General features: G+C 41.7%; 2 protein-coding genes across 2 annotated transcripts; both read left to right on the top strand.

Moving 5' to 3' along the window:
• Positions 1–36,241: 36,241 nt before the first annotated feature.
• On the top strand, positions 36,242–50,082 carry LOC128843675 (C-type lectin domain family 9 member A-like). The gene is made up of 8 exons (XM_054040709.1): positions 36,242–36,320; positions 43,329–43,424; positions 45,364–45,459; positions 45,876–45,971; positions 46,961–47,128; positions 48,053–48,204; positions 49,244–49,347; positions 49,965–50,082. Exons 2-8 carry the CDS (start codon positions 43,331–43,333, stop codon positions 50,080–50,082), a joined length of 828 nt encoding a protein of 275 aa, XP_053896684.1. The 5' UTR covers positions 36,242–36,320; positions 43,329–43,330.
• A 15,809-nt stretch (positions 50,083–65,891) lies between these two features.
• LOC128843706 (T-cell surface glycoprotein YE1/48-like) lies at positions 65,892–106,273 on the top strand. Its single transcript, XM_054040754.1, has 6 exons — positions 65,892–66,020; positions 69,246–69,341; positions 71,708–71,806; positions 90,234–90,377; positions 92,521–92,664; positions 106,145–106,273. The coding sequence occupies exons 1-6, from the start codon at positions 65,954–65,956 to the stop codon at positions 106,171–106,173; spliced, it is 579 nt and encodes a 192-aa protein (XP_053896729.1). The 5' UTR covers positions 65,892–65,953; the 3' UTR covers positions 106,174–106,273.
• The last annotated feature ends 37,906 nt before the right edge of the window (positions 106,274–144,179 follow it).

The following is a 144,179-nucleotide window of genomic DNA, read 5'->3' as shown; positions in this document are numbered from 1 at the left end:
TCTGCTAGCAGTTGAGGTGTGAACACCAAGGGAAGAGAAACTGTTTCTGTAGTTGGATAGCCATTCACAGTCTTTGTTTAATCCTGATCTGATGGTGTCAAATTTGCAAATGAACTGGAGCTCAGCAGTTTCTCTTTGGAGTCTGGTCCTGAAGTTTTTTTGCTGTAAGATGGCTACCTTTACATCTGCTATTGTGTGGCCAGGGAGGTTGAAGTGTTCTCCTACAGGTTTCTGTATATTGCCATTCCTGATATCTGACTTGTGTCCATTTATCCTCTTGCGTAGTGACTGTCCAGTTTGGCCAATGTACATAGCAGAGGGGCATTGCTGGCATAGGATGGCATATATAACGTTGGTGGACGTGCAGGTGAATGAGCCGGTGATGTTGTAGCTGATCTGGTTAGGTCCTGTGATGGTGTTGCTGGTGTAGATATGTGGGCAGAGTTGGCATCGAGGTTTGTTGCATGGGTTGTTGCATGCACCCCATACCGAAAACCCACCGACCGCTACGCTTACCTTCATGCCTCCAGCTTCCACCCCGGTCACACAACACGATCCATCATCTACAGCCAAGCACTGAGGTAAAATCGCATCTGCTCCAACCCCTCAGACAGAGACCAACACCTACAAGATCTTCACCAAGCATTCTCAAAACTACGATACCCACACAAGGAAATAAAGAAACAAATCAACAGAGCCAGACGTGTACCCAGAAGTCTCCTGCTACAAGACAGGCCCAGAAGAGAAACCAACAGAATTCCACTGGCCATCACCTACAGTCCTCAGCTTAAACCTCTCCAACGCATCATCAGTGATCTACAACCCATCCTGGACAATGATCCCTCACTTTCACAGACCTTGGGAGGCAGGCCAGTCCTCGCCCACAGACAACCCGCCAACCTTAAGCATATTCTCACCAGCAACCACGCACCGCACCATAACAACTCTAACTCAGGAACCAACCCATGCAACAAACCTCGATGCCAACTCTGCCCACATATCTACACCAGCAACACCATCACAGGACCTAACCAGATCAGCTACAACATCACCGGCTCATTCACCTGCATGTCCACCAATGTTATATATGCCATCATATGCCAGCAATGCCCCTCTGCTATGTACATTGGCCAAACTGGACAGTCACTACGCAAGAGGATAAATGGACACAAGTCAGATATCAGGAATGGCAATATACAGAAACCTGTAGGAGAACACTTCAACCTCCCTGGCCACACAATAGCAGATGTAAAGGTAGCCATCTTGCAGCAAAAAAACTTCAGGACCAGACTCCAAAGAGAAACTGCTGAGCTCCAGTTCATTTGCAAATTTGACACCATCAGATCAGGATTAAACAAAGACTGTGAATGGCTATCCAACTACAGAAACAGTTTCTCTTCCCTTGGTGTTCACACCTCAACTGCTAGCAGAGCACCTCACCCTCCCTGATTGAACTAACCTCGTTATCTCCACACTGATATATACCTGCCTCTGGAGATTTCCATTACTTGCATCTGAAGAAGTGAGGTTCTTACCCACGAAAGCTTATGCTCCCAGTACTTCTGTTAGTCTCAAAGGTGCCACAGGACCCTCTGTTGCTTAATACATTGATTACCTTCTTGTTGGAATTATTAATAATATTTGAAATTAATATGCCAGACCACCAGACACTAATTTCACCTTAAATTCCGATATTAAGTCTAAAGGCCATATATTATTTTATACAATTGTTCTAAACATGCCTAATTGCCTAAAAATAAGTCCTCGTTGCACCTGATAAAGTATCAAAGCATCAAACATCTGATCAGTATTCTTACAAGTAGGCCAGACCAAAGGAACTCAGTGTCATCCTGACATAATTCAGCATGCTCAGGTATGGTCAGACAAGGTACAGTACCATCAGATTCATGGCTCTCTTTATACCCTTCAGCTAACTTGCTACCCTTAACATAAACCCTGTCTGAAGCAGTTTATTCTGACTGCTTTCCTTCTGCCAACGTCTTCCTTTCCTCTCTTCTGTCCCCCTCCCCCCCTTTCTTTGCTTACCTGTGGAACCTTGGGAAGGTTTGCACTTGTTTCTTTTAAGGCAGTTTTTCTTTTTCTTGTTACTACAGCCCTTTATTTTATTAGTTATTTTTTGAACCATACATTCCTTCCATACTACATTCTGGTCTTAACTTTATTTTCACACCCTTCTTCTATTTGCTGCTTAGGGCCTTGTCCCCACTAGCCACAAACTGTAAAGTAAATACACTATATTCTTAACCAAATGTAAGCTACCTTTAATTCTTTTAATTTCATAACTATCTTTACACTTGTGAAAACTCTTTGCAACATGAATACTTACTATCCAGCTTACTGAAGACCTAGCGACTTAATGGCAAATCCTTCTATTGAAGAAAACTCTACACATCAATTTATTTGGCATTAATTCAATATCAGTTACAATTAAACATTTCCTAGTTTAATGACATTTGAAAAGCCTGCAATTTCTGGAAAATGCAGGACTTATCAGTTTCTGAACATAGAGAACACTGGCATAGCATGTTTGCAACTTTTGGACTTAGACTCTGCACAAACCAGAACTAATTAGGGAAATACCTTACAAAACTCCCCCTTACATACCTGTATGTGGACCTAGACCTGATGTCCTGGTGGTACAGAAGGGCAGGCATATACTGAATTGAGCAGAAGTATGATTTTGGGGAGTGCTTTGTTGCAGTTCAGGGCAACTGCATCTGTATCCACCTTCTCTGGTCCAGAAAGGGCACCAACTCTAAGATTTCCAGACATCTAGCTATCGCCTTCCTTGGGTGGAGGCCCACTTCTCTCTCTCAATCCTGACAGGGATATTTCTAGGCCAAACAGTTCTCTGCTCCACTGTGTTATTCCCAGTCTGCCTAAACACATCTTGCTTGCTTTTCTCTTCTGATACTGATAATAGTGCAATTGTCACAGTTATAAGGTACCAGAACTAGCACTTCCTATGAAAACATATTTTATTCTTAAGGTAAAAACACTACAGAAAAAAAACTCTTCAAACAATAAAAGAATCTGACCTCCGGCTAAGCAGCTTACCAGAGATCACCCTAACCCCAACATGGGCTCTGGCAGGAGCAGTCCTTCAAAACCCCACCCAAGGGGCTTCCTTGTTGTTTCAATTTCATTACAGCTTCATCTCACATCCAGCACCCAGTCTTTTGGGGCCTCGGCAGGCCAAGTCCTTCCAATGCTTCCCTAAGGCTTGGGCCCTCCGTGGATCAGGGATCCTGTCTTTTTGCTGGATCAGGAAGAACGCCCTGAGCCAGGCTATTCATCCATAAATCCTTTCTTTGTCTGTTGGTCTGTAGAGAATGCAGTTTGAACTAGTATGTGGCAACCTCTCCATGTGGCTACAAAGGGCTCATGATCTGCAGAATTATATTAGCACCCACATGCTCCTGGTGCAGTTACACACAATTCCAAAATAGCATGTACACAACATCATTTTTAATACAATGTGCCCAAAAGGTATTAAACCTAATTCAATACGATTTAAACTTTACTGAATTAAGTTATCTTAATGCCATAAGGTGTCTCCAGGATAGTGCCAGTCTGTCACACCCTTGCACAACTACACAAGGGAGGGCGGGGGCTTCAGTGAGCTTGGGATCAAGCTTGAAATGTACTTGAATAACGTCAGTGTAAAACTTTTACCCCCTATTAGCTGAAAGTCTGGAGATATTAAAGCAGCTACTCCAAATATTCCAGGGTTCTGTTTACTTAAGCTTTCATCTTGTGGTTACTGTACTGTACTGTGTGGTAGTGTAAATCAAGGGCATAATCTTGATTTCATTCAACAGATTGAGCACCCTACTAAAGCTTTTATGGGAATGGGGAAAGATTCCCGGCAAAGCGGTGAACTAATTATGGAATGTGAGGATTAGTGAGGTGGTTAAATTAAAAATTTCAAAGAAGCTTTTAATATATGATATTTCTGATGATCTGAATATATGATGTATCAAATCTATTTTTTTTTTAATTTAACGTTTAGGGCCAGATCCACTATTTAGTAAGAGTGCCTGGACTCCATGTGAGTGTCTAATTTTAACTGCTCTGGCTTAACAATTATAGCTTTTAAATGGTCCCACTGACATTTTGAAGTAAGGTTGGTGTCTGCATGTGTGAGACGCTGGGCTGCTGCTGTGGTGTCACTGAACGAGTTTTATTTCATTGTGAAAGCCAACTTAACAGTCACTTGCATAACAGCAAATCTCATCTAATAGAAAAATTGTTGGCACTCACTTATAATGCACTAATTCAGTACAATTGCACCTATTCAATGTCAGTTATTGCTAAACATTTCCTGTTTGATGTCCTTTGAAAAGTCTGTATTTCCTGAATAAAGCAATACTTAAGGTCAATTAGTTTACTTAGTGGAAAGTTAATACATTTTTTTTGCTTTTGTTCCCCCCCCTCCCATTAATTACACAATAAGCATGGGAAACTCAAACAGTGACAGCAGGAGACTGGAGACTCGATTTACATTCTAGCAATGAAGAATTGATCAAAATGTCCTACACTTTGATTTCATCTTCATTTTGGGGGAGGACAAATCATCTTGTTGGAAAATCCTGGATGCTGTCAATTATAATCACAATGGGTCTGATTCTGTTACACTTCTTGTTAGGAGTAACTCACTCCATTCCTTGTCTCAATTCAATCAACGGGACAAACTGCATAGTAAAAGACTGTGCTTTCATCATGGAGCTCATAGTAAGGGTTTGGTTATGGTTGGCTAACACAGTGCTGAATGTGGTTTGTTCTTCCAGAAACTTCTGGTTGTGGAGTGTTAATTATGCATCCGCGTAGCAACAATGACCCAGATACAACTCACTCCTATCCACTCCCCAACAGATCTCTTAAAGAGATATCTCCCTATTAGGCATGTGGGTTATAATAGCACAGTTTGCTAATTCAGCAGACCTCAATGTTACTCATAAAGAAAGACCACACGTACGGTTCGGTGACAAAGGCACCTGGCCAGGTTTATTGTCCTCATGGCACAGTACTAGTAACCTGTAACTACCCGTGGTTACAGGTATACTAACACGTGAGTTCTTCGTTGCAAGGAACGGCTCACTCAGCAGCAGGAATCTCTGCTGTCCCCTAGGCCACACAAAGAGTTACAGTGAAGTGCCTTGACATTTATAGATTACGTACCCCTTTATGTGTTTCATGACATCTCCTTGTTACATCCTCTTATATCTTGCTCCAGGTGTCTTGGGCTGAACATCCCTATTCATCACTTCAGTCAAATCATCTTATTTTGTGGTAGGTCAGGATGTACCTGGGCTAATCTTTTGGAGTGTGTTCACACACATACCCAGAATCTGTTGCTTCTTAGGAGTGCCTGTGTTTTGGCAACACTAGCAATATGTTTGCCAAGGCCTTGTAAAAATCTGCTTTAATACATGACCTGACTTTGGTTCATGGCATGACCTGACTTTGCTGATATGGTTCAGGTCTCACACCAGGCCTAGTTCTCCAGGCTCTCTCTCTTTACTACAGTAGTGAAGACAAAGTCAACAGACTTTGTCTCTGCCCTGAAGAGGGATGATGAGCATGTTATTGCTCTTACAAACCATGTCATCAACAATATGACAATCCCATTGTGACATACCAGGGTACAGCCTAGACTAATGAGCAGCTGTGTCACCCTTCCCATGCAATCTTGTGTGCCTTACAATGCCTTCCTGAAGGAGTTCCACTTGTGCCTCTCACAAGCAGCCTTCCAGCATGCAAGCCACACCTTGCATGCAGGTCTGTGTGTAACTGCAGCCTGCCAGATACACTTGAGTTACACTCTGGTGTAACCTTGGTTATACTGCAGGGTGATCACCAGTACTCCCTCTGTCTTAAATTTCCCCTCAGAAATGTATGTCCTGTTCTGCCCAGCCCTATCATGGACAATACAAGTTACATTAAGTCAGTTATTTCTTTAATAGAAATAATATACACACAACTTGCCATCTGAAATTGAGTTTCCATGACACTTCAATTTAAACACACTGGGTTAGATAAAATAATTGAACAAGTTTATTAACTATAAAGAGATACGTTAAGTGAGTACAAGTAATGAGGCATAAAAAGTCAGAAAGTATTACAAGAAAAAATAAATATAAAATATTATTGGTATCTAACTTAGCAAAATCTGTTAAATTCAAAGCAAAGTTTTCTCACCAAATGCTTTCAGCTGTCTTACCTACCAAACTTCTGAGGTCAGGACCCCTCCCTTAGTCCAACAGCTGCTTCCTTTATCCCTTCAGTTTCAGTGAATCGATGGGCAGAGATAGATGGTAGCCTAGAGGTGTTTGTCCCTCCTTTTTATAGTTTCAGTTCCCCTCTTGAAAACATTTCCAGCTGGGTCGCAGCTTTGTATACAAAGAGTCTATGTTGAAGGATGTTCCCTGTTGCTTTTTTCTCACCTGTTTGAGCTTCCTTTATTTTCCTTCGTTCTTCATGATTCTGTTAATTGCTTAAATGCAACTTAAGCAAAGCACACATTCCTTTGTCTTAGACAGACCTGTTTGCCAACCTCAGTTTGGAACATGTGTTAATAACACCATAAAGTGGAATGCTTTAACTTCACATGCAGGGCTGTCACACACATGTTATCAGGATGATAAAGATAAGCAATTTATGAGTTTTATGATAATAATGGTACTTTACAAAGCATACTTTTGTACAAAGGTTTTTACAATAGTGTGTAGGCTGTGAAGACAGGGTGTTGCAGGGTTACTCACCACACTGGCGCCTTCTGGTGGCTGTTTCGGGAATTAGTTTTGGTCAGCAGCTGTGCCATCGGGTCGTGATGGCTCTCCGTCATTATCTCCACCTGCAGACCCACTGCAGTTCCAGTCTCAATTCCTCTGCTTTGTGGCACAGCCCTCCGGCCGTGTCACAATCTGAGTTCCCCACTTTTGGGGGACTCCTTCCGCAATAGTCTAGCCGCTCCTTGCAGCAGCTTGGCAGTCTATAGCCTGGCTGCTTCTTCAGTGGCAAGTGTGGGGGCAGGGGGAGACTCAGGCCTGCCCACTACTCTGGGTCCTAGCCCAGGGTCCTTGCAAACAACAGCTTTCTGCTGGCCCTCCTTTCTTTTTCCACCAGTCTATCTCAACTACCTGGGCCACTTCCACGCAGATCCAGCACCTTCGGCTCCTGCCTCTTGCTCTTTTACCCTCTTCCCAGGCCTTGGGCCTCCAAGTCCTAGCAGCCCTTTTCTGCAGCCCACTAGAAAGCCAGTCCCCTCCCTTGGGCTTCCTGCAGCAGACTGCTTGCTCTGGCTTTCAGCTTTCTTTTATATGGGCTGGCTGGGCCCTGATTGGCTGATCCAGCCGCTGCCCTAATTGGCTACAGCCACTGCCCTAATTGGCTGTTTTCTTGCAGCCCTCCAGGGGTACATTCGGTCACACCCATTTGACTTTGAGTCACATCCAGAGTTGCTTATCAACATTGGAAGATGGGAGGGATCAGCAAGGAAAGCTATCTCTTGAAGGTCAGAAAGTTTCAGGATAAAGTGAGAACTGCCAAAAGCCAAGAAGAGTTGGACCTTGCAAAGGGAATTAAAACCAACAGTAAAATGTTCCATAGCCATATAAATAAAAAGAAAACAAGGAAAGAAGTGGAACCACTGAGGATGGAGTGGAAATCCAAGATTGAGTCTAGCTATGGCCCAACACTGAAATAAATACTTTGCCTTAGTTTTTAATAAGGCTAATGGAGAGCTTAGGGGTAGTGGCAGGGTAGCTAATGTGAACGAGGATATGGAAGTAGAAATTACTACATCCAGGTGGAAGTCAAACTCACACAGTTTAATGGGACTAAATCAGGGGGTCTGGATAATCTCCATCCAAGAATATTAAAGGAACTGGCACATGAAATTGCAAGCCCAATAGCAAAGATTTTTTAATGAATCTGTAAATTCAGGGCTTGTACTTTATGACTGGAGAACTGCTAATAAAGTTCCTATTTTTAAGAAAGGGAAAAAAGGTGTTCTGGGAAACTATAGTCCTGTTAGTTTGACCTCAATTGTATTCAAGGTCTTGGAACAAATTTTGAAAGAGAAAGTAGTTAAAGACATAGATTAATGGTAATTGAGATAAAATACAACATTGTTTTATAAAAGGTAGATCTTGCCAGATCAGCCTGATCTTCTTTGAGAAGATAATTGATTTTTAGACAGGAGATGCAGTAGATCTAATCTACCTGAATTTCAGTAAGGCATTTGATACAGTTCCACATGGAAAATTATTAGTTAAATTGGACAAGATGGGGATTAATATGATAATTAAAAGGTGGATAGGAAACTGGTTAAATGGGAGACTACAATGTCTAGTTGGCAGCCGGTTTCAAGTGGAGTGCCCCAAGGGTCGGTCCTGGGGCCGGTTTTGTTTAATATCTTTATTAATGATCTGGAGGATGGTGTGGACTGCACTCTCAGCAAGTTTGCAGATGACACTAAACTAGGAGGCGTGGTAGATACACTAGAGGGTAGGGATCGGATACAGAGGGACCTAGACAAATTAGAGGATTGGGCAGAAAAAAACCTGATGAGGTTCAACAAGGACAAGTGCAGAGTCCTGCACTTAGGACGGAAGAATCCCATGCACTGCTACAGACTAGGGACCGAATGGCTAGGTAGCAGTTCTGCTGAAAAGGACCTAGGGGTCACAGTGGACGAGAAGCTGGATATGAGTCAACAGTGTGCTCTTGTTGCCAAGAAGGCTAACGGCATTTTGGGCTGTATAAGTAGGGGCATTGCCAGCAGATCAAGGAACGTGATCGTTCCCCTTTATTCGACATTGGTGAGGCCTCATCTGGAATACTGTGTCCAGTTTTGGTCCCCACACTACAAGAAGGATGTGGAAAAATTGGAAAGAGTCCAGCGGAGGGCAACAAAAATGATTAGGGGTCTGGAGCACATGACTTATGAGGAGAGGCTGAGAGAACTGGGATTGTTTAGTCTCCAGAAGAGAAGAATGAGGGGGGATTTGATAGCAGCCTTCAACTACCTGAAGGGGGGTTCCAAAGAGGATGGAGCTCGGCTGTTCTCAGTGGTGGCAGATGACAGAACAAGGAGCAATGGTCTCAAGTTGCAGTGGGGGAGGTCCAGGTTGGATATCAGGAAAAACTATTTCACTAGGAGGGTGGTGAAACACTGGAATGCGTTACCTAGGGAGGTGGTGGAGTCTCCTTCCTTGGAGGTTTTTGAGGCCCGGCTTGACAAAGCCCTGGCTGGGATGATTTAGCTGGGAATTGGTCCTGCTTTGAGCAGGGGGTTGGACTAGATGACCTCTTGAGGTCCCTTCCAACTCTGATATTCTATGATTCTATGATTCTATGAATCATGCTGAGAGTTGAACAGTCAGACTGGATGGAGGTTACTAGTAGAGTTCCTCTGGGATCGGTCTTGGGACCAATCTTATTTAACATTTTTATTAGTGACCTTTTCAAAAAAAGTGTGAATGTGCTAATAAAATTTGTGGATGACACAAGGTCAGGAGGTATTTCCAATACAGAGGAGGGCTCAAATATAATACAAGATGATCTGGATGACTTTGTAAACTTCAGTTATAGAAATGGGGTGAAATTTAATAGTGCAAAGTGCAAGCTCATGCACGTAGGGACTAACAACAAGAATTTTTGCTATAAGCCAGGGATTTATCAGTTGGAAGTGACAGAGGAGGAGAAAAATCTGTGTGTATTGGTTGGTCAAAGGATGGCTATGAGCCACCAAAGAGAAGTAGCCATGAAAAAGTCTAATGAAGTCATAAAATGGATCAGGTGAGGTATTTCCTGTTAAGACGGGGAAGTGTTAGTACCATTCTACACAGCACTGGTGAAACCTAATCTGGAATGCTGTGTGGAATTCTGCTCACCCATGTTTAAGAAAGATTAATTCAAATTGGAACAGGTGCAGAGAAGGGCTAATAGGACGATGTGAGGAATGGAAAACATACCTTATGAGAGGAGACTCAAAGAGCTTGGCTTTTTAAGCCCAACTAAAAAAAAGGCTTAGGGGAGATGTGATTGCTCTCCATAAATACATCAGAGAGATAAATAGCAGGGAGGGAGAGGAGTTATTTAAGTTCAGCCCCAATGTGGACACAAGAACAAATGGTTATAAACTGTCCATCAACAAGCTTAGGCTTTACATTAGGCAAAGGTTTCTACCCATCAGAGTGAAGTGCTGGAACAGCCTTCCAAGAGCAGCAGTGGGGGTGAAAAACCTAACTTGCTTCAAGACTGATCTTGATAATTTTATGGAGGGGATGGTATGATGGTATGATGACACTGCTTGTGTGGCATGTAGCCGATCTGCAGCTGCTAGAAGTAAATATCTCCAACGGCCAGTGATGTGACACTAGATGAGGAGGGATCTGAGTTTGGCTGGTGGATCTTGCCGACATGCTCAGGGTCTGACTGCTCTCCATATTTCATTCTATATTTGGGGTTGGGAAGGAATTTTCCCCCAGGTCAGATTGGCAGAGACCCTTGGGTTTTTTCTCCTTCCTATGCAGCATGGGGCATGGTTTAAACTTGCAGGTTTTAACTAGTGTATATGCTGGATTTTCTATGACTTGAAGTCTTTAAACCATGATTCAAGGACTTCAGTAACTCAATCAGAGTTTAGGGGTCTATCACAGGAGTGAATGGGTGAGGTTCTGTGGCCTACAATGTGCAGGAGGTCAGACTAGATTATCATGATTGTCCCTTCTGACCTTAAAGTCTATGAGAAATGCAACATTTGTTAAGTATATGCGACTAGTTGCTTTTTCTCATTTTCCTGTATAATTATAATGTAGGACGATCAGAGAGTCGGCCTCTTCATTTCCTTGAGGGGTAAAATTAGGCACTTTTACCTTTAATCAGCAGGCCTGTTCTAAGGGTTCATACTGTTTTCTACAACAGTTGCCAATACTCTCTTAGCCAATCGTCTAGGGCAGTGCTGGGCAACCTGCGGCCCGCGGGCTGCACGCGGCCCATTGGGGTAATCTGCTATCAGGCCACGAGACAGTTTGTTTACGTTGACTGTCCACAGGCACAGCCACCTGCAGCTACTTATTACAAGTAATGCATTTTTAGTGTAGTTTTCTTTTAGGCAAAATTTTAAAAACACTATTAAAAACACAAATTTTAAAAAGGCTGGTGTATTTCTATGAAAAACTTGATGCTGAGCTGAGTGGGAGGAAGAAATTATATTTCAGAAATATTTTTCTGTAAAATGTACTCTAAAATCTTCTGAGGAAAAAGGAGAATGTGTTTGGCCAACATCCGGGGACCTCAGCATACTGGCTGTGACCTTGACTCATTAGACTCCCTCCCATCCCTTATATCCACACACTCATACTGGGGTTTGAGCTGATTTGCTTTTGTTTCTACACAGGGTTTCATCAAGTCTCAGGCCTCATTTCACTGGACTGGATTATCCCGTACGGCAATCGGTCATGGCTGGGTGTGGCAGGATGCCACAGCCCACTCCACTGACCTGTAAGTCTCAGGCACACCTAGAAATGGTTCAGTTATTTTTATATCCTTGTGTATTTCTTACCAAATTTTTACTATGTCAATTGGAAAGGGAATAAAGATTATTCAATACCCTAAAGTAGGTCCCGCAGCCCTGACACACCTGGGCTGATGTTTCCTCTAGAAAGAGGCATTGAATCAGACAGTGGCATGGCTTTTGTGGGGAAAGGGCTGGTTTAATCCCTCCAAGGGGTTTCAGAGTCCAAGCCATCAGGTGCAGCTGAGTCTAGGTAGGCTCTGAAAGATCATATATATGGGCTGAGCTCCTTCTTGGAAGTAGAGAGTGGGGTTTGCTGATTGGAAGCCAGGATGGGGTCTCTGGACATATTTGACTTGTTCTACATATGCTGTTTTGTTTTGATTACAGAGCAGAGTTTTTCTTGCCTTTTTTTGTTGTTTTATGGAGAAAAACATGAAGATTCAGACTGAGCTATCTGGATCCATGGTTTCAAAGCACAGACCTTTTGAAGGACAAACGCAGAGTTATCACTGATTGAATTTCCATCAGAGTTGTTTACTGAGTTTCTAGAAGTGCTCTAAATGAATGTTCCAAACTGAGCAGGGTTTAAAGGGTCAAAGTAATAAAGTCACATTACACATACACAGATACATTACAAGAATATTATTATGATTGCAAATTCAAGCACTCAAAAGTTAGGAAATGCCAGAGTAAATTTGACTGTGCAAATGTATTTCAGCTCCCTTGTGCATAGAATTATGACACAGTCTTTAATTATATGATCACATACTATTCTTTTTCCATAGAACAGCTGCCTCATTCGGTAGACAGAATGTTTGTTTTATTCTCATAGGTCAATCCATGCCCCTAGGCCTTATTTACTGCATTCAGTGCCAGATATGAAGGCAGAATTAAGGTGTTAATCACTACAGTATCCGAGGGTTTTACAAATATAAATTAATTTATCTTCACAACACTGCTGTGAGGTGAGGGGGAGGCACGATGCTCATGTTACAGATGGGGAGCTGAGGCACAGAGATTAAGGTCGAAGTAGAACTTCTTGGGTTTTTATTGCCAGATAATCATTCTGAAGAAAAAAAGCTGGTTTTATAAATGCCCTAGGTGGGTCAGACTGCTAGACATATGTGTCTGAGATAAGTTACATGTAACAGGTAAGGCTAAAAGCTGTCTTGGAGGAAAGCCTTTTCAGCCAGCACCAAGTTCCCCCATTTCCCCTAGGATATCACTCTCCTGAGGGTAACAGAGGCCGAAAGGGAGAAGATGATGCAAGCTTCTGGGTACAGACCCAGTGCTTATGCTGCAATACTGTGTGCCGCAATGATGCCAGAAGAGTTAATACTGGAGTGGCGAAGGAAAGTGTCCTACCGTGGTGGACGAAATAAGGCAGCCCTTCCCAGAAACCTTCTTCAAAGGATTGCAGAGTACCACCATGAAAGCTTCCTAGAGATCTACATAGATGATTCCAGGGCCATCCCTGTGCACATAAACAGTCTTTTTTGGAGAGCACCCTCTGCATAGTTGGACTGGCCACTGATAACCACTATACCTATTTTTTGTTCAGATTCAACATTAAAAATAGTAGCATGTAACCCTTACAGTTTGATTGGAAATGTGTACTCACCATAGATGCCTTCCCCGGCATCACACTCCTCCAACAATTGGTTGTGTGAGGGGATGGGCTCTAGAGTTTAAAAATGTTATTGGCTGTCACGGAGAATGGATCCTCCGCTTGCCTATCTCACATTCTCCTCCTCCTTTTCTTCCTCTTCCTCGTCAACAGTGTCCTCCTCATTGTTACTCGAGGTCACCTGGGGCTCCTGGGAGGTATCCACGGAATGTTTTGGGGTAATGGTGGGGTTGCCACCAAGAATCACATGCAGCTCCTCATAGAAGTGGCATGTCTGTGGCTAAAAACCAGAGCGACTGTTCATCTCCCTTGTTTTCTGGTACGCTTGCTGAAGCTCCTTTATTTTCACGCAGCACTGCTGTGTGTCCCTGGCGTAGCGCTTCTCCCCCATGTCCCGCATGATTTTGACATAGATGTTAACGTTTCTTGTACTGGATCGGAGCTCTGCCTGCACATAGTCTTCTCCCCACACAGCAATAAGATCCAGCACCTCCTGTATACTCCATGCTGGAGCGTGTTTGCGGACTTGAGATCAATGATCAGCTGTGCTGACGATCTCTCCATGTCAATCAAACAGGAAATGAAAATTCAAATGTTCCTAGGGCTTTAACAGGGGGCAGCTGTTTCCTGTGTACCTGGCTGACGTGCAGTGGAGTTGAAAGTGCTCTCCAGAGTGGTCACAGTGGAGCACTGTGGGACATCTCCCGGAGGCCAATTCATTCAAATTACACAGCACAGAGTCTAGACTATCCCCATGTCGATGTGTGGATGTTGACTGAAGTGCTACGCCTCTCGCGGAGGTGGAGTACAGAAGTCAACTTTACAAGCCCTTTAGGTTGGCATAAGGGACTCGGAAGTGTAGACGCATACATTATTAACTTGACTTAATAAGGCATATGTCGACCTAACTTTGTAGTGTTACCGAAATATTGGGTTTACCTAGCTGAGAGCCAATAACAGCCAGACAGGGATAAGGAAGAGTAGCTTTATTTTGCAGAAGAAAGGAGAGCTTTGCACCTTGGTACAAAAACTTTGTTTTACACACATTTTACAGATTTTTTATACACCTTTAGACAAAGGCCCTTGCCGTGTTAACACTTGATTGGTGGTTGCCAGACCCGTGCTTTTGCTATTTGGTTAGTGAAAACCGGCTTGGGACCAGCTTTAACTACCTTAAGGCCTTGAAAGGGAAGACAGTTGAAAAGTTTAGGCTACTGTGTACTTAAGGTGTTTGCTTTTCCCTAATGGCAGCTGGCTGACATAATGGCTGCTAGCTGTTAAGGGGGGTTATTAGTAACTTTTACAGTTTTCCCTTCGGGCTTGACAAGTTTAAAAATGGTCAGGCCCGTTACGCAATTTGCGATTAAGCTGGAGGGACAGATACTGGGTTTTTTTATGGACAGCACAGCTTTTGATTATAGCATTACACAGGCATTTGGCACATTGTATTATTATTTAGATAACACATAGAAAGAAAAGGAAGAAAAGAATTTATTTAACAATTGTTTGAAAGAGCCCCGTAAACCATGACCCAAGGTTTAGAAGGAGGTTTTTAAAACTAAAGGTGTGATTAAGAGATACAGCATGGAAAACTACAGCAGCATTTTTAATGGCTGGTAAATTTTGCTTAATTAAGCCGTAATGATTAACATAGAAACAACATTTTTTTTTGATGTGAGCACAAGCCCCCCCAATTTAGCATTTATAGCATTTAACACACGTTTATTTTGCAAAGCTATTTTTGCTACCTTATTAATTTTCCATTTTAACTTTTGGAAAGCGTTTATTGATGCATTAGCTATTTTTTTTAGTTTTGCAGAAATATTTACCACTGCTTTTTTTAGCTTGGCTACCCCCAACCCAGGAATGAGCGCATGAACAAAGGAGTGAAACCCCATTTGCCTGACTACTAGCGGATTGTTGGTGCATTTTGCTTGAGTTTTTATAGGGGGGGGGGTGAAAAACTTATGGGAATAACTGCCCAGGTTGAGGATTTGGCTGGAATTTAATGTGTTGTTTACTTGGACATTTGGTAACCCGGGCCACACCACACCGACCTTGCCAACCTGCCACAGATAAAATACAAGCCAGGGGGTTTTAAATAGAGGGTAAGGGTATTACCCGCGATTTGATGGCACCAGGCCACCAATTTATTTTAGCGCCAGGAGTCACTTACTAGGCAGTTTTGGCACCTTTAATGGGAAACATTTAAGTTTTTAGGGCATGGGTATTATTTAAAGTGGCCCCACAATATGTAACCCCAAATATGTTAGCTGTGAAACTTGCAAGTGATTTTATGGACTTCGGGCATTTAGACATTTTTTTAAGGGATGTGTGGGGCAACAGAATGCCAGAGTAAATATATATATAATACATATGTGTTTTATTTATGGGGCCTAACGGGAGGAATGAGGGAAACCACTGCCCTTGATAACGAATGCCTGTTGGTTTCACAGTAAAGGCCATGTGCAGGAGACAAGGGGGTTTTGGGGCGTTTTTAGGTGTATTTAAAGGGTAAAGGGTTTTATTTTTGACCTTAAACCGAAGGGTTTGGTTACAGGCTTCCAGGGGAAGGTAGCCCATTTTCCTCCCACTTCCTTCAGCATTTTTTAAACAAAGGGGCAGGTTATACCCGATTTTAAGAACTTTAAAAAGAGGGACCCCCTTAGCTGCCCAGTAATAATGCCAAACTTTACACCTTTTTTTATATTTGTTATATTGATATTTTCCAACCCATGCCCATTTAGTTTTTTGTACTACCTGTAAGGAGAGTACTTTAGAGAGATTTGCAGGTATAACCCACAACCCTATTTTTTTTTTAGAGCGGGTTTTGTGACACAACCAACAATTAGATAAGTGTTTTAACGTGGCCATTCACTGAAGAGGTGTAGCGGCTGGGTGTGGGTTAGCTTGTACAAGGGGCAGACCCAAAAGTAATAGCCACTGCAGCACCGTCTGAGAACCCATAGTTATAAAGTCTTAGGACTTTGTTTGCTGGAACAGAAACTTTAGTTCCTTAAAGGTTTAGCTTTTTAGGTATTGTTTGCTTTTGGCTTTTTCGGGTTGCGGTGGGAAGAGCTGGCGGTGCTCCCTGTGTCCGAAGTTGTTTGCTTTTGGCCCCGTTTTAGGGGCTAGCTTGACTCGGGTGTGGTGTATTTAAGTGTTTTGCTCTTTCACTCGAATGGCAGTGTGAGAGGTAAGAAGGACTTGGAAAGGGCCCGCCCACCGGGGTTGGAGAGGCTCGTGTTTTTAGTTTTTTACATAGACCCAGTTTTCTGGAGCGATCTGGTGGGCAGGGACATTAGCGGGTAGGGACTGAAATTGAGCCGCGTACCTGTGGAGAGATTTGAGAGTGGTTTGGAGGGAAACAACATATTTGGTTAGCTTTTTGTTACCCCAAGTGGCTAAATTAGTTACAAATTCTGGATTAGCAAATTTGGTGTATGGCCTGCCAAATAAAAGTTGAAAGGGTGAGAGATGGAGCCGGCCCCTAGGGGCAGTTTGAACTGCCAAAAGGGCCAAAGGCAGAGCCTGAAGCCATTTTAACCCGGTTTGAGCACACAGCTTGGAGAGTTTAAGTTTTAAAGTCTGGTTTATCCTTTCCACTTGTCCTGAAGATGGTGGTTTTTAAGGGGTGTGTAGAAGCCAGCCAATAAGTTACGTGTTAGGATAGAGGAAAAAATAGTTGGGGACTTAACATATCCTTGCAGGAGTCGAGTTTAGGTTAGTTGTTTTGCTTTTTTAGTTTTGGGGTTTGTTTATGTAAATGCAAAGATATTCCAGCTGTTCTTATTTAGAGGAATACTAAAAAAGCATTACACAAGTCTATTACTGAATAACAAGCAGTACCTGCTGGAATGGCAGTCAGGATTGTGTGAGGGTTAGGCACCACATTGTGTTTAGCTTGAACAACCTTATTTACTGCACGTAAGTTTTGTATAAATTGGTATACCGGTTTTTTTTTTTTTTTTTTTTTTTTTGAGTTCCTGTCAGGTTTTTGACTGGCAGAATGGGAGTATGGCAGTAACAGTAGAAAGGGCAGCCCCTGAATTTACAAGACAAGAATAGGCGGTTCCTCCTAATGTTAGGTGAACCTGGGGGTCTGTTTGGTTTTTTGAACTTTTTCCCTTGCATGATATACCTGGGTGGCCACGCTTACCAGTTTTTTCAGGGATTTTTTTTTAGCACCCTCGAGCTGCTGCAACCGCTTCTTGATGTCCGGGGCTGACTGGGAAATAAAAATAAGCCTGACCATGGACTGAGTGTTCGTGGCCTTGGGATTTATATTAGTATGGATACAAAATGCTTTACAAAGTTTCTTATAAAAGTTAGAAGAGTGTTCTTCTTTCCCTTGCACAGTATTATGGACCTTTGTTTAATTTAAAGGTTTTTTTTCTGCTTGTTTTATGCTTGTTAAAATATAGTTTAGGAATTTCTTTAGATCTGCTTGTTGGATTAAATTATTTGGGTTTTAATAGGGCGGATTGACGAGCCTTTTATAAAATTGTGACCGTTGTTGGCAGCCTTTGCAGCCTTTCGGGCCCCCCTTAGTACCCACTCTTTCTCTTCCATGCGCAATAGGCAATTTAAAAGTTGGCCCACCTTTTGCCAATCAGGATTATGAGACTGGAAAATGGCACGAAATTGCCTGTGAACAACGTCCGGGTCGTTCCTAAGGTGAGGCGTAGTGGTTTGCCAGTTTTATAAACTGCAGTGGTAAAGGGGACATGAACATAGTGGTCTACAACATTTTTATTCATTGTAGGGCCTGGGATGGTCTGGAGGGTTGCTTGGATATTAACTACCTTGTCCCCATAGAGTGCCCCCTTTTTTGTATGGGACGGACTAAGGATGGGAACAGGCAGGGAAGTAGTGTACCCACTGCTGGTGGCTTTACTAGTTGATTTGCTGACCTGCATTGTGGTGTCCTCAATCTTTGTTGGCAGGATTTGTCTTGGTGGATCTGCTGCCCTGGGCTCTGTTGAGGAGGGTACCGGGTTTGCCGCAATTGGTAATGCTGCTGCCAGGGGTGGCTGTGGTCTAGGGCAATACATGGGGGGTGTATCCTCCCAATAATCAGCTTTGCGAGGGACAGAAGCTTTCGGGAATAGAGGGGTCTGAATCTGTACCTTCTTTAAGCGACGATGAGCCTTATTGTCCCACAAAAACCAATAGTTCATTTGCCCCGGTGCTTGGTTTTTTAATGTTAGGCGCAAGGGGATTAAATGGGTAGGAATATTAAAGGAGCCATACTTGGGCCATGCAGTTCCCAGGGCTGGCCAATCCTGGGTGCAAAGTTGTAAAAAACGCTTCCTTGACATCCCTTTTTGAACACCGGGTAAGGGCCATTTGCTTAACATATAATCCAAAGGACTATTTTTAGAGGGTTTTACCAGAGACCCACCCATCTGCCTGCTGACACTCTAACAGAGAATTACACAGAGAACAGAGGGAATTATGGCCTAATAGGATTTTATTACAGGAATTTTTACTAATACTGACCGCTACAGAGGACGGGACAGAAGGATTCCAGTTCAACCTTAGAGCTTCATCGCATGCGATGGCTTTCACTGTGAGGAATTACGAATGAGAGGCTTAGTTTTGTTTACACACCTAATGCCCAAATGTATAAGACAGAAATTTATTAACCGGTTAACCAAAACAGAACCAGACCAAAACCAGAACCAGATAGTGTCTTCTTATCCTATTAGGGCTCACCTTATCGGAACACAAACCCCAGGGGCCGCAGTGAAGCAGAAAAAAGGGGCGAATACCCCGTTGGCGCCGTTTTTAGTTTGCCGCAGCCGTCCGGAGTTTAATGTCTGAGCTAGGAGAGTCTCGGCAGAGTCCCCCTGCTGCCCGTGGGGGCCACTGAAATATCGGGTTTACCCAGCTGAGAGCCAATAACAGCCAGACAGGGATAAGGAAGAGTTGTTTTATTCTGCAGAAGAAAGGAGAGCTTTGCACCTTGGTACAAAAACTTTGTTTTACACACATTTTACAGATTTTTTTATACACCTTTAGACAAAGGCCCTTGCCGTGTTAACACTTGATTGGTGGTTGCCAGACCCGTGCTTTTGCTATTTGGTTAGTGAAAACCGGCTTGGGACCAGCTTTAACTACCTTAAGGCCTTGAAAGGGAAGACAGTTGAAAAGTTTAGGCTACTGTGTACTTAAGGTGTTTGCTTTTCCTTAATGGCCGCTGGCTGACATAATGGCTGCTAGCTGTTAAGGGAGGTTATTAGTAACTTTTACAGTAGTGTAGCCCAGGCCTAAGATAAAACATTAAATACTTTGGGATTGAGTCTGATCTCACTTACACCAATGTAAATCTGGAGTAAAGCTACTGAATTTAGTTGAGAGACACCGGTGTAAAAGAGGTAAAGTGAGATGCAGATCTTGTATGTAGCTATCTGTGGGCTACCTACCATCTGTATTATGCATTTCCCCCAATTACTGTACAAACAAGTGAAATAAACATTTTATGCCAATATGGTGACAAAACCATGGCTCACTTGACCCATACTTTGGTGTCTAATTATTAAGGCTAAGATTTTGTCACAGATATTTTTAGTAAAAGTCAGGGACAGATCATGGGCAATAAAGAAAAATTCATGGAAGCCTGTGACCTGTCCCGACTTTCATTAAAAATATCCGTGACAAAATCAGAGCATCAGGGTCCCCCTCCACTGGCTGTAGGGAGCTGCGGGGATCCCCCTGCTGCCTGCGGGGGCCAGGAGCTGCGGGGATCCCCCTGCTGCCCACGGGGGCCAGGAGCTCAGGGGGTTCCCCTGCTGCCCACGGGGGGGCAGGAGCTGAGGGGGTCCCCTACTGCCCAGGGGGACTGGGAAGCTGTGGGGTCCCCCTGCCGCCTATGTCAGTGGGGAGCTGCAGGAAACCCCCTGCGACCCGCTAACTACCAGGAGCTGCAGGGTACCCCCACCATGAATGGCGACTGGGAGCTGCCTCCGTGGGATGTGGGAGACGGTGGGACATGGTAGGACCCTGCAGCTCCCAGCCGCTGGGGACAAAAATCGTACTAGTCATTAACTACAATAAATATAATGGTCTACACCACAGTCCCAACTATAGTGGCTATCTCCTTGAGACACAGATATCTCCTGGAATTTACAGAAGTAACAATCCAGACCACTGGCTGGAGCTGAGCCCTCCGCCGGGCTGGCTTCAAGTTAGATGGGGAGGGAGGGCAAGGCCTCCCAGGGGAACATGGGTGTGGCTGCGACCTTGGTCAGGGGAGGTTTAGCCTGCCCTGACCTTTAATAACCACCATCCATGTAAGAGACAATTTCTGCTCTGGCAAGATGAGGTGCTCAGCATCTCATGAGATTCAGTGATCCTAAGGATAACTCATCACCATAAAGCTGTGATAGCACTAGTGTTAATATCTGTACACATTCCAGGGACCATTCTTAAAAAAAAATAGCAATTCACAATTCAGAACAAAGAGATTTTAATAAAGACTGTTAAGCTTCATGATATCCTTCAAATATGTAAAGACAGAACTGATGACTAAAGATTATGACCACATGGTGTCTGGCAACTTGGGTCTAGGTCTCCTAATTCCCAAAGTACCATCAAAACTCACCCACCACAAAGCCAACAAAATGAGATTCTATGCGGTGGTGGGAAGAGGTGTTAACTTCCTATTTCTCATGTGCTGTGCTGTGCTGCTGCTGCTAAAGTTTGACAGGGCCTTGGGAAACTTACAAAGACTAAGTGAAAGACTGAAAATGACACTTTTCAAAATGAGGGTAAGTTTGAGAAACAAAAAGAACTGGAGGAATTATACATGCTTGTTGTTTTTTAAGGATTTGAAGCAAAATAAGTAATGTTTTGCAAAAAGGCCCAGAAACTTGTTAGAAAATATCCTGAAGTTAAGAAAGAATTTTATAATTTTATAATTTTATAATTTATATATATATTTCGGTTTTTGGCTAAAAATTAATATTGTTCAGCTTTTTTGGTTTTCCTACCAAAAAAATTTCTAAGAAAGCACACCATTTTCTCAAAAATATTCACTTTATCAAAAACCAAATTTTCCATCGTAAAAGGTTCAGTGGAAATATTTTGAGCAGCTCTATTAAACATATGAACATTATCAATAATAACAAAAGCCACACAATAAATTATTTAGGTCAGGATCCATAAAGGAACTTAGGTGTTGCAATGCTGCACTTTCGAACACCTAACTTTTAGGCACCTGGAAAATTACTGGAACAAATTACTGGTGATATTCACCCCTTCTTGTCAACCATTGGGAATAGGCCACATCCACCCTGATTGAAATGGCCTCATTAGCACTGACCCCCGACTTGGTAGGGCAACTCCCATTTTTTCATGTGCTGTATATATACCTGCCTACTGTATTTTTCACTCCATGCATCTGATGAGGTGGGTTTTAGCCCATGAGAACTTATGCCCAAATAAATTTGTTACTCTCTAAGGTGCCACAAGGACACCTCGTTGTTTTTTTTGGAACAACAATGTGATCTACAAATCCAGAGTTAGATGCCTAGGTTCCTTATGCAATGAATGGGGAGATATAGGTGCCTTAGAAATGCAATCTACAAAAGCCAGCATGCCAGGCAGAGAGCTACCTAAACTAACCAATGGGAGATACCAAGGAGAGGGGTGTGTCCTAAGCCCCACCCCCTCACAGAGTTCAGCATCTAAGCCAGTGTTTCTCAAATGCGGCCACCGTGGCCATATGCGGCCACCAGGGACTTTTCTTGTGGCCACAGACTCCTGGGCTGTGATGGGGGGCAGGGGCAAAGCAGCAGCCCCTCCCCTTCCCTTCCCTGTTGTTTCTGGATGAACCCCCTTCGTGTAGGCTGCTGAAGCTGCAAGCAGGGGTTGGGCCCTGCCCCCCCCGGAGACAGAGGCACACAATGCTGGAGGAGCAGGCAGCTGGTGAGTTCCCCACTTTCCCAGATGTGGTGGGGCTCAGGCTTTGGGCTTCACCCCTGGGGTGGCAGTTTCCAGCCGCAGGGCTTCTGGCTCTGGCTGCCCAGGAGCTGGCCCCAGGCTCTGGCCATGCAGCTTTGGGCTCCATCCCTATCCCCCAGTCATGGAGCTTCAGGCTCTGGCCCCCCACTGTCTCCTCCAACCCCCCCAACCCCATCACCCCTGGCTCCTGCTGCCTACCCCGAACCCCCATCCAGGTCTTAATTTGTCTCCAGGCTTATCGGGGCTGAGTAAGTCTGCTGTGAAAAGTGATACTTGTATGTTTATTTACAGCTACCTAGTAAGTCTGTTGTGAAAAGTGAAATTAACAAACATACAAGTATCACTTTTCACAGCAGACTTACTAGCTAGCAATAAATAAATTACTATGATTTGGCCATGTATATGTGTATATTTATTTGTTTTTCCTAACGCTAATTAGGGGCAGGGAGAGGGGGCATGGGCACCCTGGAGAAAGTTGGCGCCTATGGCCCTGCATGAAAGTTAGGCAGAGGAATGCCTATCTTCCCCCATCTCATGAATAGCTCTGGGGCTTTAGGTGTCCATATGCCTAGAGTGTGGCAGCCATGTGCATGCCCAGAGGCAGAAACATACACATCTAGAGAACTTTTGCTGCAAAAGCATAGATGTAAAGTGGGTTTAGGTGCCTTCAGGGTTAGGCAGCAGCTGAGTGGGAGTTTTGTGGATTGAAGTGAAACCTAAAAATGAGTTTTAAACACCAAAATCTAGGGGTTAGGCATCTAAATACCTTTGTAGATCCAGGCCTTAAAGCTTAGTCCTGCAATCCTTTATTCATTTAATTAGTCTTTACACAAATAGACCCACTGAACACACAGGGGTAATCAGGTGTGTAAAATCTATTCATGTGAACCAAGGTTTGCAAGATCAGGCCTTTAGTTTTTGCACAGTACTTGCATTTATAGAGTTCCTTTCATCTGATGATCTCACATACATTTCCAAATGTGGAAAACATAGCTGATGCTAAAGGGCAGCCTGGAAGCATTAAAATTCTATGTGTTCTCTGGGAGTTTCCTGCACTACAGGCTGAGTTCCACTGAATAACACTGGATTCCTGTAAGGAAAAAAAAAAAACTCTTTCGCTCCAGCAGGACAGTTGGAATGTTAAGGCTATAGACCTGTAACATACAAGAAGCACAGTTGTCTGTAGAGATCAATTACTTGTACACCTGTGGTGCAAAGCTCAGAGACCTTTTTTCAGGCTGATGCGGTTTGGCAGAATTTTCTGTAGTTCTTGGGGGATATTTTTTTTTCAGAATATCATTGCTATTGGTTGAGGTTTTAAAGAATGTTTTCATTCTGTTGAGTGAGGATTTCCAGAACTTTCTGTGGCTTCAGATTCTAGTTATCTAGAATTTCCAACTGCTTCTGGTTACAATAATCCAGAAATTCCTGCTGCTTCATGGCCAAGTGATTCAGAATTTCCTACTGCTTCTGGATGAAATTTTCCTGTTGCCTACAGTCTAGATTAGCACCCTGGAAATCTTAATTTCATAATAATATCATTACATAGCTAAAACTAAAATCTGGTCGTGTAGCACTATTGTGTAGCACAAGAGCTGTGTGAATAATGAATTTTTCACTTCACCGATTAAACTGAAAAAACTACCTAAAGAAATAAAGTAATTCCTGGTTGAGCAAAATGCTTTGTTCCAATGTTGGGCATTTTAAACTGTCTTTTTATTAAAAGCAAAGGAAATTTAGACATAGTATTTACAAAACGGGAGTAGCAGGAGCCAGTCACGCCACTCCTTGTATCCTGTAGACCAATATTCACTGGGTCAGAAAGAGAGGGAATGAAAATGACTCTGTAGCTTGATGGTTGGGGTACTCACCTAGGAGGAAGGAGGAACTCCTCGGTTCCAGTCTCTGCTCCAGCAGGAGAGAGTGAAAAAGATATATCCTGTAGCCTAATGGTCGAGGCACACAACTGCGATATGGGAGACCGAAGTAGGAATCAGAGTCAGTCAGACTGGGGACTTCAACTTGAGTTTCTCATATCACACTAACCATGGGGCCATAGGGTAAAAGGGGTGGGGGCACCATTTCCTCCTCTGGTAACTTTGTGAGTGGTGCTTAAGATTAAATCCCTTTGTGACTCTAGCTTAAACTGCATATTTTGCCTCAAACTATTTGTCAGAAAAATTCCACCCAGTTCTACTTAGCATGCCAGTTATTCTTTGCATTAGGGGGATGAAACTAATTTCATATTTTAAATACATTTGGTGATTGAAAAAAACACACCAAAAAAACAAAAAATCTTGGAATTTTTAAAAAAGTAATCAGAATGGTTTCAAAGCCTGTTTGACTGTGCATAAAAGTAAACAAGAATTTTTTTCACAGTTAAGCTAAACAGAGATAGCGTCTGGTTTTGCAGTCTTGGCTGCTCACTTGAGCAGAGGAGAGAGATGCAAACCTGAGAAATACAAATCTCTGGCAAGCGAAATACAAGCTCTGTCAGAAACACAGGTCACAATTATCAAACTTGTGTCAAAAGTTAGGCACCTAAACCCACTTTCAGGTACCTAAATGAAAGTTGCTCAGTTTCTTGAGTAATTGAGCACCCTTAGCTGCCATTAAAGACAACAGGAATTGTGTGTGCTCACAGCACCTTTGTAAACTACTCCGTTTTTATTTATGTGAATTTGTGTGTCTAACTTGGGGATCCATGTTTGAAAATTTTAGTCATTGTGCCTTTTCTCTTCTGGCTGAGAAGGACATTCCATGGCAATGTGGTTTGACCTGTTTTTCACTAGATTGAGGTTCTGACTGTAGAATGGAAGTGCTCAACGAAGTGATGCAAATCATTTTTGTGTCATGCATTTACACTTTATAAATAAAAAGCGCAAAGCTGTTTCTGCTACGTCTTCACTAAAGTTACATAAGCAATACATTTGTCCAGAAATATTTACTTTTCAATATAAGTATTTGAACCAGAACACTGGATCTGGCCCTGCTGAACTTTGGGGAAAGCAGAAACAGATCCAAATTTAGATCAAAATTCCTTTGCTCGGATCCATCTCTAATAATAATTATTTCAGTTGGACTTTTAGGGCCAGATTATGATCTGAACTACAGCTGTGTAAATCCAGAGCAACTAGGGATTTCAGTGGCGTTACTCTAAATTACATCAAAGTAACTGAAATCAGACTCTGGATTTAGAATGACCCCCCACTTGGTAAGGGAACTCCCATCTTTTTATGTGCAATAATATATATTCTGATTACTCTATTTTTCACTCCATGCATCTGATGAAGTGGGGTTTAGCCCATGAAAGCTTATGCCCAAATAAATGAGTTAGTCTCTAAGGTGCCACAAGGACTCCTTGTTGTTTTTGCTGATTCAGACTAACACTCGGAAACCTGAATTTAGAATGAGATTTTCAAATGTCCTCTCAGTTTTGACCTAACTCTCCTCCCACTAAGTCAATAGTAAATCTCCTCTTTACTTGAATAGGAGCAGAGTAGGACCAAAGCCCAGTGATTATGAAAATCCCACCCCAAATCTCCACTCATTTTCACTTCTGCAACCTCAGAGACTTCCAAGTATGTGCTCAGTGGTAACACGGTAGAGTTTTGTCCTTGCTGTCTTCTCTGCTATTACGTACACTTGAAACCCAAGAATCCTGATGCTCACAGCAACAGCAGGCAGAGGATCGCTATGAACACTGCAGCACATCACAATAAGGGAGATAGAGCAAGAGAATCTAAGAAATGAAAGTGAAAATCAACATACATTTGGGCACAGAATTCTGGGCTCGGGTCAGAATTTATCTAGATTTTCTTAGTACTAAGCAACAGGCACTGATTGAATGATTTATTGAAGATGTCTTTCTATAACCCCAAATGTATGATGTGTCCAGGAGAGAGCTGGACAAATAATGAATTTTTCAGTTTGCTGGCAATTCTGAAAAATTGAAGAAAAAAATGGGTCAATCGCAAAACCAAATTTTTCCAAATTTTCAGCAAACTTGGAAAAAACTTGAAAAAAAAAACATTTGGGGTCATATGAAATGTTTTTACTTGGCTCCGAACAAAACATTTTGTTTCAATTTAGAGTATTTTTTAACTTTGTAAAATAAAAATAAAATAAAAGAAATTTTGAAACAAAAAGTTGTTTGGATCAAAAAATCAAAAAAAGTATTTTTGAAAATCTTGAAACAAAACGTTTAGATTTTTTTTCAGATTTCCCCCCCAAATTGAACAAGCTGGTGAACTCTATGTGAAATCTTGTAAAATTTTAGTGTCATCCAATCTGAATTGTTTGCCAACAAAAGTTTTGGTTGAAAATTTTTGCCCAGTTGCAGTCTAGGTGGCTGCAGTGTTGGGACATTCTTTTATTGAACGGAGTAAGAGTGATACATCAACAAAAGTCACTACTAGACTTCTGAAAAACAATATTTTTTTTTTACTGGAAACCAAAAGTTTTTTACTAAAAATCATTGCCAAAAACTGAAACATTTTCATTTTTAGTTTCAGTTTTCAGTGAAAAAACTACATACTTTGCATGATGTTTTAGAAAAAAAAAACCTTTCCCCTAAATTTCCAATAAAAAAATTACTAGTTTTGTTTGATCATCTCCAGTGGTGGCAGCATCTCACGCTGAAGATAATCTGTCACAAAATATTTATGGCTGTAAAGATTAAACAAACACCTTGGTTTCCATCGGATACTTGTTGGCAGCCAGTGCAGAGTATGGAGCTCTGGTGTTACGTACTGTCTGTCCAATGCAACGTTTATAAAGCAGACATGTATTCTGCACGGGCTTCAGTTTCTGAGCAGTCTTTGCCACATACTCACTGTTCAGCCTTGGCCAAGTAACTTCACTTCTGTGCCTCAGATTTCCGATCTGTAAAAGAAGGCAATAATACTGAGTTCATAGCTGTGCTGTGAGAGATTAAGTTAAATTAAATTCATCCTTCAATTAGTCAGTGCAATATAGTGAAGAAAAAAAATCATTCTCATTAGACCATACAGTATTCAAAATTAACCTTTTCAAAACAATGAGACAGCTTACATTTATATACATTTTTCATTTGTCTATTAGGGTAAACACAGCAAAGTAATCATTGATATATTAGACATTAGGTAAGATATTATTCATGCATAAATAAGTACTTTGTTAAAATTCAGTTATACAAACTTGCTAAAACCTATGGGCCAAATTCATTATTGGTCACGCCAAGTGAATTACACCACAGAGGAATTTGACTCTGTATGTTAGAATATTTTTGTATTAGTTGAAAATAAAACTATGTACCTTAAATATATTAGTGAGTAATTGGGCCAAAACCTGAAGTCCTTCCTCAGCCAAAATTCACACTGAATTCAAGTACAAGTTTGTTTAAGCAAAAATGAAGCAGGAACACTTTAGAATTTTGGACCAATAAAATGAAGACAGAGAACTTTACATCTCTATCCTTTAGGTACATTTCCCTTGAAAAACAACACTGAGTCAGGCTTTCATCCTGAAGGATCCCCAAGTATTTTACAAATGATATGTATCAGGATCAACCATTGCTGAAATTCAGTCATAGCTGGCATGAAACATGAAAGCTGTTTAATGCCAGCGCATTACAAAGTAGCTCTAGATATGGAAATGTATAACTTCCTGTAGATAGTTTTGAGGGAATAGAAGAGAATCACACCACTTGGAATTGGGCCAGGACAGCAGAATTAACATCCCAACTCTTGCAAAAACCCAGGGAAATCTTAACAAGGCTTTTTACTTTCATTTGACAGATCATTCTATAGAAGAGAGCTCCTGCCTGGGACCCTTCTCCATTCCCCAACTGAAGGTCCCAGGTTTGTGTGGTGCCAGATAGTATGTAGGATGTCCCAGGCTTTTTCATAAACTTTTCTGTACTCAGCTTGTTTTCCCCCACCCTTACCTTACTGTCTTGCCAGAGTTGGGTTACAGGTAAAACATCATCCTCTTGTAATTCCACAGAAGTCAGTGGAAATACAGTAGGAATGAATTTGGCCCAATTTGGATGAATTATTCTGAACCTGGAATATTGAATTTATAGATAAATGACAATTTTCACAGAAGCAGCATACTTTTCATGGAAAATTTTGATTTACAAAATAAATAACCTGAACAACAACAACAAATCCTAAATACCAAATCCTTTTCAGTTTTCCAATGAAAAGTGGAAAATATGCACAGAAAAGAAACAATTTTTTGGGATAAGCTCTACTATTTTGCCAGGTCTTTAAGTTACTGATTTAAAAAAAAAAAATCAAACCTAGACATCCTTTCCTCCTTCTCTCTGTGGTTCCCCCTTTTAATTTCCTGTTTTCTCTCTCTCTCCACCACCCATTCTGCCTGACCCCTGCTATGTGTATCTCCCCTCCACACACCTTTCGTCAGCTCTCTATTGTGCTCTTTTCACCCTTCTACCTTACCCTGGCTCTTCTTGTTTCTCTTTTTACAGCAAACACTGAACAATATGAGCTCTGGAGCCCTGACCTTCAGTTGGAGATTGGTGTTCTGGAATACACCTTCAAAGTTGTGTATCCCTCCTCATCCACCATGTTTGACTCTTCATAGTTGCTTCTGGTGCACGGCTTTCCAGTGGAGGAACAGATAAGTGAAGAGCACAGTTTGACCCATCTGTAAAATGGAGACTGTGATGAAGCAAAGAAATCACATGCCAACACAGAAGGGGTTAAAGAGAGCCTTTGAGCCCACCTAGACCCAACCTGTTTTACCTGCAGCCAATGCCAGGCCTGGAGGGGAGAGAAAAGAAGAGAATGGGGCTCAGGTATGGGCTGACTGGTAAAGAGCTACCTATCTGAGGGGAAGGGTCACTAGCCTGTCAGCCAAGGCAGCCACCAGAAAATAAATATTGTCTCTCTGGCTATAGGAGATGGTGGAAGAGACTTAGGAGCACCTGGCTTAAGGGATAACTGCGTGACCAAAAAGCAGTGACTTTGTGGGGTTCTGGCCCCACCAAACTTATGGCTGCCCCGCCCAGAGGAACCTGGGCCTTCTGCAGGTCACTACCCAAGGTCCATGAAGGAGTGCTACTGGAGACAAGCCACCAGAGTGACTTGGGCTGTGGGGGCCACATCCCAAACCGAAAGGGCAAGAATAGGAATTAATGCAGGGCAGTGGATGTAGATTCCCTGCTGGGAAGTCAGCTACTCAGGGATGGACTCACACATGGCCCTGAGCTGGATCCTAGTGGAATGGTAGCCCTGATCCCCCTACTCTACGCCCTGCTTTAAAGACTGAGGCATCTCAAGCAGGGGACTAGAAGTAAACCACTCCAACCTCTGGGCTACTTGGCCCTCCAAGTCTCCCGTTACACAGACAATAATACTGAATTCCTAGGTTTGCTGTGACAGGCTAAATATAACATTCATAAAGCACATTGAGATCCTCGGAAGGAAGAAGCTACACCAGTTCTATATAGTAAATAAAAAATTATCCTCATTGGACACTGACAGAGCTGATCATAAAACCAAACATTTTCCAACAGTAAACTTAACAGGGAAACTCACCATTTGAAATTTTTGGCCTGAAATAATGTCAAGTTTTTAGTGTGAATTTTCATTTTAAATTGAAGCAATAGGATTCCTTACATGTTGTTTCAAAATGACATTTTATAACAAAACTTTTCATTTTGTTTAAATTTATCATATGCTTTCAATTCAGTTTTCCATTTTGGGATTTAAATTTCCCCCCTTTTTATTTCTTCAACTTTATTGGCTTACTTGTAAACATTTCTTATAGTTTTCAACTACTTCCACTTTGAAAACTGTACAAAAGAACTTTTACACACTTTCTTACTTATCCCACGGCCTTTGTCCAGTGGGACAAAGGGATAGGCAGAGGCAAAAGTATCCACCCAAAATAATCCATAAGACCACTAGGCTGAAATTGTTTATTTTCAAAAATCAAATAATTTGTCAAAACAAAATGAAAAAATTCATTTTGACTTGACATTTCAAATCAAAATGTTTAATTGCATATGGAGAAGTTGTTTTGAAATAATAATTTTGTTGTTTTGATTTTTCCAATTGGGAAAAATTGACTTTTTCCCAAAATTTCTTTGAGTTTGCCAATGATGATTTGAAATGAACGACTTCTATTTTCAGACCAGGAAAATAAAAAAGAGTCAACATTTATATTTTCCATAGAAATTTTAATTTTGATGAAACTACATTTTCTACTGGGAATTTTTTTTGGTAAAAAAATGTTAACCAATTCAATTCTGACTCTAGAGGAATGACACCAGGTGGAATTTTGTTCTGTATATTAGATTTTTTTGTATTAGCTGAAAATAAAACTAAGTTCCTTAAACATATTAACAAGTAGAGTTAGATTGTCAGCCCAGAACACAGTAGGTAGCACTGTACAAGTGTTAAGAGTATGGCTAAAGTGTGCTCCTTAAAGATACAGTACAATTTTACCAAACAAATATTAAAAATCTTTGCAAAAAACAATTAAAAGCTGGAAGTATACTGGAAACTTTTGTGAATTCTTAAATAACAATGAATTCTCAAAATTTTCACACAACTTTACTTAGAATTATACAACCAACTCTTAATATTTCAAGTTGATTTTTGTGATAAATAGAAAAAAATATCTTTTCAAATACAGGTTTTATTTAAGAAAATCTGTGGCCCTAGTACCCAATTCACTGAACATGCACAAAGATATCAGTCAACTCCCATCTTCATGGTTAGAGTGGCAGCAAGCCTTCTATTTATAAAGGCTGGGATTGTCAAAGGAGTCTAAAAGTGCCTAACTCCCCAATGCCAAATTGCTACCAGTTAGTGGGTAATCAGAATAGGGTTGCAAATTTCCCAGTTGAGATAGCTACTCACTTCTTGACTGTATGCAGTTGCTCAAGGAACAGGGGCGCACCCTCTGTCTTTAAGTCTCCTGTTGAGTTTACCTCCTGCTGTGTCCTGTCCAGTAGGACAGGATTATATATCCCATCCTGGTTGACAGGAGTGCAGCATTCCTTTTCCCCTCCAATATGTTTGAAGTGTGCAGTTCAGAAAAGGCACGACAGAGGTGAACCATGGATATGTCAGAGGGAATTTTGGACAGTTGACTCCATGCATCTACAATTTCCTATCACACCAGCAGGTATTCCAGAAGGCATTGTGGGCATCCAACAATTCACTGAAAAAATTGATATAATATAGTGAATGTTCAAGTGTTTTAGAGGACACTGGGATACGAACCCACAGTGCACCTTGCTTTTAGGGACATTAACCTGCTGCTGTGCGGGCACAAATACAGATGCAGCACAGTGTGAATGCACTCCAAAATATTTTTTTGGTAGCAATGTACTGACAAATCTTATACTGGTGTGACTTCTGTGTCTAGACAAGCCCTTAGCTCTTTGAAAACCCCAGCCTCTAAGCCCTATTGTAGACCCACATCCAACTTGGTCAAAAAAACAGAAGCAGCAGCTTTTTGGCCTATTCATAGCTCAGAAAAGAACTGTTTGAACAGCTTTATGCAATTCAGTTCTAGTATGTGTGTTAGGGATGAATGATTATAATTGAAGCAGTGTAATTTGCATGGTGTCCACAGGCAATACTAACTCTATTGAGGATGAAGGTAGTTGCCAGCAATGTGAGCACTTCCATTCTCATTTCCCCTTTCTCCTCCCACCACCGGAAGATTTCCTGGCCTTTTTACTAATTGTCACCCTGCCCCTGTTTTCAAAATGTGATGTAAGCAGAAGGAGTGGCAGCCCTTCTCAGCAGGTGACAGCTGAAGCAGTAACTGTCAGCATTGAGACAATCTTTAATAACATCACAGGAACAGAAATGGACTTTTTAAACCAATTGTACTATTATGTTTCTAAATCTGTGTTTGACTCAGTGGCGTATTATCGCCTAGGCCGACAAGGCCTAGGCCTAGGGCAGCAAATTTGCGGGGGCGCCACTTGCGCTCTCAGAAGTTTTGGGTTTTTTTGCTTCGGCACTTGTGATCTTGGGGCGGCAAAATCATTAATCCGCCACTGGTTTGACTGAATATTTTCTTAAACTTTTGCCACTATAGCATCCTTTAACAAATCAATAAATAGTCTATTAGCTCTAATAGAAAGAAACCCCGTGAAATGATTATAAACGTAGGATTGGAAGGGACCTCTTGCGTTATCAAATCCAGTTGTCTCCTGCCACAGACAATCCCCCTTCCCCACATTCATATAATTCTGTTCATAAATGAATCAAGCTCCATCTTAAAACCAGTTAATAGAATCATAGAAGATTAGGATTGGAAGAGACCTCAGGAGGTCATCTAGTCCAATTCCCTGCTCAAAGCAGGACCAACACCAACTAAATCCATCTCGCCAGGGCTTTGTCAAGCTGGGCCTTAAAAACCTCTAAGGATGGAGATTCTACCACCTCCCTAGGTAACCCATTCCAGTGCTTCACCACTCTCCCAGTGAAATAGTGTTTCCTAATATCCAACCTACACTTCCTCCACTGCAACTTGAGACCATTGCTTCTTGTTCTGTCAAGTTGTTTGCTCCTGCTGCTGCTACTGGGAAGCTGTTTCACTCTTCTGATGCCTAGAAACCCAATTTGCAGCCTAAATTTATTTGTAGCTATTTATTTGTAGTATCTGTTGGTTAATATTGACCCTTTTAGTCCTTTACTGTCTATATGTTTGATTCATTTATATATTAACTATTCTTTAGAATCTTTAGGATATTAACAAAGAGTATGTTCAATTCTAAAGCTTCAGAACACTGTTTCTTGACCAATAAGTAACCCTGTTCAGGAATTCTATGTGTTAGACTGTATTTAATAATTTTGAGTGCCTCTATGTCCATAGAACTCTAGATAATCTGGGAACTAAGCATATAAAAACCTGGGACACTTATAAAGGATAATTGTCACAGAACTTATGGGGCAAGAAAGACCCACTGAAATATATTATCTTGTTAGTCATATGAGTTGTAAATAATTATGGCTTCACACATAAATCAGGTAAACTGAGAATCGATAAAAATAATGTCAGAACATGTGTCTTTTGGCAAAGAGGTTTTCTTTGTTTGGAAACTGTATATAACAATACTGGTATAGGAACTTAGTTGGGGAATGAATCTGCTGTGTTCGTCCAGATACAGTGATGGAGAGACACATAGCCAGCTCTTATCATTATCAATCATCATTGCATCAAAGGGTGGTAATGCACCTATTCTTTGACTTTAATGAACATCCGTCACTTCTTCGGCTTTTGTCCCTGCTGCTGTGGCAGGGGCTGGAGCTGTCGGTTGCTGCAGCTGCAGAGGGGACTGATGGCTGATGTGATTGCAGAGCCATTGGCCATTATCTTTGAAAACTCGTGGTAATCAGGAGAGGTCCCGGACAATTGGAAAAAGGCAAATATAGTGCCCATATTTAAAAAAGGGAAGAAGGAGAATCTGGGGAACTACAGAATGGTCAGCCTCACCTCTGTCCCCAGAAAAATCATGTAGCAGGTCCTCAAGGAATCCATTTTGAAGCACTTGGAGGAGAGGAAGGTGATCAGGAACAGTCAACATGGGTTCACCAAGGGCAAGTCATGCCTGACCAACCTGATTGCCTTCTATGATGAGATAACTGGCTCTGTGGATATGGGGAAAGTGGTGGACATGATATACCTTGATTTTAGCAAAGCTTTTGATACGGTCTCCCAAGGTATTCTTGCCAGCAAGTTAAAGAAGTATGGATTCGATGAATGGATTATAAAGTGGATAGAAAGCTGGCTAGATCATCGGGCTCAATGGGTAGTGATCAACGGCTCGATGTCTAGTTGGCAGCCAGTATCAAGCGAAGTACCCCAGGGGTCAGCCCTGGGGCTAGTTTTGTTCAACATCTTTATTAATAATCTGGATGATGGGATGGATTGCACCCTCAGCAAGTTCATGGATGACACTAAGCTGGGGGGAGAGGTAGATATGCTGGAGGGTAGAGATAGGGTCCACAGTGACTGAGACAAATTGGGCCAAAAAAAACTCTGATGAGGGTGAACAAGGACAAGTGCATAGTCCTGCACTTAGGACGGAAGAATCCCATGCACTGCAACAGGCTGGGGACCGAATGGCTAGGTAGCAGTTCTGCAGAAAAGGACCTGGGGATTACAGTGGACAAGAAGCTGGATATGAGTCAACAGTGTGCCCTTGTTGCCAAGAAGGCTAATTGCATATTGAGCTGCATTAGTAGGAGCATTGTCAGCAGATTGAGGGAAGTGATTATTCCCCTCTGTTCGGCACTTGTGAGGCCACATCTGGAGTATTGCATCCTCTTTTGGGCCCCCCACTACAGAAGGGATGTAGACAAATTAGAGAGAGTCCAGCGGAGGGCAACAAAAATGATTATGGGTCTGGGGCACATGACTTATGAGGAGAGGCTAAGCGAACTGGGCTTATTTAGTTTGCAGAAGAGAAGAGTAAGGCGGATTTGATAACAGCCTTCAGCTACCTGAAGTGGGGTTCCAAAGTGGATGGAGCTAGGCTGTTCTCAGTGGTGGCAGATGACAGACTTATTTTCATTAGCCATATATAGGTCTAATCCTCTTTTGACTCCTCCACTAAGGATGGATTTGGCCCGTTGGGTTTGATTGAATCCAGATTTAGTTGTTTTAAAGGTGTCTGGACATGACCGAAATGTTCATTGTGAAGATTTCATTTCTTAGTACCTTTAGCCTTAAAATAGTCCAGTTAAATGTTGAAGTTCACACATCGAGGTAGCTGAGCTGAGCTGTGGTTCCTGTTTTTTACATCAGATGGTTTTCTGCAAGGCATAGGGTAGAGATTAGCAGTTTCCGTTTCATTGTTAAAGCTACTTGCAATGGAAACAGCTACAAACTTCAAGGTTAAGGTTGCTATTTTCAGGATTCTTTTCCAGTAAACACATGTTTAGATTTTTTTGCAAAACATTGTGAGAAGAGCCTAAAATGTCATGTTCCATTGCTTTTGTGTCTGCTACTTTTCTTGTAGCTATGACTATGAAGTGTGTATTGTGCAATGAGCCAGCCAGCTCTCATATGACACCTTCCCTGGAGGACTGAGCTAAAGATCACTGACATGGGTGGAAATACTACTCACTTACACCAGTATAAGTGAGGGCAGAATTTGGCCCACTGTTTTCCCCCACGGAAACGGTCTCCAAATCTCCAAGATAAAGACTTCCTCTGGGCCTCCCTGTGTGTTCTATGTCTGATTTGAGTTTAGCTTGTGAACACCTCAGGGTAAAGTTTTTTTCTATGTCTATGTCTGTGTCTTGTACAGGGCTCTGACACTGTCAGAACTTATTAAATCATCATCATCATCTTCATCTATCACTGCCCCTATTCCATATGTGAACAGCTGTTTTGCCTTTTCTTGCACATTCTCAGAGCTGAGAGATGTAGCAGAGACCACAATCCATGCCGCTAGAGACCCAGAAATGTCATCAATTAAAGGCTTCATCCAAAGTTCTTCTTGTGTCTTTCCCATTCTAAGGGTTGTATACGGAGAAGGCTGGATTCCTGACTTGATGCAATGTCACTAATAGGCAACATATCCCAGAATCTACCCATTCAGACAAGCTAAAGGTTGCCTCCATCTTCTCACTTTCCATGCTTGACTGCCAAATAGGAAGCTGCTTGTGGGGTGGAAGATGCTGAAACCAAAAGTTCTGATGTTGATGGTGGTGAGTCCTGTTTGGGCCCCAGACCAAAGACCACTGAAATCAGTGGGAATCCTTCTGTTGACATCTATGGCTTTGGAGAGTAAACATGAAAGTTCCCATCCAAGAACTAAAGGAGGGTATGTGCTTGGACTTCAGTTGAGTATATGTTCTGAAAGTTACTGAGTTTCAGAATTTCAGTAACACCAAGTAGCTTTTGAAGTTAAAACAACAGGTGTTGTCAGTGCTGGTTCAGCCATCTGAAGAGGAAAGTCTCTGTTCTCAGTGCTTTTGGACAAGGGCCGTGACTCTCTAATCAGCAACATGAGCGCTTCCTGTGCGGTTTCAGCCGGAACATTGCAGAACAAATAATTATCCCTCTCTTGGCTGGTGCTGTCCCACTTATAACAGGACACTCGAATGGTGATATCACACTGCCCATCTCTCTCCCTGTGGGCAAAGACAAGGCAAGTAGAAGATTTAAAGCCCTTTTAAACCTTCCAACACAAAGGTAATACCATATTTTCTCCAGAGGCTTTCCTTTTTACTATGGTAATTGCTGTAGATTATCTCCCTTACCTGTCCTGTAATTCAGGAGATGAATAGCAGTGGCTATAATGAAAGATATCTGTAGATATATATGTGTGTGTGTGTGTGTGTGTGTGTGTACATTACATTATTTTTTCCCTTGGATAAAATTTAATATGAACTGCATTGGGAAGACTTGCAATAATAGTATTTATTTAATGTCTGAGGTGACATTTCCCCCCTCTTACGGACTGAGGCTAAACAATATCAAACAACGTGGGAGAAAGCACGTGGAAATATGATCAAGTATTGTGAGATGATGAAGTCAAGGGGAGTTGAGGGTGCTCAGCATGTTGCAGAATTGGACTCTGTGGCTATGATACTGCAATGTATAATGCATGCGTGGACTGCAGCACCCTGGCACAGCCCAGATGATTTTAATGGAGCTCCATGCAAGCACAGCAGTCCATCTGTGCATTGCACATTGTAGGATCAGGCCCTATAGATATAGGTACTAGACCTGATCCCCAAAAGGGAGAAAAATATTTTTGTGGAAAGTTTTGTTTTTGTTTTGCAAAATTTTGAATGTAATTGAAACTTTATAGGTGCTTGAAAAATGGGAGGGGGGAAATATGAAAAATAAAAAAAACTCATTTGTTTTAATTCTGAAAATTTTTAATTGTCAAAATTTGAAAAGTTTAGACCAGCTCTAGTTAATCGCTATTTATTATTTATATAAAACCATCAATGTGCAGGGAGAAAAAGAGAATTCCCTGCCCTGTAGCCCATATAGTCTAATTAGAGAGGTGGGAAGTGTTCAAATGGCATGTTTCTTTTCCTGCATTTCTTTCTTCCATAATATTGGTTTCTTTCTACGATTTCCCTATTTATTTCTGTGTTTTCATTGGGTTTGTAGGTCCTGACTTTTTGTCTGGTTTTGTTCTCTATTTGCCCTTGCCTACTTTCTTTTTAACTAATTCTTTTTTGCCCTTACAGTTTCTTTCTTTCTTTTCTTTCTTTGTATTAATGTTATTTTAATCCTACCTCTCATACCATAGAGATAACCTTATATTGGCCAAAGGAATGGACTAGGGGTAACATTTTTCCAAAGGCACCTATACAAGTAGATAGGCAACTAATAGGATTTTGAAAAGCACCTAGGCACCAAACTGCCATGAGAATTATGTGCCTGGGTGCTTTTCAAAATCCTATTAGGTGCCTATCTACTTGTTTAGGTGCCTACATACCTTTTGAAAATCTGGTCATAAGTGACTTCAGGAGTCTAAGTTAAATATTCATTGTGACTTAGGAATCTAAGAGCCTAACTCTCATTGATTTTCAATGACAAAGACACTTTTGAAAATATTACCCTAAATGAATTACAGCTAGATTGTGGTGTCTTTTACACCTCAAGTGTCTATGAGTCTATGATTCACTGAACTCTAGCAGTTCATTAAATATGCTTTAAATCAAATTCTAAAAGATTACAGAACTACGAATACTAGTGACTGGATTCTGGGAGGTGCTGAATGACCCTTAATCTACTCTGAAATCCTTATGAAGTCAGCAGGCAATGAAGGAGATCTGCAATTCACAAGACTGGTTACTAATGCTACAATTCTATGCAATTTATACGCAATGGACAACTGGGGAAGCAGATTTTTGTTTCATACCTTCCAACTGGTGCCTCTTAGGGACCAAGTGCAAAGGATCTCTGTAAATAATTATTTTGAATGAGCATTGTTTCATGACATATAGAAAAGGAAGATGGAAAGTCATAGCATTAGGATGTCTTATCTATCACCCTTCAGTGAAGAACTGTTCTCTGCAGTCTACCTTACAAGGCTTTGTCCGGTACAGTTTTAAATTTTTCAGGTTTTAACTGACTTAAGCCACATTATACAACATGGGATCTTGTAGGAAACCTTGAGGCCCCCAATGTTAAGCTTTTTCTGAGATGAAAAGTGACCATTTACTTCTACTCTGCTTTCTGCCTTGCACCCAATTTTTGATCCATCACTACATCTTGCCTCTCACCCCATGATGACTTAGCCTCTTGTGCAGGACCTTCTCAAAGGCCTTTTTAAAGTCTACAGAAATTATGCGAGCTGGTTCTCATAAAGAATTCTAAAAGATTCATGAGACATGATTATCCTTTGCAGAATCTGTGCTGGTTAGACCCTATCAGATCATGATCTTCCAGGTGTTTTGTTATTGTTTTAAATATATTTACAACCAATTTACCAGGTACAGATATAAGGCTTGCTGATCTATATTTTCCTGGAGCTCCCCTAAAGCCTTTTTCAAATATAGGTACAACATTTGCTACCCTCAAATTCTCTGTTTTTAATGAAACGGCATATTATTGTTAGCAGCTGTTCAGCTAATTCATACTTGGGCTCCTTCAGAACTCTGAGATGTACCATCTAGGCCTGGTGACTTACTAATTTATAAATAATTAGGTGGCCCCAGCACCTCTTCCTCCCACAGTTCAAACCCTGTTACCAGAAAACGGCAGGTCAGGGTAGGAATCTTCCCCCACATCCTCTGTGGTGAAGACTGATGCAAAGAAATCATTTCTCATTCTTAATCGCCCCCTATAACTGCTGATTTTCAGCAGACCCACAGATTCTTTGATAGGCTTCCTGCTTCTGCTAGATTTAAAGAATCTCTAGTTTGTTTTTACACCTTTAGCTATTTGCTCTTCCAAATGCATTCTGATTCTTCTAATTTTCTTCTTACTTATTGCCTGCTGTAATTTATGATCCTCTTTATTGCCTTTAGTAGAGTCAGATTTCCAAATTTTGAAGTAACTCTCTTTGGCTTGAATTGCCTGTCGAATTCTACCATGTAGCCATATTGGCTTATTCCTTACCTTTCTGGTTCTTTTTTCATTTAATGGTATGTGTGTTCTCTGAGACTCTATTATTGTTTAAGTAGCATCCATCTCATCTCGAGCGATTTTACTTCCTTTCTTTTCTCAATGATGATAGGCCCCTTAGTGATTGTTAAACCACACACAACTTCCATTGACTTCCATGGGAGTAAAGGTTTTTCTGCAGTTCTTACATCAAGCCCTTAATCTTTCCTCATCAATCAGTTCTTTTGTTGAATTTTATCTGAATTTCCTTTAATTAGTGGATATATTCATGGATTTAGAGGCTCTCAAATTTACACAAAGTATTTTAAGGAGAAGGCATAGCACTTCTAGAGTGCTAGAAGGCTGTCCTCTGATAATATAGTACCATGACTGTACTTGTCATCTCCCTGTAACTATCTCTTCCCAGCTTCTTCTGATATGAGTCAAGCTATAAGTAGTTTCTCTAACATTCCATGAAGATGTGCAGCAAAATATGGGGTTTAAAACATGTAGTTTACCTTTTTCAGTAAAAATAAAAAAATGTTTTCATTGCTTGCTCCTCAACATCCTTTGAGTAAGACATGGAGGTAACCAAAGTATATTCAGTTTCACACAAGAACTTTGTTAAGGGGAAGTTAAAATTGCAGAGACACAGTATGAATTTTGCCTTCCAAGAACATTAGAATTAAACTAACCTCAAATAAAATGAACATCACACACAGGAACCCCAGGAAATGCAGAAGCTTGAAAGTGGATCCAGTGATTTTCAGAAAGCTTCTTGGGTGTTCTCCTTTGCTACAGATCTCAGATCTCACTAGGACCACAGGAATGGGGAGTGCTGTTTTGATTTCTCTCCCCACCAGTTCCTCCTGCTTTCTTCAGATACCCTTCCCATGTTCATATTCCCTCCCACATACAAGTCTTCCTTCCTATAGGTATCAGAGATTCAGTGCTGAAGTGATGAGTGAAAGGGGAGAATGGGCTAGAACAGGAAGCTTATGTGGAGAATGGGGAGGGGACATTCCTCTACAGAGTTCTGCAAAAGAGGAGAAATCCCCATAAATAAGTCAGTTTGAAAAGTGGGATTTTTTCCATGGAAAGTTTTGACTAGTCATCGAAAAAACAAAACATTTTTATTTTTTGTCTGAAAATGTTTAATTGTACACTTCTTCCTCGATATAACACGACCCAATATAACACAAATTCAGATATAATGCGGTAAAGCAGTGCTCCGGGGGGGGCGGGGCTGCGCACTCTGGTGGAGCAAAGCAAGTTCAATATAACGCGGTTTCACCTATAACGTGGTAAGATTTTTTGGCTCCCGAGGACAGCGTTATACCGAGGTAGAGGTGAACTAGTGGTTTTTTGTTTTGTCAGTTTTTTGACCAAAATTTTCTGTGCATGGATGAAAATTTTGAGTTTTCTTCTGAAAAAAAAAAAGGAAAGCCGATCCTTTCCTCAAATGTTTATGTTCGGTCAAACCCCCAATTTTCCATTACAAAAAAGTTACGATGGAAAATTTTCAGCTGGCTCTATCAGCAAACTTCAGTGAATTTAGCATTTCCCTTTGTGTGACTTTCAGTGGAAAATTTCTTTTCCCAAAGGTCCCCAGTAATCAGGTTTCACTGTGAGCTCTCCCCTTGCAAAGAAATGGGCTAACAACAGTTTTTTTTAAATAAGCAGCAATTGCTAGCAGTTATTTGATCTCTAGGGGAGTCTAGTAAATTAAATTGTATTTATTTATGTTTTTTTAATTACATGACAAAAAGAAAATGTCTACAAGAATATTTGAACTGTAATGAAAAGCGATATTTTTAGCGGAGAAATCTGACAAACAACTTGTTTCAAATCACTTCAAATTTTGCAGAATTTTTTTTACCTTGGACCAAGTTCTCTCCTATCAATTTTAAGTCAAAGTTGCTTTTTTGGTGATTTATGTAGAGCCCCCAAATTGAACTTCTAATGGAAACTAAATTGCATCCGTAATTAAGTAGGGCCTGCATCATTCTATAATATTTACCTTCTTTTTTATAAATACAGGCAGTTACCAGTATCAGAAGGAGATAAAGTGCTCTATTCTTCACATGTTCTTATGCATCCCTCATCACCATATATGAATGGACTGTAAGGTGGATAGAAAGCTGGCTAGATCGTCGGGCTCAACAGGTAGTGATCAATGGCTCCATGTCTAGTTGGCAGCCGGTTTCAAGCGGAGTGCCCCAAGAGTCGGTCCTGGGGCCGGTTTTGTTTAATATCTTTATTAATGATCTGGAGGATGGTGTGGACTGCACTCTCAGCAAGTTTGCAGATGACACTAAACTAGGAGGTGTGGTAGATACACTAGAGGGTAGGGATCGGATACAGAGGGACCTAGACAAATTAGAGGATTGGGCCAAAAAAAACCTGATGAGGTTCAACAAGGACAAGTGCAGAGTCCTGCACTTAGAACGGAAAAATCCCATGCACTGCTACAGACTAGGGACCGAATGGCTAGGTAGCAGTTCTGCAGAAAAGGACCTAGGGGTCACAGTGGACGAGAAGCTGGATATGAGTCAACAGTGTGCTCTTGTTGCCAAGAAGGCTAATGGCATTTTGGGCTGTATAAGTAGGGGCATTGCCAGCAGATCGAGGAACGTGATCGTTCCCCTTTATTCGACATTGGTGAGGCCTCATCTGGAATACTGTGTCCAGTTTTGGGCCCCACACTACAAGAAGGATGTGGAAAAATTGGAAAGAGTCCAACGGAGGGCAACAAAAATGATTAGGGGTCTGAAGCACATGACTTATGAGGAGAGGCTGAGGGAACTGGGATTGTTTAGTCTCCAGAAGAGAAGAATGAGGGGGGATTTGATAGCAGCCTTCAACTACCTGAAGGGGGGTTCCAAAGAGGATGGAGCTCGGCTGTTCTCAGTGGTGGCAGATGACAGAACAAGGAGCAATGGTCTCAAGTTGCAGTGCGGGAGGTCCAGGTTGGATATTTGGAAACACTATTTCACTAGGAGGGTGGTGAAGCACTGGAATGTGTTACCTAGGGAGGTGGTGGAGTCTCCTTCCTTGGAGGTTTTTAAGGCCCGGCTTGACAAAGCCCTGGCTGGGATGATTTAGTTGGGAATTGGTCCTGCTTTGAGCAGGGGGTTGGACTGGATGACCTTCTGAGGTCCCTTCCAACCCTGTTATTCTATGATTCTATGATTCTATATCTGACTACCTTTCAGAGGTGAGTTAAGGGAGGTGACTAACATCTAATCACATACAGTTTTTACTTTTCTTCTCCCCGCCCTGGGGGAAATTGTGTGAAAAGTGTAGTTTGGAGGGAGGTGGGGTTGTTTTCCTTTAAAATAAATTATATGTGCTCTGTGTTATATGTTTATGTTAGCCAATACAAAGTTTGAGAGGTGCGCCTTGCACTTGTAGCAAAAGGTAGTGATATTTGAGGTGGTTCTTATTTCCTGTGGAAATTTGCTCCATGATCCCAGACTGGCCCCGAAAAAGCTCCATCTCCTGTATAGACGAGTTTTGTCCTTGTGGTAGAAAGTTCCATTGTGCCGAAGAAGTGGAGTTGTTGGTCACATGGACTGATTCTGGCACTTTAGGCAATCTCTTTGGTATTGTGGGGCCAGGCATGGAGCACCATAAAGATAGGAACTGAGATCTTTAATTTGACCTGGCATTCTATAGGGAGCCAGTACAGTGAGTGGAGGACTGGTGTGAGGTGCTTATGGCAGCCTGTGTTGCCGAGGAGACAGGCTGCATCGTTCTGTAGTAGTTGGAGTGTCCTGAGGCTGATGGCTTCATACCCTGCTAAAAAGCATTGCTAGACCAGCCAGGAGGTGACAAAAGTGTGTATATGTGAGGCCAAATGATCACCCACTGGGATGAGATGGAGTGGCCTAGCTAGCCATAAATGGTAGAATATGTTTCTTCTGGCCTTTGTTATGTGGGAGTTAAGTGTCCGAGAGCAACGCAGGAGCACTCATACCGAGCCACTGAGCAGGCTGTCCTGTTACATTGCTCCTGTTCATGTTGATGCTTTTACTGACTCTAAAAGCTCATTTCACTGAGGTACAAATCCCAATATTCATCTCAGTTCACTAACCCCATCTCTGGAATTTCTATCCCATAACCCACCAGAAATGAGTGAGCAGTCAGTGACCTATGTGGACCTCAGATTTCATACTCCTGCAGAGAGGAAGAGAAAACGAAGACCAAAGCACACCAGGATCATAGGTACTGTATATTTATAATCTCCTGAATCTATGTCTAACATTATGCTTTTAGCCCCACTCAAATCTCCTTCTTGAACTTTATCCTACAAACCCTAACGTTATATATCAAGAATCTGTGTTAGAGTTTTTTCTCAAATGTCAGTAAAACTATGTTGTTAGTTTTGTGTCAGTCTGTGTGATATAAAGGAGCCTCAAGAAATGCGTAGTCTTCCAAGTATGGGAAAGAATTGGCTTTGTGCCTACAAAGCCCTGGAATACAATTATTTGATTATGAAGTAATAAACCCTTGTGTCACAGGGTGGTACTGGCCCTTTATGAGGGAAGAGACTAGTTCACCTGTGACTGGTCAGCTGTCCCAAGTTGGTCTATAGGAGAAAGCACCTGAGTGGATTGCTCTGTGAGCTAATATTTTCCATCTTGAGTTGACTGTTCAGGTTTTCCAGAACTTCCATGGCCTGCAGCCTGACCATGGAATCTTTCTGTCAGTCAGCAAAGATTTGGAGCCATCACTCATGAGAAAGGTCTCTTGGACCTGAGGATAAGCATTCACACGGTTCCAGGCTTAACTACATCTTTGACCTCCCTCCAGCTCTTCCTTGAGGGCACCCACTGAAGATTTTGGCTTCCCAGCTCTCACATCTCTTGAGGCAGAGACCCACATCTTGCCTTCTGGGGGTTTAGGCTTGCAGTACCTCTGCACCTCATTGTGATTTCGCAGCAGGTCTGATCGGGAACCAGCACCTGCAGTTAACTCTTTTACAAGGGCTATAACAGTGTATTCCAGTTACCAACCAACCTTCAGAAAGCAAACTGTATTTATTCTTAGGGGAAAAGCATTAAAGAGAAAACATATTTTAAAACAATAAAAGAACCTATATGCATGCTAAAAGCTTACCTGAGGTCATCCCCAGCTCCAACACAGAGCTCTGGTAGGGTGAGTCTTTCAAACTCTTGGTCCCAAGTTTATGTCAGTTTTTATGATCAGAAGCCCGATACCCAACTGAATAGTTCAAGTGTTACTTTGTACAGCTCAGGCCTTTAATCTGCAGTTTCGGAGAACAGGTAATCCCAGTCAATGGCCCTCTCCTCAGGGTGTAGCTTCAAAAGGTCAGGTTTTTTTGAAGATAGCAGAAAATAATAAGAAACAAATGTTGTACTCACCACTTTACTATGTGCTTTCTGTCCATCCCATACTTTAACTAGCTACAGCCTTTGGGCCAAATCCTGATGTCCTTACTAAATTTTACTCAGTCTTACTAGGCCATTAGTGCAGAGAAAAAAAATTCAGGGACAGATTCTGATTCCTTTCCTTATTCATATTCACAGAATAAGATTCAACTCAACATGAGTCACAATTAAAGAATCTGACGCTCAGAGAATTCACCCCTTGTTCTGTTCATGACTTATCTGAGAACAGGCGTGAATTTTTTAAAAATGGGTTTCTATATGAAATTATTCAGTGTGTAGTTTATGTTCCAAGTTTGGAGTAGGCTGTCAACTATTTGCAGTGGCTACTGCTTCAAGAATTCACTATTCATACTTCGCTATTGGATCAATGTGATCGGTCACCTAAGTCACATGCTATTGTTTCTGCTTCCTAATTGGATGACTCTGATAAAGGTCAAATTGGAAATCTGACACAAATTTTGAACAATGTGTGTAATTAATCAATGGAACAGATTACCAAGGAATGTGATAATTCTCCACCATTTGGAGTCTTTAAATGAAGACTTACTCTCTTTCTAAAAGATATGGCTCAATTCAACCACAAGTTATTAGTTTTGGAAACAGGAATTACAGGGTGAGGGTCTATGGTCTGTGTTACATTACGCAGGAATTCAGACCTGATGCTCATAATGGTGTCTTCTAGCCTTAACATCTATGAAGTTATGTTCCCACCTACTGTGATGACAATTTCATAGAGCTGTCTTTCCATCCAGAAACCAGCGAGCAGGAAATAACCTACTCTGATCTGAAGTTTCACACTCCTTCAAAGCAGCAGAGGCAACAAAGACCTACAAGTGTAGAGAGCAAAGGTATTATGCACTATGAGCTTCTAGATCCTTATTTTCTTTTATCAAAGTGTTCATAGTCAAACATCCTCCTCCTGGTGTAGCCGCTGTCGATGGCCTCATGTTTAATGAACAATAAAATTAGAATTTTGTCTACTGTGGAAGGAAATGGCATGTTAATGGGAGCTCGCTTAGGACCACACTGTGCCAATGCCTGGGCAGAAATTGGGATGTGACAGATCTGGACTTCACTGTTTTTTCCACACCTTCTCAATTCACACAAGATTTGTTGAGCACATATTCAATAGCTCTTATTATTGGATTGGTTTAGCTCCATAGAGGTGGGTTCTGGCTTTGGTAGACTGGTGTGGCTGAGAGCTCTGATCTGATCCCATAGATCTAGTCATCTTTGCTTTCATTTTCTCTCTTATTTCTGTTAGAATCTCCTTCTCCATCTTCACCATGGCTCATTACAGTGATTCTGGGGCTTCTCTGCCTGGCTTTGCTAGTAACTGCAGGGGTTTTGGGTGCCAAGTGTAAGTATTTGCCAAGAAGGCAACAAAACATTATCTGAACCATTATAAAGTTTAGAAGGGATCTTCTAATAAGTATTTGAGTAATGTGTGTAAATGCATATGTGAGACACTGTCATAGTTTGCATTACTTTGTGAAAAACAACTGGTATTCAGAACCGGTAGCCTGCTGAGCTGTGATTTGAATTTTACCAGTAAAACACGTGAGAAGCTGAGATGCCTTTAAGGGTGTGTCTACACAGCATTTTGGAACAAGCAGGAGCAAGCTTTTTAGCCCAGGTCAAAAGACTAAGGCTAGCAGGGTTTGCACTAATGCTGTACAAATACCTATATAGAATACCTATGTAGCATTTTGAAGCTACATCTTGTATTGCGGCTCCAGCTCTGAATCCCAGGGAGAGGGGTGGTCCTAAGAGGCCTTCTGAGTTAAGACTAAAGTTGATTTGAAACTCTGACTACAGTTTAAATGTGGTTAGAAATGGCATCATGACTAGGACTGGGTGAATTTTTTTCAGTGAATATTTTATTAGCCAAAAAATGTATTTTTCTATGCACTAAATTGCCATAGCTATGCCGGCATAACCCCAAGTATAGACATGACCTACTACTCCTGAAATGATGGTAGTTGCATATGCTACACACACCCTCCCCCGCCCCAAATGATGGTAGCTGCGTACCATTCTTCCATTTACATAGCTGTATCTGTGCTGGGGTTAAGTTGGCAAAATTACATGATTTAGTGGAATGTTTTTTTCACACTCCTGACTACTGTAACTACATTGACCTATCCTTCCAGGGTAGACCAGGTCTTTCACTCAAGTTGTAGCAGTTCATGCTTTTAGCTCAGAAGGTCCCCAGTTCAATCCCCAGTGTGTAAGCCATAATGACAACTGTCACAATTGCTGTTAGCATCCTTATAATGCAAAATGCAAATGATTTATATAAGTGTATTGAATTTTGTTTTAACTGATTTCTTGGGATGTGGATTTAAGTTCTCCAGGCTTCCCACCAAGTAAGAAGACTCAATGAGGAACTTATCCAGAAACAGGCTATTCTGAAAAACTTCACACAATTGCAGAAAACCCTGAAAAACTGTACTCAGCAAAGAGATGATCTCCAAGCCAATATCACAGAACTCTCAAATGCTGTGAATAGGGAAGGTATCGATCAGAGCTCACTCTTCTGTTATATCCTTTATGGTAATATTGTTGCTTTATCAGAATCCAGTTCTCCTTGTCTTTATTAACAACAAAGTTACTTCCGTCGCTGTGCACAAAATGTACAAGGGCCTCATCTAAATATTAATTACATGGAAAGCCACAAACAAATCTTAGCAAAAATATGGTGTCCTAAACAGTGAACATAATAAATTATCCCTGGCTAACTAGCTTCAAAGTAGAGGAACCTGGGTGGTTCCTTCCCAATTTACATCTCTCAATGGTACAAGGGAAAGACACTGATAAACAGAGGGATTTTGACAAATGCAAGAGACAACTAGGCTGCTGCTATCAGGTTTTCATCCTAGTCAACATCATTGTTGCCATCACTTTGAAAATGAGGCCATGATGATGATGACTCATCTGCAACAGAAGCAAGTTGTTCAGAAAGGCATCTCATTGTTGCTACCTCCTGCCCAATTGCTCTCATTACCTTTCTTGTTCATTGTGATCTGAATGGAGCTGGATGGGAAACAGGTTTCCTGTCCCATGAGCACTTTTGAGAATTCAAAATTTTCCCATTTCATGTTGGGATAAAACTGAGACCTTTCAAAGTTTTCCATGAAAAAATAGAGAAACCCTTGAGTAGCCAATAGCCTGGAGTTGAGGGGACTCATGCGGGATGAGGGAGAATCAGGGTTAAGTCCCTGCTCTGCCTGATTCAGAAAAGAGCCTTGACCCAAGTATCCCATATCCCAGGTTATTTTGGGGGCACCCACATCAGCTTCATCCTAGCTGGCAAGACAAACAGTACATTCCCATGGAGAAATATACACACTAGCTAGTACACGGTGACATTCTGTATCACACTGCGTCGCACCCATCAATAGAGAAATATGATGGGTCTATATTTCTCTCTTTTTCAAGGAGATAAATGCAGCTCTTGCCCTGAGGGCTGGATACAGCATAGAAGGAAGTGTTACCATTTTACACATGAAAGGAGCTCCTGGGAGAAGAGTCGAGAATACTGCTCGTCTCACAGCTCCAGACTGCTGAGGATAGAGAACAAGGAAGAATTGGTGGGGAATTTACCCTTTGCCTTATTTTCCTGTATTTTCCAAACTACACCTGCCCAATATTCATCTGCTGGGGAAGTGGGATATGGGTATAAAATGAAAAATAACACTGGCAGGGTAAAATGACCCTCTAAACTGCTTGTGTTGTATTCAGAGCTGTGTCCCCAAGAGACACTGGGCAGATTTTGGGCACCAGAGAAGGAGTGAATCCAAATTTTATCTCTGACTTCAGGACTGATTAAAGGGAGTGTGATGTCCTAGCCTAGGCAGGGCCAGCTTTAGGCCGATTCAGCCGATTTGGCTGAATTGGGCCCCGCGCCAAGAGGGCCCCGCGCTGCAGCTGTCCACCCCGCCCCAAGCTCACTTCCCCCTCTTCCCCTCCCCTGAACGCTCCGCCCCCTCCCCTGCTTCAGAGAATCAGATATTCGCGGGAAGTCTGAAAAGAAGCAGGGGCGGGAGAGCAAGCCCCGCCCCCAGGAATCGGGCCCCGCTCTTGCTAAAGCAGGCCCTAAGCCTAGGGATTAGTGCTCTGCATAGCACGAGGAAAGCAGAAAGTCCATTCCTAGGGTCTTAGTCTCCTCTCACTCCATCGTGAATCAGGACTTCCTTCACTGAATTCAATGAAATGAAACCCATCTGAGAATAAAACCAAGCTTTGTCTCTCTTTAACAGAGGCTGGAAATGCTGTTGAGTTAGTGTTTGTGCTGCTCGGGAAGAGAACTCCTCATCTCTCTCATTAGTGATACCCCTGGCTGATGGGACAATTGTGTTGACTTGTTCTCCGGGGTATCCTATCAGTTCTTCTCAGCCAGGACAGTAGCTGTGATGCTTCCCTGGAGGGGCAGGTGCACATTAAATTGGGCAAAAATCTCATAAAATCTATGGTTAACTATTTTGGAAAAAATGAGGTGTGATTGGCCAACGTATGGGCATTACGAAACACTGGTCCTGTTTGGGACACATCAACCTCATTCTCATCCCTGGTATCCATATACCTACCAAAGTGGATTGATGTAAATGATTTAGTCTTGTTCCCAAACAGGATTTCATAAACAGACTGGTGTGTTTTCACTGGATTGGACTATTCCGTACGGGAGCTGCTACAAGCTGGATGTGGGAGGATGGCACAGCTTATTCCACTGAGCTGTAAGTCTCTGGCAGATCTAGAAGTTGTTCACTTGTGTTTTACATCCTTGTGCATTTCTTACAGAATTTGCAGTCTGGCACTGCTACTGAACATATAGTATTATTGTGCATTTTTGACTTCTACAAATTCTCACAGGAAGGAGTGGTGCTAGTTGGATTGTTTAAATCTAAATGAATAAACATAATAAAACAATTGAATAACATTAACGGTGGTAGGTGTAACTCTGTCAGAGCTACATACGAATATAGACATTCACAAATATTCTATAATGGGACATTTCAAAGCTGAAACACTGACTAAGGGTGATGCCACCATTACACTTAACGAGGAAAAGAAGAGAATACCCTCCTACCCCTGAACATTAAATTGCACAACAGCTGCAGTAAAGAGAAACAAGAGGCCTTCTCAGCTAAATTAACAATCTCACACTAAAAAAAATTCCAAATCGCAAAGAAATGCTTTTCATAGCTCATCTTGGAGGACATGTTATTCTGAGAAGTGAAATTAATAGGTAAGACAAGCTAACTCCAATATTTAGGCAGCCAAATGCAATGACACTGTTTGTGATTTTACAAAAATGGCATGGCTGAGTGTTAAATGTAGCTTTCCACCCCAGGTTCCAAGTAAAGAGGAAAGAGCCTGGAGCATCCTGTGCACTTTTGAAGGCAGGAGAAGCCACCTCCTATAATTGTACTGAACAATATCGCTGTATTTGTGAGAAGAAAGCTGCTTAGCTGAAGCCTGCTGAACAACACAAGAAGATCACAGCATCCGTGAGACACATATCCTGGGATGTTCCAAAGAGAAAGAGAAATCACAACCCCTTCGATTTGCTGTGTTACCATTCAGACTGATGGCTGCAATTTCAGGTGATAAAACACACAGCAGACTGTCAAGAAGCAGGGCAGAAACCCCAAACTGGAATCTTCTCCAGCCAACCAGAGCACTCCCACCATACTGAATGACTGTCATTCCCATTTGGGTTGATAAGAGTTGATTTCAGAGGCCATTAGTGCAAATATTAATAAATACTTTGTAAAAAATATAGAGTGTTGTTTGTGCACTGGGTGTTTTATGGAAAAATACAATTTACCCCAAAGAGCTTACAGTGTAAATTAAAACAAAATACAATCAATGAGGCTCATACAGAGACAAAAGAGGAATGGGAGAGGAAGAGAATGACCATCTTGCTGACTGGGGATTGAGCTGGGGATGTCTAGAGCTAAAAGCCTGAGTTAGAGAAATAATTCCCCAGCTGGCAGCTGTAACACACTCACATGCTCTGTGGGTTGGGCACACAGGGGTATGTGTCACTCACACTGAACAAATATCAGAGGGGTAGCCGTGTTAGTCTGAATCTGTAAAAAGCAACAGAGGGTCCAGTGGCACCTTTAAGACTAACAGAAGTATTGGGAGATATTGGGAGATCCCAACACTTCTGTTAGTCTTAAAGGTGCCACAGGACCCTCTCACACTGAACAGTGGATTACAGATTTTCCCTGAACAGAGAAAGCTTGTCTCAGGCTCGCAGCAGTTTGAATCCCAGATCAGCTTCAATTTTATAGCATGTGCAATCTTGGTTATGACCACGGATTGAACGGGAGGCCTCCAGAGCTAACATCATGAGTCTCTACAGCTTGAGATGTGCTTAAACAAATGAAGTGCTTAAATTTGGCACTGTCACCCTGTCTGGAGTGGCTCACAAGCATCAGTGTCAACCTTAGGGCAGGCTGTCAAGCACCAGGGCAGAGATCCGAAACTAGCTGTGTGTTCTATAATTAGATTTCACAAACCCAGTAACAAGTGTGAACTCCTAAAGCACTATAACTGCCTTACTATGTCAAGTATCAGAGGGGTAGCCGTGTTAGTCTGAATCTGTAAAAAGCAACAGAGGGTCCTGTGGCACCTTTGAGACTAACAGAAGTACTGGGAGCATAAGCTTTCGTGGGTAAGAACCTCACTTCTTCAGATGCAAGACATCAGGACCCTCTGTTGCCTTACTATGGAGTCACAGACAAGTCCCCTGGGAAATTCCAGTCTATCTTGCCACCCAGGCAACTGGACTATGTGATAATTGATTACTTTATCAAAACCACAACAATATTCAGGTTACTCCGAATAGCAAAGGACCAGTCTTGGAGCTTTGTGCTTAATGTTGGGAAAAAAGAGCTGTCCCTCCTCCCCTCCTGTTTGTGCATGTTTGTGGATACTCGTTCAGAGTCCCAGTCTAAATGTGTTTGAAGCTATTCTCTGGAATGTTCACAGTCTCCTTCAGCAACCTGTTTGTTCAGAATTTTTTTAACAAGAATTGAAATGACAATTAGAGATGAAGGGCTGGATTCGTAGCTGGTGTAACTTGATATAGAGCCACTGAAGTCAATGAAACTTCACCAAATCATACCAGCTGAAGATCTTGCCCAAGTTGGTCTTAGTTGCACAGGGCCAGGTTAGCCCCTGCTAGCCTCAGGATCAGGGAGAAGTCAGCAGGCCAAGTCCTTCCAATGCTTCCCTCAGGCTTGGGCCCTCTGTGGATCAGGGATCCTGTCTTTTTGCTGGATCAGGAAGAAGGCTCTGAGCCTGTTTAAAACCAGGCTATTTATTGACTGTTGGTCTGTAGAGAATCCAGTTTGAACTAATATGTGGCAACCTCTCCACGTGGCTACAAAGGGCTAATGACCTGCAGAATTATATTAGCATCCCCCTGCTTCTGGTGCAGTTACATACAATTCCACAAAAGCATGGACACAGCAACATTTTTAATACAATGTACCCAAAAGTTATTAAACCTAATTCAATACGATTTAAACTTTACTGAATTAAGTTACCTTAATGCCATAAGGTGTCTCCAGTATAGTGTTAGTCTGAACACTCTTGCACAACCTACACAAGGGAGGGAGGGGGCTTCAGTGAGCTTGGGATCAAGCCCTAAATGTACTTGAATAAGGTCAGTGTAACACTTTTACCCCCTATTAGCTGAATGTCTGGGTATATTAGAGCAGCTACTCCAAATATTCAAGGGTTCTGATTACTTAAACTTTGATCTTGTGGTTACTGTACTGTACTGTGTGGTAGTGTAAAGCAAGGGCATAATCTTGATTTGGTTCAACAGATTGAGCACCCTACTAAAGCTTTTATGGGAATGGGGAAAGAGTCCCGGCAAAGCTGTGCACTAATTATGGAATGTGAGGATTAATGAGGTGGTTAAATTTAACATATGATATTTCTGATGATCTGAATATATGAAGTAGCAAATCTATTTTTTTAAATTTAACGTTTAATGCCAGATCCACTATTTAGTAAGAGTGCCTGGACTTCATGTGAGTGTCTAATTTTAACTGCTCTGGCTTAACAATTATAGCTTTTAAATGGTCCCACTGACATTTTGAAGTTACCATGTTGAGGTTGGTGTCTGCATGTGTGAGACGCTGAGCTGCTGCTGTGGTTTCACTGGAGAAGTTTTATTTCATTGTGAAAGCCAATTTAACAGTCACTTGCATAACGGCAAATCTCATCTAATAGAAAAAAATTGTAGGCACTCACTGATAATGCACTAATACAGTACAATTGCACCTATTCAATACCAGTTACAGCTAAACAGTTCCTGTTTGATGTCCTTTGAAAAGTCTGTATTTCCTGAATAAAGCAATACTTAAGGTCAATTAGTTTACTTAGTGGAAAGTGAACACATTTTTTTGTCTTTGTTTTTTTCTTCCCATTAATTACACAATAAACATGGAAAACTCAAACAGTGACAGCAGGAGAATGAAGACATGATTTACATTCTAGCAATGAAGAATTGATCAAAAATGTCCTATCCTTTGATTTCATCTTCATTTTGGGGGAGGTCAGATCATCTTGTTGGAAAATCCTGGATGCTGTCAATAATAATCACAATGGGTCTGATTCTGTTACACTTCTTGTTAGGAGTAAGTCACTCCATGACTCGTCTCAATTCAATCAACGGAACAAACTGCAGATTAAAAGAATGTGCTTTCATCATGGAGCTCATCGTAAGGGTTTAATCATGGTTAGCTAACACAATGCTGAATGTTTGTTCTTCTCCATATAGATAAACTATGTTCAGCCACAATTCACCTAACACAGTTACTGAAAACTATGTTCAGATATGGCTAAACTTCATTGTATAGAAGTCCTGAGATACTTCAAATTATCACTATTAATATTATAATTATTTTATTATTACATATATTTATAGAGCTCCCATCACTGTGGTATCGGATCTGCCAGAACTTCCGTGTTGGAGGGTTAACAATGTCACTAACCTGCTGCAAAATGCTTCAGACTTAGGGAAAACAGCCTGCTTCCTGCTCCTGGGCTCAGCTTCTCCCAGCCCACACAGGGCACATGGCCTTTTGTAAAGCAGTTGCCTTGACTGCTTGCCCTCATAGAGTCTGACCCCAGCAACAGGGAACCTAATGAGTATACCCTAAACTACCACACCTAATTCCAGAAACTTCTGGTTGTGAAGTGTTAATTGTGCATCTGTCTAGCAACAATGACCCAGACACAACCCACTCCTACCCACTCCCCAATAGATTTCCCTATTAGGCCTGTGGGTTACAATAGCACAGCTTGCTAATTCAGCAGATCTCAGTGTAAAGAAAGACTACAGGTATGGTTCAGTGACAAAGGCACTCGGACAGGTTTATTGTCCTCATGGCACAGTACTAGTGTCCTGGGTCTGTGGTTACAGGTATACTAACACACGAGTTCTCTGTGGCAAGGAACAGCTCAGTCTGCAGCAGGAATCTCTGCTCTCCCCTAGACCACACAAAGGGTTACAGGGAAGTACCTTGACATTTATAGAGTACAACTTAGGTACCCCCTTATGTGTTTCATGACATCTGCTTGTTACTGCCTCTTGTATCTTGCTCCACGTGTCTTGGGCAAAACATCTCTATTCATCACTTCAATCAAACCATCTTATCTTGTGTTAGGTCAGGATGTACCTGGGCTAATCTTTTGGAATGTGTTCACACCATACCCAATATCTGTTATTTCTTAGGAATGCCTGTGTTTTGGCATCACTAGCAATACCTTTGCCAAGGTCATATATTGGACAGTAAACTTGTAAGCATCTACTTTAATAGATGACCTGATTTTGGGTTCCTGGCATGGCCTGACTTTGCTGACTATGGTTCAGGCCTTAGGTCTTCCACCAGGCCTAGTGCTGCAGGCTCTTTTTCTCTCCTACAGACAAGTCCTTGTCTCTGCCCTGAAGAGGGATGAAGAGCATGTTATTGCTCTTACAAACCATGTCATCAACAATATGACAATCCCATTGTGACATACCAGGGTACAATCTAGACTAATGAGCAGCTGTGTCACCCTTCCCCTGCAATCTTGGGTGCCTTACAATGCCTTGCTGAAGGAGTTCCACTTGTGCCTCTCACAAGCAGCCTTCCAGCATGCAACCCACACCCTCCATGTCTGTGTGTAACTGCAGCCTGCCAGATACACTTGGGTTACAATCCGGCTCTCACCAGCTTTGGTTATACTGCAAGGTGACCCCCAACACACTCTCTGTCTTAAATTTCCCCCCAGAAATGTATGTCCTGTTCTGCCCAACCTTATCATGGACAATAAAAGTTACATTAAGTCAGTTATTTCTTTAATAGAAATAATATACACACAACTTGCCATCCCAAATTGAGTTTTCAAGACACTTAAACATACTAGATTAGATAAAACAATTAAACGAGTTTATTAACTATAAAGAGAGATTTTAAGCGAGTACAAGTAATGAGGCATAAAAAGTAAGAAAGTGTTACAAGAAAAAATAAAGATAAATCATTATTGGTACCTAACTTAGCAAAATATGTTAAATTCAAAGCAAAGTTTTCTCACCACATGCTTTCAGCGGTCTTACCTACCAAACTTCTGAGGTCAAGACCCCTCCCTCAGTCCAACAGCTGCTTCCTTTATCTCTTCAGTTTCAGTGAATGGATGGGCAGAAAGAGAGGGGCGCCTTGATGTGTTTGTCCTGCCTTTTTATAGTTTCATTCCCCCTCTTGAAAACATTAACATGAATTAAAACCAATAGTAAAATGTTCCATAGCCATATAAATAAAAAGAAAACAAGGAAAGAAGAAGTGGGACTAGTAAGCACTGAGGGTGGGGTGGAGATCAAAGATAGTCTAGGCATGGACCAACACCTAAATAAATACTTTGCCTTAGTTTTTAGTAAGGCTAATGGAGAGCTTAGGGGTAGTGGCAGGGTGGCTAATAGGAACGAGGATATGGAAGTAGAAATTACCACATTGAGGTGGAAGTCAAATTCACACAGCTTAATGGGACTAAATCGGGGGGCCTGCATAATCTCCATCCAAGAATATTAAAGGAACTGGCACAGTAGCAAGATTTTTAATGAATCTGAACTTGGGACTTGTACCCTATGACTGGAGAACCGCTAATATAGTTCCTATTTTTCAGAAAGGGAAAAAAAGTGATCTGGGAAACTATACACCTGTTAGTTTGACATCAATTGTATGCAAGGTCTTGGAACAAATTTTGAAAGAGAAAGTAGTTAAAGACATAGAGGTTAATGGTAATTGAGATAAAATACAACATTGTTTTATAAAAGGTAGATCTTGCCAGATCAACCTGATCTCCTTCTTTGAGAAGATAACTGATGTTTTAGACAAAGGAAATGAAGTAGATCTAATCTACCTGAATTTCAGTAAGGCATTTGACATAGGCTTCAGGTTTCAGACACCATCAGATTAGGCCTGAATAAAGACTGGGAGCGGTTGGGTCATTACAAAACCTAAACCTAATTTCCCCCAACTGTTACTCACACCTTCTTGTCAACTGTCTGAAATGGGCCACTCTCATTACCACTTCAAAAGTTATTTTTCCTCCCTTGGTATCCTGCTGTCAATTGAATTGTCTTGTTAGACTGACCTCACACTTGGTAAGGCAACTCACATCTTTTCATGTATTTATACCTGCTTCTATATTTTCCACTCCATGCATCTGATGAAGTAGGTTCTAGCCCACGAAAGCTTATGCCCAAATAAATTTGTTAGTCTCTAAGGTGCCACAAAGACTCCTCATTGCATTTGATACAGTTCCACGTGGGAAATTATTAGTTAAATTGGACAAAATGGGGATTAATATGATAATTGAAAGGTGGATAGGGAACTGGTTAAATGGGGGACTACAATGTATCATGCTGAAAGTTAAACTGTCAGACTGGATGAGGTTACTAGTAGAGTTTCTCTGGGATCGGTCTTGGGACCAATCTTATTTAACATTTTTATTACTGACCTTGGCACAAAAAGTGTGTGTGTGCTAATAAAATTTGTGGATGACACAAAGTAAGGAGGTATTTCCAATACAGAGGAGGATTAGAATATCATACAAAAAGATCTGGATGACTTTGTAAACTGAAGTAATAGAAATGGGGTGAAATTTAAAATTGCAAAGTTCAAGCTCATGCACTTAGGGACTAACAACAAGTATGTTTGCTATAAGCCAGAGATTTATCAGTTGGAAGTGACAAAGGAGGGGAAAAACCTGTGTGTATTGGTTGGTTACAGGATGGCTATGAGCTGCCAATGAGAAGTGGCCATGAAAAAGGCTAATGAAGTCCTAAAATGCATCGAGTGATGTATTTCCTGTTAAGACAGGAAAGTGATAGTACCATTGTACACAGCACTGGTGAGACCCCATATGGAATGCTGTATGCAATTCTGCTCACCCATTGTGATAAATGAAGGGGGGAGTAGCTCCCTGTTATGGACCCAGCCAGCCAGTTAGCTATAAAATCCCTCTTAGTAGCTGTTCTCTACTTACTTTACTTGTAAAGTGTTAAAAGGCTCACTGTGATGCATAGGTAAAAGGAAGTGAGTGGGCACCTGGATAAAAGAGCCAATGTGAAGTCTAGAACTTTTTGAAATTGAAACAAGACTCCCCTTTTGTCTGTCAGTTGTTGTTCTTGGAGAGAAGTAGAGACAGGGCTGGATCTATGCTGTAAGAAGCTTGGGGTCAGATATGAAAAATCATCAGTATCATTACTAGAAACTACTCATTTGAAATCCCAGATATGTAAGTAGATCAGGAAATGTCTAGGAAGACGTAATCAGGTTTATCTCCTTCTATTTCTTTATGGCTTGTGGACTACTCTGTACTAGGCCCAGGTGCTTTTGTTTTGCTTGTAACCTTTAAGCTGGACCTCAAGAAACTATTCTTGATGTGTAATCCTTGTATTTACTCTTTTTAAATCTAGCGATAGCCTAAGTTTTCAGATGTATTTTCTTCCTTTTGTTTTTTTTAAATAAAATTTACCTTTAAAAAAAAAACAGAATTGGATTTTTGTGTCCTAAGAGGTTTGTGCATATGTTGTTTAATTAGCTTGTGACAACAGATGATTTCCTTTGTTTTTATTTCTCAGCTCTTCACAGGTGTGTGAAATGGCTTGAGGGTACTCCACAGGAAGGAATTCCCAAGTGCGCCTTTCTGGATTCTCAAAGGGGTTTTGCACTTGGGTTGTGGCAGCATCTACCCATCCAAGGTCAGAGAAAAGCTGTAACTTTGGAAGTTTAATACAAGCCTGGAGTGGCCAGTATTAATTTTTAGAATCCTTGTGGGCCCCCACCTTCTACACTCAAAATGCCAGAGTGGGGAATCAGCCTTGACACCCATGTTTAAGAAAGATGAATTCAAATTGGAACACGTACACAGAAGAGCTAATAGGATGATGTGAGAAATGGAAAACGTAACTTATGAGTGCAGACTCAAAGAGCTTGGCTTTTTTAGCCTAACTAAAAGGAGGCTGAGGGGAGATGTGATTGCTCTCCATAAATACATCAGAGGGATAAATACCAGAGAGGGAGAGGAATTATTTAAGTTCAGCGCCAATGTGGACACAAGAACAAATGGCTATAAATGTCCATAAACAAGTTTAGGCTTTAAATTAGGTGAAGGTTTCTACCTGTCAGAGGCGTGAACTGCTGGAACAGCCTTCCAAGGGCAGCAGTGGGGGCAAAACACCTAACTGGTGTGTAGCCGATCTGCAGCCGCTAGAAGTAAATATCTCCAATGGCCAGTGATGTGACACTAGATGGGGAGGGCTCTGAGTTACTACAAAGAATTTTTTCCCAGGTGTGTGGCTGGTGGGTCTTGCCCACATGCTCAGGGTCTGACTGCTCTCCATATCTGTGGGTCGGGAAGGAATTTCCCACCGTGTCAGACCCTGTTTTTTTTCCTCCTTCCTTTGCAGCATGGGGCATGTTTTAAATTTGCAGGTTTAAACTAATATATATGGTGGAGTCTCTATAACTTGAAGTCTTTAAACCATGATTTGAGGACTTCAATCAGAGGTTAGGGGTCTATTAGAGTAGTGGATGGGTGAGGTTCTGTGACCTGCATTGTGCAGGAGGTCAGACTAGATTATCAGGATAGTCCCTTCTGACCTTACAGTCTATGAGAAATGCAACATTTGTTAAGTGTATGCAACAGGTTGCCTTTTCTCTTAGAATAAGTTTTCCTGTATAATTATAATGTAGGACTATCAAAGAGTCAGCCTCTTCATTTCCTTGAGGGATAAAATTAGGCACTTCCACCTTTAATCAGCAGGCATGTTCTAAGGGTTCATACTGTTTTCTACAACAGTTGCCAATACTCTCTTAGCCAATCGTCTAAGGACAATGCTTCAAAAGTCCATTGTCTTCTCTTGTTAGGTAAGGAAAAACTTCTGTCTGTGTCACAGTAGGATGTGGGGCAGGAAGGTGGTTGTCAAAAGGGAAGTAGGATGCACCCTTAGTTTTGTATTATATTTGTTATTATATTAGAGTTTGTCAACAACAAAAGGAAGATGGGCAGCCTGTTTTTTTAACAAGGGCCCCTGTGTGCTTGCACATGAGGAATATAGTTAGCGAGCAGGGCCGGCTTTAGGAAGTGCGGGGCCCGATTCGAACAGTTTCGACGGGGCCCCGACAGGGATGACTTAAAAAAAAAAAAAAAAAACGTTAAAAAAAAACACGTGGGGATTGTACTCACCAGCCCATGCTCCTAGTCTTTGGCGGCGGGTCCTTCACTCACTCCGGGTCTTCGGCGGCACTGAAGGACCCACCGCCAAAGACCCGGAGCGAGTGAAGGACCCGCTGCCAAAGACCTGGAGTGCCGCCGGGTGAGTAAAAATTAAAAAGGTGCCTCTGGCCAGGGAAGGGATTCTCTGCCACTTGCCCCCCATTCTGGGCGACCCTGCCACTGGGCGCGGGGCCCTCTTAAGCGCGGGGCCCGATTCGGGGGAATTGGTGGAATTGGCCTAAAGCCGGCCCTGTTAGCGAGGCCCCTAGGCCATCGCAAAGTAGCCCTGAACCACTCATCTTCCCCACCATTTTCTACAAATCTTCTCTTAAATCATGCCCTCTTCCACTTCAGCTGTGCCTTTTAATTTCCCCTATGCCCTCTGCATTAGGGCTTTATTAGTCATCATAACACCTCTGTTTTCAGTAATTTCTCAGGTCCCTGATCTACTGTCTTGTATTATTTAATACTACATAGCATCTATGGTTACAGCCCATATACAAGTAAAATATAAAGTGTTATATAAAAAGACAAAAATCATCCTTAGGGCCCCTTGAATGTAATTGATAAATAAAAGAGAAAAAATAAAATGCAATTGTTGCTTTGCAGGTGTTGCTATAAAATATCTGCAAGAATGTATTCCCGTAATGTTTCTGTTAATCTTGTTTATTATTTCTGGTAGTCCAATGCCTCATAAAGTGGGAAAGTATTTCTGTATTACAAATGCTTGCCCATGCTAAAGCATGACAGTTAACAAAACTACAAAACTGCTTCACTAAAAATGATTTCAGTTAGTTATCAACATTCCCCTGAAGTCCAGGACAGCTCTTGTATCCCCACTATCCTGTTTTACATGTTAAACCTCTAAAAGTTTATATTTAAAAACTTTATTTGCTATGGTTAAAATCTGTATGTTTGGCAAAAAAGAACATGGGAAGATGAAATTTTAAATTAAAAAAAAAAAAAAAAAACCTCAGAAAAGAGATGGGGGTGGGTTGGGGCTGTTTCTTCAAATAACATAGTCAGAGGGATTTCATGCCGTCATAAAACCATGGCTTTTGTTTTTTAAAAACTATTTTAGATTATAAAAACCATCAACTGTGGGTTTTATACTACACCCTAAATATTAAAGCTTTCTTTACAATTTACAAGTGATAAGCCTGTAGATCTGTTTGTGTGTGTGTGTGTGTGTGTGTGTGTTTTGTATTCTGGTCAATTCTTTTAGGCAAAATTATAAAAAGCAAATTAACACTGTTTTTTAAAGATAAGAGGATAAGGGAAATTGGTGTAGAAAGGCTGGACATAACTTTAATGAGGGCCTTTCTACTATTTTTAAAGACAAATGCTAAAGGCTTTATGTAAAAAGAGGTAATTTAGTTCCTGGTACAAAACTAAGAACAAATAAGGATGTCTGCTAAATTTACATAAATTTTGTAAATAAAGAAATTTACATGTATGTTCCTTTTGATTGGTGTTTTAAAAGTTTATTTGTTAACCCTTTACTAGATAGAATTCTTATCTTCTGTAAAAAGTGTTATCAACTCTTTTACATAAGCTAGTTTTCTTTTAAGTTACCCTGTGTGAGTTTTGTATAAAGTGTGTAAATCTAAAGCTTTCTTTACAGTTTACAAGTAATAAGTTTTTAGAGCAGTTTTCTTGTAGGCAAAACTTTAAAAAGGAAGCTAACACTATTTTTTTAAAAGGCGGGTGTATTTCTATAAAACAACTTGTGTTATGTACAGTGTTTGTCTTTTCATTCAGTTGCTTAAAGAGATGCATTTTGTAAATAGGTTAGTGGACAAAAGCTATGCCTCTTGGGACATTATGGTTGGTTTAGGAAAGTGAAATTCTATGACATGTCTAAAGAATAGCTTCTGATTGGCTCATCCAAGAGTCATGACTTGTCCAAGGCTGACTGTCCTGGAATTACTGGCATTTGACTAGTGGCAGCTGCAACGGTAAGGTGCTTTTCTCTTTTCTCTGCTCTTTGGTCAATGACACAGGCTTTCTTCCCTTCCTGTTGTTTTAAAACTTTCTCTGCAGCTTTCTCACTTTATTTTCTCTCCCTGTCTGTAACAGGCAGAAAGTCTTTCAGTTTTCTTGGTTGTTCTACTGCCTCTCTCATTTTGTGTATTGTTTAATCACCACTCCTTCCCCCAATGGTCTCTAAAAATGCATGTTCTATTGCTCATATTTAATGCCTTTATTTTGAAAAAAATACAATTATTGCTCTCTATTTTTTTTCTCATTTAGACTTTATTTTAAAATAACCAAAATGCATACAAATTCTTCTTTTTTTTTTTAAAAAAAAGCATGTTCTGTTACTAACATTTAATGCCTTTATTTCAAAAGACATACATTGTTTCTCTAAAAAGGTGTGTCATTCAGACTTTATTTCAAAATAACGTCAATGCATAAATTATTTTTTCTCTAAAATGGCCTATTAACATACTTATGTCTTCACACTTTATTCCCCTTCTTACTAAACTTTATTGAAAAGGGCTTAACTGTATAAAGGCCTATTTTTTTCTGAAAAGAAATTATTCTTCTAACCTTAACATTTTTTAAATGGCTCTCAATGTGAAAACACACACACACACACGCACACACACACACACACAAGCAGTCCTAATGTTCTCCATAAAAAAAATTAAAAAATCAAAATGGCTGCCACACCAATAATGTACATGTCCAAAAACGAGATCAGAGAGTGGGACATAAAGCAAAAAAGCGGGGTGTAGAAACATGTCAGAATTTATATGGGGATGTCATTTGAAATAATGACTTGTGAGTCCTAATGGCCCACCCAATCCATGAGGAAGGGTCAAACCAGCTGGTATATAGGCTGCTAATGAAAGCAGCCACTCCAGTCTGCTCAACGGCGCTACCTTGTTGGGGATGCTCCCTGTTACCTGGTAGTTCTGACTGACTACTCCTGCTCCAACTTGCTGCTGCCTCTGCTTCAGCCCATGCCTGTTATGGTTCCTGCTCCAGCCTGTGCCCTAAAACCATGAGGTAGATACTTAACTTTTTCAAAAATGGTAACATTAATAGGTTAAAGAGAATCGACGAGCAAATCAAACCATATAATACCATAGTTCCACACAAAGACACACAACTGCTGATGTCTCTTGAGTGGCAAAATGAGTTTCAGAGCAAGATTTGAAAACATAAAAACAAAACACACTTTCCCAAGTAGAACTTTCTTCACATTATTTTGGAAGGCAAATGTTTATAAACAACAATGTTTTCAACAATGTTTTGACTCCAACGAGAGACTGCTGAGCTAGAATTGATATGCAAACTAGACACAATCAACTCCGGTTTGAATAAGGACTGGGAATGGCTGAGCCATTACAAACATTGAATCTATCTCCCCTTGTAAGTATTCTCACACTTCTTATCAAACTGTCTGTACTGGGCTAGCTTGATTATCACTTCAAAAGTTTTTTTTCTCTTAATTAATTGGCATCTCAGAGTTGGTAAGACAACTCCCACCTGTTTATGCTCTCTGTATGTGTGTATATATATCTCCTCAATATATGTTCCATTCTATATGCATCCAAAGAAGTGGGCTGTAGTCCACGAAAGCTTATGCTCTAATAAATTTGTTAGTCTCTAAGGTGCCACAAGTACTCCTGTTCTTCTTTTTGCGGATACAGACTAACACGGCTGCTACTCTGAAAATGTTTTCAACCAGGACTGGGAGCTGAGAATTGTGAGCATGTCTAGTTTCTTTGAATGGTTCTGCGTCTGTTCACCAGGGGGGAATGCTGAGGCAGAATGGCTTGTAGACCAACACAGTTGTGTCTCCAAACAGGGGTCGCAGGAGCCATTAACTGCTGTTTTCTCAGAACTCCTGCAGATCTCGCATTGTCTTCCCTGGTTGGCTGGAGGTGTGTGTTCAGATGCAGAGGTCCTGCTGTAGGAGCACCTGGCTCGCTGATGAAGGAGCAGCAGGAGGAGGCAGTGGCTGATGAGGGGCCCAGTAACAGGTAGGTGCTGGACTCTGTCAAACACTAGTCCAATTAGCCAGTCCATTAAGGTATGTTCTCATTCTTGATGCCATCTCTCATCCTCTAGGAACTGGTCCAGAATTCTCTCCTCTTGCTGCAGAGAGTGCTCTTAAACTGCTCCTGATTTTTCTGCTGCACACCTGCAAGCAGGTCCCCAGGGCCCTTCTACGCCTTCCTCTGCCCTCTCTTGGGTTCTGGTCCTGCCCTCTTGCTGGGTTGGTTTTAGTTTCAGAAGCTAAAGTATCTGCAAAATCAATGAGCATGAAAACATTTTATGTTTGGCCTTGGGAAAAGACTTGATCCCCCCTCTAATAACATAACTGCTGTAGAAGGCCAAAATGTTGTTACTTTTAAACACTCAAGAAATGTAACTCCCTGTACACTGGGTGCCCTGGTTCTCAGAAAGCTGCTACAACCCATAAGGAAAGACCAGCTGCATATAATGATGATACAAAAATTAGTAGTTGTTTTAATCATTTAAAAAGTTCACCCTGTCTCAAGAGGTTGGAGGATAGTGTGGAGATTCCTTCCAAGGACTATGTTACCAGTTTCAATTTTCTTCTTTAAGACTGGACACCCACTGGAGGATGGTATTTCAAGTACCTCAATGGAAAAAGGAAGTGTCTTTTCAGTCTTCATTCTGTGCCAGGGAAATGTTTCTGAGAATGGGAACCCCACTACATATCATTGTATGGAGGGATCTGGTGATCTATGAAGGAGGTACAAACAGATTTGCACACCCCAGGAATCTAAAAGACCAGCTGGAGCTCATGCTGCATGAAAAACTTGCTGGAATATGCTTCCAGGATTGGGAGAAGAATGGAATGTAACTCAACAAAATTCTGAACTAGGATGGAGAGATTTAATGCAAAAGGAGATAGGTATCATGAACCCAGTCCCTGCCTGCCTCTAAAAACCTGCCTTTGTGCCTGTCTATTGGCTGCGAAATGGACAGGAAAGTGGAGACATATGGCAACTTAAATATCTTTCCTGGGATGCATGCGCATTGTTTCAAATAATTTTTTTAGATAACTTTAATGGAATGCTGCATTGTTCTCTCTTCCCACACAAAAATGGAGCTGCTACCCACCCACTTGTCCTGATCCACTCACCCTTGGCAGCCTTCTTCTCTGCCAGGAGACAAAGATTAAAGCAGGGCGAGTCACCTCAACCTCTTTAACTCTCCAGGGACCCAGGAGAACACTACAAATATTTTCTTCTAACAAATTCTAAGGAATGCTGCACTGTTTTCTCTTCCCCTTTTAGACCAAAGCTGCCCTCTCCTCCACCCTGCTTTGCATGGCCCCTGAAGCCTGCCTCTCAGCTGGGAGAGAAAGTGTGAAGCTGTTACAAATGATCCAACTTCAATAACTTCCCTGGGACACAGCAATGCAGTACAGACATTTCCTTCAGACAACTTTAAAGGTGTGGTGAGCTGTGTTCTTTTCCCCCCACCGGGACGAGACCCACTCCCAGGAAGAAGCTCTGGGATGCTTGCTACCCCAGAATGCTCACTGTCTTATAGGCAATTGAGGAAAGGGCAGATACAAGACTACACAGATATTTTGAAACACCACTTAGGACCTAGTGTAGACTCAATTTAATACAGTTAAAACAGATTTTTGGTCAGATTTGGGTTGAGGGAGTGTTGCTACCTCTAAACCCCATCTGCTCTGGACCTCAAATAGCTAATCCAGTTATAAGGATGTTAAAATGCATCTGCATTAGTGGTGTTTCAAATAGAGTTAACTGACATTTTTTAAAAAACATATTTTTTCATGATTAAGACAAGGTCACTGAGGGGGAACCAATCCCACAAAGCCCAGTGGGGTAATCCAAAATCCCCAAATAGTCAGCTCCCCTCCCCTGCAGCAACAGGGCCCAGATCTGCTCTGGTGGCTGCTGGGAGGACAGGTGGCTTTTTCCCTGGCTCTGATGGTTGCTGCTCTTACCTCTTCTGGAGTCTGTCTGCAGATTTATGTAGAAGTCACTGCATCAGTTACACTTGGCTCACACTTCCATCCTTTTCTTTGCAACTATAAGAATTAGGAAAATTCATATCTTCATGAATGCTTAGACTCTGATCCCAGCACACAACTCTGGGAGCTGTGGTCCTGGGCATATTACATCTGTGCCTTAATTTGGCCTTCCCATGACTGTTTCTCTGAGGGGGAGTGAAGCCTGAAAAGCCAAGCAAAGCCCACAGGATAATATTTTGAACATCTATGCAATGTGCTGTGAGTTGTGTGACATTTTCGTATCTCAAATGGGGAAAATTTGGTTTGTGGGTGAAGCCTGGAAGAGTATCACTAATTTTGTTTTTTAATTTGACTCCTGGTCATAATGATGCTTTAACCCATGAAGATGAAAATCCTTTTGCTCTGAACACTTTGTGAGGGGGCAGCTCACTTCAAACCAGTTATGTGCAAACTTCCTGTGCAGTTGTAGCCGGAACACCACAGCAAATAATTTTTTCCTCCCTTGTTTTATGTTGACTCTCTGCTAACACAATAGACAAACTCTCTCTCATATTTTTATGCCATACAAAGATATCAACACGTCTATTCCAGGACTCCAGCCAAGGATTTCTGACATCCACACAGGTATCATCACCAAAGGTCTTAGTAGCTTTTGTTATTAGACTAGATAATTGAAGAAGGTTGGCTTTTAACTCTAAGTCTTCTCTTTTCTCTTATAAATTTAGTACAAGTGGTTATAAACATTACTATTGCATTAATCAGCATTAACATTAGCATTTAGTATGGGCTGTCTTTGCAGCATGTGAATTTGCATTTATGCTCCTTTTGCCTTCTGTAATGTATTTGGTTGTTTTAACATTAAACACCAAGGGTAAACATTTTCAAAAATGGCTAATAATGTAGGCACTTTTGAAAACTTTACATTGAAGCTGTAAGATCTTTTCCAACCCAGGAAGGCAGTCTATGGAGCAGATCTTGAGTTTAGCAAAGCATTGTTTTCAAACATTCAGAAAATCCTATTTGAAAAATAAATTGAAGCTGGTTGAGAAATGATTCCAGTCCTACTGATTGAAAAATGGGTGAGGGTCCAAAACTAAAGTGTGATGACTCATGACAGTGTATTAAATCAGGAGTAGGTATGATTTGGGTTGCTGAAGATAAGATTATACTGAACTGGATGATATTCTGGACCCTATAGAAGTCAGAGAAAAAAATACAAAAGGACCTGGAGAGGTTAGAAATAAGGGCAGGAAAAGGGGCAAGGTACTATTTTTATGCAACATAATCACACTCATGTTGCTTCTCTTAGCAGTTTCTTGAGAAGAACTCTGGTGGTCTCTGGCCCAGGAGTTTTTGGTATAGGGTGCCCACCTTAAATTGCTCTTATCATTTTGGTGGAGCCTGGGTTTGTTGACCTTCAGGGCATGGTGCAAGACTCATCTTTTTATTCTTGCATTTTCTGAGGATGTAATATGATACATTGCTTTCCCAGAGCTGGAGCTGGGATGATGATTTTGAGTTTTGCTCTCTATCATAGAATTGAGGGTGTTAGAAATTATGTACTGAGGGTCTGGCTATGGACAATACCAACTATAGGTAGCATATTTTAATTTTTGTTGATAATAGGTTTGTACAGATACAATTGATTGGAACTTACTAAGCAATTCTATTCCAACTGGTGATACACAAGTAGAAATAGACCAGTTCCCTCTGTCTGAGCAATATTGGCTCTATGGGGCTAAAAGAAATTTAAAAAAAAATTCTAACTTATTTTTGACACTAAGCTAAGTCAGTAATTATGATCTGAATATGCACAGAGTACATAACTGCTGGATAAGAGGGTATCAATTTTACATAGTTACTTTTTCAGAGTAGCATCTCACTTTAAGTTTTTCTGGAGTCTGTATTCCCATATGTCACACATGCAGCACTAGAAGAGTGCTCTGTGCTGGACACTCCCCAGGCTGCTGTGTGGAGTCCCAAACCACTGGACCAATGAGCTCTGAAGCTTCCTTGGCTATCAATAGAGTGCAGAAGTGTTTCCCCTGCTGGCTTCTCTGGCGCATCTCGTGGGTATAGGCTGTCTGTTATCACCTCATGGAAATGCAGCCATATGGCCCAATTAACATAGGCTCCTAGGACCAGTGCTGACCCCCCCCTTCCCCTCGACTCTCCTGTAGCTTAAACATATTCTCTCGCAGAACTCTAGCCTTCTGCAAAAATAACAAGGAGTCTGGTGGCACCTTAAAGACTAAAAGATTTATTTGGGCATAAGCTTTTGTGGGTAAAAACCTCACTTCTTCAGATGCATAGAACAAGTGAGTTTTTTACCCACGAAAGCTTATGCCCAAATAAATCTGATAGTCTTTAAGGTGCCACCAGACTCCTTGTTGTTTTTGTAGATACAGACTAACACGGCTACCCCCTGATACTTGACACCTTCTAGCCTTCTGGGCGTTCTGATTTACAGTTTTAACTCATCACAGACCCATCGGCTTCATAAGAGTTTCTAAACACCATTACTCTTTACTTAGCTAGCAAGAGACATACACAGATCATGGCAAAATAATCATTTTGTCTACACATTTCCCTGCCTCAGGTTCCTCACCACTTGGGAGAGCAATTTGGGTTTGGGCAGAGCCCTCTGGGCTGTCCGGGATCTTTGTCGCCTGCACACAGTTTCTCTCCGGAATCGTGGATTCTCGCTCCCTCTCTCTCTCTCTCTCTGTTCCAGGCCACTGGACAGCTCTCTTTGTTTGACCTTGTAAACAGGACGCCTTGCTACAATAGCAGGCCCCTCTCTTGTTCTCTCCTGTCCAAAGCTTACTGTTCCTTCCCTGCTGTATGAGTCCCTCAAGTTTATATGTCTAACAACCAACACCTGATTCTTTTGTTCTGCTGCTGGGGATATCCCACTCTCCAATCCCAAACCCCTGCAAAGAAGTTTAAGCAAACTGGCTTTTCCCAGTCTTCAGCTATCCTATTTTTTTGTCTGGACCAGGTCTGTTCACTGCTTAATAGCCCTTAGTAACTGTCTTTTTCGAAGACAGACTTGTAGGCTCCATTTCCCTGTGTTGCCACCCATGGGAATTTCTAGCCAAAGTGGAGGTAAAAAGAGAAAAGAGAGGGCAACCAGCACCATATTCAAAATTGCGTTTGCTGCTTGATAAACATACATACAGAGACCACAAAATCTCAGATAAAAGATGTACATTGACAGATTCCCAGACTGTCACACCACACTTTTCAAGTGGGATTTTAAAAGACATTTGGGAAAATTCACTTCAATTCACTTTGAATTCCAGTGGAAGCTGGATGCTTAACTCCATGAGGCCCCTTTGAAAACTTTGTCCTTCAAATATATTTTTTAAAGATTAAGTCAAAAACCTGACTTTCTAATGTTTGTTTTTATAAACCTTCAGTGTTAATGAGTTGATTTTTTGTCGTTTGTTTTGTTTTTAATTTCATTTTTAAATTACTAACATGTATTGACAGCTCCAGTTTGGGAAATTTTATTCTCTGGAAATATAAACAGAGGTCAGACATTAGAACAGCAATTCCCAAAGTTTTGAAAACTGAGCCTCCTTTCAACTATATTTCCACACTGTATTAGAAAAAGTGATAAGAAATTCACACTGGACTCATTGCTCTAGTATATGATTTCTTTTCATCACAAGAACCTGTGTTGGCTTTTCTAAAAGACAGCTCATTTGTGGCATAAAATAGGTACTGGTGCTCTTTGTTTGCTCTGATGGGAGTTTCATAGATATGTCATGTCAGTTATTCATCATATCCCATCATCTATCTCAATACACTTGAGTCTAAACTCTCTGTTCTATAACCCACTAGAAATGAGTGAGCAGGATGTGACCTATTCAGAGCTGAAATTTCATAGTCCTAATGAACAGCAAAGCAGACAGAGAGCTGAGAAAGCCAAGAATGAAGGTACTGTGCTTTTAAAGCTTCTAATTCTATATATGCTGGTGTTTTACTGTAAAGAATCAAACCTCTTCCTCCAATAACTAACTTTCTTCTAGTGTGTTTGTTAGAGGGCTGTCCCTTCACCCCCTCCCCTGGTTCTTGTCACACAGACAGCAAGCAGCAAAAGACCAGAAGTCCGAAGTGCAGACAATGAAATGTTTATTGGGGTTAGTTTCCAAGCAAGCATATTCTGAAGCCCTTCACACCAGTCGGGCTTATCTCTATACGCCAATAGAGTCTGTTCCCCAGTGTCCCCCTTCCCAACTCTGATGCCGGAGAGCGTTTACCCCGTGTCCCCCTTCCCAGCTCTGACAACGCAGAGCCATGCCTGTGTCCCTGTTCCCATTCTCTCCCCTCTTAGCAAACATGATTCCAATTTCCCTTCCTCCCCCCACTTCCTGATAGACTCCAGTTTATATAGTAATATTCTTAGCTATACCTTAACCAATCATTTTACTGAAATTTTACTAACCAATCTTAACATATTCTAACATAATTCTCTAACCAATTATATCCCACTATCCTCATTAACTTACACCTAGCAAAATTAATTATACAGCAGATAGAAACAGTTAGAGAACCAGACAGATTAACAATAGAAAAGTGGGGGGCATAGAGATAAAACAATACAGAAATGAGGGTTTCATAATTGCAACCATTGATAAGTGATTTCTTTGCCAGACAGGATGCTATCAACTAAATTTTCTTTAACCATCTTAAGATTTGTTTCTTTATCTGGTGGTGATGGACAGGATCGTCTTCCAACAGCCCAATAGCACCTTATTTCAATTGACTGGTTTGGAATGTGAGGATGTGACCCCACACTTCCCAGTTTATGGCTGCCCCTGCTGCTTAGCCAAAGGCCTTAGCCTAAGAACAAGGCCTCAAACTATCCTAGTGAGAGAAGGCCCATACGCAGGTGAACTGTGATTTTGATTCTTTGGCTAGGTCTACACTACGGGGGGTGGGAGGGCGAGGGGTCGACCTGAGATATGCAACTTCAGCTACGTGAATAGCTACGTGAATAGCGTAGCTGAAGTTGCATATTTTAGGTCGACTTACCTGGCTGTGTGGACGGTGGCTACGTGAATAGCGTAGCTGAAGTTGCATATTTTAGGTCGACTTACCTGGCTGTGTGGACGGTGGCGAGTCGACCGCTGCCGCGCCGCCGTCGACTCCGCTTCCGCCTCTTGCCACGGTGGATTTCCGGAGTTGACGGCAGAGCCATTGGGGATCGATTTTATCGCGTCTTCACTAGACGCGATAAGTCGATCCCCAATAGATCGATTGCTACCCGCCGATCCGGCGGATAGTGAAGACATGCCCTTTGTTTTATATCTCGATAACTAGCTAAGTGATAAAAATACCCCTAAGTTCTTAAAGTATAGGCCTTTACAGGCAGGCCTGAATATCTATATTCTAAAAGTGTTTGCTAATGTCCTGTTACTGGAAGCTGATAACAAGTCTGGGCCCAAATTGTCTATAGCAGACAGAGAGATCTTAACTATTGTTGATCAAAAGTGTTTCATCAAAAATTTTTCAACAAAAATGGCTTTTTGGTCAAATCATTTAGATTTTTTGGTTTTGGTTGAAATTTTTCATTTTTTTAATTAAAGCGTTGAAAAGAAAAATGTTGTTTCACTTCAAAAATGTTGTTTAAGTTAAAGGTTTTGGGTTTTATGTTTGGTTTTGGTTATTAAACCCACTTTATGGGGGGGGATATAAAAGGTGACAGAAAATGGGGCAACCCTTTCCCCCCAAAAAAGCGAAATGCTTACACTTTTTTTAAAATTGGAAACTAACTGAAAATTGTTAATTTTTTTCATGAAAACAATAAAAATAATGAAACTTTTTAAATGAAATGAAAAATGTTCATGAACTTCACAAATCTGCCACCAACAAAAGTGTCTGTTTGCTACAGTCACTTTCATTAGCTATAGAGCTAATGAATGTAAACTATTACAGGTTTTTGTTGTTGTTGTTTTGTTTTTGTATACAGCCTTCAAGTTGCAGAGCATAAGTCAATCACCGACTACCTGAGGTTAGGAAGAAACCTTTTCCATAGGGATGTCTTTGCATATTGTCTTTTATATGGAATTTACACCTTTCTCTGAAATATTAGGTACTAGCCACTGTTGGAGACAGGATGGTAGATTAGAAGGACAATTTTTCTGATCCAGCATGTCAGTCCCTGTGTTCTTATTTTAGTCCTGGTTGGTTGGATTCTGTCCATGTGTCACTGATAGCCTAAACAAATTTCAGTCTGACACCAGATTCTGAGGATAGGGGGGCTCACTTTATTTGATTTTCTCCCTTCTCCTTTCTGTTAGATTCTTCCTCTCTGCCTCCACACCTGCAGCTCATTTTAGTGATTCTTGGAATCTTCTGCCTGGTTTTGTTGGTAACAATAGGTGTCCTGGGTGCTAAGGGTAAGTACTTGCAGAGAAGACACTAAGTAGGCCAGATCCTCAGCTGGTGTAAATTGGCATAGCGCCATTGTTTTAACACATTTACCTGTATATTCTCAGATAATGCATTCTGTACTCAAAGAGTAAGTGCTGTAAGATTAGAGAGATACACTGTATTGTTCATTCAAAAACAGATCTTCACCGAAGTATGGAGTCCTCAGTAGTCAATTATGCCTTGATACCTCTCTTCCCAATTTATACCCATTTGATTAATAGATTGATAGATTGTAAGGTCAGTAGGGACCATCATGATTATCTAGTCCGACCTCGTGCACATTGCTGGCCACAGAAACTCACCCAATCCTGAAGTAGACCCCTAACCTCTGGCTGAGTTACTGAAGTCCTCAAATCATGGTTTAAAGAATTTAAGTTACAGAGAAGCCACCATTTACACTGGTTTAAACCTGCAGGTGACCCATGCCCCATGCTGCAGAGAAAGGCAAAAAAACAGCAGGGTCTCAGCCAATCTGACCCATGGGAAAAGTCTTTCCTGACCCCAAATATGACAATCAGTCAAACTCTGAGCATGTGAGCAAGACCCACCAGGAAGAGACCTGGGAAAGAATTCTCTATAGTAAATCAGAGCCCTCTCCATATTCTGTCCCATCTCCAGCCATTGGGGATTTTTGCTACTGGCAGTCGCCGATGCGCCACATGCCAGCATGGAATCATAGAATCATAGAATATCAGGGTTGGAAGGGATCTCAGGAGGTCATCTAGTCCAACCTCCTGCTCAAAGCAGGACCAATTACCAACTAAATCATCCCAGCCAGGGCTTTGTCAAGCCTGACCTTAAAAACCTCTAAGGAAGGAGATTCCACCACCTCCCTAGGTAACGCATTCCAGTCCTTCACCGCCCTCCTAGTGAAATAGTGTTTCCTAATATCCAACCTAGACCTCCCCCACTGCAACTTGAGACCATTGCTCCTTGTTCTGTCATCTGCCACCACTGAGAACAGCCGAGCTCCATCCTCTTTGGAACCCCCACTCAGGTAGTTGAAAGCAGCTATCAAATCCCACCTCATTCTTCTCTTCTGGAGACTAAACAATCCCAGTTCCCTCAGCCTCTCCTCATAAGTCATGTGCTCCAGACCCCTAATCATTTTTGTTCCCTCCGCTGGACTCTTTCCAATTTTTCCACATCCTTCTTGTAGTGTGGGGACCAAAACTGGACACGGTACTCCAGATGAGGCCTCACCAATGTCGAATAAAGGGGAACGATCGCGTTCCTCGATCTGCTGGCAATGCCCCTACTTATACAACCCAAAATGCTGTTAGCCTTCTTGGCAACAAGAGCACACTGTTGACTCATATCCAGCTTCTCGTCCCCTGTGACCTGTAGGTCCTTTTCTGCAGAACTGCTACCTAGCCATTCGGTCCCTAGTCTGTAGCAGTGCACGGGATTCTTCCGTCCTAAGTGCAGGACTCTGCACTTGTCCTTGTTGAACCTCATCAGGCTTTTTTTGGCTCAATCCTCTAATTTGTCTAGGTCCCTCTGTATCCGATCCCTACCCTCTAGTGTATCTACCACGCCTCCTAGTTTAGTGTCATCTGCAAATTTGCTGAGAGTGCAGTCCACACCATCCTACAGATCATTAATAAAGACATTAAACAAAACCGTCCCCAGGACCGACCCCTGGGGCACTCCGCTCGAAACCGGCTGCCAACTATACATGGAGCCATTGATCACTACCTGTAGAGCCCAACGATCTAGCCAGCTTTCTATCCACCTTACAGTCCATTCATCAAGCCCATACTTCTTTAACTTGGCGGCAAGAATACTGTGGGAGAATACATATCAAAAGCTTTGCTAAAGTCAAGGAATAACACATCCACTGCTTTCCCCTCATCCACAGAGTCAGTTATCTAATCATAGAAGGCAATTAGGTTAGTCAGGCACGACTTCCCCTTGGTGAATCCATGCTGACTGTTCCTGATCACTTTCCCCTCCTCTAAGTGCTTCATAATTGATTCCTTGAGGACATGCTCCATGATTTTTCCAGGGACTGAGGTGAGGCTGACTGGCCTGTAGTTCCCCGGATCGTCCTTCTTCCCTTTTTTTAAAGATGGGCACTACATTGGCCTTTTTCCAGTCCTCCGAGACCTCCCCTGATCGCCATGAGTTTTCAAAAATAATGGCTAATGGCTCTGTAATCTCATCCACCAACTCCTTTAGCACCCTCGGATGCAGCGCATCCGGACCCATGGACTTGTTCACATCCAGTTTTTCTAAAAATCCCGAACCACTTCTTTCTCCACAGAGGGCTGGTCACCTTCTCCCCGTACTGTGCTGCCCAGTGCAGCAGTCTGGGAGCTGACCTGGTTCGTGAAGACAGAGGCAAAAAAATCATTGAGTACATTAGCTTTTTCCACATCCTCGTCCACTAGGTTGCCTCCCTCATTCAGTAAGGGGCCCACACTTTCCTTGACTTTCTTCTTGTTGCTAACATACCTGAAGAAATCCTTTTTGTTACTCTTAACATCTCTTGCTAGCTGCAAATCCAAGTGTGATTTGGCCTTCCTGATTTCACTCCTGCATGCCTGAGCAATATTTTTATACTCCTCCCTGGTCATTTGTCCAAACTTCCACTTCTTGTAAGCTTTTTTTTTGCATTTAAGGTCAGCAAGGATTTCACTGTTTAGCCAAGTTGATCGCGTGCCATATTTACTATTCTTTCTACACATCGGGATGGTTTGTTCCTGCAACCTCAATAAGGATTCTTTAAAATACAGCCAGATCTCCTGGACCCCTTTGCCCTTCATTTTATTCTCCCAGGGAATCCTGCACATCTGTTCCCTGAGGGAGTCAAAGTCTGCTTTTCTGAAGTCCAGAGTACGTATTCTGCTGCTCTCCTTTCTTCCTCGTGTCAGGATCCTGAACTCCTGGTCACTGCCTCCCAGGTTCCCATCCACTTTTGCTTCCCCCAGCAGTTTCTTGAGCTGTGAGTCGCTGTGAATGGCCAGCTGAAAGTGGCATGGGGAAATCCGACGCTTCTTGCTGCGTGCAGAGACTTCCCCAGCAATTCGTGAGCTGAGACCAGTTAAAAAACAGCAACTGGAGAGAACCACTCACATCAGGCCAAATCCATTGTGTGATGTTGCACTCTCTATGATTTTATGAAAATATGCTAATGAGTTACATAATATTTAACTGGAATATGCTTCATGCAAACGGTCTCTTGTAAGGTATCATTACAAAGCTTATAATCTACTGAGTGTGGTCATCCTATTTGTATAAATGTACCACTCATGTATCCGAAACTAGAAATCTGAAATAGAACTCTGAGGGCCTATTGTAATGATGCAAAGTGTGGGCAATTCATGGTGGTTTGGAATCTTGATGACTCCCATTAACCAGGACAATCGTCTGCAGATGGCTCTCTTTTACTTGTAAGTCTCCCTGTATACCTGTGTGCTGGCAAGTGGGTAATGTTTTCCCTTTAAAAAGGTGATCAAAGTTTATGTGAACCCCTCCAGGTATTTACTAATTTCAGAAAGCCTGATTCTAGTATCACTTATACTGTATAAATCTGATATTACTCTAAACGAGTCCATGGTTTTATAATGGGGGAACTAAAAAATAACAAAACCAAACCAAAGAAAACCAAAAGAAGAAAACCAAAAGAAAAACCAGGCCCATAGGCTTTATCCTTCATGTGTAATGGATTAAGTTTTTCTGTCATGAGTTTGTTCTTTTTTCTGTTTTCACAAAACATGCAATCCACATCAACTTCACTATGGGAAAAATGTTCCTCATCTTCAATCTACTGGGGAAATGCCTGAAAAAAAACACAGAAATCACCTCCCAGAATCCACCCGATGTAGACATTTATGCTCCACCACGTCCTTTGGTCTATAAGGTGCCACAGGACTCTTTGTCGCTTTTTACAGATCCAGACTAACACGCCTACCCCTCTGATACTTGACACCATTTAGACAATTTCTAATGTAAATTTCTTAATGAAATGATTGAGTTCTATCTTTCTAGGCTTTTATACCATATTATCAATGTAGCTACCTGACCAACGGAATGATCCCTTAAAATTGTAGGCTAGTAAAAGAGGAAGTTAATTCACAAAAGAAGACCAGGCATTTTAACTGCTTTTATTAGACCATACTGATGCATTTGCAAAGAGCCTTGCAATCAAGTGAATGTCATTTCTCCCAAATCTGGGGTGGCAGTCTCCCCTTTGCTCTGTTCTCACTTAAGAGAGACAGGAGCAGGGGCAATCCTTCTCTTGATGGCTCTCCTGCCATTCCTCTTCTTGGAAGGTAAAACCACAGGCTGATTTAAGTGCAGGACTCCGCCCTGAGAGATGGTGACACCTCCCAGCAGTTTCTTGAGCTCTGAGTCGCTGTGAATGGCCAGCTGCAAGTGGTGTGGGAAAATCCGACGCTTCTTGCTGCGTGCAGCGACTTCCCCAGCAATATCTACAATCTCATGAGTCACTTATTGAAGCACCGCGGCCATATATACTGGGGCTCCAGCTCCAATACGGTCTGCACATTGTCCTTTGCGGAGCAATCTGTCTATGCGACTGACAGAGAACTGCAGACCAACCCGGGAAGAACGGGTGATTTTGGCCTTAGGGTCTTTTGCGGTTGAGGTCTCACCAGAGTGCTCAGACTCAGACTCAGACTCAGCCTCAGTCTCAGACATGTTGCAGACTTCTAGTGTTCCAGCAACACTTGGCTTGACTTTCTTGGCTTTCTTTTGTTTTCTCTGCTTGGTTTACCTGAGTCTTTCCTGAGGAATTGGCCTGCCTAGCTTTTTTCTTGACTTGCTTGGCTTCAGTGGATGTTTCCTTGCTTGGCTCCACTTGCCTGTGTCTTTCTTTGCTTGGCTTGCCTGACTCTCTTTCCTTGTATTCCTGGCTCTGTTCACTTGGTTTTCTCGCTCTTATTTTGCCTTCTTTGATTTCTTCCTGGTCTGGCCTGATTATGAGTGGCCTGACAAAGTGTGGCTTGGCTAAGCCAACTCTTGAAATCACCAGAGTAGTATGCTGACCCTGTCTGAGCCTGCAGCCTTTTATAACCTCAGTGCAGACAGAGAAAACATCCTTTCTGATTGGTTGTCTGAGAACCAATGGGCAGCTACTTCATTTGTTACCCAAGCCGGAGGGGATATGTCATCCTTTTATGACATCATTCCCATTCATTCACCCACCGTTTGTGTGGGATTTTTAATCAGTGATATCTGTTCTTCGCAAAACTCATCCTGTAACGGCATGAAATAGGCTTTGGTTACATTTTGAAAATGAGATGCCTTAAATTAGGCACCTAAATAACTTATAAGTGGCCTGATTTGAAGAGGAGTTGAGCACCCACAGCTCCTGTTGATTTCACTAGGAGTTTTGAGTGCTCAGCACCTATGGCAATCAGGTCACTTTTAGTTAGTTGCTTAAAAGTGGGTTTAGGGGCTGAAATTCAGGCATCCTAAAGTTTGAAAATATTGGGCAGTTCCTCTGGAGCCCTTAACTTGGTGATGCTTCCCATCTCTTAGAGAACCCTCATGGCACCCAAGCCCATGGTAAGGGTTCTTTGCCATGCCAGAAACCCGAGTGTTCACCATTTGTCAATCTCAGGTTTGATTAGCCGCTTCTCTTGTTTGTGAGCTATTTTCTGAGACCGGGGTTTAAAAGCAGCATCTGGAGAGAACCCCTCACATCAGGCCAAATCCATTGTATGATGTTGCACTCTCTATGATTTTATGAAAATATGCTAATGAGTTACATAATATTTAACTGGAATATGCTTCATGCAAACGGTCTCTTGTAAGGTATCATTACAAAGCTTATAATCTACTGAGTGTGGTCATCCTATTTGTATAAATGTACCACTCATGTATCTGAAACTAGAAATCTGAAATAGAACTCTGAGGGCCTATTGTAATTATGCAAAGTGTGGGCCATTCATGGTGGTTTGGAATCTTGATGACTCCCATTAACCAGGACAATCGTCTGCAGATGGCTCTCTTTTACTTGTAAGTCTCCCTGTATACCTGTGTGCTGGCAAGTGGGTAATGTTTTCCCTTTAAAAAGGTGATCAAAGTTTATGTGAACCCCTCCAGGTATTTACTAATTTCAGAAAGCCTGATTCTAATATCACTTATACTGTATAAATCTGATATTACTCTAAACGAGTCCATGGTTTTATAATGGGGGAACTAAAAATAACAAAACTAAAGAAAAGAAAACCAAAAGAACAAAACCAAAAGAAAAACCAGGCCCATAGGCTTTATCCTTCATGTGTAATGGATTAAGTTTTTCTGTCATGAGTTTGTTCTTTTTTCTGTTTTCACAAAACATGCAATCCACATCAACTTCACTATGGGAAAAATGTTCCTCATCTTCAATCTACTGGGGAAGTGCCTGAAAAAAAACACAGAAATCACCTCCCAGAATCCACCCGATGTAGACATTTATGCTCCACTACGTCCTTTGGTCTATAAGGTGCCACAGGACTCTTTGTCGCTTTTTACAGATCCAGACTAACACACCTACCCCTCTGATACTTGACACCATTTAGACAATTTCTGATGTAAATTTCTTAATGAAATGATTGAGTTCTATCTTTCTAGGCTTTTATACCATATTATCAATGTAGCTACCTGACCAACGGAATGATCCCTTAAAATTGTAGGCTAGTAAAAGAGGAAGTTAATTCACAAAAGAAGACCAGGCATTTTAACTGCTTTTATTAGACCATACTGATGCATTTGAAAAGAGCCTTGCAATCAAGTGAATGTCATTTCTCCCAAATCTGGGGTGGCAGTCTCCCCTTTGCTCTGTTCTCACTTAAGAGGGACAGGAGCAGGGGCAATCCTTCTCTTGATGGCTCTCCTGAAATTCCTCTTCTTGGAAGGTAAAACCACAGGCTGATTTAAGTGCAGGACTCCGCCCTGAGAGATGGTGACACCTCCCAGCAGTTTCTTGAGCTCTGAGTCGCTGTGAATCGCCAGCTGCAAGTGGTGTGGGGAAATCCGACGCTTCTTGCTGCGTGCAGCGACTTCCCCAGCAATATCCACAATCTCATGAGTCACTTATTGAAGCACCGCGGCCATATATACTGGGGCTCCAGCTCCAACACGGTCTGCACATTGTCCTTTGCGGAGCAATCTGTCTATGCGACTGACAGAGAACTGCAGCCCAGCCCGGGAAGAACGGGTGATTTTGGCCTTAGGGTCTTTTGCGGTTGAGGTCTCACCAGAGTGCTCAGACTCAGACTCAGTCTCAGACATGTTGCAGACTTCTAGTGTTCCAGCAACACTTGGCTTGACTTTCTTGGCTTTCTTTTGTTTTCTCTGCTTGGTTTACCTGAGTCTTTCCTGAGGAATTGGCCTGCCTAGCTTTTTTCTTGACTTGCTTGGCTTCAGTGGATGTTTCCTTGCTTGGCTCCACTTGCCTGTGTCTTTCTTTGCTTAACTTTCCTGACTCTCTTTCCTTCTGTTCCTGGCTCTGTTCACTTGGTTTTCTCGCTCTTATTTTGCCTTCTTTGATTTCTTCCTGGTCTGGCCTGATTATGACTGGCCTGACAAAGTGTGGCTTGGCTAAGCCACCTCTTGAAATCACCAGAGTAGTATGCTGACCCTGTCTGAGCCTGCAGCCTTTTATAACCTCAGTGCAGACAGAGAAAACATCCTTTCTGATTGGTTGTCTGAGAACCAATGGGCAGCTACTTCATTTGTTACCCAAGCCGCAGGGGATATGTCATCCTTTTATGACATCATTCCCATTCATTCACCCACCGTTTGTGTGGGATTTTTAGTCAGTGATATCTGCTCTTAGCAAAACTCATCCTGTAACGGCATGAAATAGGCTTTGGTTACATTTTGAAAATGAGATGCCTTAAATTGGGCACCTAAATAACTTATAAGTGGCCTGATTTGAAGAGGAGCTGAGCACCCACAGCTCCTGTTGATTTCACTAGGAGTTTTGAGTGCTCAGCACCTATGGCAATCAGGTCACTTTTAGTTAGTTGCTTAAAAGTGGGTTTAGGGGCTGAAATTCAGGCATCCTAAAGTTTGAAAATATTGGGCAGTTTCTCTGGAGCCCTTAACTTGGTGATGCTTCCCGTCTCTTAGAGAACCCTCATGGCACCCAAGCCCATGGTAAGGGTTCTTTGCCATGCCAGAAACCCGAGTGTTCACCATTTGTCACTCTCAGGTTTGATTAGCCGCTTCTCTTGTTCGTGAGCTATTTTCTGAGACCGGGGTTTAAAAGCAGCATCTGGAGAGAACCCCTCACATCAGGCCAAATCCATTGTATGATGTTGCACTCTCTATGATTTTATGAAAATATGCTAATGAGTTACATAATATTTAACTGGAATATGCTTCATGCAAACGGTCTCTTGTAAGGTATCATTACAAAGCTTATAATCTACTGAGTGTGGTCATCCTATTTGTATAAATGTACCACTCATGTATCTGAAACTAGAAATCTGAAATAGAACTCTGAGGGCCTATTGTAATTATGCAAAGTGTGGGCCATTCATGGTGGTTTGGAATCTTGATGACTCCCATTAACCAGGACAGTCGTCTGCAGATGGCTCGCTTTTACTTGTAAGTCTCCCTGTATACCTGTGTGCTGGCAAGTGGGTAATGTTTTCCCTTTAAAAAGGTGATCAAAGTTTATGTGAACCCCTCCAGGTATTTACTAATTTTAGAAAGCCTGATTCTAGTATCACTTATACTGTGTAAATCTGATATTACTCTAAACGAGTCCATGGTTTTATAATGGGGGAACTAAAAAATAACAAAACCAAACCAAAGAAAACCAAAAGGACAAAACCAAAAGAAAAACCAGGCCCATAGGCTTTATCCTTCATGTGTAATGGATTAAGTTTTTCTGTCATGAGTTTGTTCTTTTTTCTGTTTTCACAAAACATGCAATCCACATCAACTTCACTATGGGAAAATGTTCCTCATCTTTTATCTACTGGGGAAGTGCCTGAAAAAAAACACAGAAATCACCTCCCAGAATCCACCCGATGTAGACATTTATGCTCCACTACGTCCTTTGGTCTATAAGGTGCCACAGGACTCTTTGTCGCTTTTTACAGATCCAGACTAACACACCTACCCCTCTGATACTTGACACCATTTAGACAATTTCTGATGTAAATTTCTTAATGAAATGATTGAGTTCTATCTTTCTAGGCTTTTATACCATATTATCAATGTAGCTACCTGACCAACGGAATGATCCCTTAAAATTGTAGGCTAGTAAAAGAGGAAGTTAATTCACAAAAGAAGACCAGGCATTTTAACTGCTTTTATTAGACCATACTGATGCATTTGAAAAGAGCCTTGCAATCAAGTGAATGTCATTTCTCCCAAATCTGGGGTGGCAGTCTCCCCTTTGCTCTGTTCTCACTTAAGAGGGACAGGAGCAGGGGCAATCCTTCTCTTGATGGCTCTCCTGAAATTCCTCTTCTTGGAAGGTAAAACCACAGGCTGATTTAAGTGCAGGACTCCGCCCTGAGAGATGGTGACACCTCCCAGCAGTTTCTTGAGCTCTGAGTCGCTGTGAATCGCCAGCTGCAAGTGGTGTGGGGAAATCCGACGCTTCTTGCTGCGTGCAGCGACTTCCCCAGCAATATCCACAATCTCATGAGTCACTTATTGAAGCACCGTGGCCATATATACTGGGGCTCCAGCTCCAATACGGTCTGCACATTGTCCTTTGCGGAGCAATCTGTCTATGCGACTGACAGAGAACTGCAGCCCAGCCCGGGAAGAACGGGTGATTTTGGCCTTAGGGTCTTTTGCGGTTGAGGTCTCACCAGAGTGCTCAGACTCAGACTCAGTCTCAGACATGTTGCAGACTTCTAGTGTTCCAGCAACACTTGGCTTGACTTTCTTGGCTTTCTTTTGTTTTCTCTGCTTGGTTTACCTGAGTCTTTCCTGAGGAATTGGCCTGCCTAGCTTTTTTCTTGACTTGCTTGGCTTCAGTGGATGTTTCCTTGCTTGGCTCCACTTGCCTGTGTCTTTCTTTGCTTAACTTTCCTGACTCTCTTTCCTTCTGTTCCTGGCTCTGTTCACTTGGTTTTCTCGCTCTTATTTTGCCTTCTTTGATTTCTTCCTGGTCTGGCCTGATTATGACTGGCCTGACAAAGTGTGGCTTGGCTAAGCCACCTCTTGAAATCACCAGAGTAGTATGCTGACCCTGTCTGAGCCTGCAGCCTTTTATAACCTCAGTGCAGACAGAGAAAACATCCTTTCTGATTGGTTGTCTGAGAACCAATGGGCAGCTACTTCATTTGTTACCCAAGCCGCAGGGGATATGTCATCCTTTTATGACATCATTCCCATTCATTCACCCACCGTTTGTGTGGGATTTTTAGTCAGTGATATCTGCTCTTAGCAAAACTCATCCTGTAACGGCATGAAATAGGCTTTGGTTACATTTTGAAAATGAGATGCCTTAAATTAGGCACCTAAATAACTTATAAGTGGCCTGATTTGAAGAGGAGCTGAGCACCCACAGCTCCTGTTGATTTCACTAGGAGTTTTGAGTGCTCAGCACCTATGGCAATCAGGTCACTTTTAGTTAGTTGCTTAAAAGTGGGTTTAGGGGCTGAAATTCAGGCATCCTAAAGTTTGAAAATATTGGGCAGTTTCTCTGGAGCCCTTAACTTGGTGATGCTTCCCGTCTCTTAGAGAACCCTCATGGCACCCAAGCCCATGGTAAGGGTTCTTTGCCATGCCAGAAACCCGAGTGTTCACCATTTGTCACTCTCAGGTTTGATTAGCCGCTTCTCTTGTTCGTGAGCTATTTTCTGAGACCGGGGTTTAAAAGCAGCATCTGGAGAGAACCCCTCACATCAGGCCAAATCCATTGTATGATGTTGCACTCTCTATGATTTTATGAAAATATGCTAATGAGTTACATAATATTTAACTGGAATATGCTTCATGCAAATGGTCTCTTGTAAGGTATCATTACAAAGCTTATAATCTACTGAGTGTGGTCATCCTATTTGTATAAATGTACCACTCATGTATCTGAAACTAGAAATCTGAAATAGAACTCTGAGGGCCTATTGTAATGATGCAAAGTGTGGGCAATTCATGGTGGTTTGGAATCTTGATGACTCCCATTAACCAGGACAGTCGTCTGCAGATGGCTCGCTTTTACTTGTAAGTCTCCCTGTATACCTGTGTGCTGGCAAGTGGGTAATGTTTTCCCTTTAAAAAGGTGATCAAAGTTTATGTGAACCCCTCCAGGTATTTACTAATTTTAGAAAGCCTGATTCTAGTATCACTTATACTGTGTAAATCTGATATTACTCTAAACGAGTCCATGGTTTTATAATGGGGGAACTAAAAAATAACAAAACCAAACCAAAGAAAACCAAAAGGACAAAACCAAAAGAAAAACCAGGCCCATAGGCTTTATCCTTCATGTGTAATGGATTAAGTTTTTCTGTCATGAGTTTGTTCTTTTTTCTGTTTTCACAAAACATGCAATCCACATCAACTTCACTATGGGAAAATGTTCCTCATCTTTTATCTACTGGGGAAATGCCTGAAAAAAAACACAGAAATCATCTCCCAGAATCCACCCGATGTAGACATTTGTGCTCCACTACGTCTGTTGGTCTATAAGGTGCCACAGGACTCTTTGTCGCTTTTTACAGATCCAGACTAACACGCCTACCCCTCTGATACTTGACACCATTTAGACAATTTCTGATGTAAATTTCTTAATGAAATGATTGAGTTCTATCTTTCTAGGCTTTTATACCATATTATCAATGTAGCTACCTGACCAACTGAATGATCCCTTAAAATTGTAGGCTAGTAAAAGAGGAAATTAATTCACAAAAGAAGACCAGGCATTTTAACTGCTTTTATTAGACCATACTGATGCATTTGAAAAGAGCCTTGCAATCAAGTGAATGTCATTTCTCCCAAATCTGGGGTGGCAGTCTCCCCTTTGCTCTGTTCTCACTTAAGAGGGACAGGAGCAGGGGCAATCCTTCTCTTGATGGCTCTCCTGCCATTCCTCTTCTTGGAAGGTAAAACCACAGGCTGATTTAAGTGCAGGACTCCGCCCTGAGAGATGGTGACACCTTCCAGCAGTTTCTTGAGCTCTGAGTCGCTGTGAATGGCCAGCTGCAAGTGGTGTGGGGAAATCTGACGCTTCTTGCTGCATGCAGCGACTTCCCCAGCAATATCCACAATCTCATGAGTCACTTATTGAAGCACCGCGGCCATATATACTGGGGCTCCAGCTCCAATACGGTCTGCACATTGTCCTTTGCGGAGCAATCTGTCTATGCGACTGACAGAGAACTGCAGCCCAGCCCGGGAAGAACGGGTGATTTTGGCCTTAGGGTCTTTTGCGGTTGAGGTCTCACCAGAGTGCTCAGACTCAGACTCAGACTCAGACTCAGTCTCAGACATGTTGCAGACTTCTAGTGTTCCAGCAACACTTGGCTTGACTTTCTTGGCTTTCTTTTGTTTTCTCTGCTTGGTTTACCTGAGTCTTTCCTGAGGAATTGGCCTGCCTAGCTTTTTTCTTGACTTGCTTGGCTTCAGTGCATGTTTCCTTGCTTGGCTCCACTTGCCTGTGTCTTTCTTGGCTTGGCTTGCCTGACTCTCTTTCCTTCTGTTCCTGGCTCTGTTCACTTGGTTTTCTCGCTCTTATTTTGCCTTCTTTGATTTCTTCCTGGTCTGGCCTGATTATGACTGGCCTGACAAAGTGTGGCTTGGCTAAGCCACCTCTTGAAATCACCAGAGTAGTATGCTGACCCTGTCTGAGCCTGCAGCCTTTTATAACCTCAGTGCAGACAGAGAAAACATCCTTTCTGATTGGTTGTCTGAGAACCAATGGGCAGCTACTTCATTTGTTACCCAAGCCGGAGGGGATATGTCATCCTTTTATGACATCATTCCCATTCATTCACCCACAGATTGTTTGGGATTTTTAATCAGTGATATCTGTTCTTAGCAAAACTCCTCCTGTAAGGGCATGAAATAGGCTTTGGTTACATTTTGAAAATGAGATGCCTTAAATTAGGCATCTACATAACTTATAAGTGGCCAGATTTGAAGAGGAGCTGAGCACCCACAGCTCCTGTTGATTTCACTAGGAGTTTTGAGTGCTCAGCATATGGCAATCAGGTCACTTTTAGTTAGTTGCTTAAAAGTGGGTTTAGGGGCTGAAATTCAGGCATCCTAAAGTTTGAAAATATTGGGCAGTTCCTCTGGAGTCCTTAACTTGGTGATGCTTCCCGTCTCTTAGAGAACCCTCATGGCACCCAAGCCCATGGTAAGGGTTCTTTGCCATGCCAGAAACCCGAGTGTTCACCATTTGTCACTCTCAGGTTTGATTAGCCGCTTCTCCTGTTCGTGAGCTATTTTCTGAGACTGGGGTTTAAAAGCAGCATCTGGAGAGAACCCCTCACATCAGGCCAAATCCATTGGGTGATGTTGCACTCTCTATGATTTTATGAAAATATGCTAATGAGTTACATAATATTTAACTGGAATATGCTTCATGCAAACGGTCTCTTGTAAGGTATCATTACAAAGCTTATAATCTACTGAGTGTGGTCATCCTATTTGTATAAATGTACCACTCATGTATCTGAAACTAGAAATCTGAAATAGAACTCTGAGGGCCTATTGTAATTATGCAAAGTGTGGGCCATTCATGGTGGTTTGGAATCTTGATGACTCCCATTAACCAGGACAATCGTCTGCAGATGGCTCTCTTTTACTTGTAAGTCTCCCTGTATACCTGTGTGCTGGCAAGTGGGTAATGTTTTCCCTTTAAAAAGGTGATCAAAGTTTATGTGAACCCCTCCAGGTATTTACTAATTTCAGAAAGCCTGATTCTAATATCACTTATACTGTATAAATCTGATATTACTCTACACGAGTCCATGGTTTTATAATGGGGGAACTAAAAAATAACAAAACCAAACCAAAGAAAACCAAAAGAACAAAACCAAAAGAAAAACCAGGCCCATAGGCTTTATCCTTCATGTGTAATGGATTAAGTTTTTCTGTCATGAGTTTGTTCTTTTTTCTGTTTTCACAAAACATGCAATCCACATCAACTTCACTATGGGAAAAATGTTCCTCATCTTCAATCTACTGGGGAAATGCCTGAAAAAAAACACAGAAATCACCTCCCAGAATCCACCCGATGTAGGCATTTATGCTCCGCTACGTCCTTTGGTCTATAAGGTGCCACAGGACTCTTTGTCGCTTTTTACAGATCCAGACTAACACGCCTACCCCTCTGATACTTGACACCATTTAGACAATTTCCGATGTAAATTTCTTAATGAAATGATTGAGTTCTATCTTTCTAGGCTTTTATACCATATTATCAATGTAGCTACCTGACCAACGGAATGATCCCTTAAAATTGTAGTCTAGTAAAAGAGGAAATTAATTCACAAAAGAAGACCAGGCATTTTAACTGCTTTTATTAGACCATACTGATGCATTTGAAAAGAGCCTTGCAATCAAGTGAATGTCATTTCTCCCAAATCTGGGGTGGCAGTCTCCCCTTTGCTCTGTTCTCACTTAAGAGGGACAGGAGCAGGGGCAATCCTTCTTTTGATGGCTCTCCTGCCATTCCTCTTCTTGGAAGGTAAAACCACAGGCTGATTTAAGTGCAGGACTCTGCCCTGAGAGATGGTGACACTAATTCTTCCCTGTTTGTGAGCAGCAGGTCAAGAAAAGCTCTGCCCCTAGTTGGTTCCTCCAGCACTTGCACCATGAAATTGTCCCCTACACTTTGCAAAAACTTCCTAGATTTTCTGTGCACCGCTGTGTTGCTCTCCCAGCTGATATCAGGGTGATTAAAGTCTCCCATGAGAACCAGGGCCTACGATCTAGCGACTTCTGCATATGCCAGAAGAAAGCCTTGTCCACCTCATCCCCCTGGTCTGGTGGTGCATAGCAGACTCCGACCACGATATCACCTTTGTTGCTCACACTTCTCAACTTTATCCAGAGACTCTCAGGTTTTTCTGCAGTTTTATACCTGAGCTCTGAGCAGTCATGCTCCTCTCTTACATACAATGTAACTCCCCCACCTTTTCTGCTCTGCCTGTCCTTCCTGAACAGTTTATATCCATCCATGACAGTACTCCAGTCATGTGAGTTATCCCACCAAATCTCTGTTATTCCAATCGCATCATAGTTCCCTGACTGTGCCAGGACTTCCAGTTCTCCCTGCTTGTTTCCCAGGCTTCTTGCATTTGTGTATAGGCACTTACGATAACTTGCTGATCGTCCTGCTTTCTCAGTATGAAGCAGGAGTCCTCCCCTCTTGCGCTCTCCTGCTTGTGCTTCCCATTTCCCCTCTTACCTCAGGCATCATACCATCCCCTGCATTAACTTAACTTAAATAACTCCTCTCCCTCCCTGGTATTTAGCCCTCTGATGTATTTATAGAGAGCAATCATATCTCCCCTCAACTTTATTTTGGTTAGGCTAAACAAGCCAAGCTTTTTGAGTTTCCTCTCATAAAGTAGGTTTTCTATTCCTCGGATCATCTCATTAACCCTTCTCCACACCTGTTCCAGTTTGAATTCATTTTTCATAAACATGGGAGACCAGAATTGCACATAGTATTCCAGATGAGGTCTCACCAGGTCTCCCTTGTATAATGGTACTAACACTTCCCTGTCTCTACTGGAAATACCTCGCCTAATGCATCCTAGCACTGCATTAGCTTTTATCATGGCTGCATCACACTGATGGCTCCTAGTCATCCTGTGACCAACCAATATAGCCATCTTCCTCTGTCGCTTCCAACTGATAAGTCCCCAATTTATAGCAAAAATTCTTGTTTTTAGTCCCTAAGTGTATGACCTTGCACTTTGTACTATTAAAATTTCATCCCATTTCTATTACTCCAATTTACAAGTCATCCAGATCTTGTATAATATTCCAGTCCTCCTTTGTATTGGCAATACTTCCCAACTTTGTGTCATCTGTAAATGTTATTAGCACACTCTCACTTTTTGTGAGAAGGTCATTAATAAAAATGTTAAATAAGATTGGTCCCAAAACCGAACGCAGAGAACTCCACTAGTAACCTCTCCGCAGCCTGACAGTTCATCTTTCACTATGACCCATTGTAGTTGCTCCTTTAACCAGATCCTTATCCACCTTTCAGTTCTCATATTAATCCCCATCTTCTCCAATTTAACTAATAATTTCCCATGTGGAACCATATCAAATGCAATGATTCTTTTCTATGGGAAGAGCAAACTAATCAAAGCTGATGTAATCAAATAATTTTATGGGACACTTGGTGGAGATTAAGCTAGAGACACACACTAACGGAAATGTTGTTAAACTATGACTACTTGGAAATTTGCACAAAATATTAATGCACAAAAGAATTTAACATGATGACATTGGAACAAGATAAACTCATCAATAAGGCCATATCTACACTAGAAATGGTTTGCCAGTATAGATATACCAGCAAACTGTGCTAAGTAGATGCAGCTTATACTGGCAAAAAGGTGATTTTGATGGTATAGCTTATAACGGGTCCCTGAGCAAATTAAGTTGTATTGGTAAAAACACTTTTTTACCAGTATAACTGTGTTTACACTAGGGTTTTAGTCAGTAAAATAATATTGCAAAAATCACACCCCAAGCTGACATTGCTAAACTGCCAAAAGTTTCTACTGTAGACCTGGCCTATGGAGAGAGAGAGAGAGTCACAAATTCAAGAGACAAAAAGGCTTTACTACAGAAAGACCTTCAAGCTCACCCCTCTCCACAGCACTAACTGGCAAAGTGCTACTTTGTTTATCTACACCATCAACACTATCATTTAACAGACAATTTGAAAACCATACCCTATAGATGACTCAGATGTAGAAGAAACCACATGTTCAGATATAATAACAAGCTTGCATCTTCATCTATTTCCTATGATTAGACTAGATCATTTCCCACCTCCCGTTCTACTCAGATGGGTTTCCTAATCCTTGATGTCTTTATTTGCCCACTCTGACTAAAACAAGGTTGTGGTTTCCTTTCAGCAGATTGTTGTGGTTCGCCGCTTGTAGAAGAGCTTATTTGTGAGAAGGACAATGCTGTGCAGATATTTCCCATGTCACGATTGTGCCCTCTCATCTGAATGGCCCCCTAACAATTTTTTTTTAGATGATGCTATTTAGTTTTGCAGAATCCCAGCTTTCATTTGTAAAAAGTCTGTCTATTATTATGCAAAAAGAAAAGGAGTACTTGTGGCACCTTAGAGACTAACAAATTTCTTAGAGCATAAGCTTTCGTGGACTACAGCCCACTTCTTTGGATGCATCCGAAGAAGTGGGCTGTAGTCCACGAAAGCTTATGCTCTAATAAATTTGTTAGTCTCTAAGGTGCCACAAGTACTCCTGTTCTTTTTGCGGATACAGACTAACACGGCTGCTACTCTGAAACCTGTCTATTATTATGGTTGCAAAGAAAACCTCAAAAGATGCTAAAGGGACGGGGAGGGATAGCTCAGTGGTTTGAGCATTGGCCTACTAAACCCAGGATTGTGAACTCAGTCCTTGAGGGGGCCATTTAGGGAACTGGGGCAAAAATCTGTCAGGGACAGTACTTGGTCCTGCTGTGAAGGCAGAGAACTACACTCAATGACCTTTCAAGGTCCCTTCCAGGTCTAAGGTATATCTCCATATAAAAACAATTCTGGAAAAATAGCCCTGAAAGGGATGAGCTACCCCATTCCTCTCAGTGAGGTGTTAACTCAGATGCCCACTGATGATAATTTAAATGCTAACTGTAACTATTTAATTCCTCATGTAAGAAAGGAGAGGGGGGGGGTCACAAATCAGCACAATCTGCCTTGAGAAACAGCTAATTCTGGTGCTCGACATGGCTGGCATTTCAGAGATAATACTTTTTAAATTCCCCCTTGGACAAAAAGGAGCCATGCCAAAGAAGCCTAGGAGAGCCTATGGGTATATTCAGGCCCCACTGAGGAGGAGCCCAGTGGAGCTCAGAGCATGATCATATTTTGAAAACAATCTGTATAAGTGGTGCCTCATTTTGATGACTAACATGGAGCAAAACTTATTCTTTGTGTTGAGCTTGGGATAGTAACACTACCCTTTCCCCCAATTTAACAGAGATTAAAAATCAGTGTAGGTTATATATTATGTTTTTGCACATGGTCTGTTAGCCAGGTTACAAAACCACAGTCTTTTTCTTTTACTAGCCAAGTAGTGCTTTACTAACTTGCGAGCTCCTCAAATACCAAAATAAATCTAAAGAAAATAAATATTTCTCTTAGCGGACTTATAGAGCAAAAGACAATTGATTTAATAAAGGTCACTGTAGTTTCAGTTTTATGTGGCACAGTTTTTGTTACTTTATTGTTAATTTAAGTTCTCCAGAATGAAAACCCCAACAAACAGCATGAATTATTGCATAACCTCACCCAACTGCAGAACACTCTGGAAATCTGCCATCAGCAAAAAGATGATCTCCAAGCAAAGAACACAAACCTCACAAATATTGTGAACATTAAAGGTATCAATTGAAGCTCACTATTCTGTTATAGCCATTAGAGTAACATTTTTGTTTCATTAGAATCTTCATCCCCCTTGTCCTTATTAACAAAAGAGCTTTCTCAGGTTCCTTCTCTCCCTGTGCACAAACTGCCCCAGGGCCTGAGCTAAGTGTTAATAGAAAGGAAAGACACAAAAGAATCTTTGCGGGAAGTGTTGGGCACCCAGCAGGGGTCATACTCAATGATCGTTGGCTCACTGGCATCAGGGTTTTGAGACATGGGCGTATCCATTCCCTATAGGCATCACCTGATTCCTTCCTGTACCTTTGGGAATTACAGGAAATCACCGAAATAATGACAAACTAATCATAGATGAACTGGTCATATAATTGTATGGGACACTTGGTGGAGAATAATGAAGTCATGCACCCTCTTAGGGAAAGTCTGTTAAACTATGGACACTGGGGAAGTTGCAACGGGAATGCGTGCACAGCAGGACCCCAAAATGATGGCACTGAAACAAAATAAACTCACATATAGACAGAAGAATATGGCAACAGACAAATAGGCCCAGATATACTGAGCACCTTGCATCCTCCTCAGCCAATTCCTGTGATTAGACTAAAGCATTTTCTACCTCCTCTCTGCCCCAACAGACCCCTGTTCCCCATGCCCCATGACTTCCCGAATTTCCCACTCACACTAAAAAGGCTGCTGTGGTTTCCCTGTTGCAGAAGCACTTTGTTGTGAGGAACACAATGTGTTGAGCTTGTGTTATGCCTTGCAGTGTTGCTTTTTGTTCATGTGCTTGTTTGTTTGGTGTTTCTTGCTGCCTTTCCCAGATGTTTTTTTTTTTTTTTTTTTTTTAATTTTTCTTAATCTCCTCTGTTCATGACCCACAAACCACTGTACAAAAAATCATGTTCAGGATCTGTGTAGAGTAGAGGACCAGGAGAGAGAGGATAATGGAGAGTAGAGATTAGATTTTTGTCCTTGTCCTTGTCTAGATTAGATTTTTTGGTTATGTGGTGTTCATTGATTTTAGCAGACACATCCAAAAACTGTAGTCTAGACAAGATCATTGAGAGCTTTACTTGAGTCAGTAAGCAGCCAGGTGCAGAATCTTGAGGACTTCTTCAAAGAGAAGATTAACTCCTCCCTTTCTTCTGTCCTCTTCTCCCTCCCATGTACCCTGAAAACATCTACTCCTTCCACCAATCAATTCTTTCATCAATTGATTCCTTCCTTCTTTTGTCTGGTATTATTGTTAAATGTTTTCACTTTGCATCTTTTCTTCTGAACCTTTTACTTAGTGGATTTCAAAGTTGCACTCAAGATTATACTTCTAGGTCTCTTTCCTTCCTTCCTTCCTTCCTTCCTTCCTTCCTTCCTTCGGGACTGTCTATAAATTATATAATGCATTAGGTAGGTGAGTCCTTATTTGTACATGTTTTTCCAGTGTTACAAGGGAGTGGGTGGGTCTTGAAAATCACCCAAAAATGTCATGTAATTTATGGACAGCTCCCTCCTTCCTTCCAGTGATTTCTCCATCTCTTTTGATAAGGCATCAGATTTTTCGGGTTCTCTCATCCAGCGCAACATGGCTCGTTTGGATTTCATGGTAGCAATGATGTGTGCTTTACCTCTGAGTTACAGCAATATTTTAATGGATTTTATCTCTATTTAGGGTTTTTTTTTTGTTTGTTTGTTTTTTTGAGCACATCCATGTGCACTCCTGTTACTTCATTCTACCTAAATCTCTACCTGTTTTCCTTGCTACTTAGCTTGGATATTGGCAGCACCAGTATATCTAGTTTTGATTTCATTGGAGTGATGATGACACAAAACTGGAGTAACAGAGTGGTGCATCAGCCCTTAAGAACTGACAGTCTTTCAGTCTCTTAAAATATTCTCTGCCTCCACCCCAGAGATTAGAAATCAAACTAAATTGTCAATTGTTTTTGCATATGTTCCATTTTAAAACCATCCAGTGCTCTTTTTAATATCCAAGTAGCGTTTACTATTTTGCTAGCTCCTTAACTACCAAAAAAATCTGAAAAAATAAACATATCTCTAAGCAGACCTATAGAACAAAAGGTAACTTATAAAAACTTACAAAATTTACAAGTGGTACAGTATGTGTGAATTTATTCTGAATTTTAGTTCTGCAGAACAAAACCCTCAACAAGCAATGTGAAATTGTGGACAATATCACCCAACTGCAGAAAACACTGGAAATCTGCCACCAGCAAAGAGATGATCTCCAAGCAAAGAACACAAACCTCACAAATATTGTGAACATGAAAGGTAGTGACTCACGTTCACTATTCTGTTATAGCCTATAAAATAACATTGGTGTTTCAGTAGACTCCTGGTCACTTTGTCATTATTAACAAAAGAGCTTTCTCAGGGTTCCTCTCTCCCTGTGCACACACTGCCCAAGGGCCTGAGCTAATTGTTGTTAACACTGAAAGCCACAAAAAAATTCTATGCAAAAATGTTTGGAATCCAGCATAGGTTAAACTCAATGATCCCTGTCACTCTAACTTCAGGGTTTTGAAACACGGGCATATCTTTTTTTAATGTATGTCACCTAATTCCTTCCTGTTCCTTTGGGAGTGTCAGGATGTGACCCACAAATGACAAACTGACTCATGTCTCATTCATGTCACCTATGTCATATATGATGTTTCCTTCCTCCCTGGGTGCTCTCATTTCCTCTTTTGTTCATGGGGCCCACAAATAATTGCAATTTCTGTGACCATTGATAATAGCAATTCACTGACGAGACTGGGTCAGCATTTAAGTGGATCAGCATTAAGTCAGCACACTAATGGGATGTAGCATACACCTGTTCAAAATTTCCCCCAAACCCCTGATCAAGCTCTTCCATTCTAGGACTATGCTTGCAGACGCACATGCCAAGGACAGTGCTAAAAGGTGGCAGATGAGAGAAATCCTGGAGTCTTTCTTTAAAAAAAAATTAAGTTGCAGGCTTATGCCCAGTTTTTCCTTTTCACTATTTAATGGAAAAATCTTTATCATTCCTGATAATCTGGGGATGTATCTCACTTGCACCTGCCCATATGTTGGACCTTTGAGCAGACAGTGACTCTGCAGTTCGGCCTCTTCTCTGTTACATTGGTTGCACGTATGTTCTTCTCTGGGGCAAATGGTGCCTGGCCTAGTTCCATTAATGGTGCTAGCTTCCTGTCAGTAAGGAGGGCGAGGCTATGCTGGACCAGGGATGATTCTGCATGTTTGTTTTCTAATAGTCCCAAATTCATGGTCAGCATCAGCTGAACCTGAGACACACAGACTCAGCAGCAGAATTAATTACTTTTATTTTCAAATCACAGACTTGTGCCACTTGAAGACTCTGTTCCAGTATAGAATGGTGGTGCACGAACATGCCAGTGCAGCTAATACGTTATGACCCCTCACATGAAACTGCATCACACAGAAATGTGATGGATCTATAATGTCTCTTTTTCAAGGAGATAAATGTAGACCTTGCCCAGAGAGCTGGATACAGCATGGAGAGAAGTGTTACCATTTTTCGAAGGAAATGAAAACATGGCACAAGAGTAAAGAATACTGCTCTTCTTGGAGATCCCTACTGCTTAAAATAGAGAACAAGGAAGAGCTGGTAGGCAATTTACCCTGTTGTTTTGTTTCCTGTATATTCTAAACTATACCTGCCATATATCCCTGTGATGGGGAAGTAGAATATGGTTATAAAATGAATGGTCCATGTTGTCAGGATAATGTGACCCACTAAACTGCCCTGTTTTGTTTTCCATGCTAAATTTCCTAAGAAAGCTTGACCAGACTATGGGCACCAGAGAAGGGAATGAATAAAAATTCTAAAACTACCTGAAGGGCTTAAAGGAAGTGTGACGACACCAGGTCTAAGGTTTAATGCTCAGTACAGCTACTGAGGGATGGATGGGGGTGTGGCGAGAGACCAAAATGTATTTCTAGTATCTCACTAACAAGGCCCAAGAGAAAGCTTGTGCTCTCTGCTCACTGAGAAGAGAGTGTTTCTTCTCCTTCCACAGTAATTCCCCTAGATAATTAATGACGTTGTAGAAGCAGTTTCCCTAGAGAGTCCCCATCAGTTTTCCCCAGCCAGAGGGAAAGTAGGCAGGATGAGTGGGAGGAAGGAATTACATTTCAGAAATATTTTCTGTAAAATGTACTGAAAGGTCTTCTGGGGAAAAAGGAGAATGTGTTTGGCCAACATCCGGGGACCTCAGCATACTGGCTGTGACCATGACTCATTAGCTTCCCTCCCATCCCTTATATCCACACACTCATACCGGGGTTTGAGCTGATTTGCTTTTGTTTCCACACAGGATTTCATAAAGTCTCAGGCCTCATTTCACTGGATTAGATTATCCCGTATGGCAATGGGTCATAGCTGGGTGTGGCAGGATGGCACAGCCCACTCCACTGACCTGTAAATCTCAGGCACACCTAGAAATGGTTCAGTTTTTTTATATCCTAGTGTATTTCTTACCAAATTTTTACTATGTCAATGGGAAGGGGAATAAAGATTATTCGATACCCTAAAGTAGGTCCCACAGCCCTGACACACCTGGGCTGATGTTTCCTCTAGAAAGAGGCATTGAGTCAGACAGTGGCATGGCTTTTGTGGGGAAAGGGCTGGTTTAATCCCTCCAAGGGGTTTCAGAGACCAAGCCATCAGGTTCAGCTGAGTCTAGGTAGGCTCAGAAAGATCATATATATGGGCTGAGCTCCTTCTTGGAAATAGAGAGTGGGGTTTGCTGATTGGAAGCAGGACGTGGGTCTCTGAACACATTTGACTTGTCCTACATATGTTTTGTTTTGGTTACAGAGCTGAGTTTTTCTTGTTGAGAGGATTTTTTTGTTTTGTTATGTTATGGATAAAAATATGAAGATTCAGACTGAGCTATCTGGATCCATGATTTCAAAGCACAGACTTTTTGAAGGACAAATAGAGTTATCACTGATTGAATTTCCATCAGAGTTGTTTATAGAGTTTCTAGAAGTGCTGTTAATGAATGTTCCAAACTGAGCAGGATTTAAAGGGTCAAAGTAATAAAGTCAGATGACACATACACAAATACATTACAAGAATATTGTTCTGCTTGTCCTGGGTCCTGAATCATACCAAAGCTATTTCTTTCTTTGTCTATATCTGGCATCTACCCTCAAGATTTAGGCACATCAATTTTATGTTTGTTTGTGATTTCACCAAGTCTGGTATGTCTGACAGTAAAATGTTTCTTTTAAAAGTTTGCCAGTAAAGATACAAGAGCCTGGAGAAAAATGTGCACTTTTCAAAGCTGGGGAAGCCTTCTCCCATAACTGTACAGGCCAATATCGCTATATTTGTGAAAAGAGGGCTACTCAGAAAAAGGCTCCTGAACGGGCACAAGGAAGATTACAGTATCCATGGCAATCATAACCGACGACATTCCAAAGGGAAAGATAATTCACCCCTTGAGTTTGCAGAGTTGTCATTTTCAGTGAGGAGCAGCAACTTCTGATGATAAACCATGTCCCTTTCAGAAATTTCCACAGCCAACCAAAACACTCCTACCATGCATGCGGATTTATCAAACATGGCTGGGAATGGCAGAGTTTATTTTAAAGATCAATTAGTTCACCATGAAGATAAGAAACTGGGTTTATTTTTATTTTATTGCATCCCATACTCCCTATGTCATAAAGTTCTGCATTTGTAATTCCATGTTTTGTTTTGTTCTGTTTTTTGCCTCATGATAAATGGTTGTTTTCTTTTAACACTGAGTTTGCAAGATCAAGAACCAACCAGGGAAGAAAGTAGATGGGATAATCTTGATTTTAACCAAGTGTAAGCTGCACTTAGATTCCCTCTTACATTCACAAAAATCACAGTGGTTTAACTAAAATTGATTTATAATCACTTTAATTAAGCTTGGAGCACGATTCACAAGGGGACCTAAAGAGGGCAGTTAAGCACCTAAGTCCAACATTTACGCAACACCAGCATTCACTTCCCCCCCATCCCCAATGCTTAGCTTCTGCCTAATACTGTAGGTGCCAAAAGGCCTCGGCACCTAAGCTTCCACCAGTAAGGCCTCCAAGGCACCTAAATTTCTGCAAGGGGGCATGTGCAAAGCCTAATCATTGGGCTATTGGGTATTCTGTTTTCTCTCAATCTCTCCTATTGGACTTGTTCCACTTTCTATTAAACATTTATTGGCCAAGAAAGAGAATGACTTCATAGCCCAGTGGTTAGGGCACTCACATGGGAGACTCAGGTTCAGATCCTTGTTCTAAATCAGGCAGAGTGAGGATTTGAATGAAGGTCTCCTAAGTGAGAGCTTTAACTATTAGTTATAAGGAGAGTACCACCTAGCAAGCAGTGCTAGAACCAGAACGGATCTCTGGTAGTGAGAGGTCTCCCACCAGCATAATTAAACCACTCCCCATGAGCAGTGGTAGCTATGCTGGTGGGAGAGCAACTCCCGCTGATACAGCGCTGTCCACACTAGTGCTTTTGTTGGTGAAACTTATATCGGTCGGGGGGTGTTTTTTTACACCCCTGACCAGCAAAAGTTTTGCTGACAAAAGTGCCAGTGTAGACAAAGCCTTAGTGACCAGAATGCTGGCCCAGCTTTTGGCTCCCACCATTCTGTCACAGTCTGTTATACTACATTGATCTGAAAAGTGATTTTCGTTAGGCTGGTGCAACCAGACTAGGCAAGATTGACCGAGCTGGGAAAGACATGAAATGGTGAAGTTGGTACTTATATTAAAATGATAGGGGGCAGGGTACCTTCATTTCCCACGTGGGAACTAAGTATGCTGTTCCACAAATGTTTCAAAGGATGGAGTGCACTTCTCTGATGTGGGGCAGATATTTTCTTGGAGGACCTCAAGTGGTGGGTGGAGTTCCTTTCTAGTTATCCAGCAGGCTGAGGGTGGATGTCAAGCTGATTGCTCTTGTCCCCTGTGGCAGGTTCCAGTACAGTTGGTGGGCTAGAAAGGGTCCAGCAAAGGGCCCTGTAACCTAATGGTTTCTATGGGCATTGGCCCTGAGCACTGCACTGCATGGTGAAGGGGTGTGCCGCTCTTTCTCATGCAGCTTGGTGCTCCCTTTATTTGCTCTCTCCTACCTCTGGTGTGGAAGAGGGGAGTAGATTGGGACAGTGGCTTCTAGTCAGGGTCCATTGGCAAGTCGAGGGTACAGAGTTAGAGTACACTGGGTCCACTGGTATCAGTTGAGAGCCAAACTGGAGCAACCCCGCTGGGTAGTGTGAGGTAGTTATCCCAGCTACGCAATACTTGTATATAAAATTGCAGGCTCCATATTTCACAATATTGTGGTGTCTGAATCTCATTGTTTCTGTATGACATGACATAGAGGGAGGTGGAAGCTCCTGCATTGTTTTAGCAAAAAAGCAAAATGAGCAAGGCCTTGTCTTTACTGGGGAAATAAAAAGGTGTGTCCTTAACATGAGTTAGCTAACATGAGGTAAAAACTTAAAGAAGGCAAGGGAGTTTGTGGTTACACAGGGGCAGGTTGAGTTAAAACTTAGCCCCCCACCCCCGATAGGCTTTAAAATGTAAATCTGCAGGATGTGTAAAATGGCATAAGAATAGGGCTGGTTGAGAAACAGAGTTTCCCTCCTATGAAAAAATTTCATTAAAAAAAATAATCATCCTGAATCAGGAACCAGCTGCCTGAGCAGATAGGCGGTGTGGGAAGGGAGCCAGCTGCCCAAGGGGTTTGGGAGCTAAATTTCTGGTCAGCTGGACAGCCTGGGAATCCAGCCAGTGCAGGGAGCTGACCACTCAACTCCCCAGGTGGGGGTTAGGTGGGTTGCCAGGGTGCCTGGAAGCCAAGGGAGCCCCAGCTCCCAATCTCCCTGCCAGGTAGCTCACAAAGCCCAAGAAGCCCTGTCTCCCAAGCTTCCTACCAAGCAGGCTGCCAAGGAGCTATAGAGCTTGGGGAGGGAGATGGGTGGGGAAGCTGGCAGGAAATGAGTCAGGCAGGCTGGCCAGCTTGCTACCTGCTCACCTGCTGGGTTTCTGTCAAAAGTTTTGATGGAATCAACATGTTCTCACTTAACAATGAATCCTCATTTTCTGACAGAAATGTGTTCTGCTTGAAAAAATTTGACCAGCTCTGTATAAAAGTTCTTCCTTACCTCATTAGGGTGTTGAAAGTCTAAATACATTTAAGGTTATGAGGAGCTCAGATACTATAGTAATGGGGATCATATAGTTACCTTATATAGATGAGTAGGGGTTGGCAAGAGGGTGTACGTAGTGTAGTCAGCAAGCAGTTCCATTCCATGACTGCTTAGGCCAGGCTAAACCTAGGTGTTAAGTGCTGCACAAAGGAAGCCATTTTCAGTGTACAAAAACAAATGTTTATTGGTACTACATAGAGCCTAGGAACTCTGAAACACATGCCTGAGTGCCATATACTGGCATATTACCTCTTAACTATTTACATATGTACAGATATAGATCACTCCGGTAACAATACAGTCCTTGTGTGGAGCAGGGACTTCTTGTCTGTGTTGCAAGAGGACACAGAGTGGGTGACAAGCAGCCCAAATAGCATTTCCCCCAGAGTGGAGTGTCTCTATCCCTTCCTCTCTCATAGCCCTGGGCATGTAGGAGGGAGATATAGGCAGTTCTAGTAGCAGCATCTCAGTGTCCACAATAAGGGCCTGAGGGAATTAGTATCTGCAATGAGAGGGCAGCCATGAGAGCAAATCAGTAGCTACAGTGCATCACTTCCAAAGTTGGGGCAGCAACTGAGCCCTCTTCCTCACAGGACACTCAAACAACCGGCAGTTATGTCAGTTCCAGGGATGAAACCAGCCATGAGGGAAGTAGCAGAGTGTGTATCCTTTCAGGGCGGTAGAGCAGCGTAACTAGGATGCCAGGTCTAGGGTATTAAGATAGGCCTCACGGTTTCTCGGGAGCAGCACGAGCAGAGCAGCAGCAGTCATTTATGTCTCCCTTCCTGCTGCGCTATTTACCAGCCCAACAGTGAGACTAATGCTACGTTTGGAGCTAGGCCTCATGGTCACTGCAGCAGCAGGAGACCACTCAGAGCTGTGTTTTGTGTCAGCAGTGATGTCAGTAGTGGGTGAAACCAGGTTTTGGTCTTCCCCTGCATAGCTAGCAGGACTCCTTTCCCTGCAGGGCTATAGAGCAACCCAGAAAGGGCGTCAGTTGGGGGATGCAGCCAGGACTCATGTGTCCCCAGCAGCAGCACATTGTCCCTCCCTGCAGGCGATAGAACAGCCTGGCCAGGTACTAATTCTGGGGTGGAGCAGGTCTGAGGAAAAGAAGCAGCAGCAGCAGCAGTGTCCCTCTTGCAAGGCTGCAGAACAGCCTGGCAATGATGTTAAATTTGGGGCTGGAGCCAGGCCTCAGGTATCCTCAGCTGCAGAGAGTGTCCCCATGCAGAGCTCTACAGCAGACTGGTGTTAGTGATGGGCCTGGGGCTGCAGGCAGGGTCCCTGATGTGCACTGTCATCTAGTCCATCCCCTTTAAATACACTGGCGCAAGTCTGTGTGCAGAGAAGGCCTTAGATTCATTTATGAAGTTGAACAATTGCACATTATTTAGTAAAAGTGCCTAACTAGTTTGGTTTGCAGATGCTGTTGCTTGATAACTGTAACATTTAAACTGATCTAGTTAAGCTTTTCAGTGAACACCTTGAGGCTGTGTATTAGTGTCTGTGAGAAACTGAGCTGCTGCTGTTTCATTTCAGCTATTTTTTTGCAGGGCGGGTCAAGCAAGATAACACATTTATTAAGTTGCGGCAGCTCTTTGCAACGGAAGTCTCTATAGTCAAACCCACTTGGTAGCCATAATCTTAATGGAAAATCTCACTTCAATGGGGGGCTGGGAAACCTCTGCACCCATTTTGCAAAAACTCTGTACAGTTACGCCAATTTTAGATTACCACTAAACATTTTCCTGTTTACTGTCAATTGAACTGCCTTTATTGCCTGCTACAAATAGTGATATTAATATTGATTACCCAGTAGAGTGGAAACTGAAAAAAAATTCTGTTTCTTTTCTTTCAGAGAAGTATACTATGTGATTCTATGTTCTCAGACTAGTCTCATGGTTTATTTCAGGTTTATATAGTTACTGTATATACTATGTCACGGGGAGATGGGAACAAAAACTTGATCTTCTTTTGTAGAATTGAATGAAAACTACATCCACTTTGCTTATTATGTTTTCACCTAGAGGAAAGTCAAATCACTTTAGAAAACAATGGGTAATGTTAATTCTAAATCACATAATCTAAAATAGAAGTCGTTCTCTCTCTTTCTCTCTCATCTGTTAATTAGATCTGGTCAAAATAACAATTATATTCTGCAAAACAATTTGAAGGAAATGAAATAATGTTCCCAGGTTTTTTGTGGTAGTGTGGATTTTTTTGTTTTTGTTTATTTAAATAAAAAGTTTTCTTTTTGAAATGAAAACGATTCTCCCCCCGGGTTTCCATTCTCCCCTTCTCCAGCATTTCCAGAGGAGAAAGAGGGACAGGGAAGAAGGAAGAATATTAATAATGAAAACCAAAAGTTTTCAATTCAATTTTAAATGATAAATTTCATTTTGAAATGAGAAATTTTGAATGATATTAAATTTTCATGAAAAATGTATTGTTTGAAGTGGGTTTTGTAATTTTCAAAGAACAAACTTTGATCACTTCTACTTTTTTTAAAATGCTCTGCAAAAATTGTATACAAATCTTAAAGACAAGAAGAGCTGTAAGTGCACTACTGAAAGTCAGGCCACTTGGTTAGGTGCCCAACTGTAGGAAACCAAATATTGAAAATATTGGACTTAAAATCTTCATAGAACAGAAATAATTGGGAAAAGTCTCTGGAGTAGATCTGTTAAAGAACCTAAGCTTTGTCTACACTTAAAATTTAGGTAAACATCACTATTTTGGTCAGGAGTGTGAAAAACCACACCCCTGACTGACATAGCTATGTTGACATAATTACCAGTACTTGTGGCACCTTAGAGACTAACAAATTTATTAGAGCATAAGGATGCATCCGAAGAAGTGGACTGTAGTCCACGAAAGCTTATGCTCTAATAAATTTGTTAGTCTCTAAGGTGCCACAAGTACTCCTGTTCTTTTTGCGGATACAGACTAACACGGCTGCTACTCTGAAACCTATAATTACCAGTGTAGATACAGCTATATCAATGAAAGAATGATTCTGTCAACATAGTCAACTTCGTTCAGGGAGACGATGTTCCCATACTGTCAGTGTAGGCTGTCTCCATAGTGTAGACACAGTCTAAAACACCGCAATTCTCAGTGTTGCAGCACTATACTTTTAAGGTTCCTTGCCAACTAGTGGAATCCACATCGTCAAGTTAGATGTCCAGGCTCTCTATGCAATGTGTATGGAGAGTTAGGCACCTAAGAATGGGATCCACAAAAGCCAACACACTGATTGGGGAGCTAACCAGTAGGAAATGCCAAGGAGAGGGTTGTGGCCTAAATCACATCTGTGAAAGGACTTTAAGAACCTACAGAATTAGGAGGCATCTGAGCAGGGATTTTGAGGATCTCAGTGGGATATAAATGTTGGACTTAGATTCCTAAAATAGTAGTTAGGTGTCTAGGACCTGGATCTACAAAGTTATTTAAGCATTGCTGCTCTCAGCACTTAGGAGTCTACATTCCATTGAGAGTTGATGGTATTTAGACTCCTAAATCCCTTTTGAAATGATATTTAGATTGCTAAATCTGTTAGGTATTAAAAATCTTGGCCTATGCCTTTTTATGGACCTAGCTCTGAAATACTATTTAATCTAACTGCTTTGCATTAATGATCTCTTATCAATTTCTGACAGGTGCATTAGTAAACATGGCTATGATCCAAGCCAACTGAAGTCAGTGGGCTTCTTTCTATTGACTTCAGTGGGTTTTGGGTGAAGCCTGAAGTGAACAAACTAGAAAAGCAGTGATGATGCAGTAAATGAACAACATACACTCTTTACTCAACTAGTTACCATTATTTATAGTAATACTTCATAATAAATGTTCTAGAGAGGCTCCCGTTTGTTTAAGCCCTGAGATTTAATCTATTTCTTGGGGAGGACTCTTGCACCAGAAGGCACCACAATCCTTTTGAGAGTTGTTGGAGAATCTGTGCAAAAAAACAGTGCTTGCCTAGTAGGACAGCCAGTAATTTATCAGGGAGGTTACATAAACATGAGATCATTATCATGCCTAGACATTTCTGGCCTGGAATTCTCCCAGATACATAGTTTCATGGGGAGTTTCCTGCAACAGGCTGGGAACTTCTCAAGTAACCTGTCTCCCTTTATTTATTTTTCTAGCTGAAATCAGGATGTTCAGGAACTGCCAAATTAAATGAAATAAATGGCACTGGATCAGAATCAATGATTGATTACGCTTCTAATTCAGTGAACACTGCTTGTGTTTTATAATACCTGTACCTGTCACTAACTAATAAGAGCCTAGTCAAGTAAATACATTACACTGTAGCTAACGGACCTGCAGTCTAAAAGTGTATATATTATGACATATGAAACCAAAGGGGTAGTAGATATTTTAGTGATGTTATTAACTGCCTATTATATAGGAGGGTAACTAGCTTTAGAACATAACCACAGTGTAATTACAGAGTACTGGCACCCTATATACTGTGTAATTACAGTCACTGGTGTAACCAAAAGATTGGCCTGAGTTTGAGTTTTGGGCAAAGTTCCAAGCCTTTTAGTATTCTATTCAAACCAATCCACGCTGTCTCTAATTTCAGTGAGATTATTTTCGTAAGGATTTTCCCACACCATGTCTGGGATCAATCAATCAGCTTCATCATTCTCAGTTTCTGTCCTGTGTTCCTACAGTGAGTCACATGGCTGAGAGTATTGCTTCCTCCCGTGTCTCCTAACATCCTCCATAAGAAGCATCCTCATGAGTGAAAAACAAGGTTTCACTAAGGTTTTGTTTATACTACAGAATTTAGTTGTTGCAAATTATGCTGCCGTACAGCCCCTGTTGTAATTAAATCGCTGTTGCATGTCCACATTATGCTCCTTATGTCGGTGGAACACATTCACAATGGCAACTCTTGCATCAGTGCAGAGAGCAGTGCACTGTGGGTAGCTATCCCACCGTGCAACTGGGCACATGGTATTTTGGGAAGGGTTTGTGTGAGGCTGTATGATTGAAACATGACCAATTATAATCATTAATATTGCCACTGTTAGTCGATTGCAACACATCTTGTAAAAAGTGTATCATGTAAGGTGTCAATGGAAAAATTATGATTTGCTGGATATGATTACCCTATTTCTATGCATGTATCATTTTTGTATTGGAAGTTATGAATATTGACTAGGTATCAGTATTTCAGATGTGTTTGCTCCTAGACTAACACCCACCAATCCCATCATTCCATGGGCATCCTACTAGATTGCCAGCCACTTTTCAACTGTCCTGGTAACCTGCAACCCAGCCATCTCTGTCTGAAAGCATACTGCTGTTCAGTATTGTGCTGTGTGTTATGAACACAAGGCTGTAAGAGAATCCCAATGGGGGACTCCTTAGCTGGGGGTTGCCTTGAAGGAGCATATTAACACTGAGGCACAGTGATGTGTGTTCTGTTGTGTGCTGAGCCTGGCATTGTTTGTTTGTTCCATGATGTGAATCTTGTAATGATTTCTGTGTGTGCCCGAAAAGTAACACATTTTAAATCACTTTTTAAAGTAGCACTCGGTAATATGACCAAACTGACAGCTCTGAACAGTAACACAAGAATCCCACAGAAGTGTGTGTAGGTGGAGGGGGAGAGTGTCTGACAAGGAGTGTGTGTGTGAGAGAGAGGCAGAGATGGGGTGGGTGTGGGTGTCGGGGGGAGAGTGAGTGTGTAAGCACACTGTCTCATTGAGTTCAGACAGCAGCCGAAAGCAACCAGTCCTGAGGCAGAAGCTGGTACACAGACAGCTGGTGTCCCCCTGTCCCCATCACCCCAGCTCAGCAGAGACCGGTACACCAGCAGGGGGAGGGGGACACCTCAATATCAGCCTCCACCTCCCTCCCTGGCTCTACACAGCACAGCACAGCAGGAGTCTCTTCCCCGCACCCAGCAGCAGCCTGCCGACCACGGTGGGCCTAGTGCCGGGAGAGCAGGATTCTGCATTAATGTTTACATTCTGTAATTCCCTCTGAGTTGTCCCACAACCTCCTCTCCCCAAGAAAATCCATCCCCTCCCCTGTAGTCCAGGCAGGGAGCTGACATGCTTAGCTGGGCAATACCTATGTGATCTCTCCATGCTGAGGAATTTCAAAGCTTCCTGGGGCTTTGAAAGTGGAGGGGCACATACCTGTGTAGCTGGATGCCGGGCAGCGGAGTTCAAATCAGTGGGCAGAGCGGTCATGGTGGGCATTGTGAGATACCTCCTGGAGGCCAGTTATGGTGATGTAACAAATGCAGTGTCTACACTGATGCTTTGTCAATATAACTTTCTGAAAAAAGCTCCATGCCTCTTGTCGAGGTGGCTTTATTTTGTTGGCAAAGCAGGAGAGTTTTGTCAGTGGGAGGAGCATTGTAGTGTGTACACTGTCACTGTTTTGTCGACAAAAGTTGCCTTTTGCTGACAAAACTGTGTAGAGTAGACAAGGCTGAACTCTAAGATTCCTCCATTGTAGGAGCAATGTGGTGGCTGGGTTGGGTTCCTGCCAGAGGTGAAAGTGGGCCGGTATGGGCTGATACAGCGTACCGGTACGAAGTGGCCACTGATACAGGCCCTTATGCAGCCAATGTACGGGTCCTTATGATTTAAAAGGGCCCGGGGCTCCTGGCCACCACCACCGCTACCGTGGTAGTGGCCGGAGCCCCAGGCCCTTTAAATCGCCACCGGAGCCTCAGGTGGCGTGGGCCGGGCAGCGTGGAAGGGCTGCTTGGGGGAGGCTGACGCCACAGCCCCGCCCCTTACTCCTGAGGCCCCGCCCCTTCCAGGCTCCGGGCCCCGTATTGATAAGTCTTCTATGTTACTTTCACCCCTGGTTCCTGCTTTTATCCCCACATCACATTCTGGCAGCATTTCCCACCATCTGCCCACTTACCCAAATCAGAGACTGTCTTTGTCCTGTGCCTGTTTCTGCTATTGACCTAGGCACTAAAGTGACTAGTAAAAGGAATGAAAGAGACTATGAGGGTACTGATACTGAAACCATTAGTTTCAGAGACTCTTCTGATGTTGATTCTGATTTTGCTGAAACCAGTGCTGCTCCCACTAGTTCTTCTAGTGACAAAGTTGCTGTGCCCATGGCAATTACACCTTTTGTTGTAGGGTTTTTATATGGAGGGTTCTGACAGAGACTAGGGAAAAATTAAAAGATGAAGTGGCAGAGAGGTTCCTCTATCTCCTTCTGTGTAGTCAATACGTTACAGAAGTCCTGTTTTAGAGGACAGATAGGCAAAATGACCATCCTGAGAATGAGAAAAACTGTATTCTAAAAAATGTTTGGACACCAGCTAAGTCTTTGGTAGACAAATTGCTTACTGCAGAAGTTCAAGCATGTCAGTGGCTCCAGCCAGGCTTTGAAATTAACACCAGCGGCCTCATTAGTGATGCTTTAACCCAAACAACTGAAAGTCCCTTTGTTCTGAGCGCCTTGTGCGGGGGCAGCGCACTTCACCTTAGCACAGTGAGAACTTCCTGTGCAGATGCAGCTGGAACATCGCAGAGTAAAGAATTCTCCCTCTCTCTTAGCTCACATTGACCATCTTCTCAGAGGATAGACTCTCAACTCTCTTCTTTCCCCGAGGACATCTATGTAGGACTGACTACACAAGTGCACCTCTTAAAGTTCTATTCCAGAAATCCACTTGACAGACCTCTGGACATATATACAGGTATTGTCACCAAGTTGTCTTTGGGTCTTCCTTGTTAAAGTAGGTAATTGGTTTACTATGATTTACCTCTCCTGTCCTGTTCATGATATGAGTGGTAATTGGATTCAATGCATTTATAACTTTTGTATTTTTTAACTCTGGTAAAATTTAGTACAAGTGACAAACATTTGGGATGTAATATTTTGAGCAGTCCCTGTAGCATTTTGCTTCTGCATTTATTGCTGTGTGTTCTATGTCAATCTATTACAAATATACAAAATCACCACCAACCAGGGAAGGAAAGGAATGGGATACATATATTGATTTCAGAAAACTCTTTGGTAAAGTCTCAAGAAATCTTATTGAAAAGTTACTTCAAGTTGTCTTAGAAATCAGCATTGTCTCTTGGACTGAAAGCTTGAAGAGGGACCAGGAACAAAAGCTAATAAATACAATATATTGAATGCAGGGTATTCAGCTAATGCTGGGTAGAAGAAATCGGTGATTAGTTTTCTCATTATTTATGTGGAGGAGGGTGTAACTAGCATGTTAATAACATTTTCAAATGATATTAAAAGAAAAGGTGTTCTGAGCTCTAGCGGAGTTAGAGAAGTCATATAAAAGAGTTAGAAATATAGACTGGGCCCAACAAAATGAAATCAAGACAAACATTTTATTCCAATACAAAATATGTGCACCTGAAATCCGTGAATTCTTGCTGACAGTCCTTAGATATGAATTGTGGAGAACATGGGCTAGGCATTTTTGTTGTAGGGTTCTTGCCCTCTCACTCAAAGCTTGAGTTCGTTGACTATTGCGACATGAGGAAAAACCAATCTGAGCTGTTTTGGGTCTGCAGGGTGAGCAGGAGTAAAAAGTATGAAACCTTTTTTTGGTAATAAAGACAGCAGCTAAATACATACAATAGAATGAATTGGTTGGGTACATTCCATTTTTACACATTTTTGGAGAGTCCGATCATCCTTTACAGTTGTGTTTTTTGGTGGGGTGTTGCAGGGAATCAGGTTGCTTTATTTCAGTTTTCTTAAGGTTTATTTGGCTTTAGCTATTGATATGTTCTAACAGCTTTTCTTTTCAGCTTAACTAAATTTTCTGGAAGCAGATAAAAATGATAAGAATTACCTACTGAACGCCCTGCTCAATATGAAATTTTAATTCTTCTCAATATTCTGGCTCCCATAGACCAATCTATTAGGGCATAAAAAAAGGTTGTAATTTATTTATTTGTTTGCTTTTTGTGACAGAAATACACAGCTCTGTCATGTCAATTCCTCATTCAACCCCATCACCCACATGAGTCCACCAAAGAGGAGTCTAATTTTTCTATCCTATATCCCCCCAGAATGAGCGAGCAGGAGGTGACCTACTCAGAACTGAAATGTCACACTCCTACTCAACAGCAAAGCAGACAAAGAGCTGAGACCACCAAGGACAAAGGTACCTTGCATTGCAAGCTGTTGACTCTATACATGCGGGAGTTTTACTTAGGACCACATTAAAACATAGGCACTAGAGGCCCATGCCTAGGATCCCAGTCTCCTGGAATTATGTGATTACATTAGAATCCCAGCTTTAATTAAAAAAAATGCTAGCCCTCATGTTTGTGAAAAAAGAAAAAGGCTTAAAAATGTGAATTGGCCATAACCAATGCACTTACACCTGTCTGAATCTGCAAAGAGCTCGAAACAATGACTCTGAGAAGTTTGAGCTGCCCTATTCATCTCAATGGGGTGTAAACTTCCAGGCCCACTGCTCATGGAAGATGCACTCCAACACCACCCCTGCCGTGGAATCTACATGTGCCAGAAAAGAAAGAGTGAAGGAGGGCTGGACAGCCCATCTAAGCAGATGCACCCTTGTTGCTGAGGTTAACATTGGGAACTCCCTCTGAAGCCACCTTTTACTATTCTAAAGAGAAGGGGGCTTCTGCTGGTAACCTGTCTGTCTGAGAAGGGAGTGGATTGTCCTGCTACTGCTACTCCAAATGAGCAGTGCCACATGGGGGTGGGAAGTTGGAGCTGGAGAGGTAGGGTGACTAGACAGCATATGTGAAAAATCGGGACGGGGGTGAGATGGGGGGGTAATAGGAACCTATATAAGAAAAAGACCCAAAAATTGTGACTGTCCCTATAAAATCGGGACATCTGGTCACCCTAGGAGAGGGACCCTATGTTGTGGTCTGGCCGTACTCACCATAGTCAAAATTCTTCATCCACTATCTGTCCATTTTTTCTAATGGGGTATTTCAGGAGTTGGAAAGTTCTATGTTTGCTTTCTATTCTGCTTGTTAATGTCATGTTACTGGGAGACTTGGGATCCAAATGCAGGAAATAATCATGCAGATGTGGAGAGTTCACAGACTTACCAGCCAAAAAGGAAGTCTGTTTTCCCCACCACTCATTGGTTGTCAGAATTATTGAGCATCTAATTAAAAGAAACTCTTATATTGTAGGTTGCTGTATTTCACATCCACCTCACTGCCTCACAGCATAAGCCAGCTGCTGGGGGTTAGGAAGAAACTTCCTGTATGGGCAGGCTATTCCATAGTAGTCCATTATTGGGACACTGTCCTCTGAAGAACTGATGTGGGCCACTCCTGAAGACAAGACAGTGGACTAGATGGACTATTGGTCTGATATTCTGTGGGAATTGCTGGGTGGGTTCTGGCTTTGAGAATCTGCCGCAGTCTGGACAAGCCCCAGTCTGACCCTAGAGCCTCAGGAGAGGGACTCAGTTTGCCTGTCTTTGTTCTTGCTCTCTCTGTTAGATTCTCCTTCTCCTCTGTGGAGGCTCTTTGCAGTAATCTTTGGAATCCTCTGCCTGGCTTTGCTGGTAACATCACGGTTCTTGGGGGCTCTGGGTAAGTATTTTAGAGAAGACACTAAAACCCAAGTTTTCAAAAGTGGACACTGATTTTGGGAGCCTCAGTTTTTGAGTGACCAATTTGATCCACCTTGGGCCTGATATTTCAGTTGTGCTGAAACTCATCTCTCCCATTGATTTATGACACTGGTAATGAAATAGATTTTAATCTCTGGGTCAGAAATTCAAATCCAGGTCACTTTGAGAGGGCACAAATTGTTGCCATCTGCTGGCAATTGGATGTGAAATGAATCATTTATTATTAGCATTGTGGTAGCACCTAGAGACCCCACTTCATTTTGCTAGGCGCTATACAACTCTATAACAAAAAGACAGGCTCTGCCCCAACAAGCTTACAGACCAAGTATAAGGCTATACACAACAGGTGGATACCAATGAGCAGGTGTCCATCTCAACAACCAGCACCACAGCTGGGGATGATTATCTCCATGGTTCACAGTCTCTGCAGGAAGACTAAAATGTGAATAGGTCATGGAAACAACTCCTCTCTCATACCAAATGGTGTTCTCTCCAAAACAAAGAGGAGGCACATCCATGGGGCAATGTAGTGAAGCCAGCAGTGTTGGTACCAGTGGTTTACCTGTGCCACAGATAAACAATGATGACCCATGCTGTTCAGGTTGGCAGTTTGTCATCTTTCAGTAACACTACATTTACAGAAGGCCAATTCAGACAAAGCTACTAAACCTACAGTGGCACAGGGGTCCCTGGAGATCCCATCTAAGAGACGGAAAATACTAGTTCGCTGATCACTGCTCATGCTATGCTACTCCATACTGTGTAGTATGAAAATCTTTGTGGTGACTGAGAACTCTGTAGTAACAATTTGATGGCTCCCCCTTTATTGTGGCCCTCACTGGGCACGTTGTTGCTTGGCAGCCTCTCCTACTTAAAAGGAAACCTTTCTCCAGTATTCCCTTAACTCTCTCCACAGATAGACACAGCATGTCTGAAATCATTTCCTATTCTCCCCACAAATGGCAAGGTATGGAAGTTCGGGGTAGGTGTGTCAGGGGAGATCGCACACTGAACATTGGCCTTTGCATTCAGGGTGCCCAAGCATATGGCTTCACAGGAGACCCCAGCTTTCCTTGCACAAGCTTTGAAAGTTAAAAATATTTTTAAAATTAAAGAAGAATCTCATTAGTGTAATTTTTTTAATTATTTCTTTAACATCAAAAATAATTGGAACTGGAAATAAACTTACATCTCTTTGTCCTTCTATCTTGCAAGCCATTGGGATGTTATTTTCTGATTTTCCATCTAGTAAGCAGATGGCAGCAAAACTTCAGCCAGCAACATGGAATTCTGGAAAATCTTACCTGCCAGCAAATTATCTTGGAAAACCAAACTCGTGAGCTAGAGGAAATCCTAGAAAATCTCACATGGGAGAGAGATCATCTTCAAACCCAGAATATTAACTTCTTGCAGTCAAAAGGTACAGGACCTTGCCTTTGGCAGACAACTTCCCTCTTGTATTTAGCTTGGTAATTTTCAACAGAACTTCTGAAAGGGCATGGAAAAAGTGGAAAAATTAGTTATTTTTTGTTTCTAAAGTTCCCTCATTTTTTGAAATTCAATTTTTTTAAAAAATCAACTAGCTCTAATGAGTATGTTTTCTAACCAGAGAAATATAACCCAGCTCACCCAATCCCCAAGTCTCTGCTAGACTTGGTGGTGGTGATCAGGAGCCAGCTACTGCTCCCTAATCCTGGTTTTACACAGGCCCCAGCCCTGGGGGAGTTAAAGACATCTTGGGTTCTGTGGCCCCTCCCATTCTCTCTCCAGGTACATACCCTGTGCCAGGGCTTGAACATGGTGTTTACCAGCAGGAGACTCCCTCACTCCAAGGATATCCCTAGAAGCCAGTTTCCACCCTCTTGTACTACCAGAGAGTAAAAGAGAGCAGCGTCTACACCATGGTCTGATTCTAATAGCTTCCAGCACTTTTGTAGTCCCGGTGTTGACATTTTAGATTAATTAGAATGCTTTACTTTTGCATAGGAACAAGGAGAATCTGTCAATGTGCTCCTTGCGTACACTTTCTTCAAGGAAAGGGCGAAACAACTGATAACATACATAAGGGCCTACATTTTTCATTGGCATAACTCTATTGAAGTCAATGGTATTTTGCCAGCAGAGAATAATCCCATTATGTGTTGCAGGAAGAGAATTGGATGAAAATGAAGAAAAATCTTTTTTTTTTTTTTAATATTATAAAAACTCTTCAATTAATTTTTCAATTAATATTATTCTACCTACTCCATACAGGAACATTAAATCTTATCTCAACACAGAATTCTTAATCAACACCAGATGCTAATGAACAGAGAGATTGAGGGGCATTATGGGAATTAACTCACCAGTTGTTCACCTCTTAAGAGCAGCATTCAAATGCTGGATTTCTAGTCACAAGTAATATGAGTTTGTTGCAAATAGTTTCTCAGTCATTGTGGCCCTTATTAAACAAAGGATTTGAAGATGTGGGTCAGTCCCATTAATTTCAGTGCAATGTAAGCATGTGCTTAGGAGCTTTGCTGCATTGGGGCCAAACTAACGAAGGGTAGGTCCACACTTAAAATGCTACAGCAGCACAGCTGCGCCACTGTAGTTCTTCAATGAAGACACTGCCTCCGCCAACAAGAGGGGTTCTCCCATCAATGGAGGTAATCCATCTCCCCGAGAAATGGTAACTAGGTTCTTCCACTGACCTAGTGCTGTCTACAGTGGGGGTTAGCTATGCTGCTCAGGGATGTGGATTTTTCATACCCCCGAGTGACATAGTTAAACTTTCTAATTGTAGATCAGGCCTAAGAATGCTGTAACATGTTCAGCTTTGCTGAACTGGGGACTCTTAATGCAGTAAGTTCTGTGTGCTTCAGTCAGCTATTTGTAGATGCAATTTCAGCAAATTCAACATTTCCCAGACTAAACTGATTTTTGTGGAATTTTCCATTACACATTTCAATGGATAATTCCAAACCAGCTCTACAACTTGCCTTATATAATCTTGGCATATTGACCAGCTCACAGTTTGTCTCTCTCACTAGAAAGGGAGTGAAAACTTGTAAGGGCAGCCTGGCATTCTGGGGGAGTGGGCAATTTAAATTTCCACTCTTTCTGCTTCAGCCCCTCACTCCTCCCCTTCCAGCACACCGAACTGCCTCTCTTCACTTCCCATAGCCACAGGATGCCTCCTCTTCGTTCTCCTGTCACAGGGTAGCTGGTCAGGGTCAATAGACCGGGCCTAGTGCCCCGTGTCACAGTAGGTGAGCCTAATCCTGCCAATTAGAAGGGTCTGGGGTACATCTGGGACTATAAAGAACTGCTAGAGGCCAAGCAATGGAGAGAGTGATTGGGCTAGGTAGTACCTATGGATGGAAAGCCAGGGTAGAGTGGAGCTAGCTCCTGCAGTGAGTCCCAAAGAAAAGGACTAAGTGCTCAGGGAGGCAGCCCTGAGTCTACTGCTCCAGGAAGGGAACTGAGCTGACTAGAGCTGGGAAGCTGCCTGGTGCAAGGTGCTAGAGACTCTGGGGGGGTGGCCCTGAAGCCTGAGAACAAAGAATGAGTTAAAAGATGATTTTCTGTTTGTTTATTCACTTGTGCAAGAGAACAAACCTGCTTAGAAGAGACGTGGCATAGCTGAACATACTTGTCTGATAGCTGGAGGAGGTGGGAGAAGTTTCTCATGGTTACATCCTCCCATTAACTTTTTACCCCTTTACTCATACGTTATGGGGTAGGGAGTGTTTGGCAGGACTCTGTCCATACTGTAAGCATGAACCACTTCTGTAAGAGAGTAGTAGACATTTTGAGAGTGCTGTCTGCTAGTTACATCAAGTATATGAGGACATATGGTGTCTAGACTGTACCTGTTCCTGGTGTATATTGTGTTAAGCAATTTTCCAAGGAAAACGACACAATCTTAGCTAAGTGCTAATAACTAAAGCTGATCAAAAAATTTCCCTCCACCATTTTGTGATGGATAATTTCCTCTCTTCTTAACTGTTTGCAGTAATGTAGCTGTGTTGGTCCCAAGATATTAGAATGACAAGGTGGGGAGGTAACATCTTTTAGTGGCACATGAGTCTTTCATTTGGGGAGGCTACATCCAGGAGAGCCAGAAGCTCCCTAGAAGTGGGGGGCCCACCGGTGCCCAGACCTGTCCCCGTCTCCCCCTCCCCCAAACCACGCCCAGGCTTCTTCCTCCCCCCGAAGACCCACCTGCCACTCGCTCAGGGAGCAACAAAAAGTTGGGGGCAGGTGGGTGTGGCAGAGGAAGCAGCAACAACTGCAGGAGGGAGGAGATCCCATAGGGGCAATGTGGGGAGGACAAGAGAACAGCCATGGTGCAGGATATGACCAAACAATGGGGCGAAGACAGAGAACTGCACCAGGGGTATCTGGAAAGGCAGGTAGAGGGATGAGAAGGCCCAACATCCCAGTGCAGGCTGACGTAGGAAGAGGAAGGACCTTCGAGGGAGAGCACATGCGCCAAGGTCCACATGCACATGGGCAGGAGGAGAAAGACTGCAGCTGAAGGGCGGGGGAAGGCAGGCGGGCTGTGCAGCACTGGAGGTGCCAGGAGGACTTCATGCCACTCAACCCTCCCCCCAGCAGGGGAGGGGAAGATCGAGGGGGGGCAGGGCCATGGTCCGGGCACCGGTGCTCCCCCCACTTTAGGTAGCTTCTGGCACTTCTGCTCACAGGGTGCAAAGATGGAGGGCCAATGCACCTCCAAAGGGAAGTAACCCACATCTGGCATTTCCTCCTGCATGGCCAGCCTTTTTTATTTTGAGGAGGTTTAACCTCTTATATGTGCTGCCCATAATCTTTTATTGGACCAACTCCTTTTGGTGAAAGAGAAAAAGTTTCGAGCTACAAAGAGCTGCTATTTAAGAAGAAGAAGAAGCTGTGTAGCTTGAAAGCTTGTCTCTTTCACCAAAGAACAGAAGTTCGTCCAGTAAAAGATGTTACCTCACCTAGGTTCTCTCTCTCTTGTTAATAGTTTTCTCAGAATTACAGATTTATTTGAAATGTTTCATTTTTTATGAAAAATTATAAACATTTTTTTAATGTGCAATCATTTCCCTTGTTATCTTGCTATCTGTTCGTTTACCCACTCATTTTCCCTTTTAATATTTTTGCCACTAAAAATGTGGGAGAGAAGGGGAATGGGAGAGGGGGAATAAAAAAATTCTCAGGAAACTTTGAAAAACGATTTTTAAAAATTCTAAGGAAAATAAATTGGTATTTTTGACTATTAATACTAGACATTGTAGAGTCAGAGGGTAGAGTATCAGGATCAGCTCTCAGGTGGATTTGTTGGAAAGAGAACCCAATCTCTAACTGACTCTCACTCAGATCTGACTCTCTTCACATATATTTTCTCATGAAGGAGACAAGTGCATCATTTGTCCAAAGAAATGGATACAGCATGGGAAGGACTGTTATGAAGTTTCATCCGGTATAAAATCTTGGTCTGTGTGTAAAGAATATTGCTCTTCCCTGGGCTCCAGACTGCTGAAGATAGACAACAAGGAAGAGCTGGTAAAGTCTATTTCATTTCTTTAGAATTCCTGTATATCCCAAACTACAAATAATTGATTTGTCAAAGATGGGAGAGGAAGAGGTTATATAATGTATTGATGTGTCTGATTGTCATATGATTTTATGGGAAAATACATACCAAATCTACAAATTTGACTGATACAAACAATAAAATTGTCCTAACCACCCAGGGCTCTTAACTTTTCACTCTCCATTCATCCCTCCTTGATAGCCTTGGAAAATAAGATTTGTCTTGATAACAGTAGCTTTTCTAGTCATGATATGGACATTGGTATGATATGAGTCCCTAATCCATACCAGCTGTATCCTCAGTTCCAAAGGGACCCTTAGCTAATCTCGTGTATTGGAGAAGTGGAAATAATTTAGAATTATCACTGACTTAAGCAGTTAAAGGAATTGAGAGTATGGCTTCACCGGAGTTTTAACACAAGTTATCTACACTTGAGTTATTTCTCTTGAGTTAGCCTACCTGGAGTGAAAGCAGACACAATCTGAAATAATACTGGAGCTGCTGTGTTCACACTAGCACTGAACTTCCCTATATGTACCACCAAGACTTCTGGGGGTGTATCCCATGATTCTTAGCACTGCAGTAAACTGAGTTTCTCTGAGTTCTTTCCCAGTGAATTGTGGGAGAACTTCTCTGTTCTTTCTAGGCACATGGGAATAATTGTTCTCTAATGCCTTCCCACTAGCAGTATACAAGTGGAGCTAGCCTGCATCCGCACTACAGAGTCATAGAATCATAGAAGATTAGGGTTGGAAGAGACCTCCAATGACCTGCTCAAAGCAGGACCAACACCAACTAATCATGTTAGCCCCCTGAGGTGGAACCACTGTGCCTTTAATGTATTCCTTCATGGAGAGGAGGGGAGGTACACTGAAGAAAAGTGTCTTTATAAAACAAACCCCCAACATTATGGTCCCTTTTCTGGGTATAAGGAATTTTGTGATTGGCCAGCTGGCACTCTGACCTACATAGAACATTAGCCCTATTCCTTTCCTTCGAATCTATATAACTATAGGAAGGGCAGACACAGGGGACTGAATTATGTTTTTTTTTCAAGAGGTGGTAAAAATTTATTTCCAAATTTTTGAATAAAACTATTTTGTTTGAAAACTTTCATTGACATTTTTCAGTGAAAAAATGTGAAAGAATTTTTTTTAGTTTTAAATTGAAATGTTTATTTCATTTTTTTAAACATAACAAAAATCAATTTTTCAGTGTTCTGATTTTATAGGTTTTCTGCTTCCCCCCTTTCCTCAATCTGTTTTCCAACCTGGAAAGTGGGGAGTAAAGCAAAAAAAAAAAAAAAAGGGTATTACTGTAGGGGGGAGGTTTTTCATTGATTCTCCCTCACCTTCTCTTTCCCTCTCACTTCTTCCCCACTTTTTACATGATGGAAAAGGAAAAATAAGACAGTGATGAGGGGAAAAGAGTAGAGATGTGGGGAGGGGGAGATAAAAATCTGGAAACCACTAATCAAAAACCAAACTTTTCAGTTGTCAAAAACTAAAATAGAAAATAGAAAAAAAATGTAGCGAGTATTGAAGAATCTGTGGGAAACATTTTGATTTTGGTGAAACTGAATATTTTATGGAAAAAATTATCAGTCAAATTTCTGCCAGTTCTACCGTATTTTTGTCTCTCTCTCTTTTTTATCCTCCATAGGACTTCATAAAACCACTGACAAGTTTTCCTTACTGGATGGGATTATTATATAATAAAACCAAAGGCTACTGGCAATGGGAAGATGGTACTGCTCTCACCACTGATGTGTAAGACTTCGCTACTATTTCCTTGTGTATTTATTGCAGAATCTTTACTGGATGCAAACACCAAGGGGAGAGCCAGTTCTGAAGTCTGACCTCAGAAGTGTGTGTGTGTGATTCACTGGATCAGGACTGCAATCTAGCATAAATCATCCTGCTTCTCAGTTTGTGCCTAATAGCAGAGAAGAGTGGAATATTTCCTAGACAGAACTGACTGAATGAAAAACTTTTAATCTAAAATGGCCTTTTAAAACATTTTTTTTTTTCAAAACACCTGTCTTTGAAAATGTTTGCTTTTTCTGATACTTTTAATCAAAACTTTCTATGGCAATAGTTTTTTGTTTTTTTCTTTTTTGCTTACACTTTTTTAAATGTTCTGAAAAATGGGGTTTTGGTAAACAAATTTTTTTTCAAGAAACATTCTGATAACTTCACCAAAATTTTTGAAAATCCCCAAATGGATTGGCTTTGAGCCTGTGAAATGGAAACAACTTTGACTTTTTCCCTGATTTCTCCCTCCCTTCCCCAACTTTCTTCTTGAGGTTCAGGAAACAACACAGGGTTTTTTTTGTCTGCCAATAATTTCTAAGGAAAAATATATTGTAGGTACAATTCCAGTTAATAATTTTCTACATTATTTTTAGGTGAACATTGAAAGGTTGTGCAGGTCAGGTCTGTGAAGTGTTGGAAAAAGCACTGTTGAATACCAGGGCCCAAATAACTGGGGATGCTGGAGGTTAGGAACAAGGGGCATTAGTATCCCTCTGCACTGTACTTCACTCTAGCCAACATTACTAGCTTATTGTTCTCATAACCTACCTTCCATGTTTTTTAAAAGCTACTCTGCTCATCACAATTATACCTGTGTTATCATGGTAACTATTTATGATTTTTGATACGTGACTTGTCTGGCTGACAGTAAAATGTCTCTTCATCCCAGGTTTCCAAGTATGAGAAGTTACCATGGTCCATATTATTGTGCAACACTGAAAAATGGAAAAGCCTTGGGCTATTCTTGTGGAAACCTAAACTTCTGTATGTGTGAAAAGGGTCTGTTTAGCTAAAGTCTTCTGTAATGGCACAAGAACGTACATAGGATGTATGAGGTCCTATTTTGGAGCATCCAGATGCTACTGTTGCCTATATTTATAAGGCTCCATCTTGTATGGTGCTGAATATGGAGTCCAACTTAAGTCATCCAACTCCAACATAAGTTATTTAAGTTCTGAGCACTCTGGTCCTGTTTCAGCAGAGCACAAAACAGGACAGGGTCCCTACTATGCTGTTAAAATTGTCTGCTGTGCTCACAGAAAGTGCTTGTAGGCTATTATAGAAGGAGATGGCTCCTCTTTCAGTAGGAGGAGCAATAACCACACTCCACTTCACCAACCAGCCTTCTGTTCTTGGCCTTGCTGCTGCTATTGTTCATTGGTTCCAAAATCCAGACCAGCCTCCAGAATGTGACGCTGCTGTGGAGCCAGCTTGAGGCTACTGCCCCCAGGATTCACCCATCTCACACGGAGAATCTTTTATCTCCTGTTGCCAAGATATCATTTTTATACAAAAACTCTTTTTTTTGTTTCTAATTATGATTGTATTTCTCCTGTGCCAAGAATATTTTTTTTACCCATGATGTCCATATTTGATGACTTACTATTAAACAACTCAAACAATATTCTATTTCTTTTGTAATTACTATTTTGGCTTTGGTCATGGAAGACAGGAAACATTCCAGAAGACTTGAAAAGGGCAAATATAGTGCCCATCTATAAAAAAGGGAAATAAGGACAGCCCGTGGAATTTCAGACCAGTCAGTTTAACTTCTGTACCTGGAAAGATAATGGAGCAAATGGGGGTAGGGGTGGGGAATGAAGAGAGGAAATTCTGCTGCCCAAGATTAGAAATTTCTAACCTTTCAGAAGGAATAGTGAGTTTGGTGATCGCTCATCCAAGTCCCAATGTATTTACACCAGAAAATGACTACATCATTTGATATGGTTAGCAATGTGTGCACAAGAAGTACCCTGGGGCTAGAGTACAAGAGGGTCCTGCAGTTTAGAACTTATTTTCAAAGGCAGAGCTGGGGGTGGGGAGAGTGGAATAACTTTCACAACACAGCATATTCTATAGCTGATGCTAGCCATGCTATTAGTCCCCCACTTTCATAAACATCAACCTCAATCTCACATGGTTAAACAGCTCCTGGCTCCCAGCTCCAAATGATTCCAATGTTAACACTCTGATTCTACTTCATCACCAAGTGATTTGAACAAATAAGTGTAAACTGTATCTTTCAGGTTTCAAGTCGGTGAAATTTACTATGAAGAGGACTGTGTGGTTTTGGAAGATGGCAAAGCCCAATCCTATGGATGCATATATCATAATTGTTGTGTTTGTAAGAAAAAAGTGCTTAGTTGGAATCTGTTTAACCAGCACAAGAAGAAACCTAGAAATGATGGAATCATATTCTAGCAAGTCCTTTGCAGAAAGAGAAATCTTGGAATAATCAATGTCCCTAGATTTTGATTGAGACACTAATTTACACAAGCTGAGGATCTTGCCCTATGTTTACTATTAGTATAATTTACCTTTATTTCTTCCTTCTTTACTTTGGTCACAGGAAACTGTTGATGAGTTTGTTATGGAAGGAAACAGGACTTGGCCATTCAAAGTGGGGAGCTAAACCTCACCCATTTGGAACATTCACCAGCCAGTCAGAGTGGTCAGTTCAAGTGACTGAGGAATCTTTTAGATTAATGAAAGCAAATGTGTCAAGTGGTTAGAGCACTGGAAAGGGTTCAATTTCCTGCTCTGCCACTTTCTGATGGCCTTAGGAAAATTATTTAATTTTGTGTTTCATCTTCAAAATGGGGTACATTATATTAATGCTAAATGCTGTATAAACATACCACAGAAAGGGACCTGCTAGCTCAAAAGGAGTAAAGGTCATTTTGTTGTCCCTAGGATCTGGCTAAGGTTGGATTTCCCCTCCAGGGAACAGGGAACCTGTAATGTGGGGTCTCACCTTCTTTACCTCTCCTTCTGTAGAGGAGGGCTGCCAGCATTAGGACATATCTCCTTTTAGAGAGGAAGAAGTGGTTAAGGAGCTCCTATCTGGAACAATTCTTTTCACCCCATCAGGTAGTGCGGTTGCTGCTTCTAAATGAAGATAGGTCACAGCCAATTTGCCTCACAAGGTGGAAAGAATTATTTAACTTATGTGACTAAACCTGGCTTCTGGATAGTCAAAGGGGGACTGTGAAGTCTCCTGTTCCTGTGCTTGGGTTAAATAGAGGCTGGGGACCAATCAGTACTCCCTGCGATCCACCAATCAGATCCCAGGACTGCAGTCTTCTGTCAGAGTTTGGCTGCTGTTCTGGAAGCTGTTAAGAGGTTGCAGTGCGATAAATCAGGGATGATTAGTAACTGAGAGACCTGTGGGCTAGTGTTCAAGACTTGTGGTCCGTGACAAAGGATCAAGGAAAAAAGATAATGGAGAAACATTTGGTTATAATTCAGGCAAAGACTGGGGATCATTTTTCTTGTACCCAAACCACTTCATCCCATTCCAGAGAATTGAAGTGGCTTGGCCATTGTGACACCCTGGCATCCTAATATTCACCACTGTCATATACTTAGGATATGTTTTGTACAAAGTGTGCTTTGTGAGGTATCATTCTAAAAGTCTTGATCTGCCAGACATTAATATCCCATTGGATTGTATGTGCTATCATGGTATGTGACGTTATGAAGTTAGGCTATGTATGTGTTAATGAAACATGTTGAGAGGTTGAAAACATCCACAAGCAACCTTTCAGGTACAACAGTACAAAGGTCAAACAATGTTAATGGCTCACTGAGGAAATTCACATAGGCACAAGGATTACCCCAGGAACAGTGTACAACAGAAACCTCTCAGAGATAGCACTACACAGTGGGAACTGTTTGACCCAGGTCACAGCAAAAAGAGCTTTCCAGCAAGTGGGAAGAAGAAGTAAAAGGGGGAAAATGACATCATGATCATACCTCACTCTCTCTACAACAACACACCCAAAAACACACCCGACCCAAGGATTTAGATAAACAAGGCTTTAAAAATGGCAGAAAATGGTGGTCAGTTTGGAAGGAATTCAGACATAAGACATGCACTTTATTAAATGGGCTGGAGGGACTGACTTATAAAGAAAGACTGAAGAACTAAGTATGTGTAATGAATTTTGTACAAACCATGACTAAAAGGGGATGTACAATAACTGTTTAGAAATATTGAAAGTGTATCATCATCCAAGAGAGAAATAGGTTTTCAGGGTGGTGTGAGGTTGTAGAACTAGGTGTAAAGGGAGAGAATTAAGATAAAAGAAAGTTTCCCAAGGTAAGTGGTGGAAATCCCTCTGCAAGAAACATTTAAAATTAGACTGGATAATGCACTAGACAGAATCCTATGCTAAACGTTTGAAAATATAAGCTCAAGTCTGAGTTCAATGCAGGATTGTTATATTGACCATGTGCATGGTGGGGAGAGGGTCTCTGTTTCACCAGCCAGGGAAGGGAAGCACTCTCCAGGCCCAAGTTCCTTTTTATCCCTTCTTTATTGTTTATAAATATGGGAACAAACAACATGAGAAAAAATATCTCAACTGAAACCACTGCTCATAATCCCCAGAGGCTTCCCTGACTCAATCAGCCAGGAGGAAAGAGAACCGCCTTTTCCCTGTGACCCTGTGAGCTTCCTGTTCTCCCCTGGCATGTGAGAGTCAGGGATCCCTTACCCATTCCAGTCTGCTGCATAATCCTTGTCACAGATTTCCAAAGGATGAAATAAATGACATTAATATGGGACTGAAATTTTGACTTTTATGATTCTCTGCAGCATGAGTCCACATTCTGACCTCATTTGGACTGTGAAAATCTGCAGTAACTTCACTGATTTTGGAGCACAGGTCCTATTAAAAACAGTGGAGTTACACTGGTATAAAACAGGTGGAGAATCATACCCAGAGCTGATAGAAACCTAAGGAGAGAGCAGAGAGGGGCACCCTTTGTAATGTTGCATATTTGACATGTGCTGTCAGCATTTCCGCCAGCACAGCCATCCCCGTCAGCAAGAGGAGGGGGCCACAATCCAGTTTCCACATTAACCAGAAATTGTCTGACGGGGGGCTTTTTTGCTACTGTCAGAGCTAACTGCTTCCCCTCACTCTTGAGTTCTCCAGCATTAGGCACCAGACTGTGTCCAGCCTCTCTCCACCCCAAAAGCAAATGAAATTGTAGTTCTGTGTTGGGGAGCAGAAGTTATCATAGCTCTAGAGCTCTGGAACGCAGCTCTGTGATTGCGTTATCGCAAACCATTCTTTGTCAATGGATGTTGTTGATTTGCCCTGTGTTCAAGGAGATGTGGTCTTTAAGTCATGTCTTGCTGTGGGAGGAGTAAAGAAGGTGATATCTGAATTCTTTCCCTTCTGAAACCTACTTGTACCTGAATAAAATACCATTTTCTCTCTGCTTTGCTTGATTGTGACAGTCAACATCATAAAGTCATGACTTAATTGTCCACATTTATTTACCATCTCAAAGTCTTAAAATTATTCCTGTCCAGCAGAGGCTTTCATGAGCTGCAAAGGAATTCCACTGAGCATCCAAGAGGTTGAGGAATCAGTTTTTGAGAAGATGACATTTAAAAATGCTCTTTAAAAAACAGGAAAAAAATGGTCTCTATCTAGAAGAGTGTAATATTTAGTGGCTTGTTTCCACTGAAGTCAACTGGAGAACAGCTAAAAAGCAACAGAGAGTCCTGTGGCACCTTTAAGACTAACAGAAGTATTGGGAGCATAAGCTTTCGTGGGTAAGAACCTCACTTCTTCTTCAATGGGTGCAGAAACAAGCTTTAAATCAAGGAAATAGCACTGGATTTAATGAGTTTGCAAATAGGTGTTGTGGATCACGGTTCAATTTGTTTTGAAGTATGTAAAGTGAAATTTTACATTTCAAGATTGTCATTAGCAGAACGCATGAGTCAAGGTTAACCAAGCAGTATGTTGTCTTAACTGGATATTTCCATAACTTTTAATGCTTAGTTTTTTTAACTGTAATATTCTGATTATATAGTATGCGTAAAGGGTTATATAAGTCACTTGAACACCTTTAAGTATAACAACACTTTTGGGTCAGATATCGGGTATTTACAAATGTTGGTTGATCCCAGTACACTGACAGACTACTACAGACCATTGTACTGTGGGACAAAACCTTTTAATACAAAAGTCCTGCCATGCCCACATACTACAATGATAGTTTTATAGCTCTATAGATTGTAATCAGAGCTATTCACCTTGTCAGTGCAATGAATAAAATTCACTATTTCTATGCTATAGCCCACTAGAAATAATTAGGAGGTGATGACCTACACAGAACTAAAATGCTGTAATGCTTCTGAGCAGCAGAGACAAAGGACTACGAATCCCTAGGGCAAAAGTACTTATGCTATAAGCTGTGGACTCCATATTTATTGGTGTTTAACTGTCTAACACCTTCCTTGAACTGTATAAGAACATTAAAAGCAAAACTCCACATAACTCCACAGGACTTAAATACCCCAAATCAAGGCACAAAATGGCTAAGATGCCACAAGCATTATTTAACCTGGCTTCCTTGTACATTCTTTATATTGAGATATAAAATTAATTCCTTAGAAATAAATTCAGAGCAGTGCTATGTATCCATGTAATAAAGGGAATTGGGCCAGATTGTTCCCAGCCGCTGTATGAATGTTTGAGGGGAAAGGACCATTGGCCACCTCAAAGTGGATGGAGGGGGAAATACAACTATGGCCTTATCTAGCCACCTCCTCCCAGACCCAGCGCTAGACATAAGCAAACTAAGCAGTTGTTTAGGGCCCCAGCAGCTCCATGGGTCCCCCATTCACTTTTTGTTATAAAAACTTTCCTGTTTTAGAATTAGGGGGCACAAAATATTCCTGCTTAGGGCCCACAATGGACTAGCACCATCACTGCCTCCCCCACTAGGTAACACAGGGGAGCAGCTCCATCATCCTATAGGATGGTGCAGTGAGTGCTCTCCCCTTGCACATATGAGAGCTCACGGAGGGACTGTTCCCCAAAAGACACAATCCCCACCCTGACTTCCTGCTGGGGGGCTCCACACTGTCCCAACACAAGACAGTTCCTAAAGGCACAGCTGAGTCCTTAATGTTGTTTTAAGGTGCCCCTGAAGGTGAAACTCCCCAGAGGGAAGGGTGAGCACTTTTTATTCTTTCTAGAACTCTTTGTTATGTGCCTCCTTTTCCTTACCCCACCTTTATTTGTGTATGCAATGCTTGAAGTGAATGAATAAACTATGCAGTCTTTCATAAACTGCTGCATAGAAGCAGTTTGGTCCATTGCACAGGGCTTCAAACAGACAGGAGCATTGGGTTTTATTCACTCTCTTGGTAAGCCTGGGCAAAGCACTTCACCTCTCTCTTTTTCAATTTCCCCATGTGTAAAAATGGAGATAATACTTTCCCACTTTTTGAACACGCTACAGTTGAAAAGCTCCATGTAAGTGCTGCGGTGGAAGGAATATACCTTAATGGTGTTCTGCTAGGACCCCAGAGCACAGTTCTGTTGCCATTACGTCCCACGTAAAAAGTCTGCCTCCTTATTAAGGCTTTGTTAAGGTTAGATCCTGCTCTCCAGGTATCTTGACCTGTATAACTTTGAACAGGGCAAGAGTTTTCATTCCATAGTTCAAGAGCCCTGACAACTTGTTCTGACACGGCTGAATATGTGTGAGGGTAGGGGGAGGTAAATGAATACTTGTGTGTGGTCGAGCTGCATTTTATTAACACAGAGAACACGTATGGCATATGCCTAGTTTGGGGTTTAAAAGCATTTCCCTCTGCAATTCTGTACTTCTCCCCTCTCTGTCTCTCAGATTCTTCTGCCCCAGCTCCTGCATGGGGGCTCATAGCAGGGATTTTGGGGATCTTCTGTTTGGCTTTGCTCAGAGCAGTGGGTGTCTTGGCTGCCAATATTAAGTCTGAGCAAAGTAGATATTGAGAGACAGGCTCTGTGCTGGCGTACTCCTTGTGTAACTGCTGGAGAGTAAATCTCATGGGGTGTAAGTCAGTGAAGAACTGCAAATGATTAGCTCTTCTGAAAATCAGGCCACTTATTTAGATACCTAATTGTGTCTTTATGGGGCAGGGCATGGACACTAGCTGAATTCTTTCACATTCTCACCTCCCAACACACATACACCCAAACCCATGGTGAAAACAGCACTTCCACTGGCTTGTCTTCTGTGCTCTGGAAACACCCTCTTTGCAGAGTCTCCAGGGACAACTGCATCTTACAAGCCTCTGGTATAACAACTCCAACTGGCCACATCACGTAAGAGCCAGGATGGGTGTAGGGGCCTCCAGAACAAATATGAAACACTGACTTTCTGCTGAATGCCTGCTGAATCGTGAATTTTGGGTCTAAATCACTGGTTTCACCCTCATGGGCCAAAACACATCCCCTGATGTGAACATTCCTCTGGGCTGATACTTTCATTGAATTTCCTGTCCGTAGTGTAAGTGTCCTTATCTTCCTTGCAAAGATTCAAGAGATTTTCACTTACCACTTTCTTCCTAAGTATCTGATTTTTCTACTTTGGAGTCTAACTTGGAAAATGGGATTTTTCTGCTTTGTGGTCACTGCAAACATCACCTCTGTTCAACCCAGATGATGGAAACCAGGAGGTTTTAAATTGCTATTTTAAGTGAATCTTTATAGAGTCAAGATTTTCAGCCACAGAGTTTTTTCTCAGGGGTTTTATGTTCAAAATGTTAATTTTAAGATGACTTTTAACAAGAAAAAGTACATATAACATATCATGGTGTCCTAACAATATAATAGACACTCTGCCCGATGGCATAACTGTGGGTAGAACTTGGCCCTTTGTTTCCCTATAAGGCATAATATATTGATCTCTAAAACTGTGCTGCAATTTACTTTTAAGTGGTACCTTATATTGTTATATTACTTTGGTTTTAAGTTTTTCAGATCTCCCTTGTACCACGTAGACCAGGGGTCAGAAACCTTCGGTACATGGACCATCATGGTAATCTGCTGGCGGACCGCGAGACATTTTGCTTACGTTGACCGTCCACAGGCATGGCCGCCCGCAGCTCCCAGTGGCCGCAGTTCATGGTTCCCAGCCAATGGGAGATGCGGGAACCAGCAGCCAGCACATCCCTGCGGCCCACGACTTCCTGCAGCTCCCATTGGCCGGGAACAGTGAACCGTAGCCAATGGGAGCTGCGTGGGGCCGAGCCTGCAGATGGTCAATATAAACAAAATGGCTTGTGGCCTGCCAGCAGATTACCCTGATAGGCCACATGCCAAAGGTTGCTGACCCCTGCTCTAGACTAAGCATGCCCAGTCCTTTCAACCTTTCCTCATAGGTCACATTATCATTTTTGGTGCTTTCTTCCAGACTCCCTCCAATATGTCCACATCTTTCCTAAATGTGCCATCCAGAAATGGACTCAGCACTGGAGCTTGGCCTCACCAGTGCTGAATACAGAGGGACAGATACACATACAACACTCCTGTTAATACACCCAAAAATGATATTAGACTATTTTGTAACTCCATCACATTGTTGGCTCATATTCAATTTGTGATCCACTTTAAACTCCAGATCCTTTTCAGCAATAGCACTGCTTAGCCAGTTATTCTCCATTCTGTAGCTGTGCATTTGATTATTCTTTCCTAAATGTAGTACTTTGCACCTGTCTTCAGTGACTTTCATCTTGTTGATTTCTGACCAATTCTCTAATTTGTCAAGATCATTTTGGACACTAACCCTATCCTCCAAAGTGCTAGTAAGCCCTTCCAGACTGGTCTCATCTGCAAATTTTATAAGCACACTTTACACTCCATTATCCACATCACTAACAAAAATATTGAATAGTGTTGGACCCAGGACAGCGAACCATTGATAACTACTCTTTAAGTACAGTCTTTCAACCAGTTTTGCACTTACCTTATACTAATTTCATCCAAACTATATTACCTTAGCTTGCTTATGATAATGTCATGTTGGACTGTATCAAAAGCCTTACTAAAATCAAAATATATAAAGTCTACAGCTTCCCTTCTATCCACTAGGTCAGTAGCCATGTCAAAGAAAGAAATTAAGTTGGCTTGACATGATTTTTTCTTGACAAATCTATGTTGTCTATTATGTTTCACCCTATTATCCTCTAGGTGCTTACAAATTGATTGTTTAATGATTTGTTCTAGTATCTTTCCAGATATCCAAGTTTAGCTGACTGCTCTATAATTCCCCTGGTCCTCTTTGTTCCCCCTTTTAAAGATCGGCACTATGTTTGCCCTTCTCTGGACTCCCCCTGGAGTTCGGAAAGATATTTCCTAATGGTTCCGAGATTGCTTCAGCTAGTTCCTTAAGTACTCTAAGATGAATTTCCTCAGGCCCTGCTCACTTGAATACATCTAATTTATCTATTATTTATCCTGTTCTTTCCCTGTTTTGGCTTGTGTTTGTTTCCCCTTGCTGTTAATATTAATTGAGTTTAAGTATTTGGTACAATTTATGTATTTAGTGAAGACAGAGGCAAAATAGGCATTAAACACCTCAGCCTTCTTGATATCATCTGCTATTAGCTGTGCTTTGACTCATAGACTCATAGACTCATAGACTTTAAGGTCAGAAGGGACCATTATGATCATCTGGTCTGACCCCCTGCATGCTGCAGGACACAAAACCGTCCCTACCCCTTCCCTGGACTCTGGTGTTGAAGTCCCCAATCCTGTGTTTTAGTTACTTCAATCGGCTGAGACCCTCCTGCTAGCGATCCCTGCCCTATGCTGCGGAGGAAGGCGAAAAACCTCCAGAGGCTCAGCCAATCTACCCTGGAGGAAAATTCCTTCCCGACCCCAAATATGGCGATCAGTAATACCCCGAGCATATAGGCAAGAGTCTCTAGCCTGACCCTTGTTGGCCATTATGCTGTTCATGTACCATTGCTTGGTTTTCCTTGGCTACTATGTTTTATCATTAAACCATTCCCTCCTTAGCTTTGTGCTAAGTTGAGGACCTACAATTTCCTTCATCTTTCTCTTGCACCTAATGTATTTACAGAAACACTTTTTATTACCTTGTATGTTCTTTGCTTGGTATAATTCATTTTGTGCCTTGACCTTTCTGTTTTTGTTCCTACATGCTTGTGCCATTCTTTTGTACTCATCCTTCACAGTTTGTCCATGCTCCTTTTTGATATTCAGTTTGTTAAAGAGCACTTGATGGGGCCATATTTGCTTCTTCCTATCTTTCCTTCTGTAATGGGGTCTACAAAATCCTTACTGAGAACAGGCAGAAGGGGGACAGGAGCCTCTCCTTCCTATAGGCAAGCAGGCTGATCACACACCCATGCAGCTGCCACAACTGCCAATCACGGAGGCAGGGACCCACAGCTGCAAACAATAGGGAACACAGGGCCTGCTATAAAAGGAGAGAGCTCAGAGAAGGAAGGGAGGCAGAAAGGCCTGGACAGTAAAGGAGTAACACCCCTGCAGCAGGCTGCCTCCAGAAATGCAGCCCAAAGGGACTGAAGCAAATTGTTCAGCCTAATTAGAGGCCAGGAGCCAAAAATTTTCCTGAGTAGGTATATGATGTTGTGCTGTTGTACTTTTAATATTGTCTCTTTGAGAAACTACCAGCTTTCCTAAACTCCCTTTTCCCTTAGATTTTCTTCCCATAGGGTCTTACCTACCAGTTCTCTGAATTTGTTAAAGTTGACTTTTTTAAATCCATTGTCCTTATTCTGTTCCTTAGAATGCTGAAATCTATCATTTCATGATTCCTTTCACACAATTTATTTTCCACCTTCAGATTCGCAACTAATTCCTCCCAGTTAATCAGACATTTTAGACTTTACTCTATGTTCCTGGTTACTTTCTCCATTTTCTGAAACAAAAAGTTGTCCCCAATATATTCCAATAACTTATTGGACATTTTCAGATTTTCCATATTACTTTCCCAACAGATGTCTGGGTAGTTAGAATCTCCCATTACTACTAGGTCTTGGGTTTTGGATATTTCTGTTATCTGTTCTAGAAATGCATCATCCACTCCTCCTCCTGAAATGCTGGTCTATAATAGACCCCTACCATGATATCACTCCAAGTTTTTCCCCTTTTATCTTCAACTAGAGACTTTCAGCTGATCTGCCTCTTAACTCCTTCTGGGCCTCTGCACATGTGTATATATTCTTGATATATAATGCAACGTCCCCCTTCCTTTTTTCCCCCAGTTGTCTTTCCTGAACAAGCTGAACACTTCTGTATCAATATTCTAGTCATAAGACTTCTCTCACCAAGTCTCTGATGGCAGTAATTTCAAAATTTAGCATATATACTAATACTTCCAATTCTCATTGTTTAATCCCCATACCCCTTACATTTGTGTATAGAGTCCCTCACAGTTATCCCTTTTGTTGCTTCTATGAACCTATTGTAATCTTCCATTTCCCACCCCCAACAATAAGCAATCTGTTAAGGTCATTTTGTTATACCTGTGGACTTTTGTCACCTTTTAAAGACCTCCTTGCTAAGTGGATAAATCAGTGTACAAAGACACTTTTCCCCTTCTTGCTCAGGTGGACCCCATCTCTTTCTAGCAAACCTTCATTGTGGAACAGCATCCCATGGCCAAGGAAGCCGAAGTTTTCCCATTTACTGTCACAGCAATGGATTCATCTCCAGGATGTGCATGTCCCTGCCTAGCTCCTTACCCTCAATTGGGAGGATGGAGGAAAACACCACCTGTGCCCCGACTCCTTCATCCTTGATCCCAGAGCCCTGTAGTCATTGTTAGTATCATGAGTGTCCATGTGGATGAGCAGCATGGGGTAGTGGTCAGAAAGACGGATGAGCCTTGGCAACCTTTCCATAAAGCCTTGAAGGCTAAAGCTCGAGGAAGGCAGAACATGTCCCAGGACATCATGTTAGATTGGCAGATGGATGCCTCTGTTCCCATCAGAAGAGTCCCCGGTCACCACCACCACCCCATGCCGCCTCCTCTTGGATGTGGTGGCCATGAGTTTCTCAGCTTTGGGTGCAAGTGGTTTCTCTTCCTCAGCCATTGGGGTCTTCTGATCACCTCCTGTTGCCCGTACCTCATACTCAATCTTGACCATGATGGATGAGGGAACCTGGATGCTGGGAGGTGAGTACTTTCTACTGCCTGAGGTGGCCAACAGCCAGGCTCCTCCTTGTAGACCGGCTGGCTCATCTTCCTCCTCTGGTGCCACTGTCATCTGTTAAGAAGCTGTAAGGTAAACAGGTCAACATCCCACTTTAACGTTTTCCATCTCTGGTGCTTCTCAGCATGTAGGTTTCACCCTCTTAGATTCCCTGACACTTGCACATCAGTAACTGAATGATAAATGGAGTCTAACTGTGTGGAGAAGCCTCACTTGCACATCATCACTGAATTTTACCCATTGTGCAAGAATCCTGCTCAATAATTACTGACAAAGAACCAGCCAGTTAATTACAATAGCACTCACACTGGATGTATAGAATCCATAAAATGCACAAAATTCCCCTGGGGAAAAATAAACAAATGTGATTGTGTATAAAAGAAAAGTGATATAGGCATAGTAATAATTACTTCATTGCTATAGAACAAGAGTCCTCATGCCAGCATCAAAATACGAGCAACTGTGTCAATGCTTGTGAATCTCAAAATGGTTTGTGATGCACTTGACTCAAAATCAAACTACAAGAGAAAATCTATTATTACAAATTGAACTTAATACTTCTAATAAAGTAACATCTAGAGGCCCCAATCAGGTATATTGGATGTTGTACAAACACACTGTAAGAGATAGTCGTTATGTGAGAGAGATGACAATCTTATACAGACAAAGCACAATAAGTAGGGCGGTCAAGTGATTAAAATGTTAATTGCGATTAATCGTGCAATTAAAAAGATGAATCACGCGATTAATCGCACTGTTGAATAATAATAGAATACTACTGATATAAATATTTTTTGATGTTTTCCATATTTTCAAATATATATTGATTTCAATTACAACACAGAATACTAAGTGTACAGTGCTCACTTTATATTTATTTTTATTATAAATATTTGCACTAAAAATAAAAGAAATAGTACTTTTCAATTCACTTAATACAAATAGTATAGTACAATCTCTTTATCATGAAAGTTGAACTTACAAATGTAGAATTATGTACAAAAAATAACTGCACTCAAAAATAAAACAATGTAAGACTTTAGAGCCTACTTCTTGTTCACCCAATCGCTCAGACAAACAAGTTTGTTTACATTTGCAGGAGATAGTGCTGCCTGCTTCTTGTTTACAATGTCACCTGAAAGTGAGAACAGGTGTTCACTTGGCACTGTTATAGCCAGCGTTGCAAGATATTTACATGCCAGATGCGCTATAGATTCATATGTCCCTTCGTGCTTCAACCACCATTCCAGAGGACATGCGTCCATGCTGATAATGTGTTCTGCTCAATAATGAGCCAAAGCAGTGCAGACCAATACATGTTCATTTTCATAATCCAAGTCAGATTCCATCAGAAGAAGGTTGATTTTCCTTCTGGTGGTTCGGGTTCTGTAGTTTCCGCATTGGTGTATTGCTCTTTTAAGACTTCTGAAAGCATGTTTCACACCCCATCCCTCTCAGATTTGGGAAGGCACTTTTCAGATTCCTAAACCTTGGGTCGAGTTCTGTAGCTATCTTTAGAAATCTCACATTGGTAACTTCTTTGTGTTTTCTCAGATCTGCAGTGAAAGTGTTCTTAAAATGAACAACATGTATTAGGTCATCATCCAAGACTGCTATAACATGAAATATATGGCAGAATGCGGGTAAAACACAGAGCAGGACACATACAATTCTCCCCCAGGGAGTTCCGTCACAAATTTAATTAACACATTATTTTTTTAATGAGCATCATCTGCATGGAAGCATTTCCTCTGGAATGGTGGCCAAAGCATGAAGGGGCATACAAATGTTTAGCATATATGGCACATAAATACCTTGCAATGCCACGTGACACTACAAAAGTGCCATGTGAATGCTTATTCTCACTTTCAGGTGACATTGTAAATAAAAAGCAGGCAGCATTATCTCCCGTAATTATAAACAAACTTGTTTGTCTTAGCGATTGGCCAAACAAGAAATAGGACTGAGTGGACTTGTAGGCTCTAAAAGTTTACATTGTTTTGTTTTTGAGTGCAGTTATGTAACAAAATAAAATCTACATTTGTAAGTTGCACTTGCACAATTGTGCACTTGTACAACGGTACTTGTATGAGATGAATTGAAAAATACTATTTCTTTTGTTTATCATTTTTACAGTGCAAATATTTGTAATAAAAATAATATAAAGTGAGCACTGTACACTTTGTATTCTGTGTTGTCATTGAAATCATTATATTTGAAAATGTAAAAAAACATCCAAAATATTTAATAACTTTCAATTGGTATTTTATTGTTTAACAGTGCAATTAAAACTGCAATTAATTGCAATTAATTTTTTTAATCACAATTAATTTTTTTGAGTTAATCACATGAGTTAACGGCGATTAATCGACAGCCCTATTTATCATCCCATTATCCTCTAGATATGTACAAATTGATTGTTTAATAATTTGTTCCAGTGTCTTTCCAGGTATCAGTTAGGCTGACTGTTCTATAATTCCCCAGATCCTCTTTGTTCCGTTTTTAAAGATCTGTTAGCCTATGTTAGCCTTACTCTGGTCCTCTGAACTCTTCCCGGAGTTCTCAAAGATATTTCCTAATGGTTCTGAGATTGCTTTAGTTAATTCCTTAAGTACTCTAGGTTGAATTTCCTACTCACTTGAATACATCTAATTGTTATTTATCTTAGTGTTTCCCTGTTTTGGCTTGTGTTTCTTCCCCCTTGTTAATATTAATTGTTTTTTTTAGTATTTGGTACAATTTACCTATTTAGTGAAGACAGAGGCAAGATAGGCATTAAACACCTCAACCTTCTTGATACCATCTGTTATGTGCTTACACTCTCCTTCACCTTTGTCTTGCACCTAATGCATTTAGAGGAACACTTTTTTTTTTTAATGTTCTTTGCTAGGTGTAACTCATTTTTTGTTATACCCTTTCTGATTTTGTTCCTTCATGCCTGTGCTATTCTTTTGTACTCATCATTCACAATTTGTCCATGTTTCATTTTTGAAGGATTCCTTTTTGATTTTCAGGTCATTGAAGACTCTTGATGAGGCCATATTGGCCTCTTCCTATTCTTCCCACCTTTCCTTCGCATCAGGAGAGTTTGCTTTTGTGCCTTTCAGAAACTGCCTCCACTTCTGAACTCCCTTTTCTTTGAGATTTTCCTTACACTTGGTCTTACCTACCAGTTCTCTGAATTTGTTAAAGTCTACTTTTTAAAATTCTATTGTCCTTATTCTGCTGGTTCATACCTTCCTTTCCTAAGGGTACGTCCAGACTACCCACCGAATTGGCAGGTAGTAATCGATCTATTGGGGATCGATTTATCGCATCTCGTTTCGACGCGATAAATCAATCCCTGAACGCGCTCCCCGTCGACTCCGGAACTCCACTAGAGCGAGAGGTGAAAGTGGAGTCGACGGGGGAGCCATGGCTGTTGATCCCGCACCGTGAGGACCCAAGGTAAATCGATCTAAGATACGTCGACTTCAGCTATGGTATTCTTGTAGCTGAAGTTGCATATCTTAGATCGATCCCCCTCCCCAGTGTAGACCAGCACTTAGAATCCTGAAATCTATCACCAAAGTTACTTTCCAGTTTCAGATTTGTAACCAATTCCTCCCCATCAGTCAGACATTTTATATTTGATTCTATCTCCCTGGTTACTTCCTCCACTTTCTGAAATAAAATACATTCCAAGAACTTATTGGACATTCTGTGTTTTGCCATATTACTTTCCCAACAGATGTCTGGGTAGCTAGAATCTCCCATTAATATCAGGTCTTGTGTCATGGATATTTCAGGTATTTGTTCTAGAAATGCCTCATCCACTCCTCCGGATGACCTCTACAATGATGTCAAGTATCAAAGGGGTAGCCATGTTAGTCTGGATCTGTAAAAGGAGCAAAGAGTCCTGTGGCACCTTATAGACTAACTCAGGAACCAATCCATGCAACAAACCTCGATGCCAACTCTGCCCACACATCTACACCAGCAACACCATCACAGGACCTAACCAGATCAGCCACACCATCACCGGTTCATTCACCTGCACGTCCACCAATGTAATATGTCGGAGAATAACAGAGTTCTCACTTTTTGTTTGGATACAGCAAGTCAGATACTTTATTTTCTCTCTATCAATTGCATAGAGGGAGAGAGCTAAACAGGTCTCTCAATAGGTAAACAATTACAGCAAGCATTTATACCTTTTGTTACAGATAATAATGAGCAAGAGCTGCATTTTGTTTATACATAGGTCATTCTGATATCTTGTTTTGCTCACTAATGTAGATTCTTAGTCTACATTCCATATTATCTACACATTATCTGCACAAGGTCGCAACAACTTCTCACACAGTTCTTTCCCACTCGCCTCACACATTCCTCGCTTCTACAAATCTCGCGTTATTAGGGTTACAGTTAGCCTGACTCTTGCTAACAAACTGTCATGCATTGCAATCCCCTTCCTGTCAGTTCTTTCTCTGCTTCCACAAATATATGCCATCATATGCCAGCAATGCCCCTCTCCTATCTACATCGGCCAAACTGGACAGTCCCTACGTAAAAGGATAAATGGACACAAATCAGATATTAGAAATGGCAATATACAAAAACCTGTAGGAAAACACTTCAACCTCCCCGGACACACAATAGCAGATTTAAAGGTAGCCATCCTGCAGCAAAAAAACTTCAGGACCAGACTTCAAAGAGAAACTCCTGAGCTTCAGTTCATCTGCAAATTTGACACCATCAGCTCAGGATTAAAAAAAGACTGTGAATGGCTATCCAACTACAGAAGCAGTTTCTCCTCCCTTGGTGTTCACACCTCAACTGCTAGAAGAGGGCCTCATCCTCCCTGATTGAACTAACCTCGTTATCTCTAGCCTGACTCACTCTTGCTTGCATATTTATACCTGCCCCTGGAAATTTCCATTACATGCATCCAAAGGAATGGGCATTCACCCACGAAAGCTCATGCTCCTATACATCTGTTAGTCTATAAGGTGCCACAGGACTCTTTGCTGCTCTAAATGACATCACTCCTGCTTTTTCTCCTTTTATCTTCAAAGGTGCCTCTCACCTCCTTCTGGACCTGAGAACAAGTGTATACATTCTTGATATACAGTGCAACACCTTCTCCTATTTTTCACCTGCCTGTCTTTCATGAACAAGCGGTACACTTCTATACCAGTATTCCAGTCCTGAGATTTATCCCACATTTTCATAATTTCACTTACTCAATAATACTTCCAGTACTCACTGTTTATTCCCCATACTCCTTACATCTGTGTATAGATATCTAAACTGTTGATCGGATTCCCCCACAGTTATCCCTTTTGTTGCTTCTATGACTATTGTAGTTTTCCATTCCCCTCTCCCAACATTAAGTCCTCTGTTAATGTCATCTTTTTTTATACCTACCTGTGGGCTTTTGTCACCTGCCCTTATAGAATCTAATTTAAAGCCTTCCCCACTAAGCAGGTAAATTGGTGTGCAAAGATTCTCTTCCATTTCTTGGTCAGGCAGACCCCATCTCTTTCCAGCAAACGTTCATTGTGGAACAACATCCCATGGCCAATGAAGTTGAAGTCCTTTCATTGACTGTCACAGCCATGGATTCACCTCCAGGAAGTGCAAGTCCCTGCCTAGCCCTTTGCCCTCAACCAGGAGGATGGAGAAAAACACCACCTATGCCCCTGATTGCTTTATCCTTGCTCCCAGAGCCCTGTAGTCACTGCTGATCTGCTCAGGGTCATTAGTGCCCATGTGGATGAATAGCATGGCAGCCGGTATCAAGCGGAGTGCCCCAGGGGTCAGCTCTGGTGCCGTTTTTGTTCAACATCTTCATTAAATGATCTGGATGATGGGATGGATTGCACCCTTAGCAAGTTCACAGATCACACTACGCTGAAGGGAGAGGTAGATACGCTGGAGGGTAGGGATAGGGTCCATAGCGACCTAGACAAATTGGAGGATTAGGCCAAAAGAAATCTGACGAGGTTCAACAAGGACAAATGCAGAGTCCTGCACTTAGGATGGAAGACTTAGAATCCCATGCACTGCTACAGGCTGGGGACCGAATGGCTAAGCAGCAGTTCTGCAGAAAAGGGCCTGGGGATTACAGTGGACGAGAAGCTGAATATGAGTCAACAGTGTGGCCTTTTTGCTAAGAAGGCTAAGGGCATGTTCGCTGTATTAGTGGGAGCAATGCCAGCAGATCGAGGAAAGTGATTTTCCCCCTCTCTTCAGCACTGGTGAAGCCACATCTGGAGTATTGCGTCCTGTTTTGGGCCCCTCCCCTACAGAAAGTATGTGGACAAATTGGAGCGAGTCCAGCGGAGGGCTGATTAGGGGGCTGGGGCACATGATTTATGAGCAGAGGCTGAGGGAAAGGGCTTATTTAGTCTGCAGAAGAGAAAAGTGATGGGGGATTTGATAGCAGCCTTCAACTACCTGAAGTGGGGTTCCAAAGAGGATGGAGCTTGGCTGTTCTCAGTGGTGGCAGATGACAGAACAAGAAACAGTGATCTCAAGTTGCAGTGGAGGAGATCTAGTTTGGATATTAGGAAACATTATTTCATTAGGAGGGTGGTGAAGCATTGGAATGGGTTACCTCAGGAGGTGGTGGAACCTCCATCCTTAAAGGTTTTTAAGGCATAGCTTGACAAAGCCCTGGTTGGGATGAATTAGTTGGTGTGGTCCTGCTTTGAGCAGGGGGTTGGTCTAGATGACCTCCTGAGGTCTCTTCCAACCCTGATATTCTATGATTCCATGATTCTATGAAGTGGTCAGAAAGATGGATGCACCATGACTGCCTTTCCATAGCATCTTGGATGCGAGCTCCAGGAAGGCAGAACATCTCCGCGGACATCATGTCAGATCGGCAGATGGATGCCTCTGTTCCCATCAGAAGAGGGTCCCCAGTCAGCACCACCCAATGCCTCCTCCTTTTGGGTGTAGTGGCCATGAGTTTGTCCGCCTTGTGGGCAGGTGGATCCTCTGCCTTAGCCATTGGAGTCTGCTCCTCACCTCCTGTTGCCAGTACTGCATACTGGTTCTTGGCCATGGTGGATGGGGGACCTGAGGTGGCAAGCCAGTTTCATCCCTATAGACCAACTGGTTTTTATTTTCCCTCTGGTGCCACGGTAGTCATCTGTTAAGAAGCTAATCTAGTCAACCTTCCGTTTTAATGTTTTCCATCACATCTCTGGTGCTTCTCCACCTGTAGATTTAACAATCATAGATTCCATGACACTTTCATATCAGTAAGTGAGTGATAAATGGAGTCTAACTCTGTATGAAGGAGCCTCACTTGCACATCATCACTGAATTGTATCCATTGTGCAAGAATCTTCCTCAATAATTGCTAAGAAAGAAACATCCAATTAATTACAATAGCACCCATACTTAATGTATAGAATCCATAAAATACACAAAATTCCCCTAGGGGAAAAGCAAACAAATATGATTTGAATATAAAGGGAAAGTGGTGTAGGCATAATAATAATTACTCTATTTGCTATAGAACAAGCGTCCTCATGCCAGCATCAAAATACCAGCAACCGTGTCTTTGCTTGTGAATCTCAAGTCAGTTTGTGATGCACTAGATGCAAAATAAAACTACAACAGAAAATCGATTATCAGAAGTTGACCTTAATACTTCTAATAAAGTAACATCTAGAGACCCCAATCAGATATGGCCTCATTTATATTAGGCCGTGTACAAACACACCATAAGAGAGAGATGACAAATTTAATACAGACAAGACACAATAAATGGAGGAAATGGAGGAGGGAGGACTAGGGTAACAGCAACAGAAGAAATGTAAACTGTATTTCTTTTTAAGGATGGAAGTTTCTTTGCCCAGCAAATTGGTTTCTCCATGGCGAGAAATGTTACCGCTTTTCTACTGAATACAAACCTTGGCTGGAGAGTCGAAAGGCCTGCTCTTCTCCTGGCTCCAGTCTCCTCCTGATAGAAAACATAAAAGAGCTGGTAGAGTATCTTTGTCTTTGGAAAGCTGCATATTCAAAACAGCCAGTTGAAGATTTGTCAGTGAAAAGAGGATTGTGGAAAATGAGATTTGGCTTCATTTGGTGTCTTGCTTTTTCTTGGGGGCTAATTACCTTACACTGCCTCGTCTCTCCCCAGCATTAGAGCCATAATTGAACCCTAAATTAAATTAAAAAGCACCTGATGCAAGTCAAAACCCCAATGTCACCAGTACTTTTCATATCAAGCTACATCTATTACTGTAGTATAAGAAAAACCTGTACATCACTCCGGGCATTTTTTCTCTGCCTCAGAAGTGATCTAGGGGAGGTATTGCCCACTAGACAAAAGAGGGAATAGAGATTAACCAACAGAGGAAGCTGTCACAATTTCTACAGCAAACATGCTTGGAGGAAATGAAGAATGTGATTAGTCTGGCCTATGGAGTTGATCAACCATGAGGCTGCCTCAGCATATTAACCACATCACCGTTAGCCACATCACTGTACCTGATATCCATACACCTGTGAAACCAACAAACACCTGATGCACATACACCCATGAAATGAGCAGGGAGAAGAATTAACTGTCTTTGTCTTTGTACAGGATTTCATAAGCCCCCTTGCAACTTCTCACTGGATAGGATTATCACGTGACAAGACCAACAGGCCCTGGATGTGGGTGAATGGCACAGCTTTCTCCACTGACCAGTGAGTTCCAGACATAGCTAGAAACTTCTCATTTCAATGAAGTGCATTGATAGTGCCATGAGGGAGAGAAAACCAAGCTTCAATAACAAGAAGTGTATTATGTAATCACTGAAATGTATTTTAAAATTCTATGGGGACCCAATCAGCAGAGGATGGTGTAAGTCAAGGTTAAGATGTATTGATTAAAAGCTATAGGTAATGAAACACCAAAAGGGGAAGTGAGGTGGATACTGCAGGTCAAGATTAAAGTGCACTGGCAGAACTGAGGGGAGTAGTGACTCAAAAAATAATGTAGAGAGGAGTTTGTGTGTCATGGCGGAGGTGCACTGGCAGATAAGTGAGAAGTGTGCACAACATGAGGTGCACCACTCCTGACTCTAGCCAAAGCAGTTATTCCCTGACATTCATAAATACCAAATTTACTGATGATTTTTTTTAGTAATGGCCTCTCTGCTTCTCCACAATTTCTCTGTTATTATTAAAATTATTTGTTTTTGCCATATATTGTTTACTGATATGCTTACCTTGAAAAAATAAGTTGTATTAGAGATATGACTAGAATGACTTGAAGTAACATTTTATTCTCTCAAAAGAACAGGAGTACTTGTGGCACCTTAGAGACTAACACATTTATTAGCGCATAAGCTTTTGTGGGCTACTGCCCACTTCTTCAGATGCATCCGAAGAAGTGGGCAGTAGCCCACGAAAGCTTATGCTCTAATAAATTTGTTAGTCTCTAAGGTGCCACAAGTACTCCTGTTCTTTTTGAGGATACAGACTAACACGGCTGCTACTCTGAAACCTGTAATTTTATTCTGTCATAGGTTTGCAGTAAAGAAAGGATACATTGATGGGAAATGTGCACGTGTCACAGGTGGAGAGCTCTCCTCTGAACCAGCAAAGATGCAAAGCTCTATATTTGTCAGCAGCTGGTTCTTTTGCCAAAGCCTGACATATGGGCATAAGATGGATCAAGGAAACCACAAAATCTGTGGCATCCCAAACACTGTGATAAATATCCCCAAATAAATACTACCACTCTCATCTTTTCCTCTTCAGACGCTCCGTTTATTTTGTAAAATTGTAACACATTTTGCTGAGACCACATATTGTTCATGAGTCTGAGTGGCCATTCCCAGCACCTTTTCACACAGAGTAAAAAGCAGATAGTTAAATCTGATAAACCACACGTCTTTTGGAAAAAAGCCCTCCAACCAGCCGAACCTGGTTTCTTTTTATTTTTCCAGTTCATTGATAGTGAACTAATTATTGTTTTAAAATAAACTATCTGGTTCAAATAGTTTTCCTTCAATAAATTGGTAAAAATAAATAAATCTGATTTAGTTGCCAGATTTTTTTTTTACTTTGTTACTTTGCATTGAATCACAGAAGTAATTGCCATTATGAAGCATTACAAAAACAAGGATAACGTTGATCAAACTAAAAGTTTGGGGAAAAATAATTTGTAGGTGTTCTTTAATAGTGTGGTGGGGTGGACTGAGCTGGATGTCATGTGCAATCAATATCCATGTCACAGGGAACAACACAACAAAGGGAAATTCATGTATTCCCCGCCCTTCCCCCATCTATCCCAGCTTCTCAAATCAATAAGGAAAGTTACAGGTGCATCATGAACAAGATGAGAACAATCAGAAGCCCTGCTGTGAGCTATTGTAGTCTCCATGGAAGAGGTTCTCATTGACATCATTGGATAATTAAAGATGCTGTTACACAAAGTACACAATTCGGGAGAGGATCCCGCTACTGTACCATATTCCATGGACTGGGCATGATGAAAAGGGACGTTCCTTAAATTCACCATCTCAAGCCCAGTAAACTCTGCCTGGTGCCAAGGTATCCTTACATCTCCTGACCAAGTCAGTCCCCCTTTGTCCCCATTGGAGAAATGTTCCAAAAACACTATGGTCTCCCTAGCCCACTTGTTACAAACCTCATGTCTGCTTACCAAAGTGCTCCCAATGGTTTACATTTATGCCTAATGCTGTTGGGAATTGGCTTGCTTTCAACAGCACTAAATGCCATGTGGTCCCAAACAATTCCAATTTGAATGATTTTAGAATCACTGTGGACGAGCTGTGGGTCAAGGTGCCCTCCCAATAATTTCCACTGCACAAGAACAGCCTTTCAAAATCTCCCAGAATCATCTGCTTCTCACTTTTGCACTGGGAAAGATGGGATATGTACCCACAGGGCATTGCAACTTACAGAATTTAGAGCAGTGGTCCTGGAGATGCAAGACAAACTTGCAAACAGACAGCAGCAGCATGGATGTAGTGGAGATGCTGAACCATTTGTATTTAAACCGTTTCTACCCTACCCATTTGATAACTAATGGCTCAGTGCCAAAGGTTTTTTTTTTTTTATAAGATTCAGGAAATTCATGCTGGTCTCAGGCCCATTATCTACATCCCTCCTGGACAGTGAAAGCTAGTGGCAGGTCCCAGTTCTAATACTGACAAAGGTTCTCAGTGCCTCAATCTGAGAGAGAAGAATCCCACCATGATTATGTGTGGGAAAGTTTGTCTTAATATAACTTTCTCTTCATGTGAACAACTTGACTGAGTACCAATTTGCCTTAAACTTTTACTTTGCGGGAGCAATCAATAAAACCTTCGTCTACCCTCAGCCTACTCCTGGGATGTCACTGTTCTTTCATTTGCACTGAGCATGCTTCCTGGTCTTATACATCTTGAGCACCCGGCAGGACACAGCAGCAGCATTTTCATTAATGACTTGGATGATGGAGTGGAAAGAATGCTTATTAATTTGTGGATCACACCAAGGGGTTGCAAGCACCTTAGAGGATAAGATTCGACTTCACAAAGTGGAGAATTAGTCTGAAATCAACAAGATGAAATTCAATGAACACAGGTATAAAGTACTGAACTTAGGAAGAAAAAAAGATCAAACGTACAGCTACTTAATGGGGAATAATTAGCTAAGGGTTAGTACTGTGGAAAAGCATCTTGGGGTCATAGTCAATCACAAATTGAATATAAGTCAACAATGTGATGCATTTTCGAAAAGGCTAATATCATTGTGGGGTGTATTAATGGGAGTGTTATATGTAAGGCATGGAAAGTAATCATCCCGCTATACTTGGCACTGAGGAGGCCTCAGCTGAAGTAATGTGTTGAGTTTTTGGTGCCACACTTTAAGAAGATGTGGACAAATTGAAGAGAGATCAGAGGAAAGTGACAAAAATTTTAAAAATGATGATGCACAATGGAACCAACAATGTGACATCATGTGGAACTACACAGATTATAGAAGATTTCATGGATTTTGGAAGGGAACTAAAGAAGAGGAAGGTCCAAGTGATCTCAGAGATCCTATCAGTCCAATGAATGAGAGAAAGCAGCAGGCAGAAAATACTGGAGGTGAACTGTTGGCTGCTCAACTGGTGTAAAGCTGAATTTTAATTTTTGTGGAACACTGGGTCACATTCCAGTGGGAGAGGGGATTGTCTGAGTGAGATGGTTGCATCTCAGAAGTAGCAGGGCTAATTTTGGTTGGAGATTATTTAGAGCAGCCAGAAGGGTGTTAAATTAATAAAGGAAGCAGAAGAGGCTCTGGGTGCATATACAGTAGAAACTCAAACCAAGTAGAACCAAACCCTATGGAACCCCATTAGAACCACCCCTGCTCAGGGATGATTCCCTCCTGATGACTACTTTTTGAGAAATGTCAGTTATCCAGGTCTTAATTCATTTCGTGTGTGCTTCATTGAGATACTATAGTGCTAATTTTTTTATCAAAATGTTTTGGGGTACTTAGGCAAACACCTTCAAATAGTCTGGCACAGATCGTCAAATGGAGTTAGGCACCTAAATACCTTTGAGATCTTGGCCTAAGTCACTTAGATGCTTTGGAAAATGTTACCAACAGTGTTTAAAAACATAATCCAATTTACGCTACATGTCTCTGGCTTCACTCAGAGTGCAGGAGGGACATAATTTGAAACAGCGGGTTGTAAGAAGAGAGAAGATTTTCTCTTGTGATTAAAGGACTCTGGATTGGGACTCAGGAGAGGTGAGTGCTAGTCCTGGCCATACCACAGATTTTCTATGTGATGTTTGGTAAACCTGTGTCATTATGCATATGCACTATGGGGCCAGGTTTCCACAGGCAACCTTAATTGAGGCCTTTTTTAATGCTTGAGTGCTTGACATTGAAACCATAATATTTTTAGTATAGTTTATTATATTTTAATATGTATATACAAGAATCTGTGTAGTCCATGGTTCTATGGCTGTTTCATATGGTCTGGACTCCACACCTTCCCTACACTTTGCTGCTGAATTTTGCTCCAGATTGAAAGCTTTTACTTAAAAGAATGATTCTATCCCTCTGAGTTGTGCAGATAACCTTGAAACTATGAACTGCATGTATCCGGTTTAATGTTATATTCCTGAGCTAGCCGATGACCTTCAGCAATAGCTCTAAGAAATGCTAATTGCCCCATTCATCTCAGTGGGCTATTGATTCTGAATCCTAAATTGACAATTAAGAGTGGTTGAAAACTTTCCATTCAAAGTTTTTTTTTCAGACAGGAGGTTCAGTAATCACTCAAATAAATATTGCTGTTGACAGTTCCTGCTCTCCTTGAGAAGTTTTGATTTTTCATCAGAAAACCCAATTCCCAAAAACTGAATATTTTCAGCTAGAATTTTTCCATTTTTCCATTTTTGTCTGTTTTGCTTCTTAGACACAGATATTTAAAGTAGTGATTCAAGCATTTCAGTGTCCTCAACATCAGATTTTGTAGTGAACATGTTAGGCCTCATTATTGTCACCTAACCCATCAAGATGAAAGATCATTTCCTCAAAGGGCTTTGTGCAGGGGCCTTTTAACTTCAGAACATCCTGTGTGATTTCAGCCAGAATATGACAGAGTGAATCTTTGTTTCTCAACTCGGACTGATCCTCTTTAACACAGTAGTCAAAGAATTTTTTTCTCCATCTCCCTTCTGCTCAGATATTTATGCAGAACTAGGTTCAGTACATCTTTTCACATTCTGTTCCACCACTCCAGATGATGGATCTCAAGACATCAACGCAGATATCATCACTTGTTGGGACTTCGATAATTGCTATACATTGAAGGTTTACGTCTCTCATCTAATTCAGCAAAGGAGTGACAAAAGTATCTATTTCGAAAGATCTTATATATAATTATTAAAATTTTTGTCTTATACTATTTAGTACACGTATCAAAACATATATCTATATGCAATGCATTATTTAGTGTTGATGCTCTAGCATATGATTTCTGTATTTGTAGCTCTGTGTTCTTTTCAGTATATAAAGATCATCACCAACAAGGGAATGCAGAAGATGGGTTACATCTTGATATTAGTAAAGGATTTGGTAAAAAGTCTCAAGAGATATTATTGGAAATGTTGCTCCTAATTGGCTAAGAAGTAAGCATAATCTTTCTGACTGAAAATTATCGGAGGCACCATGAACAAGGGGTAATCCTAAATATCAAAGTACTGAATGAAAGATTGATATTGGTCAGGTATTGCAGGGATTCAGGCACCATCTTAAAGTGGATCCATCTAAAAAGTTGTTTTCCATTTTTAAATATTTTACTGATTTTAGAGATCATATTTCTAAATGGAAGATTTTATTAAGGTGTGACCACTTTCCTTAGTATCTGTACTAATGATCTGGAAGA

This window comes from Malaclemys terrapin, chromosome 1 (genome assembly GCF_027887155.1).
Source record: "Malaclemys terrapin pileata isolate rMalTer1 chromosome 1, rMalTer1.hap1, whole genome shotgun sequence".
NCBI lineage: Eukaryota > Metazoa > Chordata > Testudines > Emydidae > Malaclemys > Malaclemys terrapin.
Note: the sequence above shows the minus strand (reverse complement) of the source record. Positions and strands in the feature narration are given on the sequence as shown.

Coding starts and splice junctions, on each gene's coding strand:
- LOC128843706 (XM_054040754.1), top strand. CDS start 65,954: ATGCCATACAAAGATATCAACACGTCTATTCCAGGACTCCAGCCAAGG. Junction 66,021..69,245: donor GATTTCTGACATCCACACAG/GTATCATCACCA, acceptor ATAACCCACTAG/AAATGAGTGAGCAGGATGTG. Junction 69,342..71,707: donor TGAGAAAGCCAAGAATGAAG/GTACTGTGCTTT, acceptor CCTTTCTGTTAG/ATTCTTCCTCTCTGCCTCCA.
- LOC128843675 (XM_054040709.1), top strand. CDS start 43,331: ATGAGTGAGCAGTCAGTGACCTATGTGGACCTCAGATTTCATACTCCT. Junction 45,460..45,875: donor TACAAGTGTAGAGAGCAAAG/GTATTATGCACT, acceptor TATTTCTGTTAG/AATCTCCTTCTCCATCTTCA. Junction 49,348..49,964: donor ACAGCTTATTCCACTGAGCT/GTAAGTCTCTGG, acceptor TTTCCACCCCAG/GTTCCAAGTAAAGAGGAAAG.